We start from the raw sequence: 144179 nt of genomic DNA on the forward strand, positions 1-144179 counted from the left end.
AAATGCAGACATCCTTGTTCTTTGAAGATATATTTATTTGAAGACATATTCTCTGTTTACTGGTCTTCATGGGTAAGTCCTTTCACACAGCCCATTCACAGAATGACTATTTCATTCTATACTTATTTTTCTTTTCATTAAAAGGTGTTATTTATTTTTATAAGTGAGAACTTTTGAGTTTATAGAAAGTATGGATATATGATTAATAATCAAACTCTTTAATTCACATTGTGTTTTACATTTAGTGGCTTTTTGACATGAATCCATTAATAAAAGACCATGCAAAGTGTTTTCATCATTCTAAATGTTCTCTGTACGCAACTGCTTATCTCTACCTTCTCCTCCCCCTCTCCAAAATCCCTGGCAACCAGTGACCTAATTGCTGCTCCTGCAATGGTTTCATACCTACCCCATGAAACATTAACAAATTTGCTTTATTTTTTTAACTTAAAAGTATGCACTTCCATTTCTTCCAAATCTTTTCTATGTTTTCACAGACCTGTGTTCACAGAGTGAAGGAATCATAGTTTGCTTAATCCTCCAACTGTTTAAATCTATGTCGGTGCTATCAGTTTGGGGAAATCATGAATAAAGTTGTAGTAAATTTCAGATGTAGATTATTGTGCATACATGCTTTCATGCCATTTGAGTAAATACTAGCGAGCATAATTTGCTGCATCATGTAACAAGAGGATACTTAATTTTGTCTTTACAATATTTTTCTGAAAATTTTCATTTATTTCTGTATACCCAGTACACCTCTAAGTTCTCTAAAAGTCACTGTGGTTTTCTCTGCACTTCTTTTAAAAAATATTTTATGTATGTATGTATGTATTATTGGATAGGGACAGAGAGAAACTGAGAGGGGAGGGGCAGACGGAAAGGAAGAGAGACAGAGAGACACTTGCAGACCTGCTTCATCACTTGTGAAGCTTTCCCTCTGCAGGTGGGGACCAGGGGCTTGAACCTAAGACCCTGTGCACTCTAATATGTGCACTTAACCAAGTGTGCCACCACCTGCCCCCTCTCTGCACTTCTTTCTGGAAAGAAAAAATCTGTGTTTTCTCTCACAATGGGAATATCTTTCTATTCACCTTTACTCCTCTATGTCGTCTCTAAGAATGTGCAACTTCTAATTACACCATGATTGCTCACCAGTGGATGTTTTATGCTGATAAAATAGAGGTAAATCATGATTGGAGAGACACATATCTCCTCAGTCAAGTTTCTACTGATGGACCGGAATTAAATTTTACCTTGTTATATCTATGTATACTACTTGTTTGGTCAACAAATAGCTACAAGATCAACAGTAGTAGAGGTCAAATTTCTCTTAATAGACTTGAATTCAGTTAGAGTCCTAGATTAGAAGTATTAGAGATTCTGCATAGTCATGGTGAGTCAATCAATTCAGAATTTCACAGTCATATTTCTCTTAGGAGACCTGAATTAAATTATAGAGGCATAAATTTCAAGTATTGGGAGTCAGGCTGTAGTGCAGCGGGCTAAGTGCAGGTGGCGCAAAGCACAAAGACCAGCATAAGGATCCCGGTTCGAACCCTGGCTCCCCACCTGCAGGGGAGTCGCTTCAAGGCGGTGAAGCAGGTCTGCAGGTGTCTATCTTTCTCTGCTCCTCTCTGTCTTCCCCTCCTCTCTCCATTTCTCTCTGTCCTATCCAACAACAACAACAATAATAACTACAACAATAAAACAACAAGGGCAATAAAAGGGAATAAATAAATAAAATAAATATAAAAAAATAAAAATAAATAAATTTCAAGTATAACAAAATACTCCAGGGAGCCTGGGGAAAATGGTACACCCAGAAAGAGCTCATATTACCATGTGCCCACCTTCAGTGGGGAAGCTTTAGGAGTGGTGAAGCAGTGCTGCAGGTGTTTCTCTTCCTCTCTCCCTCTAAGTCTCCCTCCTTCCCCCTCAGTTTTTCTCTTTCTATAAAAAAGTAGAGAGAGAGAATTCAAAAATACATAAATGGATGTGGTCCAGGAGGTGGCGCAGTGGCTAAAGGCACTAGACTCTCAAGCATGAGATCCTGAGTTCAATCCCTGGCCTCACATGTACCAGAGTGATGTCTGGTGTCTAGAGGTTCTTTCTCTCTTACCTATCTTTCTCATTAACAGGCAAACAAAGATGAACTTTGCTAATCAAGACTCATTACTACACTTTAGAAATACATATATATAAAGGGAGAGAAAGAGAGAGAGCCTGGCTCCTACAAAATTGAATGAAGCTTTAGTGGTGTGGTCTCTTTTATGCTACCTCACTATTTTTTAAAATTTTTTATTTATAAAAAGGAAACACTGACAAAACCCGTAGATTAAGAGGAGTACAACTCCACATAATTCCACCACCAGAACTCTGAATCCTATCCCCTCCCCTGATAGCTTTCCTATTCTTTATCCTTCTGGGAGTATGGACCCAAGATCATTATGGGGTGCAGAAGGTGGAAGGTCTGGCTTCTGTAATTGCTTCCTCACTGAACATGGGCGTTGGCAGGTCTATCCATACTTCCAGCCTGTCTCTCTCTTTTCCTAATGGGACGGGGCTCTGGGGAAACAGAGCTCCAGGACATATTGGTGGGGTTATCTGCCCAGGGAAGGCTGGTTGGCATCATGGTAGCATCTGGAACCTGGTGGCTGAAAAAAGAGTTAACATACAAAACCAAACAAATTGTGACTGGTCATGAACTTAAAGGCTGGAATATTGCAGTTATTGCAGATTTGGGGGTCTCTGTTTTATAGATGGTTAGTAGGCCTATTTTGTTATATTACAAAGGGCCCTTGACTATACTAGCTTTTTGTTTATTTATTTTTTTTCTGAGCCTGACATCTGGTATGCAGGTGGATCTAAGTTATCGTCTGGGGAGATGATGTCATGGCTGCAAAAAGGACCAGAAAACTGGATCAGGGAAGAGAAGAGCTCCCAAATATGGGAAAGGTGTATAAATATTGTTGATTGTAAACCCCATTGATTTGATCTGATACTTTAACTATAACTCTTTAGTCACTATCAGGTTACCCCATCAGCTGGGGCCATCAGCTGGGGCCCTAGTCGGGGATTACTGAGATTCCCAAACAGACATGATAGGCCTAGACCTCAAATAAATTCCTCTGTCCATTGTTACCGGTCATCTTTATCAGGAACAATATGATAGACCACTTTGTGGGTCCCCATAGGACCTTGTCCTCAATGTGGATCAACAATGGTAGAGAATGTTCCATTCTCCGAAGGGAGGCTGGACAACATACTCTATGCTACACCTGAGGAAGATGGGTCCTGATATTGGGGCAACTTGGAATGTTCCTACTCATGACCACAGAATGTGAGCTCAGATCTACAGGGATGCAGAGATCACATAGGCTCTAAGCTGAATATGCCTCTCTATTTCTGTTTTTAAAGTATTCTTTGAAACAAAAGGATGGAGAAATGTGTCTATGCGTTGTCTCCACCTCCATTGTTCTTCCAATGGCATTAAAGCCTTTCTACCATATAAGCATTGGTGTGACAGTATTTGGCTCTTTGTGCCACCTAGAATTGATGTATATTTGAGTTCAGAAATAGGAGAAAAAGAAGTACTCAAAGAGTGTTGGGCTATCACACGTGCTTTGCATGCACGAGGCCCTTTTCAATCTATGGCAAAGTAGAGAATCCCATTGCTGGTGGAGCAGGGCTTTACTCTCTTTCTCATTCTAAAAAAAGCAATATGAAATGATACTAGATGTTGACTCAACTATAGAGTGATTGTATAACACGCTGAGTTGGATCTCTGTCTCTGCATAAAGAAATGGGTGAATTTAGAGAACATTCTGACAGAGGAACAGTGTCAGTCAAAGCAGTGTTAAAAACCAGTGATCAAAATATAGGGTATGATTTAATGAAATTAGACATTTATTTCTCACGGTGCTAGATCTAAATTCTAAGATTCAAGCCCCACATTTACTGACCTTAAAACATTAGAAGTAGACACAGAGGGATTAATTTCTAAAGCATTCATGTATTTACTAGTGATTGGAAGAGGAGAGAAAATACTGGAGCCTCACTCTGACATATCCTATGCTGAGGACCAAGCTCAGGCCTCATGCTTATAAGTATAACAATAGTCACTGTGCCACTGTCCAGACCCCAGGAATAAGTTCAACAGGTGGTCTGATGGATGCTCAAGTTTGAGAACTGTGGTTATAATACATTATCTACACTATGTCTTTTAAATGACTGGAGTGGATTATGTAACCCCTTGCTTATGGGTTGAACTGCATTTATGGTGTTTTCAAACGGTCACAGGTCACAGGGACACCCTTTGGATTCTTATCTGACCTCAAATGAGATCAAGGAAGGCATTTATCTAGTGAGTTATTCAGGATCTTATTGGAGGTCAGATAACAGACAAAGGAATTTAAGATTTAGCACTTTCTCCACAAGATGTAGAGAGGGGAATATTTATGTGAAAGGAGTCAGGGTAAGGAAGGAGGGTGGGGTAGCGTAAAACTGGGTGATTGTCTAGTTTGGTCTTTCTTATTTGGTCAAATGCTGTCAGATCAGCTATGGGTCTAACATTGTGCAGCTAAGTGGAGACTTTAATCATCTTCATGGCATTATAGGGAATGCAGTTCACTTTCATTCTTAAGGGCTATAAATTCTACTCATGCTCAGAGAATATTCTTTCTGGTCAGTGGGAAAGTCCTTTTAGTTGAGAGCAAATTGGCTGGTTGGTGTTTATCCTTGTGACTATAACAGCAATTAAGAAAATTAAATTGTCTCCCCTTTAGGAAGAGGGAGTCCAGCAGGTGTGTCTCAAGGATATCTCTCAGACTCCTGCAATGGGGAGACACTCAGCAACTACTATGTATTACAGACTCTAGGATTGGATAGGACCTTAGGTGACTGTGTTCAGTCCCTTGACTGCCTATCCAACTTTATCTTGTGGCCACTACTTTTGCTCGTTTTTATTTCATCTGTAGAACTCTTTGTTGCTTCTCAAAAATTCCAAATTCATTCCTGTCACAGAGTATTCACATTGTTTTTGCTACTAAGTTAAATTTGCTTGTTCTGCTCTTAGTAGAACTCAATGTTCCTTAAAAAGTCCATAAGCTTTTTTTTTTCTTCTCACACTGCTCCTGCCTTTTCTTCCACCCCTTTCTCTGCAGGTGACTTTAATTCTGTTGCCAATATCCAGACATTTTCTTTAAATTTTTCTTTTCTTTTGTCTGATCACCAATTTTCTTCCTTTTAGTTTTTAAAATTTTATTAGTAATTTAATGATTGACAAGACTGCGGAATAAGAGGGGTACAGAGTCATACAATTCCTACCACTAGAGTTTCATATCCCCTCCCTTCCATTGGAAGGTCCTCTATTCATTGTCCCTCTGCAAGTATGGACCAAAGATCTTTGTGGGTGCAGAAGGTGGAAGGTCTGGCTTCTGTAATTGCTTCTCCACTGGATGTGGGCGTTAGCAGGTCAATCCATACTCTGAGCCTGTTTCTATCTTTCCCTAGTGGTGTAGGGCTCTGGGTAGGCAGGGTTCCTGGACACATTTGGTGAGGTCATCTGCCCAGGGAAGTCAGGATGGAATCATGGTAGCATTTGCAACTTGGTGGCTGAAAATCATTAAGACATAAAGCAGAAAAAATTATTTAATAATCAGGGACCTAAAGGTAAGAATACAGCAGGGGAGGTTTGGGGTCTTCATGTTGGAAAATGCTAGAAAGTCTATTTTAGGTATGTTCCAAGGGGCCCATGACTCTAGTTTTTTGGCCTAAGCCCAATAGCTAATATGCAAGTGGGCTGAAAGTATTATCTGGGAAGATAGTGTTAGAGTTGGGAACAGGGCTAGAAAGCTGGATCAGGACAGAGAGTAGCTCCCAAATATGGTTTGCAGCACAGCTGTTGACATGTGGTTATAACCTCTCCTTTCCCCCATGACAAATATGTCTGCACACCACTCCCATTCCTAACTTGGGTCATTCTCTGCCATTGTCCATCAAGTGTCAGGTCCCCAAAGTCTTCTTCTTCCCCTCCTCCTCTCATGGAGTTTTCATTCTCAATGGAATTTTATTTTCTCTAGTTTTGTTTTTTTGTAAGTAGAGCACTACTTACAGCTCTGGTCTAGGGTGGCACACAGGATTTTTTTTATTATTTTATTTTTACCAGAGCACTGTTCATCTCTGGATTATGGTGGGTTGGGGAATTGAACCTGGGACCTGCAAGCCTCAGGCATGAGAGTTTCTTTGCATAACCATTATGCTATGTACTTCTGCCCTAGGATTTTTATTTTGTAAATAAATTTTTCTCTATTATTTTTCCCTCCAGGATTATTGCTGGAGCTCAGTGCCTGCACTATGAATTCACTGCTCCTGTGACCATTTTTAATTTTTTTGGATAGAGAGAAATTGAGAGGGGAGAGGAATATAGAGAAGAGAAGAAGACAGACACCTGCAGATTTGCTTCACTGTGAAGTGTCCCTCCTTCAGGTGAGGTGGGGGGCTCAAGTCCAAATCCTTGCGGGGGTCCTTGTGCTTAATACTATTTACACTTAGCTGGGTGCACCACCACTGTGTGCTAAGGCAGAAAGTTGTCCAAGTCTGGTAGGAATTGACCTGAAGCCCACTAACGAGAAATAAGCATAACTCCCTACTGTGAGAGCTGAAATTTGGCTTTTTGTCTGTGACAACTCGAGCCTGAGCCTCTGCATTACTACCATGATGCTCCAGGTGGCACTGACACTCAGAGGAAGATTCCACAGTGAGCAGCACATATGGATAGGTTTCCGGAGGGAATGTATGATGACTTGAATCAAAATCTACAGATGCTGGAAATAAGATTTCTTAAAAATACATTCTTAGGAACCGGGTGTTAGCGCAGCGGGTTAAGTGCAGGTAGCGCAAAGCACAAGAACCGGCCTCAGGATCCTGGTTCGAGCACACACACACACACACCCACATGCAGGGGAGTGAAGCAGGTCTGCAGGTGTCTGTCTTTCTCTCCCCCTCTCTGTCTTCCCTGCCTCTCCATTTCTCTCTGTCCTATCTAACAATGATGACATCAATATCTACAACAATAAAACAACATGGGCAACAAAAGGGAATAAATAAATAAATAATACATTGTTTACTATTGGCCCAGGCAGTGGTGCACCTGGTTTAGTGCACACATTACAGTGCGCAAGGACCTGAATTCAAGCCCCTGGTCCCCACCAGCAGGGGGAAAGCTTCACAAGTGGTGAAGTAGAGCTGTAAGTGTCTCTCTGTCTCTTTCCTTCTTTATCTCCCCTGCCTTCTATGTCTCCATCCAATAATAAATAAAAATTAAAAAATAAAAATAAAGCTGCATTACAATGCAGAGACTTCAGTTCTGAGTATAGCCTCCTTTAATCTAAACATGTAAGTTTTCCAATGAGTGAACGGACTGGATTTTAACTGAGCTTAAATTGTTAATGCATTTCTTTTTTTTTTTTTTAAGATTTTATTTATTTATTTTTGAGAAAGATAGGAGAAAGAGCCAGACATCACTCTGGTACATGTGCTGCTGGGGATTGAACTCAGGACCTCATGCTTGAGAGTCCCATGCTTTATCCACTGTGCCACCTCCCAGACCACAATGCATTTCTATTAACTTATTTTTGAAATATCATTATTAAATCACTACTCAAAAAGAAATTTGAAAATTAAAGAAGAGCTGCAAAGCATGTACCATGGAGGTTTTCCTCAGAATGTTGTTTGAAAAGGTTTTCCACCATTTCTCTCGTGACTTGGTCTTCTGCACAAAACTCTACTAGTAACTATTTTTAATATGAGGAAACTATGGCAGGATTTTCACTGTGAGGATTTGAATATGCACTATCAGATGTGTATGATAATATTCTCTGTAAACACCTTATGGAATTAAAAAAATAATAAATAATTATAGCAACAATCATTCCAGATTTGTGATAATACTCAACATTTTTCTATTCAACCTCACCGCCAATTTTCCTTGCTCAGGCTGGTCTTTCACACCCTACTCTCAGGGACATACCACCACATTACTCCTTTAATGAATAACAGCAGCTTGGTGGAGCTCATAGGCTATGTTACCTCCAGAGATGATGCAGAGGCATGTCCACATCGGAAACATCTGTGTAGCACCTATGTTCATAGCAGTACAATTTGTAATCGCCCAAACCTGGAAGCAACCCAGGTGTCCAACAACAGATGAATGACTGAGAAAGTTGAGGTATATATACACACTGGAATACTACTCAGCTAATAAGAATGATGAATTTGGAGTCGGGCGGTAGACAGCTGGTTAAGCACAGGTGGCGCAAAGCAAAAGGACTGGAGTCAGGATCCTGGTTCGAGCCCCCAGCTCCCACCTACAGAGGAGTCGCTTCACAAGAGGTGAAGCAGGTCTGCAGGTGTCTGTCTTTCTCTCCCCCTCTCTGTCTTCCCCTCCTCTCTCCATTTCTTTCTGTCCTATCCAACAACAATGACATTAATAATAACTACAACAATAAAAAAACAAGGGCAACAAAAGGAAATAAATATTGGGAAAAAAAAAAAAGAATGATGAATTCACCTTCTTTACCTCATCTAGGATGGAGTTTGAAGGAATCATGTTAAATGAGATAAACCAGAAAGAGAAAGATGGTTATGGGATGACCTCACTCACAGATAGAAGTTGAGAAATAAGAATCGAAAGGGGAAACATAATGCAGAACTTGAAACTGTATATGGTGTATTGCACCAAAATAAAGGACTCCAGGGGCGAGAGGTGTTCCATGTCTTGGTGCATGTTGGTGGAGGAGGACCTAGGGGTGTGTGTGTGGGGTGGGGGTTTGTTGAAAGTTTTTTGCAGAAAATTGAGAAATTTTACACATGTACCAACAACTGCACTTACTGTTTACTGTAAAACACTAATTCCCCCAATTGAAAAAAATTAAAAAGTGGGTGGGATAGTGGAAATGGGGAAAAGTAGAGAAAAACAAAGAGGGAAAGTCCCAGAGAGTTGAAAAGAGGACAAATCACAGGGAGATGTCTCAGAGTTTGCCTCCCTTCTTTACTGGATTTAACCAGTTACTACCAGGATGGATTTGAGAAAGTTCCTGGACCTCCTCACTGCTCGATTGCCTCTTCTATAAAGTATGGGTCAACTGTCAACCTCAGAGAGGTTGGTGTAGGAGTCATGAGATAACACATGCAGGAAGCACATCAGGTAGTATTGGTGTGGAGTAATTTCCCTAAACACATTGGTTGTTATTTTTCTTTACTCTTTTTATTTTTGTATCATTAGCACTAGCAAAATTGCACATAATTAGATCACATAAGTAAATAAGTGAATTTGCTTGTCTAGTCATGTTTTTTTTTAAAAGATTTTATTTATTTATGAGAAAGATAGGAGGAGGAGAGAAAGAACCAGACATCACTCTGGCACATGTGATCAAACTCGGGACCTCATGCTTGAGAGTCCAAAGCTTTACCACTGCACCACCTCCCGGACCACTGCTTATCTAGTCCTATCTCCCTGTGATAGTCAGCTCTCAGTTGAGAATTCAAATCTAGATCCAACACTGCTTACAAAATCTATGGTCTTTAGTAAACTTGGCTAAGTAAGACTGTGGTGGAGTTACACTTCAAAGTGAGGTCATCCTCCAGTTTTTTCATATCCAGAGACTCAGTTTCAATATTCCTCATGGAAGGGATAGTCCTTGAATTGAGACATGCTGTAAAGAAGACAAACAGAAAGAAGAATATGTTACAATTTTCACTCTTATTTGGAAGTCTTTATTTTCTAATACAGCCTGTCATCTTTATGTTTTCTCAGCCTTATTAAAACAAATTATTTTGTTTATATTCTGTCTTTCTTCTACATTATTGCTCAGTTTTGTCTTTGTACTGGTGTGTTACCTTTACCCTGAATGCTACAATAGACTCCTTGTAGCCGTACCATGCAAATGTCTGTGTGATTTTTTAAAGCAAGGCCAGGTGCAGGCTGCTCAGCCCTACTGACATATATATATATATATATATATATATATATATATATATATATATATATATATATATATATATTCATTTCTGTATTATGCTATACAGAAGAATGGAAAAGTAACTGGAATAGAAAAAAACAGAATGGAAAAGTCTAACAATGCCTTCCTACAGTTCATACTTTTGCCAATTTTTAGATTCATTCTTTATTATTTATTTTGAGTTTATACAAGCATTAAGTAACTAGATGGTAAATCTGACTAATGATAACACAAAGGCCTAAAAAGTGCTTAACACATATTAGATGTTCATAAATATGAAATTAATGACTTTCTTCAATTAAAATTATTTTAATGAGTAACTGAATTAATATTTCTCTCTTAAAATTATTTTTCTACATTCAGAGATACTGACTAGTGGCAGTTAAAAGATTTTTCTCATAATGATTTTCAGTAATATCTTTAATTTTTAAAATTCTAGAAAACTGTATTTGAAAGAAATCAAACCCAGATACCTTTATTTCCATCCAGCTAACATTTACCAGCTTAGAGAAAGTCCTAAGAAGTCACCTACTATGTCACTTACTATTCTGTACTGAAGGCTCTCCAGTTTCTATTAAAGCTGGAAATGGTGTTCATCTCCTCATCACTCAGATTAAAGTCAAAGACCTGCAAAAATGAAAACTCCAAATTTTATTTGCAAATAAATTCTTTGTATGAAATTAGATCAAGCTATTCTGCAGCTGGTAAATTTACACAGTCAGCACAACTAACTAAAGGATGTCCTCCCCCCCCCCAAAAAAAAAAAAAAAACTAACTTAGATCTTATATGAGACCACAGTAATACAGAACACATTACTCCAAAGGGAAGAATAGCTAGCCTTAGAGGTCTTAAGCCTCAGTGGCTGTGCTCTTTGATGCACATATATGTTTCTCCAATGATAGTTCTTCAAGTTCTTCTCTGTTGTGACACTTGGAGTTGAAGTGAAAGGGCAAGAATGTCAAGGCTTGTCTATCCTAAAAGTCTGACCCATGACTCAACTTCTTAGGGGTAATCAGACATCTTCTCAATAATAGGAGGAACTGTAGTTAGAACTGATAGGATGTCATGGTGGTTCTTCCAGTCTATCCATTGCTCAATCATCTTAGCCCAACTAAGGAGAGCTCCCTGGTCTGTGAGATGAAAGGGTGGTGGGGTGGGAATAGGTCACATGGACAACAAAAGAATAGGAAGAGAGGATTCTTGAGATTCTCCCTTGCCTATAAATTCACTGAGAGAAATAAAGGCAAACCAGTCAGAAACTTACATCAAAATTCTCTCTGATGCGTGCTGGGGTCGCTGACTTGGGGATCACAGCCACATTCCTCTGGATTTGGAACCGGATCAAAACCTGTGCACAAAAGTATATAATGTTTCCATTTCATTATACCTACCCCTCCTCAGCTAAAGTGAAGTTATCTTTGGCACTCACAGTGCCTTTTCTTACAACTGCTAATATTGACTGAGTAGCACTTCATAATCATCATATGTTATCAGTACTCTACTTGGTTATCTCCACAGTAGTCAAAACTCCATGTTTCCTATTTTCTGAAAATAAGGAAGGTGGTTTGGAGCCTTCTCTGAAATCATAAAACTGACAAAAGGAAGGACTGAACTCAGATCTTAGAGCTCCTCAAGTTACTCTCTTGGTCAGGATAGAGAGAATAGTGGTTATGCAAATGAGGTTCAGAGATCCTGGGTTCAATCCCCAGAACACTAGCCATAACTGAGCCATACTGTTGTGGAATAAAGAAATTAATAAATACTAAATGGATTCATTTATCAAAACAACAACAACAGCAACAAAATACCACTCTTGCTACTGGGCTCAACATGAAGCTATAGAAAGTTGTTATTGTCAGAGTAATGTAAGACAGCTACCAGCTAGTTTCACTCATATGTAGAATCTATAGAATTGATACATATGGGGAGTCAGGCGGTAGTGCAGTGGGTTAAGCGCCCATGGTGCAAAGCAAAAGGACCATCGTAAGGATCCTGGTTCGAGCCCCGGCTCCTCATCTGCAGGGGAGTCACTTCACAGGTGATGAAGCAGGTCTGCAGGTGTCTATCTTTCTCTCCCCCTCTCTGTCTTCCCCTCCTCTCTCCATTTCTCTCTGTCCTATCCAACAATGATGACATCAATAACAACAACAATAACTACAACAACAAAGCAACAATGGCAACAAAAGAGAAAATAAATATTAAAAATTTTTTTTAAAAAGTTAAAAAAAAAAGAATTGATACATATGAACTTAAGAAGACGAAGGAGGAGGAAGCGGAGGAGGAGGGAAGAGAAGGAGAAAAAGAAGGAGGAGCAGGAGGAGGAGGAGGAGGAAATAGGCTGTTTATAATACTTAGTGAGAACTATGGTGTTTATCTTTTGAAAGGTGGGAAAGTGCACATACAGAACTTTGGTGGTGGGTGTGATGTGGCACTATGCCCAGCAATCTTAAAAGATTGTAACCCACTATTAATCACAAATGAAAAAGAAAGATATTAACATTTTAAAAGTTAAATATATCATGGATGTCAAACCCTATTTTATATAGTGGGGCTTCTCTTCAATGTTCTCTTTCTCCCACAGAGAAATAAAAGAACATACAAATAGAATTAAAAAATATCACTAACTTTCAGGGCAAAGGGCCAACCAAACAGAAAGACATTTTACCTGGGCTGTGGATTTGTTGTGCTTAGCAGCTATTGCCTTAATCTTGGAATCCTCCAGTAGATAAGGGTCATCTGGCTTGGCCCTAGAGTTAGAAAGATGCTTGGTATGAATAACCACAGGGCAACTATGTAGACGTTTATTACCCCAGTGATACTTGGAAGATTGATCTGTAATCACTATGAGTGACAAGGCAAAAAGATCTGGGAGCTTTCTTTAGACATATGCCCAGCCCTGAGATCTGAAGCCTCAATATTTTGCAGAGATTGGTCCAGTGTCAGGTGACTGAACTTAAAAGTATTCCTAGGGAGTCAGACACAATGTTGTATTATTTATTGACACAGTTAAGAGTGTGTCTGGACATTTTTTCCATGTTTTAATGTGTCATGCCGATATTAACAAATTATAAAATAACATTTTCATGTGTCAAGATGAAGATATCTTAGAAACCTCACCAAGGTCTCCCTGGAGATCCCAGAGGGCTGTAAGCAGTGACAGAGATGCCCCTGGAGTGACAGTACTGGATCAATTTCTCCTGTGTGAGGTATGGGTGGCATTCAACCTGCAAAAGTAAATACTCCTCCTCATTAATTAAGTTGGATTACTCTTGGAATTTTCATAGGAGTTCTACATATAAAGGGGGGAAAATCACCAAAGGCAAAATACTTTCCACTGCTGTTATTGTAATTCAGATGAAGATTTGTCTCTTACCCCACCCCCCAATTTTTCTGAGCACTGAGATGAGACTTTTCAGGTAACACCGAAAAAACCTCCAAGAGTTTAAGAAGTAAAAGGACAAGGTGCTTAACTGTTGCAGAAAAGCACTTTACCTGGTTAGTCACTGGTCTATGTTTCAGTCCAGGTTTGTTTAATAGCCTTTCAATCTGAAGGTGGTTGAAGTTGGAGATTCCGATGGCTTTCACTAGACCCTCATCCACTAGCTCTTCCATGGCCTGTTAGAGAAGGACATATGGTTGGGCAATCCTAGAGGGATTACAGGAATGCTGCTCTGAGGTCTATTTTTCAGGGGCAGGAGATGTCGATAAAGTGCACTGGGGTTTGTTGGAGCCTAAAAAGGAATTTTCCATCTAGTCTGTGGGTCCAATCAAGGTTGGCTTCCAGTCCTCCTCTTTTACATCCCCATGAACTAAGAATACAAAGTAAATGGTTTATATGTTGCTGTTCTCCTCTACCCAGATTAGAACAAACTGCAATTACTCTTAAAAAGTTGACAGTATGTGTCAAAAGCTTTGCTCTTGTCATTCTTCCCACAAAGATCATGTTTTGATTTGGAGTGATATCAAGGTCTCTTCTGAAGGTCATGAAGATTTTGCTTTCATTCGGGCACTAGCCTGAGATTGAGTGAGGGTGGAACATGACTACCATTCACTTTACAAAGTCATGATCGCTGGTTAAAAAACAAACAAGCAAACAAACAAAATACTGGCCCTCAGAAAAGTATCTTTTGGGGGAATTGGGTGGTAGTGCAGCAGATTAAGTGCAGGTGGTGCAAAGTGCAAGGACCTGCGTAAGGATCCCCGTTTAAGCCCTGGCTCCCCACCTGCAGGGGAGTCGCTTCACAGGCGTTGAAGCAGGTCTGCAGGTGTGTCTATCTTTCTCTTCCCCTCCTCTCTCCATTTCTTTCTGTCCTATCCAACAATGACGACAACAATAATAACTACAACAATAAAACAACAAGGGCAACAAAAGGGAGTAAATCCATAATTTTTTAAAGTATCTTTTGGGAAACAAAACCAAAAATGAATAAATGGGACTAAGTCAAATTAAAAAGATTTTACACATCAAAAGAAAACTCCATAAGGATAGCAGGAAACCCAACTAAGGGCAAAAGATATTTATTTGCACACTATACTTCAGACAAGCAGTTGATATCAAACATCTATAAAGAACTAATGCACCTCAATAAAAAGAAAAAGAACAACCCAATTAATAAGTGGGCAGAAAATATGAATAGAAAATTCTCTAAAGAAGAGACAGGGGTGGGGCTGTAGCCACAGCAGGTTAAGTGCACATGTTGCTAAAGCACAAGGACCTGCGTAAAGATCCCAGTTGGAGCCCCTGGCTCCCCACCTACACGGGAGACGCTTCACAGGTGGTGAAGCAGGTCTGCAGGTGTCTGTCTTTCTCTCCCCCTTTGTCTTCCCCTCCTATCTCCATTTCTCTCTGTCCTATCCAAAAACTATGACATTAATAACAACAGCAATAATATCCACAACAATGATAAAACAACAAAGGCAATAAGAAGGAAAAAAAGAAAAGAAAAAAAACCTCCAGGAGCAGTGGATTCCTGGTGCAGGCACCGAGCCCCAGCAATAACCCTGGAGGCAAAACAAAAAAACAAAAAAACCAACAGAGATACACATGGCCCACAGACATATGCAGAAATGTTCTAACTTATTGTCAGAGAAATACAGACTAAAACACATTGAGATTCTACCTCACACCCATGAGAATGGGCTCCATTAATAAAAGAGAGGAAGATAAATGTTGGAGAGGATGTGAAGAGAGAAGAACTCTACTACACTGCTGGTGGGAGTGTAAACTGGTACAACCACTCTGGAGAACAACATGGAGAATCCTAAAACAAATACAAATGGAGATGCCATATGACTCAGCAAATCCACTACAAGGCATAAATCCAAAAGATGTAAATAACACTGATTTGAAGTGATATATGCACCCCCCCCCGATATTTACAGTGGTTTTATTCACAATAGCAAAAACCTGGAAACAGCCAAAATGCCCTTCAACAGATGACTGGATCAAAACGTTATGGGACAAAACTCAACAAAATATACAGCAATAAAAAGGGATGATTTTGTGTCTTTTTGGATAAAGTGAATGGAAATGAAGAAGATTATACTTAGTGAAGTGAGTAAAGAGGGGAAGAACAACTACAGAATGGTTTCATTTATATCTGCAACATAAAAAATTGAACATACAAATGTAAAAACATGTCAACCAATTTTTAAGATTGGGATAAATATAGTGGTTATCTTTGGGGGTTGGGATGGTGACACAGACCTTTGGTGATGGGAGTGTTAAATAAAGAAACAAAATAAAATACAATCAGAAATAGTTTGAAGAAAGTTTCTTTTAATGACTTTAGCTCATAGAACTTAGATCCTGAATTTGTACCATCATATTCTCTGTGTAGCTGCAGCTACCGATTCAGTATATATTGTCATGGGCTTCTACAGCTCCAGATCATATCCATGCCGTTCTTAAGATATAGAAGTAAATAAGACATTTCTCATTACATGTGGAGTTGAGCAATTATTTTATTCATTGATTTCCAAAATTGGATGAAATATGTAAACACTTGAAAATTCTTAAATATACAGGTCACTAGAAGCTCCCCAAAAGTTTCTCTGGAATTTATTTGAATTCCCTAGTTGATGTTAATGCAAAGTCAACAGTGAGAAAAATAGAATAAATTATGTAAGTTTTCATGCAAGGAGATGTTAGAATTCATGAGATCACAAGCCCTGAAATGCTTGAGTTGGACAATGAGATAAAATAAAAAATAGAAATAGCAACCTACCTCCCATGCATCCAGAAATGTTGCCTTACCGACAAGAATATTGCCTTCAGCATCTTTGGGCAACTTTTCGTTTCCACCTGGTACATACTGAATAAAAAGAGATATGCATTTGAACACTTGGATGTGTTTATTGTGGTTTCAGGATTTCAACTCTTCCTAGACACCCAAATATACATTCCACTTTTCAGATTCAAAGTGCAGAATTTAAGAAGTTTTGTTTAAATAAGGTTTCTAAACCTTTTATTGTATGTAAGATTTAGAATATAAGATATAAAGTATATTCTAAACCTTTATACTTATATTCTAACTCTTACACAGTATATATATATATATATATATATATATATATATATATATATAGTTGTATGTAGATGTCTATTTTCTCAAAACATCTGGGTTTACATTAAAATTTATCTCTTGCACATTCTAAAAGCTACCTCAACCAACATGGACATTAACTTCACAACCAATCCATATCCACTAGAGGCTGAACTACAATTTCAAAATGGCCTGAGAAGCATTAGCATCTAAAGGAAAGGTTTCCTGCAAAGGATGATGGTAAATTTCCATTTTGTTTTCTTCTATCTTTTCCAAACCATTCGGGACTTCATTCAGGTAATATTAATTTTTTTCAGTGAACATTGAGAATTTTGGTATATTTGTTTTGTCAATCAAATTTTATTCTTATTTTATATTGTCCAATACTTGTCTTTTTCTTTCTGATTTACTTGTCTCCTACCCCCTGTAACAAACTCTGACATGACTGACAAAATTGGATTTCCACACTTGTATGGGAAATGGAGATTGGGAGGGAGATAGTTCAGACCTGTAATCCCTGAGGAAAGTGAATAAGATAGATGTCCAGATAGTCTAGTTTCAGATCGTGGAGGGTCTTCTGACAAACCTTCTTCACATGGGGTTTCTCAAAGAAGGTGGGCCATAGCTGCAGGTTACAACAGTGACATGTCAATATCGGGGAGAGAAGAGCTACATCACATTTAATCAACCTACCTTTTGTTACTTACATCTTCACTATCAAAGAAAGGAGCACTTAGACAAATGGTGGTTAAAATAACTGATCCTTTTGTTCAAGACCACCAGGTCTGCTCAAAAAGTGGCATTTTTTATTTCCTTCTGTGTTGAGGACAATTAATATATCTTCTACTACTTAGGTACTATGCCACCGGCTTAGTATTTCTTTACCTGTGTTCTTCTCCTTCCTGCTCTAAGTTTTTTGAAGGAAGGAATAGTAGCCAGCTTTGAAAGTTGAGCATATTGATCCGTAAAAAGCACATGAATCTCATTTTGAACTCCATTATCTCTACATCTCTGGGGCCCTACTAAATGAAAACTCTGTAAAAAGTTGATCCAGACTCAGCAAAAGCATAATGTAGAATTCTTGTTCCAGAAAGTAAATGGGTTCCAAGACTCACTCAAGTTCTAAGACTTGAATCTTTGGCAAATGGTTCTAGACATTCAATGGATCCCATTCCCTTCATTCCTTTTATTTTCAATAACATTAAAAAGAAAAACTCATATTTTGCTAGACCTATCTATATTAAAATCACATGTTACAATAAAAAATGCTCCCATAGTTCCCAAATTATTCCATGTCTGGCTAGGACACTCTGGGTTACAGTCATGGAACCACAATGCTTAATGTTGGGGATCCTAGTCTCTTCTTAGCTGTACCTTTATCCATTTATTGTCATGAGGTAGATAGATCCCACCAATGAGGGCCAGAGATGTGAAGAACATCACTATAGATGAATGATCCATCCCCACCAGGGAGAACCAACTAGGGATTGTGGGCTGGCAACAGCTTCTCACTTACAATATTTCTACAGTGTGGATATACTTAATATAGTGATTTAGAGACAAGGAAAGGACAAGTGTTCTTAGTGGACAGGTAGGCAGACTTTAGGTGTTGACTAAATTCGAGTACATTCATATAACTTGAAATGCAACCCTCCCACCAGATGACCTTGCTAATGATTTACCTTGCTGACAATGAAGAGGTCCTCCCTCTTCACAACTTTCTCTTGGATCTTTTCTTGGATGGCTTCCCCCACCTCTTCCTCATTGTCATAGACATAGGCACAGTCAATGTGTCGATACCCTGCATCAATGGCCACCTTCACAGCCTCTTTGACTTTGCCTGGAGGAGACTGAAAGGAGACAGAAGAGATCATTATATGTTCTTCTTCCCAGACTGTCTACAATGGACTCTCCTAAGAAGTTCAGCTCCTCCAAATCAAAAATCCATACCTGTGAGGAAAACCCACTTAGAAAACTTTAACATGTGTGCTCAGACAGGTGTGCCACTACGCAGCCCAATTAGAAAACTTTAAAGTGAAGGAAAAGAAATGAAAATACTTTATAATTATGAGCCCATGTCCTAAACTAACTTCTCATACTGGTCAATTCTTCAGCCTTGATATGTTGCCAGGTATATAGGGGAAGCCAGATTTTTCCAGCTTTATCCCTTTTATGTGACAGACTTAGAACTAGAATCTTGTAGGAGAATATAGGTGGGAAACCCTCTTTACAACAGGCTCACATATATGAGGTATAAGGTCTGAGCAAACCACTTACTTTCTCTGACATTTATCTGTAAAATGTGTGTGGTAATTGTGTTTCTATCCTATAATCACTGTGTTTGTTAATCACTAAGATGACTGTGAAATCTTTTGCAAAGCCTGCATACACTAAAGGGCATTGAATATAAGTCATTCTGTAACTGTTTGAAAAGGGGATATAAAATATTAGGGTCCAGGAGTTTATGGTGGCAGGCTGTGGCACATAAGGTAGAGCACAAGGACTCAAGTTCAAGCCTGTGGTATCCACCTGCAGGGGGTTGAAGGAACCTCCACAAATGTGAAGCATGTTGTAGGTGTCTCTCTTCCTCTTCCTATCTCCCCTGTACCTCTGTCCCTCTTCATTTTTTTTTTCTCAGTATCAATACAAACCAATGAGAGAGAGAGAGAGAAAAAGGGAGGGGGAAGAGAGAGAGAGAGAGAAAGAATGGAAGAAAGAAAGGAAGGAAATAGCCACTGGGAGTGGTGGATTCACTGTGTAGACACCAAGCCCCAGTAATAACCCTGGTGGCCTCCTGGGGCCACATGGAAATAACATGAGTTAGATCAAGAAGACTGGTGCATGACAGATTTGTGCTCTACTCTTTCCTTCTATGATTACAGACTAAAAGTGGGTTAGGCAAAACAGTGGTATTTGTATATGCATGGATCCAGGTCCATTCCCAGGCACTGTATTAAAAAGAAAAAATTTTAAAAGTAATAGTATTTTATTTTCCTGCTTCCCAGAAAATAGACACACTTTATATTCTAACCTGACCAAAGATTAATTTTTATAAAGGAGCACTTAGCCCACAATGGTTCACAGTAAGTTCAGTTCTTGATAAATGTATAAATTTCTCAGTTTTCTATAAAACACTCTCACCCCCAGTGTAAGTCCTTCACCAGGACCTGAAAGCCTCAGCTGGCCCATCCCTAAGTCCAGAAAGAGGAATTCACCTTCACTCTATCTTGAACAGAGCTTGAAGGAATCGTATTAAGTGAGATAAGCCAGAAAGAGGAGAGTGAATATGGGGTGATTCCACTCATAGAAGTTGAGAAATAAGAACAGAAAGGAGTCACAATAAGTAAAACTCGGACTAGATTTAGTGTATTGCACTGATATTCCTTTACAAACCTCATCTAGATAATATATTCAAAATCATCCCTGGATTTTACCTCAACTATGAAATTCTGGCCCCAAAAGGACAAAGCAAATGACATGGCTACAGGGAAAGGAGGGTTCCTGAGACTGATAAACTGGTTTGAAGGAAGACAGTAACTCAGTTTGCTGAAGTAGTTAAGATCCTAAAAGGACAAAGATAAAGGAGGCCAGGAGACAGCTTTCATGAGAAAGCACACACTTAACCATGCCATCTGCAAGGACTTGGGTTTCAGTTACCCCACATCACATGGGAACACCAGTATTAGAGGCATCATTATGAACTGTGGGGTAGGTCCGTGCTGTCACACCTTCTTTCTTATCTCTAACTTTCTGAAATTAAAAGTAGAAGAGTCTTCCAGGAGTACTGGAAACAAGAAAGTGAGGCTATCTAGGTCTAGGAAAACTTTCTAGTTGCCGTGAATTCTTGGATTGTAGCCTTTCTTTTACCTGTATAATTGCTTCTTAGAAACAAAAGAATAAGAAGGCTTATTTTTCTTCTCCTTCCATCTATGTGTTCAAAGGAACTGTAAAATATCAACCATCCTTCATGAAAAACGAATAACATGACTTTCCTTGGCACCTGAGAGCCAGCCTACATTTGGCTTCAACCACTTCAACCTCATTTTTCTTCACAACCAAGTATATTACTCTTTAAAAATTTTATCCTTCCTCACATTTCAACATGATTCCCTTTTGAAAGTTGTATCTAAGTCTGAACATAATTTTCCTGGAAAATATGTAAAGAGTGAGGAGATTAAACTGATGATGGAGAAGCAGAATTTTTTTTCCCCATTTCTATCAAAGTCAAAGCTCTTATTTGGAAAAAAAAAAAAAAAGTTTTCTTCTAGCTGGTAACCTGTGGCTAAACCATGCCCAGTATAAGAGGAAGTCAATCCCTGCAGGCTTAGTAAGAGTGATTATGTGCATGAATTTTAAACATCACAGGCTTGTTAAATAGTGAACATAATCAGTAATATCTGAATGACTATGGCCCCGAATATCCCCAATATTACTGATTCCATCTAGCACTGAATACGGAGATGCAGAAGAGAACATTTCCTGCTGGCTTTTGTCATGAGCATGACCCGGGTTTGAGCCCAGTTCCCAGGGCACTGAGAGAAGCTGCGGTGTCTTTTTCTCTCTCTCTCTCACTGTGTCTGTCAGCCTGGAGTGGTGAAGCCCCAGTGATGACAACAATGGAAAAAAAAATAGTGAAAAACAATGTATCTCGATAAAAACACTAGATTTATACCTATGAGGAAATGGCCAAAAGTCAAAGCCATAAAAATTGTGCAACAATATGTAACTTTTTTTTCAGAGGACTTATTTATATAAAATGTAATAATTGAGGCTATCTTCACAAGATATATTCCTACTGGAGTCAGGAGGTGGTGCACCTGGTTGAGAGAAAATGTTAGAATGATCAAGGACCTGGGTTCAAGCACTGGGTCCTCATTTGCAGGGGTAAATCTTCATAAGTGGTGAATCAGTACATCAATGGTCTCTCTCTCTCTTTCTCTGTCTCTCTCTCATTCTTCTTCTCTATCTCTCCATTGCCTCTACTCTCTATCCAATAAATATTCATGAAAAAGATACGTTCCTACTCTGTAATTAGTACTATATAGAAACAATACCCAAGTTCGAGACTGACTGACAGAGCACTCATCAGAGTGGACATGTTGCCATATTCTAGGACCTCGGTTCTGTCTCTAGGTCTTACTGTTATTGGGTGGGGGATCTTCACTAGTGACACAGCAGTGCTGCAGGTCTTTAGGTCTGCCTCTTCCTCTCTCCCTCATCTCTTACTCTACATCAGAAAAAAGAAAGAAAGAAAGAAAGAACTGTACATTCACACATCCACTCACTTATTTAACAGATATAAATACATTGTCATAAACTCTTACAGTAACTAGAATATAAATAATATTGATTTTAAGGTGGCAGAAACAGCATAAAGGTTATGCAAACAGATTCTCATGCCTGAGGCTCCTAGGTCCCAGGTTCAATCCCTTGCATCATAAATCTATGAAAGCTGAAAAGTGCTCTGGTTAAAAAAGGAAAAGAGAAAGAAAAGGAATACATATGTATGTATATAATATTTAAATTATGTTGCTTTGAGTTGTAAAAGTTAGAGTACTTATCATATAAATTAATCAGTTGACTGCTAAAAGCTGGGTGCTATGTGACAAGCTTGTTCAGGTCTAGTAGGAATCGGCCTGCAACACTTTATCCTAAAATAAACATAACTCCCTGTCCTCCATGTGGCCTCAGGTCTCCTTCTTTGCTGACTTGGAGCTATACTAAGGAATTTTTATTACAAAAGGACACAATGTCATTCAAAACACTGACTTAAGATAGAGGCTTGGGGGGGTTGAGCTAGGAACCTCTAGTGCCTCAGGCCAGAAATTCATTTGCATAACTGTTTTTACAATCTCCCTTCCAACCTTCAAAATCCTTTCCAGTATTTTAGCGAGTGGGGGGGGTGGGGGTGGAGGGGTGGGAGGGGTGGGGGGGGTTAGGGGTTTCTGGGAAAAGCTGCTAGGAGAGAATAAACCCCTAGAAAACTACTGTTTCCAGACAGGTGAGGAGGGTTCAAGTTGCTGTGCCCTACCTGCAGGGAGGGGTAAACTCAGTGCTGCAGGTGTCTCTTGTACTTTCTATCTCCCCATTCTTTATCTCTCTGTCCTACCAAATAAAAGAAATTAATCTAGATATAAAAATAAAAAAAAAAGGTTTCTTTCAAGTCCAACAACTGCTTGAGTTTTGGCATTTGCCAGGTTATCAGCAAAATAGCTCACTTAGTAAGCTGTTAACCTCTGTGTGTAAGTCAGGTTCCAGCCTGGACCTCACCACACTTACAGACGCTTTGATGTTATGGTTTTGAAGGAAATACATTAGAAATTAATAGCAACTGCTTGGACCAGGCTCCTTTTAGCCACCTGTAAATCCTAAAACTCTTGGTGTTTGTAAAAGCCCTGGTAGATTTAAAGCGAGCTTCTGGGATTTGTAAAAGTCCGGCCAACCTTTGACCTTAATGATTTCTGCTCAGCTTTTAGTCCTTGTATGCATATTGTAAATCATTTTTTGTCAACTTCGCTTTATGTATAAAAGGGAAATATCAGAGCACCTCAGGGCCCAGAAGCTTTTTGGCATTAGCTGATTCTGCGTCTGGCGCACCAAAAATAAAAACTCTGTTTTCCAGTAACCCCTACGTGTGATGACTTGTTCAGATTCTTGCGTTTGCAGTTCCTTTCTCTGTCTCTGTCTCCCTCTCTGTCTCTCTGTCTCTCTCTTTCTCTATTTCTCTATCTTAAAAAAAAATCAGATTGGAGCAATGAAACCCTAGTGATAAATACATAAATAAACAAAAACCAAGCAAACAGAAAAAGAGGTTTGGTACTTGCTAGAGAAATGCTCATTGTAATTGAAAAGGTCAGTCCGAATCATCGGATGCCTGAATCATCCCCAAGAAAGGAAAAAAAAAAATTTTAAAGTAGATCCCGGCTCCTTGACTGAACTCGTAACAACCCCAAACCCCTCAGGGCATTTTATTTTTAAATGGAAGAGGAAAACAAAACAAAGCAAACACAAGTAACAAATGTAGAAAATCGAGCTTATTTACCTTCCAGGTGCCCAAGCCCACAATGGGCATGTTGGCTCTGGTGCTGAGCTCCACGAAGGTGGCCATGGCGGAGGGTTCTGAACAGACAGAAAAACAAATGTGCCCGTGTTTATAGCTCGGGTCCCAATTTCAGAGGGAGGAGCAGCAGACTAGGGTTGTGTGAGGTCATATCCGGCCCTGCTATAAACAGAAAATCCTTCCACACTTAGTAATATTGTTTCAATGAATAAAGTATTTTGTTTTACTTATTTATTTTTATAATTCTTTTTTGTTGTTGTTATCCCTGGAGCTTCACCACCCTGGGGTGACTTCTTCCGAGGAGAGAGATAAAGAGAGGAAGGGAGGGGGAAAGACAGCACTTCACCAAAAATAAATTCTCCATTACTGCTGGGTTTGAATGTAAATTGAGTGAGAGTTGAAACAGGCACAGGTGAGCTATTGTGCTGGTCCTTAATCAAATCTAAACACACAAAACCTTATGTAAAGCTCCTGCTATCCAACACATGACTTACTTTATGACATGGGATTTCTATGAAATTTTATTTTTTTCCCCCTACTTTAATGAATGGAAAGTAGGTGTGCATGTATTTTTAATGTGTTTTTATGTGTTCTATCTTTGTAAGTTACATTCCTGAGGGCATAGCAAATGCCTGCTAGGTACCAGGATAAGCTTTTTAGAAGTTAGTACTCCGGGTATTTATGCAGGAACTGGGTGTCTACTTAATCTGATTAGTGAAGGGTGTGGTTCTTGGAATCTGGTTGATGGTTACAGGCCAGAAGGAAAGTCACTGAGGCACTGCCTTTTTTTTTTTTTTTCTTTTACCAGAGCATTGCTCTGCTTTGGTTTTATGTTGGGGTCTGGTGCTAGGACAGTGGAGCCTCAGGCATAAAAATCTGTCAGATAACTTATTATACTCTTTCCCTTTACCTCACTGCATTTTCTCCTATGGCAATAGGGAAGCCTGTCCAGATCCAATAATATTTCTCCAAAGAGATCATTTGAAACTAAGTGAAACCTAGCTACCAAAGGAAAACATTCTCTCCTCAGTGATAAAAATCTTCTTGCAGTCCAAATTGATTTTGAAAGATTGCTAGAGTATAAAGATAAATTAGTCAATATTTCTCATAATGTTTGTGTAACTTATAAAAGCTCTTTTTTTGCTACATTATTGTTCATAAAGGCTGATGAAACATATTTCATTTACTTATATAAACAGGAACATAGGGTGAATCTAAGAAAACGTCATAGCTTTATTATCAGTAATGAAAATGAGCAAACTTCAGACTCGGGATTTCTGTTCAAGAACTACTGCCTGCTTTTTCATGAAACTCAGACAAGCTTCAGATGTGCTGGGGAGGCCAAGGAATCTTAAATCCACACAGGTTTAACTGGCTACATTAGCCAAGGTTGTTTAGTCTCTACACAGCCAGCGTGGTGGCCCTCACCACTAGGGGTCCTCGTAGCTTGGAGAAAAAAATAACCTTCCCTCTTCTCTGATCTGTGTCCAGTGATAATCAAGTCCATCCTGATCTTTTGTTGTGTAATGATGGTTAATGTCCTAGTTCCTCCAAGCCCAACCTCTTATCTGCACTGGGAAATAAACTGACTTGCCTATAGTCCTATTTTCACTCAGGCATTTTATTTATTTATTTATTTATTTATTTATTTATTTATTTATTTATTTATAAAATGGAGATATTGACACGACCATAGGATAAGAGGGGTATAATTCCACACAATTCCTGCCACCAGAACTTCCTATCCCATATGCCTCCCTCCACCCCCAAGCTTTCCTATTCTTTATCCCTCTAGAAGTGGGGACAACTCCACTCAATTCCCACCATCAGAATTCTTTATCCCATCCCCTTCCTTGATAGCTTTCCTGTTCTTTAACCCTCTGGGAGTATGGACCCAAGGTCATTGTGGGATGCAGAAAGTAGAAGGTCTGGCTTCTGTAATTGCTTCCCCACTGAACATGAGCATTGACAGGTTGATCCATACTCCCAGCCTGCCTCTCTTGACTTTACTAGTTTTTGCCTGAGTCTGATAGCTAACATGTAGATGGACGCAGGGTATTGTCTGGGGAGTTGGTATCATAGTTGGAAAAAGGACCAGAAAGCTGCATTAGGGAAGACAGTATCTCCCAAATCTGGGAAAATATAATAAATACAGTTAACTGTAAACGCCATATATTTGATCTGGGGCCCATATTCTGCACAGTAGCCTATGATGCCTCTGTATCCCTGTAGGTCTGTGCTTGCATTCTGTGGTCATGGCTAGAAACATTGTAGGCTGCACTAGTTTCAGGACTCATCTTATTCGGGTTATAGAGTATGTTATCTAGCCTTCCTTCGGAGAATAGAACATTCCCTACCATTGTTGATCCACACTGAGGGTCAGGTCCTGTAGGGGCCCACAAAAGGGTCCATTATGATGTTTCTGATGGAGATGACCAGTAACCATCGAGAGAAGGTCTAGGCCCATCATGTCTGTGTGGGAATCCCAGGACTTCCTGTCTGTTGTCCCAGATGGGGTAGCCTGGTAGTGACCAAAGAGGCATCTCTTAAGTATGCCATTCTCTTGCCCTTATCCAGCTTTTGTAATCCTTACTTTGTCTGACAAGGTTAGCTTTGGAGTGATTGAGAGAAGTGGAATAGGAAGGAGGTGAGGAGACTGTCTAGGTCTAAGTAGAAACTAAGTACTTTATGGTGTCTTTTTAGGTCTTTCTACTTGCTTGCTTCATTTATTGACTCACTGCAAACTATTGTGCACTATTGCTTTCAGGTGCATATTTCCCCCTAACTTATGGATACATGTGTTATATATATGCCTTATCTCATAGGCCCTGATCTATATCTAGGTTTTGAGACTTCGTCAGGAAGTGCACCACCCAAAATGAAATTAAGGAGTCCTATGAGCTAGGAGAGGTCTTACCAGAGTAATGAAGCTGAAGGGTTGACGTTCCACATCTGACATCTACATCTCTGGACACAATCCGAAGTGAAACATGTCTCGGTGGTACTGGTCGCATTGATTAGGTTAGGATCAGCATATGCAGTGTCAGTTGTTATTAACTGGGAGAAGGGAGAAGCATACAGGAATGTGAGCACCACCCCAGGGGTTCCAGGACTGGGAGAAATAAGAGTTTTGTAGAGAATGGGGAAGGTTCCTGCTTTCTAAGGTTTAAGAAACCAAATTTTCATCTGCAATATTCCAGCCTTTAGGTTCATGATCACTCAACAATTTCTTCAGCTTTACATGTTAACTCCTTTTCAGCCACCAGGGTCCAGATGCTAACATGATGCCAAACGGACCTCCCTGGGCAGACGACCCCACCAATGTGTCTTGGAGACCCTCTTCCCCAGAGCCTCATCCACTAGGGAAAAAGAGAGACAGGCTGGGAGTATGGATTGACCTGCCAATGCCCATGTTCAATGGGGAAGCAGTTACAGAAGCCAGACCTTCCACCTTCTACACCCCATAATGACCCTGGATCATTACTCCCAGAGGGTTAAAAAATAGGAAAGCTATCAGGGGAGGGGATAGAATATGCAGTTCTGGTGGTGGAAATTGTTTGGAGTTGTATCCCTCTTATCCTATGGTTTTGTCAGTGTTTCCTTTTTATAACTTTTTTTAATAGAAGGTAATAGTCATTGCTATAGCCAAATTATTTGGCAATTGGATTAACTTTGAAAGTCCCATTGTTAGAACTTGCTGTATCATACAAGACCTCACCATAATTTATGTCCTTTAATGTTATTTACATATAACTGTATCTTATAAAGTGACATCAACAACAGTTGCTTCTGTTCTTCCTGGTGTAAGCTTATAGGTGACTAAATATTTCAAAGCACAAGTCATTGTTAGAGATGTATTAACAATTCAAGCACAATATTAAAATTCAATCTGATTACCCAGCTGAAGTCTTACATGATCAGATTGAAGGCATATGGTCCATGCTATGAAGGCATATGGTCAGAGCTATGGTCTATGTATCAACAAGTTTGAGATAGTCAATCCATTTTCCCCCTCTCATATTATTAAATAGTGATTTATGAGAATACAAGTTAGTAGAAGAATATTAACACCATTCCCACCACCAAAAGTCTGTGTCTCTCCCTCCCCCCTTAACCCCCCCCCCCCAGTGAAGTTGAACATCAACCCTCACACTCCACCCAGAGATTTTTACTTTGATACTATACTCCAAACTCAGTCAGATTCTGCTTGGAGTTTCCCTTTGTTCTTTTTTTCTCAACTTCTGTTCATGAATAGGGTCATCCCATATTCATCTTTGTCTTTCAGACTTACCTCACTTAACATAATTCCTTAGCTCCATCTAAGATGGGTCAGAGAAGGGGGGTTCATTAATAGCTGCGTAGTATTCCATTGTGTAAACATACCACAGCTTTCTCAGCCACTCATCAACAACCAGGTTGTTGCCTTCCTGGTTTCCTTCCAGGTTTTAGCTATTAGGAATTGTGTTGCTATGAATATAGGTGTGCACATATCTTTTTGATTGGGTGTTATGCAGTCCTTCAGATATATTCCTAGGGGAGAAATTACTGGGTGATATGGGAGGTCGATTTCTAGCCTTGTAATGGTTTTCCAGCCTGCTCTTCACAGAGGCTGGACCAATTTACATTCCCACCAGCAATGTAGAAGGATTCCTTTGTCCCCCAAACCTTATATGTTGCTGCTGTCATTTTTGATGTATTGCATTCTCACAGGGGTGAGGTTGTATCTCTTGTTTTTATTTGCAATTCTCTGACAGTCAGTCACCTGGAGCAATTTTTCATATGTTTGTTAGCCTTTTGGGTCTCTTCTGTAGTGGATATTCTGTTCATATCCTCTGCCCATTTTTGCATGGGATCATTTGCTTTTTTGTTGCTAAGTTTGGTGAGCTCATTATATATTTTTGTTATTAGTCTCTTGTCTGAGGTATGTCATGTGAAGATCTTTTCCCATTCTGTGAGGGGTCTATTTGGGTGATGGTTTCTTTTGCTGTGCATAAGCTTTTCAATTTGTAGTCCGATTGATTTGTTTTTCTTTCAGTCTTCCTTGTAATTTGGTTTGTTTCATTAAAGATGTCACTCAAGTTTAGGTGGGAAAGTGTTTCACCAATGTTTTCCTCTAAGTATTTGATAGTTTCTGGTCTAACATTCAGATCATTAACCTATTTGAAGTTGACTTTTGTTTTTTGTGAGATAAGATGGTTCAGTTTCATTTTTCTGCATGTTTCAACCCAGTTTTCCCAGCACCATTTATTGAAGAGAGCCTCCTTCATCCATTTAATAATTTGGGTCTCTTTATCAAAAATTAGATCTTCATAAGTTTAGGGGTTTAGTTCTGGGCTTTCAATTCTGTTCCACTGGTTTGTGAACCTATTTTTGTTCCAGTACCATGCTGTTTTGATGATGAAGGCCTTATCATATAGTTTGAGATCTGAGAGTGTGATGCCTCCATTTCTGTTTCTTTTCCTCAAGATAATTTTGGTGAGTCTAGGTGTTTTCTGGTTCTATATAAATGATTTTTGTTTTATTATCATAAAGAAACTTGGTGGAATTCTGGTATTACATTGAATCTGTATATGGCTCTGGGTAGAACATTCATTTTGATGATATAAATTCTTCCAATCTATGAGCCTGGGATATCTTTCCATTTCTTGGTATTGTTTTATATTTCATTGAATATTTCCTATTCAAGGAAATAGTGAAAGTGAAAGTCTTTCATGTCTTTGGTTATGTTTATTCCTAGGTATTTTATTGATTTTGATGTAACAGTGAATGGAAGTAATTTCTGGATATCCTCTTCTTCGGATTTGGTGTTTGCATAATGAAGTACTACTGATTTTTTTTAATATTGATTTTGTAACCAAGGATGCTATATTGACTAATGATATCCATTAGCTTTCTGCTGGATTCTTTAGGTTTTTCTATGTATACTATCATATCTTCTGCAAATAGTGAGAGTTTGACTTCTTCCCTTCCAATCTGTATTCCTTTGATTCCTTTCTCTTGCCTGATGGCTATGGTGAGAACTTCCAATACTGTGTTGAAGAGTAATGGTGATAATGGACAGCCTTTTCTAGTCCCTGATCTGAGGGGAGATGCTTTCAGCTTCTGTCCATTGAGGATGATGTTGGCTGTAGGCTTGCTGTATATGTATATGTCTATTCTCATTTTTTGTAGTGTTTTGAGCATGAACGTGTGTTGGATTTTGTCAAAAGCTTTCTCTGCATCTATTGAGTTGATCATGTGGTTTTTGGTTTTGCTTTTATTGATGTGGTGAATGATGTTCATTGACTTACATATATTGAACCAGCGTTGCATTCCTGGGATAAATCCCTCTTGGTCATGAAGAATAATCTTTTTGATGTACTGCTGTATCTGGTTGGCTAGGATCTTCTTTAATATTTTAGCATCTATGTTCTTCAGAGATAATGATCTGTAGTTTTCCTTTTTTGTTGTGTCCCTATCTGCTTTTGGTATCAGGGTGATGTTGGCTTCACAGAAGGTGGAAGGGGGTTTTCCTGTTTCTCTGATCTTTTGAAAGAGTTATAAAAGTATAGGTATTAACTGTTTCCTGAAGGTTTTCATTTGTAAACAAACCTTTTTTGTTTGTAGAACTGTTGGGAAGATTCTTAATGATTGTTTTGACTTCTTTGTCTGTGATTGGTCCATTTAGGTTTTGTAGTTCTCTCTGGTTCAGTTTTGGAAGGGTATATGTTTCTAGGAATTCTTCCATTTCTTCCAGATTCTCTAGCTTGGTGGTATAAAGTTGTTCAGTTCTTGTATTTTTATTTTTATTTTACTAGTGATTTAACTGTGATTGACAAGATTGTGGAATAAGAGGGATACAATTCCATAGAATTTCCACCAACACAGTTCTGTATCTAGAAGCTTCCCTATTCTTTATTCCTCTGGGAGTATGAACCCAGGATCATTATGGGACACAGAAAGTGGGAGGACTGGCTTCTGTAATTGCTTCTCTGCTGGGCATGAGCATTGACAGATCCATATCCCCAGCTCATGCAGTTCTTGTTTTACTTAATTTTTTTTTTTTTTTTTTTGGCAGGGAAGCTGTATTTCTTTATTCAGGAATAAGGATTCATAAACTAAGACAAACTAATCACCAAACAGAACTCCACTGTCTCTTTGCAGCGGCGCAAGCACTCTCTCTTACTCTCCAACTCAGGAACCCTCTCCTACTCTGCAACTCTGTCACTCTCCTACTCTGCAACTCTGTCACTCTGGCGGGTTTCCTTGGGGCGGGGCCAAGCGGGCCCGCGAAATTACTTAATGTTTTTAAATGATTTCTTTATTTATTGGAAAGTGAGATACAGACTGACTAAAGCATCACTCAACTGTGGTGCAGAGAAATAAGTCTGGACTTCATATATATCAGCACAAGGTTCCACTTGTAGCTCTACCTACCTGTTGACCTGTTTTTTCTGTGTGTGTGTGTGTGTGTGTGTGTCATCACCTGAGTTCCACCACTCTAAGCTGGGTTTTTCAGATAGAAAAATAAAGATAGAAAGAGAGAGAGGGAGAGAGAGAGAGAGGCTATAAAACTTTTAAAATTGCAGTGGGAGCCATGATTAAAGGGTTGTCTGCATGGCAAAGCAGTAATATTATTCAGGTATATTATTTTTCAGCTCTTAGTTTACTGTTTATTTCCTTATCCTCTTCTTCATAAGCTGCAGTATTTATTTACTTATCATTTTATTGAGGGGTTAATGTTTTACGGTACAGTTTTTGGCGCATGTAAAAGTTCTCATTTCCCTATGATAGGTGCCAAACAATCTCAATGTTTCCACCATCTTGCACCAAAACTCCAAAGCCTCTCTTTACAATGTCTCCCTTTGATGGAGGGATGATTTCTCCCTTTGATGGAAGGAGGACTTCCCACCCTTTCTCACCAGTCATTTTCTTTGGTTCAATAAACAAAACCCAGTCCAAGTTTTACTTTGTGTTTTCTCTTTCTGTTCTTGTTTCTTAAGTTCCATCTGTGAGTGAGATTATGCACTTCTCTTTGTGGCTTACCTCAGTTAACATGATTCCTTTAAGCTCCATCTAAGATGAAGCAAAGTTGTTAATTATCAGAGAACTACAAATAAAGATAGCAATGAAATGCAAATTTTTGCCTGTGATAATGTCATACATCAGCTAAGGCAGTAAAAACAAATGCTGGAGAGGCTATAGGGGTAAAGGAACCTCTACTATGCTGGTGGGAATGCAAATTAGTACATTCTTTGTGCTGAACAGTTTAATTCTAAGAATTGTATAAATTGACTTACCCAAAGACCTACCAATTCATCTCCTGGGTCTATATCCAGAGGAAATAAACACAGCCATATGAAGAGACATATCTTCATAACAGCACAATTTGTTGTAGCCAATACTTGGAAATAAGCCACATGTCGCACAACAGGTAAGTGGCTAAGAAAGTTGTGGTATAGATGCACAGTGGAATCCCACTCAGTCGTCAAGAATGATCTAGTCATAGCACTGGCCCCTGTATAACCTCCCAGTCCCTGCCAGTCAATGTTCTCAATACATGGTAACATTCTAGGCTACACACATTTCAGGACCAGTTTTCCTCAAGTGGCAGAGTAGAATGACACAGCCTCCTATCTGGGAATGTGGCAGTAATTACCATTGCTAGTTCATAGTGCTTTTTAATACTTTCTTTAGCCAGCAAAACCTGGGTATCATTGAGAAGATGCCTTGTCCTCTCCAACCCATGATTTTATCTTCTGTAAAGTGTTAGTATATTGCCAGGCTCAGAGGAGTGGGTGTAGGAATAAATGAAATGATACCTGCACAAAACATTTCAAGTAGTGTCGGTGAAGAGTAAACTCTCCATACAAGTTGATTCTTACTTTTCTTTATTCTTTTTAGTACTTGTATCATCAACATTAGCAGAATTTCCATGATTATGTTAAAAAGTAAACAAAATAAGTTTCTTATTCAGTTCTACTCCCTATGATAATCAGCTCCCAGGTGAACATTCCAATTTAGAGTCAATAGTGCTTACAAATCTATGGTTTCAGGTATGTTTGATTCGAACAAGATTCTGGTGAAGTTATGTATCAAAGCAAGGGCAGTTGAGGGCTTTCCATATCCAGAGACTGAGCTTCAATATTCTTCATGGAAGGGATATTCAGGCAGGTGAGACATGCTGCAGAGAAAACAAGTATAAAGAATATGTGAACGTTCTACTCTGGTTTAGAAGGTATTTAACTAATTTGTCTCTTTTGATGATCATTCTTCTTTTTTTCTGCTTTCAGCAGAGACAGGGGAAAATGGAGAGGGAGGGAGAAATGAGTAAGACAAGAAGAGATATCTCTAACACTGCTTCAGCACTCCTCCAGCTTGAACCTCTGTCCTTTTATATGAGAATGTGTGTGCTTTAAAACTCTAGGGGGTACAAAACTGCCCAACACCAAAACAGAAATTACTAACTGGATATTATTCCCAAGCAAGACTGACCATCACAGATGCTTATAAACTTCTTTGTTTGAGGGAAAGTTACTTCCATCTTTTTAAAGAGGTATTTGATTAAGAGTGGATTTGCTGGGGGCAAGCAGTGATTCATTCCTTGAAAGTACACATTACCATACAATGAACGTGAATCAAGTTCTTGGCTCTCACTAGTGTAAAGGAGGCTTTACCAGTTGTGAAGCAGTGATGCAGGTGGTTCACTGTCTCTCTCCCTCTCTGTCACCCCCTCCTTTCACAGTTTCTATCTTTTCTGTCAGAAATTTAAAAAGGAAAACAAGGCTTCCTGGAGTAGTAGATTCATTGTGTAGGGACTGACTGAGTTCCAGTGATAACCCTAGTATCAATTTAAAAAATAAGTGAATCTGACAGATAGATTGAGAAGGGAGGGAGACAGAGAGACACCTGCAGCCCTGTTTCATCACTTGTGAAGCTTCCTCCATGCAGGTGGGGACCAGGGGCTTGAACCTGGGTTGTTGTGCACTATAATGTGAGTGTCAGGTGCACTACCACCTGGCTCTTTCACTGATTTTTTAATTCTCTCTAAATTGATGCAGAAATTCACAGCCTGGTCTACCTTACTTTGCATATTCTGAAATTCTGACACTTGTGTGATCTCCTCTTTTCTCACTATTCTAGTCACTCATTCTGTTCCATGCCCCCTGCCCCAACCTCCTCATGTTCAAGTCTCTAAACATAAATCTACCTCAGTGCTTTTGCACTTCCCACTATATACCTCTAATGTTCTCTTCCCATAATAGCAAGGATCAATCTTTCTTCTTTCATTTCACTAGCAAAAGGTCAGATTTTGGCAAAATCTCCCAAGTCACTCTATTTAAATTGTTTTTCTACTACTATCACTCTTTTCTTTATGTCTACTTTATTTTTCTGTATAACATTCTTTACTATCTGCCATGATATATACTTTGAATTTATTTATGTACTCACTCAATGATATTAAAGTAATTGTAATCAAGTAGGATGGAAAAGTTAGACAATGCGTTTCTATAATTTGCATTCTTAGTCACCTGTGGATTCATTCTTAATTTTCATATTTATTTTGAGTTTGTACACGTACTTCCTCACTGGGAGTTAAGTGCAAATGCAGAAATCTATGTACCATGTAGCATAATAACACAAGCACCTAGAAAGTGCTTAGTGTGTATTAATGTCACATAAATATGTTCTAAGTAAATGAACAAATTTTCCTCAATTAAAATAACTTTATTGAGTGAATGTGTTGTGTAATTGTCTGGAGATGGTGTCGGCCTGATGGAACTTGCAAGTGGCCGGAAGTCCAGTCTTTTTTGCCTGAGTGGGAGTGGTGACTGGATACTGGTGGAGAACTTGGTGCCAGGGAGGGACTGGCATGGAGTTTTTGAGATTTAGGACGGAGAGATGACATGGAGGATAGCTCTTTCCCCAGGACTTGGACACAGGTAAATTTTACCTTGCTAGTTACTTTTCTCAGGATCTGGCCTACTCTTACCCCTGTTTCCCGATGCCTTCTCTGGGACACAGTGACCCCAGCTAGGATTCCTAGGACCTGCAAGACCACTGCAACAGTGAACACTGAGGCTGAACTTCTGGTAACTGACTCACTTACTTTCTGGGCCTAGTGAGTTTTCAACCCCAACTGATAATTGCTGACTTTGCAGTACCTAGATATTTGTCCTTTACCTTGTATCACCCCAATAAATTGAATTGTTTAAACCCATTCTCAGCTGCCCCACAGTCAGTTCCTTACAGACACATAGCAGCAAAAGTCCTTTGCTTTAGTTACAACATGAATGAAAGAAAATTTCTCTTTTTAAAATACCTTTCTAGATTCAAGGATTCTGAAAACCAGCAGTGATTAAAAAATGTGAATGTCTTATAATACTTCCAGTCTTTCAATTTTAATTTTTGAACTAATAGAGAATTGTACATGAGGATAAAATTAATCTTAACGTTCCATCAATACTATACCAGTTGAAGAAAACTGCTGTGGGAACTCTGTGCCACTTACTGTTCTTTTCTTTTTTTAAAATTTTGTTCATTCTATTTATTTATTTATTGGGTAGAGACAGCCAGTAACAGAGAGGGTAAGGAGAAGATAGGGAGGAAGAGAGAAAGAGAGACACATGCAGCACTGCTTCACCACTTGCAAAGATTTTCCCCTGCAGGTGGGGACTGGGGGCTTGAACCCAGGCCCTTGCACAATGTAATATGTGCACTCAACCAGGTGCCACCACCCGGGCCCCACTTACTGTTTTAGAGCAACGGCCCTCCAGTTTCTGTTAAAGCTGGAAACAGTAGCCATTTCCTCATCACTCAGCTTAAAGTCAAAGACCTAGAAAGGTTACAATTCCAAATATCATTGGAAAATCAAATCCTTGTGTGATATCAGATCCCCAGACATTCTGGCAGCTGGCAAACTCAGCATACCTCTCCTCAGCACTTTCTCCCATAAGCCATTGGATACAAACCAGCCATGTTTTAGGCCCTACACTTAGACCAAAATAAACCAAGAGTTTAGTGCTATGAAAGGAACAGCCAAATCTTTATAGAATTTTTAAGCAGGTGCGGTAGTGTTCATGCTCCCTGATTCACTTAGGAACTCTTCCAATGAAAATTTTTCTGGTTCATGTCTACTGGGAAGATTCAAGTTAAAATACAAGGCAATCAGAGGTCTTCTCAGTGGTATAAGGAACAGCTTAGAGCTTGCAGGATCCCATGGTGGCTCCTCCAGCATATCCATGGCCCACTGGCCAATCATCTTAGCTCAACTGAGGTAAACACCCTGGTCTATGAGATCAATGCAAAGTGGGGGGTTGGGGGTAGGGAAGAGTAGTGTCCACACACATTGTAGGGACAGAATGAGAGGGCCACTCAAGGAGACCACCCCACCCTAAACTCCACCCCCAAAACCAGGGCTAATCAGCCAGAATCTTACATTAAAGTTCTCAATGATGCGTGCTGGTGTCACTGACTTGGGGATCACAGCCACATTCCTCTGGATTTGGAATTGGAGCAGAATCTTCACAGAAGGAGACATCACATTTTTACTTCCTTACAATCACTCCTTCTCAGCTGAGAGGGAAGTGTTCTCTGGCACTCACTATCTCTTTTCTTAAGACTGCTAATATTGACTAAGCACTTCATAACCATCAGACGATGTCAGTACCAGGCATGATCATCTACTCAGTCTCCACAGCCTCTCAATCCTATGCTTTTGAAAATAAAGAATTTTTCTTGAGGCCCTGATTACAGTTGTAAAATTGATTAGTGTTGGAGCTGGATATGAACCTATATCCCAATACTCCAGAAGCCATTCTTGTCATTGGTCTATGAACTCAACAGAAAGCTGTCAGAACTTTGCTCTCCTTGTCTCAATGTATTATTTCCTAGATTCCAAAGTGATTTTATAAAGTAGATTTTTTTCTTCTGCAACAAGGAATTAAAAGTGAACAGCAAAATTATTGAACAATGAATCAAATTTATTGGGGTGAAGCCAACTTAACAGAAAACATTTTACCTGGGCTGTGGATTTCTTGTGTTTTGTAGCAATTGCCTTAATCTTGGGATCCTCCAACAATGAAGGGTCATCTGGTTTTGCCCTAGAGGGGGAAAGATGTTGGTCTGACTAATCATCTTGGTGACCGTATGTGATTATTGTTACCCCAATGTCACTCCAAAATCCAGTCATTATTCTGTATATGGGATACACAATAGGAGGACTTGGAACTTTCTTTTCTTCTTGTTATTACCAGGTCTTCACTGAGAAAAGATGACTTTTTTTTTTAGCTAGTTAGAAAGAGAGAGATAGAGACAGAGAAGAAAGGAAAAGCATCACAAAATAGAAGTTTCCTTCAGTATGGTAAGGTACAGGGGCTCAAGGCAGGTGGAGCACATGGCAATGCAGATACCAGATTCAGGTATATTTTCCCAGTCCATCTGGGAGCTTCTAGCACATGTATGTACACATGAGATACAAAGCTTTTATATTTTGCAGCATCTGGCTCACTTTTGTTGAATGGGATATTCCCAGAGGATCTGAGATGTGCCTCTGTTGATGTTTTTCCCCCAAGTAGAAGTGTGTGGAAACATAGATTTTTTTTTAATATTTTTATTAGTGATTTAATATTGACTTACAATATTAAATTTGCAATTCCCACCAGCAGAGTTCTGTGTCCTTCATACCCCACCTGCAGAAACTGCAATAGTTCTCCCCTGATCACAGATATGGATTGACTATATACCTATCTATCTGTCATCTACTTTTTTGGCCAATTTTTATTCACTTCTATAGACCTGCATTCACTTCCTTTGTAAGTCACACCTATGCCTATTACTACTTCCTAGTGTCCTTCTTTTTTCCTCCTTTTTCTCACATAAGCAAAATCATGCTTAGTTTCCTCTGGTGTTTTATAGACTCACTTCCCTTTCAATGATGGTGCAAAAACAAAGATTTCTAGTAACAAACATTTTGGGTCCCAGTGGAATCAGGGTTCAGAGCGCTCTGGTCATTATCCCCTCTTATCTCCTACTCTGGGAGTACGGAGCAAAATGCAGAACATACTGGCTTTAGTAATTGCTTCACCACTGGACATGGAATTGGCCATCAATCTACCCCCAGCCTGTTTCTGTATAAGTACCGCACGCTAACAGGTTGCGCCGCTGGAGCATGCTTTCCCCAGCCTGTTTCTATCTTTCCCTAGTAGGATAGAGATTTGGAGTGGTGACATTATTTAGGATATTCTTCTGTCCAATGACCTACATTCTCTTAACAGTCTTAACAACTATAAGATTTTGTCTTAAGCATAAAATAAAAGATCCCTTAGAGACATTACCAAGGTCTATCAGGAGATCCCAGAGGACTGTAAGCAGTCCTTGGAGCGGCAGTATTGGATCAATTTATCCTGTGTGAGGTATGGATGACACTCAACCTGCAAAAAAGTGATCCACCTCCAGTACTTATTAAGTTGACTTGCTTTCAAATTTTTCATAGCTTGTTCTATATACAAAAGAAAGAACAAGACCCTACCACACAAAGACCCAACATTGCCCACCACTGGTACTAATAATCAAATCAAAGATTTTTCTCATACCACTCCAAAATTTTGTAAACACATACTGCTATGATGAGACTCTACAGATAACACTGAACTTATCTCCTCCAAATTTAAAATCACTAGATTAGGACGTTTGACCATTAAAGAAAAGAGCCTACCTGATTAGTTACTGGCTTGTATTTTAGCCCTGGTTTCTCCCAAAGCCTTTTAATTTGTAAGTGGTTGAAATTGGAAATTCCAATGGATTTCACAAGTCCCTTGTCCACCAGATCTTCCATGTCCTGTCATAGAAAAATAAATGGTTGCTGCTGGGTGCTGGTGCACCTGGATGAGCGCACATATTACAATGCACAAGGACCCAGGTTTGAGCCCCCAGTCCCCACCTGCAGGGGGAAAACTTTGCAAGTGGTGAAGCAGTATTAGAGGTGTCTATCTTCCTCTCTATCACCCCCTCCCCTCACGATTTCTGGCTGTCTCTATCTAATAAATAAATATAATTTTAAAAAATTTAAAGAGAAAAATACATTGGATCGACCTTCCCGTGGTGCATCCCGTGAGTACCCATTTATTGGGGAAACTGATGATCCTTCCTAGCCGACTGAATCCACATGGATCCCAGTCACTTTCAAAGCCATTAACTGGCTACAGAAGAAGGGCAAACGCTAGAAGAAGAAGAAGAAGAAGAAGAAGAAGAAGGAGAAGGAGAAGGAGAAGGAGAAGGAGAAGGAGAAGGAGAAGGAGAAGGAGAAGGAGAAGGAGAAGGAGAAGGAGAAGGAGAAGAAGAAGAAGAAGAGAAATACATGGTTATATGATATGGTAATTCTACACAGACTACAGGGATGCTAGCTTGAATTATTTGGGTTGTTTGAAAAGTTATGGAACATTTTTTTTCCCCTCTTACCAGAGTACTGTTCAACTCTGGCTTATGATGATGTAGGGGACTGAACATGGGACTTTGTAGCCTCAGGCATGAAAGTCTCTTTGCATAACCATTATGATGCTATCTACCCCTCACACATTTTTTTTTGCATAGAAAAAATATGCCTTGACTTTTCCAACAACCCATTTGATTTCTCATGATCAGAAAATGTTGGTGAAGGATACAGAACAACTGGGCTAGCAGGAATATTAAAGGAAGCTTACATTTAGTTTGTGGGTCTGGTCAAAGATAAGTTCCAGCCTTTCCAACCTTTCTTCTGCCCATGTATCATAAATGCATATGGGCTGCTCATACATTTGCTATTCTCCTCTCACCTAAACCAGGATTAACCCGGTAATCTCCTGAAGAGTTGGCAGCATGTATAGAAGTGTTGGATGTCTGAGTTCTGGGTCACCTTCTCCCACAGAAACCATGTTTTGGTTTGCAGTGATATGAAGCTCTCTCCAGAAGGTCATCCTGATCGTGCTCTAGAAGGGGCTTGCAGACCCAAATCTGAGAAGCAAAGAAATTTGACTGCCATCCACATTCCAAGCTCTGTTTCCTGATATGGAAATGAAATTGGCCTCTCTGAATGATATCGTATTAGGAGCTTCAGCTAATAGGACACATGTTCTGACTTTTCCTTGCCATATCTTATGTGTGGTCAAAGGCATAAATTTAATAAGTGTTATCACTGATTTAATTCACATTGTGTCTATACCCCTGCATGTGGTGGTATAGAAGTAAAAAAAAAAAAAGATTCCATTTCATTCCCATTACCTGAGTTCTATGTCCTCATACATAGCTATATCACCTATCTATCCACATAGGTAGACAGATATATAGAGTCATGTAAATAGTGTTTCAACAGATTTTCAAAATTGAGGGATATTTAAAGTCACCTGAAAAATGTAATGCACATTTAGAAACAGCTCATAGTGATTTTTTTTTTTTTACCAACTTTGAATTGATTATCAACTCAGTATTGGATTTATTGAAACTCCCCAGATGATTTCAATGCAAACTCAATATTAAAAAAATGAGTAGATGATGTCGATTTTCATGTAGAAAAAAAATTTAGAATTCAGGAAACTACATATTACAAAAATGTCTGGACCGATCAATGGGATAAAATATAATGTAGGACAAAAGCACCAACCTACCTCCCAAGCTTCCAAAAATGTTGCCTTACCAGCCAGGACATTGCCTTTAGTATCTTTGGGGAACATGTCCTTTTCACCTGGTACTGAACAAAAAGAAATAGATGTCTGAATACATGTGTGTGTTTAACATAGTTTCAGGATGCTAACACTTTGCTAAAACCTCAAACATGCATTCCATTTCTTCAGTCTCCAAGTCCACACTTGAAGTGTTTAAATAAGAACTGTAAATCTAATCACTGTAATATGTAAATTCCTATGTTTTCAAAACAATTGAGCTAACATTAAAATTTATCTCTTGCACATGCTAAAAGTTTTATCAACCTGCACATTAATTTCACAACCATTACACATCCACTAGAGGGCAAACTTCAACATCAAAATAAAAACAAGCCTTAGCCCTAGGAATGGTTTCCTGATAAAGGTGTGGGCCACTCATGGTTCTACTTAGTTTATCTTCCTTTTGTTGTCAATGACTATTGAATAGTTTGGAATGTCCTTTTAAAATGATTTTATCCTTACTTTTCAGAGTTGTGAAATCACCCCATACTTGTCTTTTTCCTCCTGACTCAATTTAGTTCTCATAATGTTCATGAATAAGACCCCTTGCTCCCCTCCCCACCTTCCATCTTTAGAGATGACACTGATACAACTGGTTTAGAACACCTGCTTGGGAGTGGGAAATGAAGACAGGAATCGCTCATACTTGTAATCCCTGTGGAAAGTGAATAAGATAGATGTCCAGGTAGTCTAGTTTCAGGTCACTGAGGGTCTTCTGACAGGCTTTCTTCACACGGGCTTTCTCAAAGAAGGTGAGCCATAACTGCAGAGTGGAGCAGTGAGACGTTAGTGCCAGGGATGAATGACCTGCATTATATCTAATGACCCTGCTTTTGCATTTTGACCTACATCTTCACTAACCAGGGAGCTAACTTTACAGTAATGTGGTGTTAAAATCACCAGAAACACAAATATCCATAGACATTAATTGTGTTATTTTTTTAAATGTTATTATACTTATTTATTTATTGAATAGAGACAGCCAGGAATCAAGAGGGAAGGGGGAAATAGAGAGGGAGAGAGAGAGACCTGCAGCACTGCTTTACCACTTGCAAAGCTTTCTTTCTGCAGATGTGGAGGGGGACTTGAATCCGGGTCCTTGCACATTGTAATATGTGCGCTCAACCAGGTATGCCACCCCCCAGCCCCTATTTTCTTGACATAAAATCTGTTCATTTGTATATGACAGAATCAGTATATAACTCCAGCACACACAATGCTGGTGACTGAACTAGGGACCCTATGCCTGAAGATCCAGCAACCTAACCATGGCACACCAGCAGGATACCATATGATGGCATTTGCTATATGTTGAGGACAGTTTTATTTTTAACTCTTTAGTGATGAATGTATTTCTTCTGTTAATGTATATGGTCATTGTTTCAGGACTTGTTTATATGTGCCATTCTCTTTCCTGCTGTAAGAATTGTGAGAGTATCAGAAGTGTCTATCCTTGAACTTCAAAGCATTCTTAAACCTTGGGGACAGATGATCTTTACTTTGTGCTTCCATGTCCCCAAACCTGTGGACTGTCTGTGGTAACTCTTCAAAGACTCAGTCCAGACTCAAACCTCTGTATTGCCACAAGAATATGTTGTTAAAAGTCCTCAGTTTGAATTTTCAGCAAGGTAGATTTGTATATCTAGTGATTCTCAGCCTCTCTGTCCCTTTTATCTTTAATAGCATTTTAAAACTAACCTTTTTTTTTTTAACTACAGTGAAATAAATGTGTGACAAGCAGGTATGTCCCTACAATTCTCAAAATACCACCTACCTAGGAACGTTTGGAGTATAATAATAGAACCACAATGCTGAAATATAGGGTCCCAGGTTTTTCCCTGACTGCACCCTTATTCTTTGACTGCCATAGGTCAGGTGGATCCCAGCAGTAGGGAGCACGGCTGAATGCTCTGTCCACACCAGGGAAAACCAACTGGAGATAGTGGGATGACAGCAGCATCTCATATACCTTATGGTGTGGAGGATGGATAAGTTTGAGACAGTGACGACTACTACTATGAGCACTTAGTGAAAAGAACCCTGGGTACTGACTAAATCCAAATACTTTCAGCTGCCCTGAAGTGCAACCTTCTGCCCAAATAACCACACATACCTTGCTGACAATGAAGAGGTCCTCCCTCTTCACAACCTTCTCTTGGATCTTCTCTTGGGTGGCTTCCCCCACCTCATTCTCATTCTCACAGACATAGGCATAGTCAATGTGGCGATATCCTGCATCAATGGAGGTCTTCACAGCCTCTTTGACTTTGCCTGGAGGGGACTGAAATTTAGAAAGGAAGGAAGAGAGAGAGAGAAAGAAAGAAAGAAAGAAAGAAGGAAAATAAGAAAGAAAGAAAGAAAGAAAGAAAGAAAGAAAGAAAGAAAGAAAGAAAGAAAAAGAAAAAATAATATCATTAGTCCTCAGACCACTAGCAATGGACTCTCTTACACAGTTCAGCTCTAAATTAAGAGTCTATGGCTTTTAGGCAAACACACTTGGAAAACTCTAAAAAGAAGAAAAAGTAGTGGAAATATTTTGTAATTATGACCCCCAGCCTAACTAAGAGTCTTTCCCCTTGTTGTCCTAGTCAACCTTTCTGACTCGAAATGTTTCTTGGTATCTGGAGTGATAGATGATTTCCCATATAAGTGACCTGTTTGAAAACTGGTTTCTGAAGTACCTCAGAGAAAAATTCAAGTGGAAAATGATCTTTCCACAAACAATTCAGGCCCATGTATAGGAGCTATGTGGTCTAAGCAGGGTTTATTTTATTCAATGGCATCTTTCTGCAAAATGGCTGTAGGAATATTGTTTTCCTCCCATAGCCATTTTGTTATTAGCTTGGTTTGTGAAATCTTTTGGAGAGTCTGCACACACTAAGACACATTATGTGCAAATTATTATGTACTTACTTTAAAACTGAGAAACAGAAAAATTTGTGAGAACAGAACTTTATGAGGTTCAGAGATGATGGTTCAGGTGTTGAAACATAATTCATGCTATGTATGAGATCTTGATTTCTTCTATCATCTGCCTATGATCTGTCTATCTGTCTATCTATCTATCTATCTATCTGTCATTTGTCTACCTATCATCTATTATCATCTAACATCTGAAACCCTGTTTCTCATTTGTTAAGATTTCCCCCTGCATGTGGGAACCAGATGCTTGGACGTGGGTCCTTGTATAGTGTAATGTGTGCACTTAACCAGGTGTTCCACTGCCTGGTCCCCTGAGAACTTGATTTCTATCCCATAATGCCACATGGAAACAATAAAGACAACAAAGAGAGAATTCCCATGGATGGTGGAGTGGCACTTTTCTTATTTTACTTCTTCCTAAAATTATAAACTAAAAACTGGGCTAGGCCAGAGACTCAGTGCTGTGTGTATGTTTATATGTTGCTCTGAGATCACTCCCAGTCACTGCATAAAAAATGATAAACAAGGGAGTTGGGCAGTAGCTCAGCGGGTTAAGCGCACATGGCGCAAAGCGCAAGGACCAGCAGAAGGATCCCACCTGCTGGGGAGTCGCATCACAAGCGGTAAAGCAGGTCTGCAGGTGTCTATCTTTCTCTCCCCCTCTCTGTCTTCCCCTTCTCTCTTCATTTCTCTTTATCCTATCCAAAAACCACGACATCAATAACATAGCTCAAATATGTTGGCAGTGTCTCCTGGTCAACTTTGAGTGTGTGTCAGAGTGTGCTGAGTCAAGGTGACTGTTAGTCTTGTGCAGATAATACTAAGCTAAACACACCAAATATTAGCCCCTCCCTGCCAAGAGCAGACCAAACAAACCTGCTTTTTGTGGGTGTGGTGAGTTATTCTCACTGAAAGTCTAGGATGATGATGGCCCCAGAAATATTCCAAACACTGCATTTAAAATTAATAATACTCCAGGGCCCGAGAGACAGGGTGCATGTGCATGTGTATCCATAAATTAGGGAAAAATTATGCCTCAAAGTAAAAATGTTCAATAGTCTGCTGTGAGTAGACTTAGACTCAATTAGTTCAGCAAGTAGTAGAAAGGCCTAATGAAGACACCACAAAGTACCTAGTCAGATATTTACTACTTAGGCCTAGACACACACCCTCCTCTCCTATCCCCTACATCACTTCCCTCAATCAATTTAAGTCTAATCTCGTTGTGTAAAGTAAGCACTACAAAAACTGGAAAAGGACAAGGGACTGGCACAACTATTGATGGCCTTTTAGGTCAATACCAGGCTACCCCATCATTTGAGAATCCAAGGGGAGGCTGGGCCATCCTACTCTGCCACCTTAGGAAAACTGGTCCTGAAATGAGGGCAGCATAGAATGATCCCAGCTGTGACCATGGACTGTGAGCTCAGACTGACAGGAACTCAGGTTACACAGGCTCCTGTGCTAAATATGGATAGATATGGGTCCAAGGTCAGATTGATGGGGTTAACAATTAATGATATTTATATTTTTTTTCTTGTATTTGGGAGCTACTCTCTTTCCTAATCCATCTTTCTATTCCTATTCTCAACTCTTGGGCTCAGACAAAAATTAACATCATAAGCCCCTTGGAACATACCTAAAATAAACATCCTAGCTTTTGCCTACACACAGACCCCTAGTTTCATCTGCTCTATTCCTACCTTTGGATCCCTGTTGATTAAACAATTTGTTCTGTCTTATGTCTTTCACCCATCAAGTTGCAGGCACTACCATAAGACTTCCTGACTTCCCTGGGCATACAGCCTCACCAATGTGTCTCAGAACCTCACTGCTCCAGAGCCCTACCCCACTAGGGAAAGATAGAAACAGGTTGAGAGTATGCATCGACACGCCTTTTAAAAATTAAAAAATAGGGAGTCTGGCTGTAGTACAGCGGGCTAAGCGCAGGTGGCGCAAAGCACAAGGACCAGCATAAGGATCCCGGTTCAAACCCCGGCTCCCCACCTGCAGGGGAGTCGCTTCACAGGTGGTGAAGCAGGTCTGCAGGTGTCTATCTTTCTCTCCCCTCTCTGTCTTCCCCTCCCTCTCTCCATTTCTCTCTGTCCTATCCAACAACAACAACAATAATAACTACAACAATAAGACAACAAGGGCAACAAAAGGGAATAAATAAATAAAATAAATATAAAAAATTAAAAAAAAATAAAGTAAAAAAAAACCTTGGCAAAGGTATGTGTGTGTGTGTGTGTGTGTGTGTGTGTGTCTCAGAGCAAAGGTCAGGACTTGAATGAGTGAGGCCCTTATTTGATCTCCTGCATTGCATGCACATGAGTGCTGCCCTGGTTCTCTCTTTTTAAATAAATGCATTGTTTTAAAATAACTCCTAAATCCAGGGAGACATCCAGAGAAAGACTGCCCTAGAAAACAAAGCCTTTTTGTCAAGCCTAACAGTTGCTTGACATCTGGCACTTGTTAGGAAAGTGCATTCCCTTTTAATGGGAAAGAGTTCTGGAGTTCTTATAGACTAAGTCAGTCCCTAGGAAAAAAAGAAACCTGTTTCTAGGCTCTGCCAATTCTAAATTCCTCTGGACTTTGCCTTTTGACGAACATCAGAAAATGTTCCACATTCCTTCAAGGAAATAGGTATCATATATTAACACATTTACCTTCCAGGTGCCCAAGCCCACAACAGGCATCTTGGTTTTGTTGCTGAGTTCCAGGAAGGTGTCCATGGCAACTGCAGAAGGGTGCTGAGGAGGCAGAGAGAGGTGCTCTAATTTATAGTGCTGCTCTGCATTCAGAGGGTGGAGCTGGAACCTGGGGCTGCACATTCATTAGCGGCACTAGTGTGACAGGTAGTCCTGCCCGAATTAGTAAGAGTGGCTGTACCAGTCAACTGTAAACATGACAGCTCTGACATGAAATGCATGACTTACTTCAGGAAAGTGCCATTGAAGGGATTTTGTTTTTTTTTCTCCAGTGTATGTGAAAAAATAAAAATATATGAATTAAAATGTTTCTGCTTAACTGTTCTGTATGTGTACATTCTTTTCTGCAAAACATTAAGTGACTATTAACTCCTGCTATAATACTGAAATACTAATATTCTCCATGTATATTTCTCTCCTTTCAATCTATTTGCTCAAGTCTCCTCTGGAAACTCTTTTCCAAACCTCTTCTTTTCTTGATACACCAGCTGTGGAGGCAGAGAGATACTTTGCCAGGTAGTACGCCTGCCCTGTCATGTGCTTTATGCACTTTATTATTATCTTTATTAACCTATTGGATAGAGGCAGTCAGAAATGTAGAGGGAAGGGGGTGATAGAGAGGGAGAGAGACAGAGTGACACCTGCAACACTGCTTTACTCTTCACAAAGCTTTGCCCCTGCAGGGGGGGACTGCGGGCTCAAAACCGGTCCTTGCACATTGTAACATGTGTGCTCAACCAGGTGCGCCACCACCAGAACCCTCTATTCATGTTTTGGTAAAGGCATTAGTGCAGCTTATTCAGGTAATCTGAAGGAACACACCTGCAGGCTCATATAACAAGAAAATGTTTCATTTTGTTCTTATGGATTTTTTTTCTTCCTATAATCTTGCATTTACTTTTACGCATTCAGGGCTCTACCACTAAATGTGATTTAGTCACAATGGGAACATCTTATATTACCTTTACCCTTCTATCCTGACAACTGACAACTGACAACTAGTGCGTGAGGTTTCTACTAAAAAGAGGCTTTATTGTTCTTCTGTTAATACTTTTTGGCTGGTAAAACTGGGTGAAATGAGTCTGAAAGACATCTGCTTAAAAATGTTTCTGCAAATCAACCTGAATTATGCTATGCAATCTTAGCTTATAAATGTAACAGGGGTTTGGTTCCTATTAAGTCAACTAATTCAATAGAGCTGAAAGCTAAATTTTTGTTGATAAACACATGAGTTAAATGATAAGAGCTTAGGTTAAAAATACAAGAGATTCCATTTGGTCATGGTGAGTCAATTAATTTAACATAGATAAAAAATAAATTTTTGTTAGAAAATATGAGCTAATTTATAAAGTTCTAGATTCAAAGCATAAGATATTCTGCTTAGTCATGGTGAGTTAATATAAAGTTGAAATGATAAGCTTAACTTGTATAATATGAACTATGGTAGAAGGAAAGGGGGAAAAGAAAAGAAGAGAAGAGAAAAAAGAAGCGAAGAAGAAACAAAGAGGGAGGAGGAAGAGGGAGGAAGTGAAGGATGAAGAGATTTTCTTGTCCTGACATTATTGCCACTGTGAAATTTTTTCTCTTCTTTTTTTTTAAATTTGTTTATTTATTTAAGAAAGGAGGCATTAACAAAATCATATGATGGGGGGGGGTGCAACTCCACACAATTCCCACCACCCAATCTCCATATCCCATCCCCTCCCCCGATAGCTTTCCCATTCTCTATCCCTCTGGGAGCATGGACCCAGGGTCATTGTGGGTTGCAAAAGGTGGGAGGTCTGGCTTCTGTAATTGCTTCCCCGCTGAACATGGGCATTGACTGGTCGATCCATACTCCCAGTCTGCCTCTCTCTTTCCCTAGTAGGGTGGGTCTCTGGGGAAGCTGAGCTCCAGGATACATTGGTGGGGTCTTCAGTCCAGGGAAGCCCAGCCGGCATCCTGATGGCATCTGGAACCTGGTGGCTGAAAAGAGAGTTAACATACAAAGCCAAACAAATTATTGAACAATCATGCACCCAAAGGTTGTGATAGTGGAGATGAAGTGTTGGGGGGTACTCACTGCAAAATTTAGTGTACTACTGCTTTCAGGTATATAGTTGCACTAGTTCATGGATACGAGTGGACATATGCTCTATCTCCTGGAACCTGGTCTATATCTAGGTTTTGGAATTTGTTAGGAAGTGAACTACCTGGGATGGAATTAGAGAATACTATGAAAGGAAAGGTCTCACCCGAGTAATGAAGCTGAAGGGTTGTCTTTCCACACTTGAAGTCTCTGGACACAGTCTGAAGTGAAGCATGCTGGGGTGGCACTCATTGCATTGATTAGGTTGCAATCAGTGGATGCAATATTATTTGATAAGAATTGGGAGAAGAATACGGGAAAGTGGGCCCTATCCTAGGGTCCCAGGACTGGGGGAAGTTTAGGCTCTATAGTGGAGATGTGAGTTTCCTGCTATCTTAGGGTTCGAGAAGACAATGGATAGTTACTGTTATCATCACATTATTTGGTAATTGGGTTAGCTTTGAATAGTCCCTTTGTTAGCCATACAATTTTCCCCCTCTCATATTAATTAAATAGTGATTTATGTTACTACAATTTAATAGGTGTGTACATAAACACCATTCCCATCACCAAAAGATTGTGTCCTATCCCCCCCAACCCCCCCCCCCCCCCCCCGCCGGCCCAGGCCAGGAAGCCGCATGTCCAACCTCCCGCTCACCACAGGACTTTTACTTTGATACCCTAATTTTTTTCTCTTCTTTCTTTCTTTCTTTCTTTCTTTCTTTCTTTCTTTCTTTCTTTCTTTCTTTCTTTCTTTCTTCTTTCTGCCTGCCTTCCTTCTTTCCTTCCTTCCTTTCTTTCCTTTTTGCCTCCTGGGCTTGGTGTCTGCACTAGGAATCCATTGCTCCTGGTGGCTCCCCCCCCATTTTTATTGGGTAGGACAGAGAAATTGAGAATGGAGGAGGAGAGAAAGAGGGAGAGAGACAGAAAGTCACCTGCAGACTTGCTTCACCACTTGTGAAGCTACTACCCAGTAGGTGGGGAGCTAGAGGATGGAACCAGGATCCTTGAGCAGGTCCTTGTGCTTCAGTACGATGTGTGCTTAACCCGGTATGCCACGGCCTGAGCTCCTCCACTGTGAAATGTTGATGTTGAAGGTTGCAATTCTGGGTTCAGTCTAGAGAGTCATATCTCCATCTGATTCAAACCAGCTGTGAATGACTGAGTGGTCTATGCTCCTGGGACATGACATAGACTTGCAGATCATGGTGTTTGTTTGTTTATATATTTATTTATTTATATGCCTCCAGATATATTGCTGGGGCTTGGTGCCTGCACCACGAATCCACTACTCCTGGAGGCTATTTTTCCCATTTTGTTGCCCTTGTTGTTATCCTTGTTCTTCTTGTTATTGTTAGTGTTGCCATTGTTGCTGTTGTCAGATAGGACAGAGAGAAATCGAGAGAGGAGGGGAAGACAGAGAGGAGGAGAGGAAAACAGACATCTACAGACCTGCTCCTCTGCTGGTGAAGTGACCCCCTGCAGGTAGGAAGCCAGGATCTTTGTGCCAGTCCTTGAACTTTGTGCCATGTGAGTTTAACCCACTGTGTTATCACCAGGCCTCGTTAATTATTTATTTTTGTCCTTCCTAGATCTATTACTCTTAGCCAACCTATTCAGAAAATGAGAGATGAAGACAGAGGGAGAGAGGGAAAGACAGCACTGCAAAACTGAAGGTCCCCTCAGTACAGTGGGGAGCTGGCTTGAACTTGGGTTGCACTTAGAGTAAAGCAGGGACCCTCCTTGTTGAGTTATTTCAGCTGCACTGTCTTTATATTATAGAGTTCTCACTTGGTGAATGTGGCTTTGGTTGAAGTAAATATTAACTGTTGGCATAATATCTTGTATCTTGGCAGAGAAAATTTTGTCATTTCTCCATTACTGTTTGCAAAATCATCTAGCTTATATCAGGCTATATGTATTTCACATAACCATGTAATTATTCTTATAGAAGACAGTTTTCTCAGTCATTACACATAAGGCCTTTTATTGCCCTAGAGCATATCAGTGACTTGGCCGTTCAAGTTTTATTAAATTATTGAATTGTTTGAGACTCACCAAATAGAGAAAGGTGTATTACTCTATATTTCTTGTAATTTATTTAATATTTATTTTCCCTTTTGTTGCCCTTGTTGAGAGATGATGTTTTTAAACCTAGGATTAGCATGATCTACCTGCTAGATGCTTGTTTGCAATAATTTTGTACCTTGTCAAATAATCATTTATTTAGTTGTGATGGGGGGTAACCGTTTTAAGTGGAATCTATCAGAAAGCTTGTCGCAATTCTCATGGTATGAACAAAGCTGGATCCCATGCTTAGGCTTCATTTCATTAAGATGATTGAGACTCTTTCCACATGCCTCTCACTTCTCAGGAGGCCTTATTTGGACTTTTTCACAACATAGGAGCATTTTAGGCTCTACAGTAGGAACATTCACAATGTTATTTCTAGCAGTCTATTACATCAAGTCATAGAAGTAACACAAATTCAAGGGTTGGGGGATTAGAATTCATATCTCCATGAGAATCATTGCAAAGAAGCTGTGGGATGTATGCATATTCAGTGAAATATATGCACAATTTACTAAATGAATGAATGAAACAGATCTGGGTACTTGGACATGATTTAAAATTTATCTTTCCTGTATGATTTATAGTTACTATATTTATGGTTTTAAATCTACTGGAAAATTATAGTTGAAGATATAAATACATGCAACTGCTTTACAATCCTTCCAGTTTACCATCTATCAGTTCAGAAATTCTCCAGAGGGTCCTCCTAGTTAGGGAACAATTATCACTTACTGCTGTACACTGCAGACTCACCAGTGTCTTTCTTCCTCCCTTCCTTCTTTCCTTCCTTCCTTCCTTCCTTTCTTTTTCTCCCTTTAAATATTTCATTTATTTATTCATGAAGAAGGTAGGAGGAGAGAAAGAGAGAAGCAGATATCACTCTGGTGCATGTGCTGGTGGGGAATTGAACTAAGGAGCTCATGCTTGAGAGTCCAATGCTTTACCCATTGCACCACCTCCTGAAACACACCAGACCCTTCAGTTTCTATTGAAGTCGAAAGTGGTGTCCATATACTCATCATTCCTCAACATCCAATTTAAATTCAAATACCTGGAAATGAAAGAATTCAAATACCTCTGGATAGTTTTTGTTTGTTTGTTTGTTTTTTGGTGTTCCATTCTGGCAGGAAGCAAGCTCACATCTAAGTACTAACGGCTATAAAAAGTTTCAAGGCATTAAACTTCAGGTATCATAATGCCTATAATCCCCGATGCTCTTAAAGCTTCTTCCAGAGGGATATTCTCCAGATATAGAATTCCCCTCTTATTCAAAGCTAGGGTGTTTAGGGAATAGTCAGTCTAGGGTGTTGGTCCATGATTAAACTGACCAGCAATAATTGACTGTCTGTTCTTGTTAGAGGTATAGCTCCCATCATACTGTTGACCCATGGGTGGATTGTCTCAGTTCCAATGAGGTGAACTCCCTGGTCTCAGAGTTGACAGGGTGATGAGGAGGGAGTAGAAGCCCACTGACAACAGAAACACAAAATTAAAGGCTCACTATCTCTCATTTACTCTCTCTCTCTCTCTCTCTCTCTCCAGGGTTATTGCTGGTGCTCCCTGCCAATACTACATATCTACTTATCCTAACAGACTTTTTTTTTTTCTATTTGATTGGATAGGACAGAGAGAATTGAGAGAGGAGGATACAGAGAGGGAGACAGAAAGAGAAACACTTGCAGATCTGATTATCCACCTGTGAAGCTTCCCCCGGCAGGTGGGAAGCCAGGGGCTGGAACCTGGATCCTTGCACAAGTCTTTAGTACGATGTGCACTTAACTGGGTGCACTACCACTCAGCCCCCTCTCCTCCTATCTCTATTGAGAAAAACCAGAAGTAATTAGTCGGGATCTTATGTTTAAGTTCTCAATAATGTGTGTTGATGTTGCTGACATGGGAATTACAGTCACATTCCCTTGGATATCGAACTAGATTAGAATTTGTATAGAAAATGACATCATCTTTCCATTTACTTACAATCAACCTCATTCAACTAAAAAAAAAAAAAAGAAAGAAAGAAAGAAAGAAGAAAGAAGAAAAAGAAAGAGAGGAGGAAGAAGCAAGAAAGAGAGGAAGAAGAAGAAAGAAATAAAAAGAAACTGCTCACTGTGTCTCTATTGACAACAATTAGTAATGATGAAGCAGTTTTTGAGCATAATACTGTTATGGAGGAAAGGGAAACCAGTGTTTGTTCCCCCAACATTAAAAATTTCATCAAGCAATATCTCAACAAAGAAATAAGGAGAGAGCATAATTTTTCAGGTACTTTAAACTTTATTTGGGAAGACGGAGAACATTCACATGTTAGGGAGAGAGAGAGAGAGAGAGAGAGAGAGAGAGAGACCAGAGTCTTGCTTTTTAAAACCCAAGCCCCACCTCTACATTTCCAAGCCACACCTGTCACCACTCCTATTTTCTGGGTGGTACTACTGTACCCTGGAGATAGTCCTTGTCCCTCAACAGTACTTTCCCAGATATCTGATTTCCACATTACTTCTCAAATCTATGGCTTTTGTCTTAGTAAGGTGTCAGGCTACAAAATTAACATACAAAAGTTGGTGGTGTTCCTTTACACAAACACTAAATCAGAAGAAGAAGAAATCCAGAAATTCATCCCATTCACTATAGCAGCAAAAACAATAAAATATCTAGGAATAAATATAACAGAAGAAATGAAATATTTGTATATTGAAAACTATGAGTCACTGCTCAAGGAAACAGAAAAAGACCAAAAAAAAAAGTAGAATGATAATCTATATTCAAGTATTGGCAGAATTAACATCATAAAAAATGAATATTCTACCTAGAGACATATACAAATTCAATGTAATCTCCATTAAGGTCCTACCATTTTCTAAAAGACTAGAACAAAATCTACAAATGTTTATCTGGAATCAGAAAATACCGAGAATTGCCAAAACTATCTTGAGAAAAAAGAACAGAACCAGAGGAACCATGTCTCATGCTATATTATACAGCCATTGTAACTAAAACTGCCTGGTACTGGAACAAAAAAAGATACAGTGACTAGTGGAATAGAATCGAGAGCCCATAAATAATCATCCAAACCTATGGATAATCTATTTTTTGACGAAGGGATCTAATTATTAAATGGGTTGAATTATGCAGAAGAATGAAACTGAACCACTACATTTTTTTAAAAAATTATATTTATTTATTTACTTATTCCCTTTGTTGCCCTTGTTGTTTTATTGTTGTAATTATTATTGTTGTCATCGTTGTTGGATAGGACAGAGAAAGATGGAGAAAGGAGAGGAAGACAGAGAGGGGGAGAGAAAGACAGACACCTGCAGACCTGCTTCACCGCCTGTGAAGCGACTCCACTGCAGGTGGGAATCCCCGGACTTGAACCCGGATTCTTAAGCCAGTCCTTGCGCTTTGCACCACCTGCATTTAACCCGTTGTGCTACCGCCCAACTCCCGCAAGTTTTTTTATTTATATTTATTTATTTATTTACTTATTCCCTTTTGTTGCTCTTGCTGTTTTATTGTTGTAGTTATTGTTGTTGTGAACCATTTCATTTTACCACACACAACTCCAAATGGATCAAGGAGTTGAATTTTAGACCAGAAACTATGCTTAGAAGAAAATGCTTAGAAGAAAATATTGGCAGAATTCTTTTCCATTTCAATTTTATAAGCATCTTTAGTGATTCAAGCCCAACTGCAAGGGAGACAAAATAAAAAATATACTCATGGGACTATATCAAATTGAAAAGCTTCTGAATACCAAAAGAAAGCACTACCCAAACAGACTCTTTATGGAATGGGTGAAGATCTTTATGTACCATACTTCAGACAAAAGAGTAATAATCAAAGTATATAAACAGCTCAGCAAACTCAGAAAAATAAAACAATGACCCCATCCAAAAATGGGGAGAGGATATGAACAGAATATTCACCAAAGAAGATATCCAAACATATGAAAAAAATGCTCCACTTCACTGATTGTCAAGAAATGCATATAAAGGCAACAATAAGATATCACTTCACTCCTATGATAATGTCCTACATCAGAAACTATAGTAACAATAAATGATGGAGAAGTTGTGGGGGTAAAGGAACCCTCCTGAAATGCTGGTGGGAATGTAAATGGGTCCTACTTAGAGGAGAGCAGTCTGGTGAACTCTCAGGGTAGAAGTGGACCTACCTGATGACCCAGAAATTCCTCTGCAGTGAATATACCCCGAGGAACCAAACACACCCATTCAAAAAGATCTGTGTATCCCCATGTTCATAGCAGCACAATTTTTAATTTTTTATTATCTTTATTTATTGGATAGAGACAGCCAGAAATCAATCGAGAGGGTAGGGGAGATGGGGAGAGAGAAAGAGAGACACCTGCAGACCTGCTTCACCACTTGTGAAGCTTTCCCCCTGCAGGTGGGGACCGGAGGGTCAAACCTGGATCCTTGAGCACTGTAACATGTACTCTTAACCAGGTGTGCCACCACCCGGCCTCCAGCAGCACAATTTGTGATAGCCCACACCTAAAAGCTACTCAGGTGTCCCACAACAGATGAGTGACTGAGAAAGTTGTGGCATAACACATAATGGAATCCTACTCATCTGCACTTCATCTTGGGTGTAGCTTCAAGGAGTCATACTAAGTGAGATAAGTCAGAAAGAGAAAGATGAATATGGGATGGTCTCACTCAAGGAAAGAAACTAAGAAATAAGAACAAAAGAGGAAGTACAAAGTAGAATTTGGACTAGGTTTGGTGCATAGCATCAAAGTAAAGGACTCTGGGTGGTGGTGGTGGGGCGGGGCTTTCAGGTCCTGGTGCTTGGTGGGGGAGGACCTAGGCTGGGGCATGAAAGTGTTTTGCAGAAAACAGAAATTTTGCACGTGTGCCAACAACTATATTTACTGCTGACTATAACCATTACTTCCCCCAACAAAAAAAGAAAATTAAAATAAATAAACAAATGTAAAGAAGGTGATTTAAGTGCTCTATTTGAGAACATAAAGCTGAAACATGCTGAAGCTTGATCTGAACCTAGATCTCACTGCTCCAATATCCACTCCCTTCTCACTGGATGTAGGGCTAACAGGAAATTCTCAAACAGATATTGTCAATTCAGAGTTAACTGTTTTATTATTTGCATTTGTATAAACAGGTTTAGTTAGTGAATTTTTTTCCTCTACAACTAACCAAAGTAAGATTGAAAAAAACAAAATAGACTGTGTTAGGGGTAAACTCTTATTCAGTGAATCAGACAAGCACAGTGTATCTGAGCAGTGTGTGTTTTGTGCCTTGAAGCAATGAAAGTTATTTGCATAACCATATGCAATCTCCCTCTGAACCCTCAAAATCTTTTTCAGTATTTTAGAAGTGGGTGGGGGGCCAGGGCTTCAGGTAAAAGTTTGCTTTTCCAGACCCCAGAGTCCATCTCCCTGTTTCTAAGGAAGAAAGGGGTGCAGTATTGCTGAAAGGTTACAATGTTACAGTCAATCGCAGCCCAACTCCTAATGGTTTAAAAATGAGAAACAGAATAAGCACAAGGAGCTGAGTGCTTATTCCCATTCCAGGCTCTGTGCTCTGCAGAGACCTGTCTGCTGTGGCCATACTTCTTTTCAGGCCCTAATATGTGTGCTCTGGGATCTCTTACAGACTGTTAAAGTGCAGATTCAGCTAATAGTGGGGCCATACTCTTACAGCAATGGGTCAGGTCAGTCTTCTCAACCCTGGAAACAGCAGCAAAACCACAGTCCTTTTCTTTGTCCTCTTCTCTTTTCTCTTCTTTTTTAGTCGAAACATTGCTAGTGTGTGTGTTGGTGGCAGGGTGGGTTGGGGGTGGGGTTGGGAATTGAGCCTGGGACCTTTAGTGCCTCAGGCATGAAAGTTATTTGCATAACCATTATGCTCTATCTTCCTTCACCCCAGTCCTTTTCAGTGTCTTAGAACCTGAGGGAGTTTTCAGGGGAATGCTACTGTAGTGGCAATGTAGCCAAAAATAGACAAGGAAGCAGACTGAAAGTAGATCAAAAAACTGGTGAAGAACAATTGATAAGAGTAGAAAACAAAGAGATTTGGAATGCATAAAAACAAGTTAGGTCAGATCTAGGTCAGACTACTCTGTCATATATAAAGTGAAATATTCCATCCCCTGAACAATATACCTACTAATTGACAATGTCCCTTTATTTATGGTGGTGGATTGCAAAATCCCCTGTAATTAAAACTGCAAGGGCTAACTGCTTTGAATTTTGCTTCTGTACTTCCTGGCTTGCTTGCTTGCTTGTGCTTATAGACTTGGAATAGACTATAAAGGCAGTTTAACCGGAGGCTGGGGACTAGCACTTTCTCTGGAGTACTTCAGGCTTTGGCCCACCAAAAGGCCTGTCCATCTTGGTCTCCGTCTCATTATTGGCTGTAACACTACTAGGAGACAAATATCCCCAGAAAACTGTTGTTCCCAGGCAGGTTATGGTGTACCTGGTTGAGCATACATGTTACCATGCACAAAGAGCAGGGTTCAAGTCCATGGTCCCCACCTCCATGGAGGAAATTTCACCATCAGTGATAGTGCTGCAGGGTGCTCTCTTTCTTTCTCCCTGTTCATCTTCCCCTTTTCTCTCTGTCCTATTGAAGCAGAAAAGGGATGAATATAAGCTTATGCTTCCCTTATGTCTGATGTGTCTTATAGCAATCAGTGACCACAACTGCAGTACCTCCTCCCTCTACATTCCTAAGCAGGGCAGATAGGGAGGAACTTAGCGAGCCAGAAGAGATAAGACCACTGCATCCAATCAACACACACATACACGCACAAGCATGCATGCGAGCTTAGATTTATCTTATTCTTTTTATTTAATAGTGTTGCAGAATTTATTTTCAAACATCAGACCAGAGCAGGGTGTCATCACCTGGGCTTCACCACTCTGAGCTTTTAGATAGAAAGAGAAAGGAAAAGAGAGAGAGAGAGAGCAGGAGTGAGAGTGGAAAAGCCACTACAGTACTTTTAAAAGTGCACTGGGAGCCAGAATTGAATCTAGGTTGCCTGCAAGGCAAGGCAGAAACACTATCCAGGTGAGTTATTTTGCTGATCTTTGTCTTACTTCTTTTTTTTTTTTTAAATATTTTTTTCTTTATTTATTTGTTGGATATAGACAGTCAGAAATTGAGATGGAAGGGGGTGATAGAGAGGGAGAGAAACAGAGAGACACCTGCAGCATTGCTTCACCACTTGTGAAGCTTTCCCCCTGCAGGTGGGGACTGGGGGCTCAAACCTGGTCCTTGCGCATTGTAATGTGTGCACTCAACCAGGTGCACCACCACCTGACCCCTTTGGTTTATTTTTTCTCTTCTTCTTCACCACATCTTCCTCTTGCTCCTCCTATTCCTATTATTCATGCAATATTCATTTGTTTATTATTTTCTTGAGGGGTTAATGGTTTAAAATACAGTTGTTAATACATGGGGACAATTTCTCACCTCACTGTGATGGGTGTCTGCAAAACTCTCACAACCTCACTAGGACTCCAAAGTTCTCATTCCCAACACACACCCACTTTTTCACCCAGAGTCCTTTCCTCTGCCGCAATAAACCAAACCCAGTCAAAGTTTTACTTTGGGTTTTTGTTTTCTGTTCTCATTCTTCCGTTTCACCTATGAGTGAGATCATCCAATATTCACCCTCCTCCTTTTGGCTTACCTCACTTATTTCAAGATCCACCCAAGATAAGTTAAAGTTATTAGTTATCAGAGAACTACAAATAAAGGCAACAATGAAATACTATTTTACTACTTGTACCAGAGAGAACAGCAACAATAAATGCCAGGGAGGTTGTGAGGATAAAGGAAATCTACACTACTGGTGGGAATCTAAATTGGCCCAACCCCTGTGCAGAGCTGTCTGGAGAATTCACAGAGGCCTAGAAATGGACCAACACAATGACTTGGCAATTCTTCTCCTGGGGAAATATCCAAAGAAGACAAATGCAGTCATCTGAAGAGATCTATGTGCACTCATGCTAATTATATGTTATAACAGCAGGATTTACAGTAATCCACATCTGGAAACAAACCAGGTGTCCAGTGACAGGTGACTAAGGAAATTGTATTATAGATACACATAATGGAATACTACTCAGCTATCACGAATGATAGGTGCTGAGAGCAAAATAGCTGACTCTCTATATGACTTAATCTTTTACTTTATATTTATTTAGAGACAAGAAAAGGAGGAAAATACTAAACTCTCTATCCTCCAGGCTGCTCCAGCTAATTTTGTCTTTGAAATTATCCGTGTACTTTCATTTGTCCCTGGGATTGAACAGAGATAGTCTGTTCTCTACCACTGACCCAGCTCTCAGATTCAGGTTTTCAATCTCTTCCATAGAGATTTGGTTATTTAAATTCTCAAGGAATAACTTGTCCCCTGGATCTATTTTTTTTTCTTAACATACCAGCTCTCTCTGTGAGTTCCTGAGCAAATGTGGACTGTCTGAAAGTAAACCCACACCCAAGTTTACTAGGTGTTGTGTTTCACACATGCAGGATGGGCTCCAGACTCTTCAGTTTTATGAGCCTCATCATCCATAAAAGACTAGTTGAAATCATACTGTAGCTGAAAAAGTTGGTGGAAAGGCAGGATTTATGATTGCATCAGTGTTTTTGTTTGTTTAAAACTCAAACTTCCTCATGAGCCCTATGCATATACCATGGGCCCAGAATACAGACTTACTTAACTTTATGACTATGTGGATCATACACAAAGCCCATTACTAGGTGTGACATTCTTGTGCATTTCTTACAACTTTTTTTTTATTAAAAAGAATGCACTTCTTAAGATTTATTTCATTATTACATATGAGATAGTGAAATTCATATATACAGAGAAAGAGAGAGAGAGGAGAGAGAGAGAGAGAGAGAGAGTCAGAACTCTACTCCAATGCATGTGGTACTGAGAATCAGACCAGGAACTTTTAATATGAGAATTCAGAGCTCTACCAGTTTAGTTATCTCCCAAACTGCAATAAGATTAGTTTTCTAAAGTCAGTTTTGGGTTGATAGAAAGCACACATCCATTATTATTATTCAAACTTTAGGTTACATTAGGGTTCTTTCTGATCTGGTACATTCTACATGTTTAAACAAGTGCTTAATGATGTGTGACCATCATTGAAATAGCAAACGAATTATGTTTTCTTTCTTAACAGTCCTTTTCCATATTCTACCCATTTATTTCTGTTCCCCTTTCCTTTGTCACTTTTAAATTTTATTCCCTTTTGTTGTTCTTGTTGTTTTTTATTGTTGTAGTTATTATTATTGTTGTTATTGATGTCATTGTTGATGGATAGGACAGAGAGAAACAGAGAAGGGGGGAAGACAGAGATAAGGAGAGAAAAAAAGACACCTACATACCTGCTTCACCACTTGTGAAGCAACTCCCCAGCAAGTGGGGGAGCTGGGGGCTTGAACCAGGATCCTTTTGAAGGTTCTTGTGCTTTGTACCATGTGTGCTTAACCCGCTGCACTACTGCCCAACTCCCTTCTTTGTCACTTTTAAGTCTTGCTGATTTCTGTTTTAATTATGCCTAGTTTTGACTTTTCCAGTAAGGTACCTAGTAGGATTCATAGAGTATGTAATCTTTTCTGATTGCCTACTTTCACCTAAGAATACGTATTTAAGGTCCCAGAAGCCTCAAGGAGAGGATAAATCACAGTGAGGTCTCCTAGAGCTTGCCTGTCTTCCATACTTGATTCAGCCATTTAAGACCTGGGTGGTGCTGAGAAGATGGCTTGGCCTCTTCAGCCCTCCAATTTCTTTACTGTAAGTGTTAGTATATTGCCAGGTTCAGAGGAGTGGGTGTTGGAATCAGTGAAATGACACCTGCACAAAGCATTTTAAGTAGTGTGGTTGCAGAGCGAACTTCATACATGTTGACTGTAAATTTTCTTTATTCTTTTTTATATCGGTACCGTCAGCATTAGCAGAACTGCACATGATTATATAAAAAGTAAAAAAAAATAAGCTGCTTATTCAGTTCCTACTCCCTATGATAATCAGCTTCCAGGTGAACACTCTAATTTAAAGCAAACATTGCCTACGAATCTATGGTTTAGATATGTTTGACTAAAGTTAGTTCCTGGTAGGACTGTGCATCAAAGCAAGGGCATCTGAAGGCTTTTCATAACCAGACCAGAGTTGGAGCTTCAATATTCTTCATGGAAGGGATATTCAGGCAGATGAGACAAGCTGCAGAGAAAACAGGTGAAAAGAATAAGTGAACAGTCCATTCTGGTTTAGAAGGTATTCTTCTCTGATGTATCCTGTGATCTTTGTGTTTTTTCACAATCACAATATCCTTACCTTAGATTTCTTTTCTTCTTCTTCTTTTTTTTTTTTTTTTTTGGAACATTAGAAGGCTGGGCCCATAGCCACAGTTCGTGAATATCATATGGCAGGTGAACTGGGAAGCAGTGTGTATAAGCAGTGGCTAGTGTCCAGAATAAATTAACAATAAAAATTAAGGACAAATCTGGTACCTGGCAAAGCCTAAAATCATTTCCAAGTATTATCTCCCATTCTCATGATGTTAGTGGATAGGGGTTGACACCAGAATATTTGGGATTGTGTGAGTATACATTATGCAAAGCTTAAAATTTGTCTGTCATATTACAAGCTGACATGCCATAGGTGTTATCTGTAACTATAAGGTAATCCCTATTTTGTGAGTGAAGAACTCAATTTGGATAGCAATAACTATCCATTGCCTTCTTAAACCCTAAGACAGCAGGAACCTTCCCCTTTCTCTATAAAGTCCATATTTCTCTCAGTCCTGGAACCTCTAGAGTGGAGCTCACTTTCCCACATGCTTCTCTCAATTCATACCAACTGATAATGCATCTGCTGATCCCAAGCTAATCAATGCAACCAGTACTACTTCAGCATGCTTCACTTCGGTCTGTGTCCAGAGATGTCAGGCATGGAATGTTAACCCTTCAGCTTCATTATTCTAATGAGACCTTTCCTTTCTCATAGGACTCCTTAATTCCATTTTGGGTGCTGTACTTAACAAAACCTCAAAACCTAGATATAGACCAGAGTCCATGATATAAAACAGAACCGATTGTTGATTAATCATGAACCTAAAGGCTAGAATATTGACACCATCTCCCAAGACAATACCTTGTGTCCACCTACATGTTAGCTGTTAGACCCAGGCAATTACAGACGCCAGACCTCCCACCTTCTGCATCCCCTAATGACCTTGGGTTCATACTCCCAGAGGGTTAAAGAATAGGAAAGCTATCAGGGGAGGGGATGGGATACAGAGTTCTGGTGGTGGGAATTGTGTGGAGTTGTAGCCATCTTCTCCTATGGTTTAGTCAATGTTTCCTTTTATAAATAAAAAATTTAACAAAAAAAAACTAGTAAAGTTATGGGCCCCTTGGAATTTACCTAATATAGACCTACTAGCCTTTTCCAGAATGGAGACCCCAAATCTCATCAGCAATATACTTGCCTTTAGGTTCCTGACTACTTAATAATTTGTTCTACTTTATGTGTTAAGTCTTTTTTTCTGCCACCAGGTTCCAGATGTTACCATGATGCCAACCTGATTTCCCTGAGCAGATTTCACCACCAATGTGTCCTGGAGCTCCTTCTCCCCAGATTTCTGCCCCACTTGGGAAAGAGAGAGACAGGCTGGGAGTATGGGTAGACCTGCCAACATCCATGTTCAGTGGGGAGCAATTACAGAAGCCAGGTCTCCCACCTTCTGTACCCCATAAAGACCCTGGGTCCATACTCCCAGAGGGATACAGAAGAGGAAACCTATTAAGTGAGGAGATTGGATACGGAGTTCTGGTGGTGGGAACTGTGTGGAATTGTTCCCCTCTCATCCTTTGGTCTTGTCAATATTTCCATTTTACAAATAAAAATTTTTTAAAAAGAACTCAATTTGGGAAACATGAGGTTTACTCAGGGTCACACAGCTAGCACACTAATGGAAGAACTGGTCCTCAATCTGAGTGAACTCATGCTGAAGGAACTCAATATTACCTTCATAAGAAATGTGCTTCTAATAACGGAAGCACTACAAAAGCTGGATATGGGCAAGAGATTGGCACGCTTTAATGATGGCCCTTTTGGTAACTACAAGGCCACTCTAACATCTGAGGCCCTAGTCAGCGAATCCTGGGATTCCCACATAGATATGATAGGCCTAGACCTCTAATAGATCCTTCTCTTCACTATCATTGGTTATCTTCTTTAGGAACAACATAGTGGACTCTCCTATGGGCCTCTAAAAGACCTTGCCCTCTATATGGAGCAACAATGTTAGGGACTGCCCCACTCTCTGAAGGGAGGCTGGTCAATATACTCGGCCACTAGAGAAAGACTGATCCCAAAATGAGTGCAGCTGACCAGCTGGTGGCACACCTGGTTAAGTACACTCATTATAGTGCACAAGACCTGGCTTTAAGCCCCTGGTCCCCACCTGCAGGGGGAAAGCTTCATGAGTGGTGAAGCAGGGCTGCAGGTGTCCTTCAGTCTCTTTTCCCTCTATCTTCTCCTTCCCTCTCAATTTCTCTCTGTCTCTATCCAATAATAAAAAAATAAAGCAAATATTTCTGATATTTAATCAGATACATGAAATAAAAAGATAATATATATAAATTAATATGTAATTATAAATATTTAAATAAATATGTAAATATATCCACCAGAGTTATCAATGGGGCTCTATACCCCATTTTTCTTTTGCATTTTTTCATTCTTTTTGCATTTTGACAGAGAGAGAAATTGGGAGGGAAGGGGGAAATGAGAGGGAGAGGGAAAGAGAGACCTCTATAGCATTGCTTCAGTTCTCTTGAAGCTTGACCCTGAGTCCTTGTGCATGGAATATTGTTGTTGTGGCGGTCTGGTGTCGGGCTGTACCGCGGAGAAGAGAGTGGATGTCCAGAGCAAAGGGGTACACAAATCTTTATTATAGGATGAGGGGGGTTTTGGTTCAGACCACGTGAGGCCATTCGGCAATGGCCGTCCCCACTACCTGACCACGGGGGGGGGGGGGGGGGGGGGGGGGGAGAGCAGGGGGCGAGATCTGAGAGAGAGCGGGGGCTGAGAGCCCAGAGAGGGGGGGGGTGAGGGGGCTTTTTATTGGGCAACAACCAGGGGTGACGTGTGGGGCCAGGATTGGTTGAAGGGGGCACTGCTAGGATTTCGCAGGGCGTAGTAAAACCTGGGGGCGGAGACTACATCAGAATAACTCCTTAGCAACAGAATATATGTGCATTTTAGTCCCATAGGTGGTGCACAACTGCCCAACTCTAAGACAGAAATTACTGATAGGAGATCCTTCCTGAGCAAAAGTGACTTTCACAGATGCTTATAAACTCCTTAGTTCAAGGTAAAGTTTCTTCCATCACCATTATGTATTGGATTAATAGTGGATTTTCTGGGCCTAAGCAGCAATTCACTAGCTTGAGAGCACATATTACTGTGCTTAAGGACCCAACTTCCTGGTCCCCACCTACATGAAAGAAGCTTCACTAGTTGTGTAACAGTGATGCAGGTGGCTTTCTGTCTCTCTATGTATACCCTCTCCCTTCTCAGTTGCTTTCTTTTCTATCAAATTTTTTAAAAGAAAAAAATAAAGGCTGCCAAAAATGGTGGATTTGTCATGTAGATGCTTAGCTCCAGTGAAACCCCTGGTGGCAAAAAATATAGAGTGGATTTACTGCCAAAGACAGTAACTTGTACAAAGTTTTTGAACTTTAATTAATATTCAGAACTCATTGAAATGAGCTAACGCCCTTGCCTGCTTAAGTTAGCCAACTACAAATCCCATAACACCTTTCTTCCTTATGCTTTCTTTTTTTATGGGGACTGTGGATATAGCTTGGGAGGTCAAATAGCAAGTAGTAGAAAGAAAAGAGGGGAATACAGGGGCCAGGCGGTGGTGCACCTGGTTAAGCACTCACATTATAGGGTGCAAGGACCCAGGTTCAAACCTCTGGGCCCCACCTGCAGGAGAAAAAGCTTCACAAGTGGTGAAGCAGGGCTGCAGGTGTCTTTCTGTCTCTCTTCCTCTCTATCTCCCCTTCTCTCAATTTCTCTCTGTTTCTATCTATTCAATAATAAAGAAATAAAAAAGTAATAAAGAAAAGAGAGCAAGTACAGAAACCTCTGACCTTTAGCATAATCTTCCTATTACCTCTGAGTTTTGTTTCCAAAATATTTTTTTTGTGGATTTAGTAACTTGTTGATATTTTGAGGTTGACAAAGTTTGCATAAGCTCACTTTTTAGTCCTCTTAGTATCAAGGTACCCGAGACCTGTGTTTCTCTGTTGGGGTTTTAAATACCATCAAGGTGCTACAGATTCCCAAATATTTCTCTTCTGTCTGATCTTTCCTTAAAGTCACAACAAAAATCCAACTGTCTTTTGACATTGTCTCAGAGCCGTCTAGTGGTGATTGCAAACCTGCAGTACAAAGTCCCAGTTTCTTTCCTCATGTGGTAATTCTATTCTTGCTTGGCACTGGCAACAAACAAAAAAAAATCCTAAAGAATAAAAACTCAGTGCCACATTGATTCTAACTGGTTAGCAGTATGGAAATCTCCAGATTGAGATTATTCTCCCATTTGCTCACTATCAAGGCACTGTTTTAGTACCTTGACCCTGAAAGTTACAATAGAGTGTGTGATTCTCCTAAAACAACTTCTATATTGCCATAAATATGTTTAAAGTTCTCCAATTACTTCTCAATTCTCTCTGAGCTAATGCTAAAACCCATAGCTTGATCAACCTCACTATACATACTCGGGGCCAGAGACTTAAGTGATCTCATGTTTCCTTGCTCTTCACTCTCTGCTCCACCCCACAATTTTCTTATGTTCAAATCTCTAATCATAAATCTACCTCAGTGCCTTTGTACTTCCCACAGAGTACCTCAGATATTCTTTCCCCTTGATAGTAAGACTTAACCTTTTTTTCCCTCATTTCTTGGTAAAATGTCACCTACTCTACTTAGTCTCCCCTGACTCTTTCTATTTAGATTGTTTTTCTATCATCATCATTCATCATGCTCTTTCCCTCAAACCCTCCTTTATTTTTCCACAGAGCAATCATTGCTTTCTGACATGGTATTTATTTTCAATTTATTTATGTACTCAATAAGAATAATACTGAATTAATTGGGATAGAATAGACTGGAAGAAAAGCTAGGCAATGCTTTCCTGTAATTTACATTCTTAGTCATTTGTAGAATTCATTCTTCATTTTCCTATCTATTTTGAGTTTTTACTTGTGCCACCTCACTAGGAAGTAAGTGTAAAAATAGAAACTGTTTAGCATAAGGATACAAGCACCTAGAAAGTGCCCCATATGTATGGGTTTCTCATAAATATGTATTGGGTAAGTGAACAAATTTTCCTCAATTAAAATAACTTTATTGAGTTAATGAATAAACATTTCTCTTAAAATTATTTTGACTATTCTGAAAAGAAGCAGCAATTCAAAAAAAAATGTAACCTTCCTATAGTGATTCCAGCCCTAGTTTAAGTTTTTGAACTACTAAAGAATTAATTGTACTTGAAGATAAAATTAACTTTGGTCTTGCAGCTAACCTTCTACAAGTTGGAAAGTACTACTGATAGTTCTCCTAATAAAGAACCCTATTTTACTTAATTATTTTTTACCAGCCCTGATTTATGGTGGTGCTGGGGTTTGAAGTTGGAACTTTGGAGCCTCAGACATAAGAATCTCTTTGCATAACCATTATGCTATCTACCCTTGCCCTTACCCATGTTACTTACTTTTTTATGCTACAGGCCCTCCAGTTTCTGTTGAAACTGGAAATGGTAGCCATCTCCTCATCATTCAGCTTAAAGTCAAAGACCTGGAAAGGTAAGAATTCCAAACATTATTGGAAAATCAAAGACATTCTGGTGGTTGGCGGTTGACAAACTCAGCATAACTATCCTCAGAATTTTCTCCCATTACCCATTGGATACAAACTGGCCACATCATAAGTCCTACACAAAGACTATGATAAAGTTCAAAGCTCTAAAAGGAGGAACAGCCCAAACTTAGATATTTTAAATCTCATATTGTTTAAATCTCATATTAAGTGCCACAGTGTTTTTGCTCCCTGATTACTATGTAGTCTTCCATGATAGTTCTTCTGGTTCATGTCAATTGGGATGCTTGGAGTTGAAGTGGAAGGGAAAGGATGTTAAGGCTAGTCTGTGTTATAGTTTGACCTATCACTCAACTTCTCAGAGACAATCAGTCTTCCCAGTGGTGCGAGGAACAGCTGCGCTTAGAGCTCACAGAATGTTATGGTGGCTACTCTAGCATATGCATGACTGACTGGCCAGTCACCTTAGCTCAACTGAGGAGGTGAATACCCTTGACTGTGAGATCAATGGTGGGGGTGGGGAGTAGTGTCCACACACAATGCAGGGACATAATGAGAGGGCCACTCAAAGAGACTACCTCACTCCAAGCTCCATTCAGGGAAACCAGAGATAATCAGCCAGAATCTTACATTAAAGTTCTCAATGATCCGTGCTGGTGTCACCGACTTGGGGATCACAGCCACATTCCTCTGGATTTGGAATCGGAGCAGAATCTACATAGAAGGAGACATCATGTTTTTACTTCCTTACAATCACTCCTTCTCAGCTGAGAGGGAAGTTATTTCTGACACTCACTATGTCTTTTCTTAAAACTGCTAATATTGACTAAGCACTTCATAACCATCAGACAATGTCAGCACTTGGCTTGATCATCTTCTCAGTCCTTCCTAACAAGCCCAAGACCCTGTGGTCTTCTATTTTTCAAAATAAAGAGTGTTTCTTGGGACCCTGTGTAGGGTCATTGTTGTATGCTTTACATTGGGTTGTTCTAGCTCTCCCCCTGCCAAGAAAATTGGATCAGTCCTGCTAGTTTCGCGGGCCCGCTTGGCCCCGCCCCAAGGAACCCTGAGAGGGTTCCAGAGTTCTAGAGTTCGAGAGTGTTTGGCGCCGTCTCGGGAGAAAGAGGCAACAGAGTTCTGTTTAGTGATTAGTTTGGGTTAGTTTATGAATCGTTGTTTCTGAATAAAGAAATACAGCTTCCCTGCCCAGCAGTATGTCTCTGGTCATCTCTGTTACCCGCCCGTAAAGCTAGCCCGGCCAGTTGGAGCCTCCGAATATTAACAACAGGTCATAAAATTGACTAGTAGTGGAGCTGGATCTGTGTCTGAATCTCAGTATTCCAAAGCCACTTTCTTGTCACCGGTCTATGAACTCAGCAGAAAGCTGTCAACAAGTTGCTATCTTTGTTTCAAAGAAATGTGTATTATTTCCAGGATTCTGGACATATTTTATATAGTAGACTTTTTCCCTTCAGTTAAAAGAAGTTATAGGACACAGCAAAATTGATTGAACAGTGAGGCAAATGTGTTTGGGCAAAGCCAACCAAAAGTACATTTTACCTGGGCTGTGGATTTTTTATGCTTTGTAGCAATTGCCTTAATCTTGGTATCTTCCATCAGAGAAGGGTCATCTAGTTTTGCCCTAGATGTGGAAAGATGTTTGATATGAGTAATCACCTTGGTGACCATATAAAATACCTGTTACCTCAATGCTCATATAAAACTTGATTTTTATTCTGCATATGGGAGACACAGCATGAGGACTTTGGAGCTTTCTTTGCTTCGTGTCATTGCCTGGCCTTCACTATTTAAAGTTGATTTTTTTTTTCAGGTGGAGAGAGAGAGAGACAAAAAAAAAAGAAGAGAGAGAGAGAGGTGGGAGAAAGACTAAAAATTGGAACTTTCTTTTGACGTGGTAAGGTACATAGGCTCAAGGTAGGGTTGAGCACATGGCAAAACAGGCACAGTATACAAGTAAGCTATTTTGCAAGTCCATCTGGGAACTTTATTTCCGCATGTATCTTCACTTGAGATATAAGGCCTCTTTGTTTTGCAGAGGCTGTTTCACCTTTGGCTTGCTGAGTGGGATATTCCCAGAAGATCAGAGATGTCACTCTATAGATTCCCCACCCCCCATAGTCAGAGTGTGTATGCACATTGTCTAGGGCATTTTTCTTTCAAATGACCTATAATCTCATACCAGTATTAACAATTATAAGATTATTTTTTATGTATAAGAAGAAAGGTGCCTTGGAGACATTACCAAGGTCTATCTGGAGATCCCAGAGGGCTGTAAGCTGTGATAACGATGCCATTGGAGCGGCAGTAGTGGATCAATTTATCCTGTGTGAGGTATGGATGAGACTCAACCTGCAAAAAGTGACCCATTCCCATTACTCATTAGGTGTACTTGCTTTCAAAGTTTTCAAAGGTTGTTCTACATACAAAAAACAAAACAAACAAACAAAAAAAACAATTTCTTCTTCTAGCATTTGCCCTTCTTCTGTAGCCAGTCAACAGCGTCAGGTTGAGCCAAACAATAAACAATAAAACCCTACCACACAAAAGCCAAATATTGTCCATCACCAGTATTGATAATCAGATCACAGATGTATCTCCCACCATCCCAAAATTTTGTGAACACTTGCTGCTGAGATAAGATTCTGCAGATAATATTGCACTTGCCTCCACATTCCTGAAACAATAGAGTCTGACCTTTGACCATTACAGAAAAGAGCCTACCTGGTTAGTTAGTGGTTTATGTTTCAGTCCAGGTTTGTTCAAGAGCCTTTCAATTTGTAAGTGGTTGAAGTTAGAAATTCCAATGCCCTTGACAAGCCCCTCATCCACCAGCTCTTCCATGCCCTGGCATAGAAAGAGACATGCTTAGTCAGCTCTAGAGAGATCATAGGATATCGATTTGAATTACAACAGACTTCTCAGGATCAGAAGGTGTTGGTAAAGATTACAGGAGAGTTAGGCTAGCAGGAGTATTAAAGAAAGTTTATATTTAATCTGTGGGTCTGATCAAAGGTGAGTTTCAGCCTTTATAATCTTTCATATTCCCATGAACTAGAAATACAATATGAATGACTCATGAATTTGCTGTTTACTTCTAACCCAAACCAGGTTTAAGTGGGTTCATTTACAAAGAGTTAACAACACATTGACAGCCTTGGATGATCTGAGTTCTGGGTGACCCTCTCCCACAGAAACAATGTTTTGTTTTGCAGGGATATCAAGTTTTCTGGGAAGCTCATGTAGACTTTGCCCTGGCAGGGAGTGGGGGGAGGTCAGGTCTAAATCTGAGAGTGGTAAAACCTGAAAACCACCCACGTTTCTAGCTATGTTCCATGATGCAGAAATGGAATTAGCCTGGCTGAAATGTATAATATCATGATATTTATCTTATTTGATATGTAGCCTGACATTTCCTTGCCATATCTTTTTTTATTAGTAACTTAATATCGATCTACAAAATTATAAGACAACAAGGGTATAATTCCACACTGTTCCCATCGCCAGAGTTTCGCATCTCCATTCCCTCCAACTGGAGACTGCATTAGCTCTCCCAAGGTCATGGGTTGACTATTATTTCTATAACTCTCTATATTTATAAATATATTTTACCATTTTTATTTTTTATTACCTTTACGTATTGATAGAGACAGCCAGAAATCCAGAGGGTAGGAGGAGAGAGGGAGGGAGAGAGCCACCAGCAGCACTGTTTGACCACTCGCACAGTTTTCCTTCTGCAGGTGGGGTCCAGGGGCTCAAACCTGAAGCCTGGGTCTTTGTGTATTACAACATGTACTCAACCATGTGTGCCACCACCCGGCCCCTATTTGACCATTTTTCTATGGTCCTTTCTATGGTTTCTATGGGCCATAGAAAGAATGAGGAAATAAATATAAATCCTTGTCACAGCTTATGTGTGGCCACAGACAAAACCTCAGTCATAGTTATTACTGATTTAATACAGGCCCACATTGTGTCCATGCATGTGGGGGATGTAGAAGTAAAAAGTGTGATTCTATTCCATGTGGAGTCATGCAGATACTTTAGGCATTGCTTTTTAAAGTTGGGGGAGATTTGGAATCACCTGAAAATTGTCATATATACTTAGAAACTAAACATTGGGTTTCTTACCTTTTTTTCTTTTTTGAGTTGCAGTCTCAGTATTGGATTTATTGAAACTCCTTTAGAGGATTCTAATGCAAACTCAACATTAAGAAGAAAAAGAATAAATCATATAGGGTTTTGTAGGAGAAAACATTTAGAATTCAGGAGACCATCTATCACGGAAATGTCAGACTCATCAATGAGATAAAATAAAGTGTAGAAAGAAACATTGACCTACCTCCCAAGCTTCCAAAAATGTTGTATTACCACCAAGGACTTTGCCGTTAGCATCTTTGGGGAACATGTCCTTTTCACCTGGTATAAACTGAATAAAAAGAAATATGAGTCAGAATATTTGGGAGTTTTTTATGAAGCTTCAGGATGCTAACTCTTGCTAAATGCTCAGATGTGCTTTCATTTCTTAGGTCTCAAAGTACACAGTTAAAATTATGCTTAAGTAAGACATTTAAATATAGTCACTGTCATATATAGATACTTATGCTTTCAAAGCTGCTCATTTAACACAAAAATTTATCTCTTGCACATTCTAAAAGTTGTATCAACCCACACATTATTTTATTTTATTTTATTTTTTTGCCTCCAGAGGTTATTGCTGGGGCTCAGTGCCAGTACTATACTATGAATCCACTGCCTGGTGGCCATTTTTTTCTTTTTTTCTTTTTTTAATTGTCGGATAGGACAAAGAGGGGAGAAGGAGACAGAGAGGAAGATAGACACCTGCAGAACTACTTCACTACTAGTGAAGTGTCCCCTCTGCAGGTGTAGGGCTGGGGCTCGAACCCAATGCTTAGTACTATGTGGCTTAACTGGGTGCACCACTGCCCTGCCCATTCAACCCGGCACGTTGATTTCACAACCAGTAGAGGGCAAACTTCAACATGAAAGTAAAAAACAAGACTTAGAGATCCAAAGGAATGGTTTCTTGATAAAGATGTGGGTCTCTCATGGTTCCACTTTAGTTTATTTTCCTTTTGCTGTCAATGACTACTGAATATTTTGGAATGTCCTTTTAAAATAATTTTATTCTTACTTTTCAGAGTTGTAAAATTACCCCCCACCATACTTGTCTTTTTTCCTCCTGACTCAATTTAGTTCTCATAATGTTCACGAATAAGACCCCTTGCTCCCCTCCCCACCTTTCATCCTTAGAGATGACACTGACACAACTGGTTTAGAACACCTGCTTGGGAGTGGGAAATGAAGACAGGAATTGCTCATACTTGTAATCCCTGTGGAAAGTGAATAAGATAGATGTCCAGGTAGTCTAGTTTCAGGTCACTGAGGGTCTTCTGACAAGCTTTCTTCACACGGGCTTTCTCAAAGAAGGTGAGCCATAACTGCAGAGTGGAGCAGTGAGACATTAGTGCCAGGGTTGAATGACCTGCATTATATCTAATGACCCTGCTTTTGCTTTTTGACCTGCATCTTCACTAACTGGGAAGCTGGCCATTAGAATAAGATGGCAAATATAGAAGATACAGGTATTAAAATACACCAGCTATACAGCAAAAAAATATTTATTTTTATTAAAATTCATTTATTTGTATTCAGAACCAGACTATCACTCTAGCACATGCAAAACTGAGGACTGAACTAGCTATCCTCTGCCTTCAAGTCCAGCAGTCTAACCATTGCTCACTGGTTGGATACCATATGATGTTATAAGTTGTTATAAGTTTGAGGACAAGTTTTTAGTTTGTTTTTCATTATTTTTCAACTCTCTAGTGCTAAATAGAGTGTGTCTTCTGTTAAGCTGGTATTTTTTTCTAATAATTTATATGGTCACTGACTCAGCATTTTCCTGCTCTAATTGTGAGGGTAGCAATGGTGTCCAGCTATGGAATTCAAAGCATCCTTAAGCCTTGGGGAGAGATGATCCCCATTTTGTTCTCCCATGTCTCTAAATCATTGGGTGCAAAGGAATGACTCTTCAAGGACTCAGTCCAGATTCAATGCCTGCATAAAGTACGTTGTAACTGTGCTGGGAGATGAGTATATTCAACATCTACAACTTGAATTATTAGCAGGGTGAATCTATACACTCATTGAGTCTCAGCTCTTTTATTTCTTTTATTTTGAATAGAATTTTTAAAACTAACCTTTTACTAGAATGAAATATGTGAAATTCATGTTTGACAATAAGGTATATCCTCACACTTCCCAAAATATGCTGTATCTGGGAACTTTCAGGTTAGATCATATAACCACAATGCTGAAAGTTAGGGTTCTAGGTCATTCCCTGGTTGCATCCTTATTCTTTGGCTGTTAAGGATCAAGTGGATCCCATCAATGGGGAGCACAGAGATGAAGGGAAACTACATATCTCTAAATGAGCTGTTTCCATCAGCGAAAACCAACTTGACAGGATGGGATGTAGGCAATGTCTCACATACCTTACTGGGTAGAGAGTGGATTATGATTAAAACAATGATGACTATTGTGAGAACTTAGAGAAAAGCTAGGTATACATCTGGGCACTGACCAAATCTTTATACACTGACCTTCTTTAATGTGCAATCCCCCAACCACCACCTTCTCCCCTCCCCCCCACATGAGTAACCATACAAACCTTGCTGACAATGAAGAGGTCCTCCCTCTTCACAACCTTCTCTTGAATCTTCTCTTGGATGGCTTCCCCCACCTCATTCTCATTCTGATAAAAATAGGCACAGTCAATGTGACGATATCCTGTATCAATGGCCACCTTCACGGCCTCTTTGACTTTGCCTGGGGAGGACTGAAATAAAAAACAGAAAGAAAAGACCATCATATCCTCTTGTCCCCTGATCACCAGCAATGGAATCACCAACAAAGTTAAGCTTTTCCAAATTAAGACTCCATACTTTGCAAATAATATACTTTCTGAAATACCTCAGAGGAAAATTCACTTGGAAAATGATCTTTACTCAAAAAAAAAAATAAGCTCCATGCATATGAGTTCCGTGGTATGAGCAGGATTTCTTCTGTTCTCTGACATTTATCTTCAAAATGGCTATAGGAATGTTTTTTCCTCCCTATAGCCATTGATCTTTTAGGGGGGTTGTGAAATCTATTGCCAAGTCTGCATATACTATGACACATTAAATACAAACCATTATATAATTATTTTGAAAATGAGAAAAAAAAAACTTTGTGAGAAAGGAGCTCACATCCAGAGATAACATAGCCATGCCGTGTGTGAGAACTTGATTTCTTTCCCCTAGTACCACATGGAAACAGCACAAACAACAATGAGACAACTCCATGGATAGTAGTGTATTTTATTCTCAATTTTCTTCTTTCTAAAATTACCAACTAAGAATTGGGCTAGGCAAGAGACTCGATGATATATGTATATGCATGGCTTTGAGATCCTTCTCAGGCACTACATTAAGAAAAAAAAAGGGGGGGGATTGTGATATATTGCACCACAGTAAAGGACTTTGTGGCAGGTGGGGGTAGAGTTCAGGTCCTGGAACATGATGGCAGGACCCAGCTGGATGCTTAGAGTGTTAGTGGAAAGCTGAGAAATGTTACACATTTACTAACTACTGTCTTTTACTATCAACTGTAAACCACTGATTCCCCCTCCCCCAATATAAGGGAAAAAAGAAAATGGAAAATAAAATTAAAGTAGTATTGTTTCTTCTTCTTCCCCCAAGGTAAAAAATATATTTTTATGTGCTAATCTGTCCAACATAATCATTTGTTTAAAAGATACTAAGATGAGATGTTGCTCATCAGTTTTTAAAAAATCTCTTCTAGAGATCTGAAAGGCCAACAAACATAAAAAATGCTCCAAGTCGTTGATTCTCAGAGAAATGCAAATAAAGTCAACAGTGAGATATTGCTTCACTCCTGTGAGAATGTCATACACCAGAAAGGATAGCAGCAACAAATGCTAGAGAAGTTGTAGGGACAAAGGAACCCTCCTGTACTGCTGGTGGAAATGCCAATTGATCCAACTCCTGTAGAGAGCAGTCTGAAGAACTCTCAGAACCATATGACCCTGCAATTTCTCTCCTGAAGATGTATCCTGAGGATCCCAACACACCCATCCAAAAAGATTTGTGTATACCCATGTTTATAGCAGTATAATTTGTAATAGTCAAAACCTGGAAGCAACCCAAGTGTCCAACAACAGATGAGTGGCTGAGCAAGTTGTGGTAATATATACACAATGGAATACTTCTCAGGTATTAAAACTGGTGATCTCACCATTTTCAGCCCATCTTGGATGGAGCTTGAAGAAATCATGTTAAGTGAAATAAGTCAGAAACAGAAGGATGAATATGGGATGATCTTACTCACAGGCAGAAGTTGAAAAATGAGATTAGAAGAGAAAACATTAAGCAGAACTTGAACTGGAGTTTGCTGTATTGCACCAAAGTAAAAGACTCTGGGGTGTGTTGTGGGGAGGGATCAGGTCCTGGAACATGATGGCAGAGGACCTAGTGGGTGTTGTATTGTTATTTGGAAAACAAAAATATTATGCATGTATAGACTATTGTACTTACTGTTGACTGTAAAACATTAATCCTCATTAAAGAAACTTTTTAAAAATTAAAAATCTCATCTAGATAATACACATATATAATAGAATCATCCTTAGATGGTCTCTGAACTGTGAAACTTTGGCCCAAAAAGGACAAGAAAGATCACATAAGGGAAGGTGGAGAGGTGAGATTGATAAAATGTCTTGAAATAAGATAGTGACTCAGCTCTCTGTAGCAGCTAAGATGCTAAAGCTGAATTTGGAGAGGAAAAGGACAAACACCCAGGCCAGGAGATAGTTCACCTAGTGAAGCTCCCATTTTCCTAGCCAGGAGCACTTACAACAGGGGAAACTATGACAGGGGAAGTGGTGCTCTGGCGTTTCTCTGGTGAAAAGCCAACTTTTCTAGAATGTCTCTGCTGGCTTTCAGGTAGTCTATTTCCTAAATCTTCATCTTAATTGGTGCATAGCCTTCCCTACATCCTTGATGCTACATAAATATTATGTAAGCACAAAAATGAATGGTGACCGTCTATCACTGGCATTAGCATTCTTGGTTATCCATACCAATATAACATATTCTATAATAGTCTCTTAAAATGACTATAGGAGAAATAAATTATATTGAACAAATTATAACATAAATTGGCCAATTAGTTGACTATTTTTTTTTAGTATTCAGTTTGATAGTTGATTGTGTTATATAATTATTAATTATTGTAAAAGGCAGTAGCCTTGAAATTCCCTTTTTATGCAGTTGTTTGTTAAGTGCTTTTAGTATGAGTTGCTTGTAGTATGAGGTGGAAAATTCCTTGCCCTTTTCCCTTTGAAGAATGGGACTAATCAGTGAAGGCTATCAGGTGTTTTGCAGAAGTTCTGTGTGAGGGCTAGCCTTATCAGGACCTCTGCACAGCCCCAGCAGTATACTGGTCGCCAGATGGCCTGGTATGACGGTAGGGGGATGTGAGGACCTAATACCTGGTCAAGTCTTATTGGTTGTCTGGTTTTGCAAGGTTTGAAATTAGCCTGCGCTTTGCTTTGTATGGACCCCGCTTTTTGCTAAGTTTGAAATGATTGGATTTTGTGTTTGCTATAGCCTGTTCTTGGATGTAGGTTGATAAGGTGATGTGCTCCCCCTCCCTGAGTGTAGTCTGAATTCCTATAAATTGTGTGGTTTGAGCCCTGTTCGGGGTTGAGCTTGGTAGACTGCTGCCAGTCACCATCTCGGCCCGGATTGCAATTTGTCAATAAACATCTTTGCTTCCTTGCAGTGGATGGTGGTTTGATTTATGCTCGCTAACAATTATATACATTTATATTATACAATGTGATATAATAAAGAACACTTCCAGGCTCTTGATGATGCAGACCATGAGAAAATACATACTTCTCAGTTCTGGTGATAGCTCAGCAGGTTAAGCGCACATGGTACAAAGCTCAAGGACAGTGTAAAGATCCCGGTTCGAGGTCCCGGCTCCCCACATGCATGGGGGTCACTTGACAAGCAGTGAAACAGGTCTGCCGGTGTCTGTCTTTCTCTTCCCCTCTCTGTCTTTCCCCTACTCTCTTGATTTTTCTCTGTCCTATATAACAATAAGGGCAACAAAAGTGGGGGGGGGGAATGGCCTCCAGGAGCAGTAGATTCCAAGTTCAGACACTGAGCCCCAGCAATAACCCTGGAAGATAAAAGAGAAAGAAAGGAAAAAAGAGAGAGAAAAAGAAAAAGAAACAAACACATGCTTCTTTGCAAAACAGGAGCCTTAATGCTCACTCCAAACCAGGTTCCCTTTGCAGGGATATGCTTCTGTAGTCACAGTGCTGCTCTGAGTTATTGTGAAAGTGCAAATGTCAAGCCTAGAGGGTGCCTAAAATTGTGCCTACTTTCCTTAGAGCTCTGGGTACCAGAGGAGGAAGTTCCACATTCAGCAGCCAAGAGCACTGTCCCTTCCTGTCACCTTCTCAAGCAGCAAGCATACAACCTCTTAAAATATCTTGAGCTAAGGGGGTGTGTGGCAGAGCAAGAGCTCAGGACTTGAATGAGCGAGGTCTTTATTTCATCCGCTGTATTGCATGCGCTTGAGTGCTGCCCTGGTTCTCTCTTTTTAAATAAATGTATTGTTTTAAATAACTCCTAAATCCAGGGAGACATCCAGAGAAAGACTGCCCTAGAAAACAAAGCCTTTTTGTCAAGCCTAACAGTTGCTTGACACCTGGCACTTGTTAGGAAAGTGCATTCCCTTTTAATGGGAAAGAGTTCTGGAGTTCTTATAGACTAAGTCAGTCCCCAGGCAAAAAAGAAACCTGTTTCTAGGCTCTGCCAATTCTAAATTCCTCTGGACTTTGCCTTTTGACGAACGTCAGAAAATGTTCCACATTCCTTCAAGAAAATAGGGATCATATATTAACGCATTTACCTTCCAGGTGCCCAAGCCCACAACAGGCATCTTGGTTTTGTTGCTGAGTTCCAGGAAGGTGTCCATGGCAACTGCAGAAGGGTGCTGAGGAGGCAGAGAGAGGTGCTCTAATTTATAGTGCTGCTCTGCATTCAGAGGGTGGAGCTGGAACCTGGGGCTGCACATTCATTAGCGGCACTAGTGTGACAGGTAGTCCTGCCTCAGATACTATTAATATTCTCCACTCATCTGTTTCTTTCCCTTCAATCTCTTTGCTCACGTCTCCTCTGGCAACTTGCCCCAAACCTCCTCTATTCTTGATATACCAACCAAAGTGTCAGAGAGATGGTTCATCAGGTAGGACAGCTGCCTTGCCATGTCCTGGGTCCAAGTTTGAGTCCTGGCACAGTAAGGACTACTTGGACAAGGCATTCTTAAAAAGAAAGTTGAGAGTATTTTATACTGTAGAAGCTGGTATCAAGGCTACGTTTATGATTACATTTGTGTTTTCCTTTTGAATTTTAAAGTTATTAAACTCAAAGACCCAGTATTATCACTGATATACTAGAATTTGTGGCTATATATTATTTATGCATAGATAATTCCTAAATGTGACTACCTTGTCCTTTTCTTATGTATATTTTTCATGAACAGTTTTATCTTTATTTTTTAGGTGATTTAATAATTATTAACAAGATTGTAAACAGAGGTACAGTTCCACATAGTTCCCACCACCAGAGTTCCATGTCCCTCCCCTTCCACTGGAAACTTTCCTATTCTTTATCCCTTTGGTAGTATGGGCCAACATTCCTTATAGGATGCAGAAGGTGGAAGGTCTGCCATCTATAATTGTTTTCCTTCCATCCAAGTACTAACCAGGCCTGACCCTGCTTAGCTTCTGAGATCAGATGAGATGGGGCACTGTGGGGAAAGGACCCACTTTCTGGGAAGTCCAAACCATTATTTCCACGAGAGTATGACCTGGTTGACCCCAAATTCTCTCCCTCTTAAGGGGAAGAGACGGTAGGCTGGTCCCTCCTGACCTAGTGAACTTATGATGGATGGTCTTTTTCAGACTGGGAACTTTCCTGCACATGCTTCCTCATCCCTTTTGAGCAAGGCCATAAAGTACTGTGTATGGCCCACCTGTAACCCACCACAAATATCTTGGCTTTGCTCAAACTGCCACCTCCTGCCTGGAGGTGCTCTGTTTAACTGGCCCCTCCCTCCCTCTGCCCTGAGGTACTTGTAATCCACCCTCAGAGAAAAAGGCTTACCTATGCATTGTAAGCTCATGACTGGATCCTATATGGTAACTTCCCAACTAAGATCAAATACCTGACAGGTCAAGATTTAACTCTGCATTATGTGTATGACTTAATGATTGCCACTACCTTCTCTCTGAACTTTGGGTATATCCGCCTGCTTATACCCCCCAATAAATGAGTTGTCCTAAGAAGCTTCTCTTGGAGCTAGTTGGTCATGTATTTCCATCATCCCTCTCCGTGCACTTCACCCTTGTCACCAGGGCCCCTCCTAGGACTCCCAGGGGCAGCCCCAGTCTCCACCACCACTGGCCAGGGAGGCAGAGAGCCCCGGACAACCCAAAGGACATGTTCAGGGTGGTATGGATGTAGACTATAATTTCATTTCTAATGGACATGAATGTTGTCAGGTTGATCCTTATCCTCAGCCTGTTTCTATTATTCTTTAGTGAAGTAGGGAGAGGTGAGACTTCGGGACACAGTGGTGAGATCTGCCCAGGGAAGTCAGGGTGGAATCCTAGTGGAATCTGCAACTTGGTGGCTGAAGTACAGTAATATATAAAACAGGACAACATTATTAGTAAACAGGAACTCAAAGGTAGAAACAAAGCAGATGAAATTAGGGGGGATCTTAGTGTAGAAAGAAGCTAGGAAGTCTATTTTAGGTATGTTCCACAGGGTCCATGATTTTAATGAATTTTGCCTGAGTCCAACAGCTAACATGCAGGTGTATAAGAGAGGTACAATTCCATGCAATTCCCAACAACAGAGTTCTGCATCTCATCCCTTCCATTGGAGTCTTTCCTATTCTTTATACCTCTATGAGTATAGACCAGAGATCTTTATGGGATGCAGAAGGCTGAGAGGTCAGGCTTCTGTAATTGCTTCTTCACTGGGCATAGGCATTGACATTGACATTATCTTCCATTTCTTTGTGTCATTTTCTATTTCTTTTAATAATATCCTCTAATTTTCACTGTAAATATCTCCACTGTTAGTCAACAATATTTATATACCTTTCCCATATTTGGGAGCTACTCTCTTCCCTGATCCAGCTTTCTGGTCCTTTTTCCAGCCATGACATCATCTCCCCAGACAATAATTAAGATCTACCTGCATATCAGATTTCAGGCTCAGGGAAAAAAAAGACACTAGTATAGCTACAGGCCCTTTGGAATAAAACTGAAATATGCCTAATAGCTATTTACGAAATGGAGACCCCCCCAACTCTTCATCTGCACTATTCCAGCCTTTAGGCTCATGATTATTCAACAATTTGTTTGGCTTTGTATATCAACTCTCTTTTCAACCACCAGATTCCAGATGCTAGCATGATGCCAACCAGACTTCCCTGGACAGACAACCCCACCAATTTGTCCTGGAGTTCCACTTCCCCAGAGCCCTTCCCCACTAGGGAAACTGAAAGATAGGCGGGGAGTATAGATTGACTTGTCAACACCCATGTTCAGCAGGGAAGCAATTACAGAAGCCAGACCTTCAACTTTCTGCATCCCACAGTGACATTGGGTCCATACTCCCAGAGGGTTAAAGAACAGGAAAGCTATTAGGGGAGGGGATGGGATGCAGAGTTCTGGTGGTGGGAATTGAGTAAAATTATACCCCTCTTATTCTATGGTTTAATCAATGTTTCCTTTTTATAAATAAATAAATAAAATCAAAACTTATTAAAATTTAAAAGTAAAAAAAAATATCTCCACTGTGAGATTCACTCTGAAGTATTATAATTTTTTGTTTAGATTTTAACAGGAGTTAAGTTCTTCCATTCCCTTTTCTCTAAGGCACTATTCATATATAGAAATAGTAGATTTCTGGGTGCTAATTTTACCTGCTACATTACTGAATTCATTAATAATTTCTAGTATTTTTTTATTTCTTTATTGGGGGATTAATGGTTTGCAGTTGACAGTAAAATACAATAATTTGTACATGTGTAACATTTCTTGGTATTCCACATAACACTATTCAACCCCCACTGGGTTCTGCTCTGCCATAATGTCCCAGGACCTGAACCCTCCCCCTCATCCCAGAGTCTTTTACTTTGATATAATACACCAACTCCACTTCAAGTTCTCCTTAGTGTTTTCCCTTCTGTTCTTATTTTTCAACTTCTATGAGTGAGATCATTCCATCTAGTAGTTTTTTTGTTTGTTTGTTTTTTACTAGAGTCTTTGGGGTTCTCTTTATGTGCATTTATTTTTACATTTTAGGTCTCCACAACTCCCTAGGGTTTCATATGTACTTCTTTTTGAAAGGCAGTTGTTTGCATCCACAAGGGGAAGGTCTTTATTCTTCTCTCCTGACTAATAGTATATGAGGTTTCCACCTACAAAGAACCTTTATTGCTTTCAGTAGTGCTTTTTGGCTGGTAAAGCAGGGATAAAAAGAGCTTTGAAAGACACTTCTCTGTTTAAACAAGTTTCTACAGATCAACTTGAATTATGCTATATGGTTGTAGTATAATAGGGATTTAGTTCCTATGAGTCAAATTCAACGGAGCTGAAAGTTAAGTTTTTTTGATATACAAGTTAAGAGTCAGAGATCTAGATTAAGAGTATAAAAGACTCTAGACTTGGTGAGTCAGTTAATTCAAAATAAATGAAATCAAGTTGCTGTTAGTAAGTATGAACTAAGATATAAAGCTTTTGATTGAAGGTTCAGGATACTCTGCTGGGTCATGGTGAATTAGTGAATTCAATATAGTTGAAAGTTGAGGCTGTAGGCATTTGCTATGTGACATGAACTCCATAGAAGAGAAAGAAGGACAAAAATAGAAGAAAGAAAGAGAGAAAAAAAGAATTAGTATATGTACAAAGGAGGAAGGATTTCTTTTTTTCTGCCCTGAGATTGCTTCCACTGTGATATCCTATTGCTGAAGTTTGCAGTTTCAAGTTCAGTCTAGAGATGATCAAATCTCTACCTGATTCAAGTCAGCTGCGAACAGCTGTGTGGTCAATGCATGACATAGACTTGGATTTTGTGGGTAATGGTGGTTATTTCTTTATCTATGTCCTACCTAGGTCTTCTACTGCTCCTAGCCAACTTTTTCAGAGAGAGGGAGGGAGGGAGAGAGAGAGAGAGAGAGGGAGAGAGGGAGAGAGAGAGAGAGAGAGAGAGAGAGAGAGAGAGAGAGGTGGAGACAGAAAGGCAAAGATGCAAAGGGAAAGACACCATCACAAAGCTGAAGTTTTCCCCAATATAGCGGGGCCTAGTTTGAACTTGGGTCTCACCTAGCAAAGCAGGTACCCCCTCTGCTGAACTACCTCGACTGCTCTGTCTTTTTCTAGAGCTCTCACTTGGTGAGTTTGGCTTTGGTTGAAATAATTATTAAGTGCTGGCAGGATATTTTGCACCACCAGTAGAAAATTTTGACATTCTCTATAGTGCTTTCTAAATCATCTAGCATATTTTCAGGTTACATATATAATATAATTGTGTAACCATTAGGTTGTAGAAGGACATTTTTTCTGAGTCATTACACAAGAGACATTTTATTGTCCCAGGACATACCAATGACTTGGAAGTTCAAGTACTATTAAATTATTGATTTCTTTGAGACTCACCAAATAAAGAAATGTATATTATTCCTTATATTTCTTTTTAAAAATTACATTAGTAATTTATTAATTATTAACAAGATTATAAGGTAACAGGTATACAATTCCATACGGTTCTCACCACCAGAGTTCTTTATTCCATCTCCTCCGTTAGAAGCCTCCCTATTCTTTATCCCTCTGGGTGTATGGACCAACGATCTTTATGGGGTGCAGAAGGCAAAAGGTCTGGCTTCTGCAATTGCCTCTCTGCTGGAAATGGACATTGGCAGGTCAGTCCATACTTCCAGTTTGTTTCTGTCTTTCCCTAGTGGGGTAGGGTTCTGGAGGGGTGAGGTTCTAGGACACACTGCCCAAGGAAGTAAGCATGATGTCATGGTAGCATCTGCAACTTGGTGGCTGAATGGCACTAAGGTATAAACTATGACAAATTGTTTTAAAACACAGGAACCCAAATAGCAATAGAGCAAATGAAACCAGGGGTCTTTGTGTGGGAAAAAGCTAGGAAGTCTATTTTAAGTATGTTCCAAGGGGTTCATGATTTTAGTAATTTTTTTTTCTTGAGCCTGATAGCTAACATGCAGGTGGCTAAAAGTATTGTCTGGAAAGATTATTTTTTGTAGATCACTTAACTTATACTCAGTGAGATGATATTTTTAAACCTAGGAATAGCATGGGGTGTCTAAACCTAGGAATAGCATGGGGTGTTTACTCGATGTTTATTTGCTACAATTTAGTTCATTATCACAATAGCCACTTATTTGGTCATGATTTGCTATTTGAACTGGAATTTATCAGAGAACCTGTCACAATTCACATGGTGTGAACAGAATTAAATATCATGTTCAGTCTTCATTTGAGTTGTTGAAATGACTGAGACCCTTTCCACCTGTCTCCCATTCTTCAGGAGCATGGAGTGCCTTTCTTTGCCTCAAAGTGTTTCTCTCCTGCTCCTACTGCACATTTGAATGCTTTATTTCTTTAATCCTCCAAGTATTACCAAATAGTTATCACTGAGCTTCTAAAAAAACATTATTCCAGCTTCTAATTTATATTTTATATTTCAATCATTTTAACTACTTATCTTATGATCACATCCAGGCTCTGATCTCACTAGTGTCTATTTACTATTCAGCAACCAATAAAATCTGTATGAGAGACCTATTCATTAGAACAATTTATTAAAATAATGTAGACTATTAATGTTTAAACTAAACATAATGTATATTTGATATAAAAATTCTCATTATTGTAATTAATAAAAGTTTTAGTGATCTTTAGAGAAAATGAACAAGTTAAACTAACTGAACTACTCTAGTAACATTATTTAATTAAATATGACTTATAACTTATGTAGGGTTAGGCACATTCCGATGATAATTCTAACAAAGTTTGGTACCCTCAGCTTCCCAGCTCACAAAGATAACCACCATGGTTTTATAAATATTACAAATAGTTTGCTTGCTTGTTTTGTTTGGATTTTTTTCTGTCTTGGGCAAGTTCATGTAAATTAGGTCTCTAGATTCTACATATGAGTGAAACCATCTGATAGTTGTCATTTGTTGTTTTCGACGGGTTATGTCGTTTTCACCGGGCTGGCTTCACGGGTGGGTAACAGACAACCAGGGACTCATGGTTGAGCTGTAGGCAGTGTCTCTTTATTCATGCAGGACGCAGCACAATCTAAGACAAGCTGAGCTAAACTCAAGGTACTCTAAAACTCACAATGCTGTCTTTATATATACTTGCCAAGTAGGGTGGAAACAGGATGTGACATAGAGAGGGTGGAGAGAAAAGTGACTGGCGAAAATCAGAGTGTGGCAAGGAGGGGGTGGAGCAGGCGAGAATCCTATCACTGAACCACAAATGCCCTGGAGGGAGGGTGGAACTTGTTAACAGTGGTTATGTAAATAGAATGAAGTGGTTATGTAAATAGAATAGTGTTAAGCAGGGGGGATTTAAACCAAATGAAACAGAAGGGGTCTCATGCATACCAACAGTCATTCATATCTTCACTTATTTTGCTAAGCATGATAACCTCCTGTTCTATCCATCTTGTCCCAAAGGACACAATATCATCTTTTTTTTATTGTAGAGTAGTATTCTGTGGAATATGTATCCCATAACTTCTTTAGCCAGTCATCTGTTGATGGTCATTTAGGCTGCTTCCACTCTTTGACTATGGTGAATAATGCAGCTATGAACACAGGGGTGCATGTGTCCTTTTGAATTTGTGCTTAGGTGTCCACTGGATAAATGCCTAAGGGTGATATTGCTGGGTCATAAGTAATTCCATTTTTACTTGATTAAGGACTCTCCATGCAGTTTTCCACAGTGGCTGTTCCAGTTTGTATTTCCACTAGCAGTGAAGCAGAGCTGCCTTTTCTCTACCACCTCTCCAATACCTGTTCTTTCCTGGTTTGCTGATGTAAGCCTTTCTCTCACACCTGAGAGAAAAGCTTTCTCTCAACAAAGTGTTAATCTGCATTTCTCTAATTTCTCTAATGATCAGTGAAGTGGAGCATTTTTTCATGTATCTGTAAACCATATGTTACTCTTCTTTAGAAAACTGTTTAGTTCTTCCTTTTTTAAAAAAAAATATTATCTTTATTTATTGTACAGACAGTCATATAACAAGAGGGAAGGGGGACATACAGAAAGAGACAGAGACACCTGCAGACCTGTTTCACTACTCATGAAGCTTTTCCCATGCAGAGGAATGAGGTCTCAAACCTGGGTCCTTATGCATTGTAACATGTGCACTCAATCAGGTGCACCACCATCCAGCCCCCTGTTTAGTTCTTTAGCCCACTTTTTAATTTTTATTTATTAATTTTTTAATTTATAAAATGGAAGTATTGACAAGATCATAGGCTAAGAGGGGTATAATTCCCACCACCAGAACTCTGTATCCAATATTCTCCCTTATTTTTGCTTCTTTTGTAGGTCTATCTATAGGAGTCATTTTCAAGTTGGCCTTTGTTCACAAACATTGGACTCTGTTGCTCTATTTTGCTCTCCCTTTCCCTGTGTTCAGTTTTCCTGTTGTTGTGTTCCTGGTTCTATTCTATTCTAATACTGATAATCACATTAAATGTTGGGATTACCTTGCCTCTTCTTTTCATGTTGAATTCCTCTCAGAAGTTCTTGCAAAGGAGAATTGGTGGTGCAAATTCCTTCAGTTTCTGAATGTTTAAAAATATATTTATCCCTCATATATGAAGGATAATTTAGCAGGATATAGAATTTGTGGCTGGAAATTCTTATATTTTAATAATATGAATATGCATTTCACTCCCTCCTTCCTCTAAGGTTTGTGATGAGCAATCTGATGAAAGCCGATGGTTCTGCCTTTGTGTGTGACTTTCTTCCTTTCTCTAGAAGCTTGCAATATTTTTGTTTTCCTTGTCCTTGTTTTGGATAATTTTACAATAATGTGTCTTGCTGTGTGTTGTTTTGGACTAAAAAAATTAAGTATGCATTCACATTCTTGGATTTCTATATTCTGAACATTGCTCAGGTATGGAAAATTCTCTATTAAAATTTCTTTGGATATGTTCTCTAGTCCTTTTGCTCTCTCTTCTCTCTCAAGAATCCCCAATAACTCTGATGTTCATCTTTCTGATGGAGTCTGCTATCTCCTTTAGAATTAACTTTTCCTAAGCCTTTCCTCTCCAAGAGTTTTAAATTCACAGAGTGTGATGGTTATGTTTTCTACTGCTGATGTTCCACCATGGTAAGTCTACTTTTGAGGCCTCTTACCTCAACCTGAACTATATTCAAAGTGTCTTTTAGGCAGCTCTGTTTACAGTTTTTGTTTTATTTTTATTTATTTATTTATTTATTTATTTATTTTAAAAAGGAGACATTAACAAAACCATAGCATAGGAGAGCTATAACTCCACACAATTCCCACCACCTGATCTCTATATCCCATCCCCTCCCCTGATAGCTTTCCCATTCTTTTTCCTATGGGAGTATGGACCCAAGGTCATTGTGGGTTACAGAAGGTGGAAGGTCTGGCTTCTGTAGTTGCTTCCCTGCTGAACATGGGTGTTGACTGGTTGATCCATACTCCCAGCCTATATTTCTGTTTCACCAGTGGGGAAGAGCTCTGGGGAAGCAGAGCTCCAGGACATACTGGTGGGGTTGTCTGTCCAGGGAAGTCTGGTCAGCATCATGCTAGCATCTGAAACACGGTGGCTGAAAAGAGGGTTAACATACAAAGCCAAAAAAATTGTGGAACAATTATGGACCTAAAGGCTGGAATAGTGAAGATGAAGTGTTGGGGGTACTCACTGCAGACTATTGTGTACTTTGGCTTTCAGGTATATACTTTGCCCTAATTTATGGATACCTGTGAACATATGCTCTATCTCAGGGGACCTGGTCTATATCTAGGTTTTGGGACTTTGTTAGGAAGTGAAATACCTGGAATGGAATTAGAGAATACTATGAAAGGAAAGGTCTCACCCGAGTAATGAAGCTGAAGGGTTGTCATTCCACACCTGAAGTCTCTGGACACAGTCTGAAGTGAAGCATGCTGAGGTGGTACCCATTGCATTGATTAGGTTGTGATCTGCAGATGCAATATTATTTGACATGAATTGAGAGAAGCATGCAGAAAAATGCGCCCCACCCTAAGTTTCTAAGACTGGGGGAAATATAGGCTCTATAGTGGAAATGTGAGGTTCCTGCTGTCTTAGGGTTTAAGAAGACAATGGATAGATATTGTTATCATCACATTATTTGGTAATTGGGTTAACTTGAAAAGTCCCTTTGTTAAGATTTGTTGTACAATACCCAATATCTTGTATACAGCTGTGCCACCAGTTGCTTTGTTATCCCTGGTCTAGGCTTATGAGAGAGTCAACATACCAAAGACTCAGCCTATGTATTAAAAAGACTCAGTCTGTGTTTTAAAAAGTTTGAGACATACAATTTTTCCCCTTTCATATTAATTAAGTAATGATTTATATGACTACAATTTAATAGGAGTGTACATAGACACCATTCCCACCACCGAAAAACTGTGTCCCCTCCCACCCACCCATTCCCGCCCCCATGCCACCCAGGGAAGCTGAATGTCCACCCTCCCCCTTTGGTGCCCTACTCTAGATTTAGTCATATCCTGTTTTAGTTTCACTATCTATTATTCTTTCTCAGCTTCTGTTGATGACTGGGATCATCCCATACTCCGCTTTATCTTTCTGACTTAGTTCACTTAACATAATTCCTTCTAGCTCCATCCAAGATGGGACAGAGAAGGTGTGTTCATTGTTCTTAATAGCTGCATAGTATTCCATTGTGTATATATACCACAGCTTTCTCAGCCACTCATCTGTTGTTGGCTTCCAGGTTTTAGCTATTATGAATTGTGCTACTATGAACATAGGTGTACACATATCTTTGTGGTTGGATGTTATGGAGTCCTTGGGGTATAGCCCCAGGAGAGGAAATACTGGGTCATATGGAAAGTCCATGTGTAGTCTTGTGAGAGTTCTCCAGACTGTTCTCCACAGAGGCTGGACCAATTTACATTCCCACCAGCATTGCAGAAGGGTTCCTCTGTCCCCATAGCCTCTTCAGCATTTGTTGCTGCTGTCCTTTTTGATGTATGCCATTTTCAAAGGAGTGAGGTGGTATCTCAATGTTGTCTTTATTTACATTTCTCTGGCAATCAGCGACCGGGAGCAGTGTTTCATATGTTTGTTAGCCTTTTAGATCTACTCTGAAGTGAATGTTTAGTTCATATCCTCTGCCCATTTTTGGATGGGATCATTTGCTTTTTTGTTGCTAAGTTTGCTGAGCTCTTTGTATATTTTGATTATTAGTCTCTTGTCTGATGTATGGCATGTGAAGATCTTCTCCCATTCTGTGAGGGTTCTCTTTGTTTGTATAATAGTTTCTCTGGCTGTGCAGAAGCTTTTCAATTTGATGTAGTCCCATTGGTTTCTGCTTTAGTCTTCCTTGCAATTGGGTTTGATTCATCAAAGATGTCCTTGAGGTGTAGGTGGGAAAGTGTACCACCAATATTTTCCTCTAAGTATTTGATAGTTTCTGGTTTAACATCCAGGTCCTTGATCCATTTGGAGTTGATTTTTGTTTCTGGTGAGATAAGGTGGTTCAACCTCATTCTTCTGCATGTTTCAACCCAGTTTTCCCAGCACCATTTATTAAAGAGTTGTTCAGTTTCTTCCAGATTCTCTAGTTTGGTGGCATATAGTTCTTCATAGACCTTTTGCATGATTTTCTGGATTTCTGTGGTGTCAGTTGTGATATCTCCTCCATTGTTTAAAATTCTATTAATTTGAGTCTTCTCCCTTTTTTATTACTGAGTCTGGCTAGGGGCTTTTCAATCTTGAATGAATTTAGAAGCATACCAACAACCCCTTATTCACTGTCCTGCTGAAGGCCACGTATCCCTACCCTTTCCAGAAGTTGTTGTTGGAGCTCACGCCAGCAGCTGCTTCCAAGTCGTCATCTTGGCTCTGCCCTATTTTATTTTCTATATTCTGTAATTCTTTGGTAAAATGATCACTTAGTTCTTGACTCTTATCATTAGTTTCTTAAATTTATTTTATACTGAGTCACTGTCATTTCTTCTATATCTATTTCTGTCTGTTCATTTGGGGATTTTTTCATTTCTGTCCATGTATTTCTCAGCTTTCTCATTTAATGTGTGTTTTGTTGTGCCAACAGAAGGCACAGTGGCTAAGGCATCCAGTTTCCTTGTTTATATATATATTGGTGCGAGAAGGGAGACTTTTGTCCTGAGTCATCAGCTGGCACTGTGGGATGCATTGGATCGACCTTCTCGTGGTGCATCCCGTGAGTACCCATTCATTGGGGAAACTGACGATCCTTCCTAGCCCACTGAATCCACATGGATCCCAGTCACTTTCAAAGCCAGCAACAAGCAGCTCCTGACAGCTTTCAACCTGACGCTGTTGACTGGCTACGGAAGAAGGGCAAATGCTAGAAGAAGAAGAAGCTGGCACTGTGACCTTAATGTCAATATAGGGGACCCCTGCTGTTGTTCAAGCCTCTGTGGGGCAATAGCAATGGAGACTCAAGTAGTCACAGTTGTAAATTGGTGACTTTTTAAGTGTTTTTTTTTTCTTAATAGTTTTTTTGTTGTTGTTGCTAAAACTTGGACCTGGAAGTGGTGCGTCTCAGCTCCCAATCTAATTTGGTGCCTGCATTCTCTCAGCACTGGCTTTTAGTCCTAGAAGTCACTCATAGATCCCCTTTCTGTCCTCAAGCCACATGTGTCTGTACTCAACCTGTGGCTTTGTTCCTTTACACCCTTTCTGTCTGTGAGCCACACATGCTTGTACTCACCTGTGCCTTGGTGAGTTTTTTTTAAGAGATCCTGGTTGTATTTTGTTGAGTTTTCAGGTGACCTTTATTGCTTTCTCTAGTTGATTGGTGAGAGCAAAATGCAGCTGCTGCTACTTCATATCCACACCTACAGAAATCTTAATATTTTAAAGATATCAGAATGTAGGACTCTGCTACCAAAGTCACAAAAAACCACCAAAGGTAATTCTAGATGAAGCATGCTAAATTCTCTCACTTTCCTTGCTAAACATATTTTCAGGGACTACAGAAATTGAAAAGTAATAGTACCCTGTTTTCCTCTTTAAAATGTCTTTACCTAGTTTTTTCCAGGGTCGTTTGCATATATGTTTGTGCAGCTATGTATGTGACATGGAGAAAAAAAAAACAGCAAAATGAATACAGAAACTGAGAAACACAGAAATAGATCTTTTATAGTTTCTTTTTTGAATTGTCTTCATTAAGACAAAAATATTTCTCAGAGTGATTACTTAAAGGAACTATGGTTTAAACCCTTCTTTCTTTCTTCTGAATTCTTCCATATGGAAAGTCTCTAACTTGAATTTGACATGAATGTCTTTGTAAGTCCTAACTTTGAAAACTGGCAAATTACCACTTCAGACCTGTATCTCCATCACTGAAGTGGGAATGTACAAGGGTTCTACTAGGTGAGGTGAGAAGACGAAGTCCACCAATCATTGCTACTTCTAAGATCTGATTGTCACTGCTGCTGCCGCAGAATGTAGAAGGCTTTGATCACACCTCTCTTGAGGCGCAATCATATGACCAGTGTGGCAATTTATTGGTGGCATTCTTGAAATCTCAAGAAAAATCTCCTATTGATATTACTCTTGCTCTCTTCTTCTCAATTGATATAACTCTTGTTCTCTTCTTCTCTCTTTATTCCCATCATTGAACAATAAACAAACAAACAAACAAGCAAAAACTTTTTCTTTTTTTTCCTTGTGGTATTTCACTAACAACTAAGTTGTCCTAAATCCACTCAAAGGTAAAAGGTAGAAGAGGAGAAAGCCTAGATCATTAACACTGTGGTCCTGCAAAAAAAAAAAAAAAAAATATATATATATATATATATATATATATTTCTATAACTTTATAATACTACTACAAACTACCAATTAAATTATTATTAAATAACTAATATCAATTAGAAATATAAATATTCATTTTTTTAAACCAGAGCACTGTTTAGGTCTGGTTTATAATGGTTCAAGGATTGAACCAGATACTTTGGAGCCCCAGACATGAGAGTTTGTTTGCATAACCATTATGCTATCTATGCTCTGCCCAAATAGTCATATTTTAACAGTAATTCTAGACTTTTTTGAATCACCCCAAGAATGTACTATATTTTCCAGCCTATTGTTTTTCTAAACATGAGATCCTTTCTATCTCTTAATTTTTAAAAATATTTATTTACTTATTGTATAGAGACTGAGAGAAATTAGAAATCCAGAGATAAGGTGGGGATAGAGAAAGACATCTACAACACTGTTTTAATGCTCATGAACCTTTCCCCCTGCAGGTGGGTGTTGTTATTTAACTTAAAAAAGGTTAGTGTGGGATGCTGCAGCGTGCATAAAAGGATTCACATCAGGGAGCTGGGAACCAATTTGAACAATACAACTTTTATTAGGGTGAAACAGGTAAATAGCAGAATAAGCAATTATCATGAAGGGTTGATTGTACGCTAGGTCCATAAAGTCTGAGTATAGTTATCAAAAGTTTAGTCCCAGAAGATCAACAATTATCAGCTCTGGTAAAGGTTGCTCATGGCTGTAGAGGAGTCTAAAAGTTTACTGGCTAATAGTCACACGTGTTCAGTTCCCAGGAGAAGTAGCCATAGCGGATACCTGGCGCACCTCTGCCGAGATGCTTCTGACCAGGAGAAGAAGCAGCAACCAAAAAAGCGCAACCTGCTCAAAGTCCCGTGCTTTTATACATCCCCTTCTCTGTTTGTCCTGCCTCTGGGTGATGTCATTTGTAAGCTAATAGTCCCAAACTCCTGATGGGTCACAACAGGTGGGGACCAGGAGCTTGAGCCTATGCCCTTACACACTGCCCTGCCCACAATCTAATGGTTTTATACTACTGAGAAAGAAAATAAATTTCTCCTTTCTTCAGTCTGAGGTACATATATGTATAATTCTTTGCATTGTTTAACATGTGCATGAATAAAGAAGACAGGTTTTTTATTGCGTGATATATGCAGTGATTTTTTTCATCCTCTGTCATATTCATAATCAGTATGTTAAAGGAAAAAGAGGAAGCAGCTACTAATTACAAATGACACCATGGCTAGGGATTGCTACACTGTTTGCCATCTTTGTAAAAGATGCCAAGTATGTAAGCCACATCAGCCCCAAAGTTCCAGACATGAGTCTCAGGATTATTATTTATTTGCATGGAGGCTGAAGTCATGGAGGATCACAGGTATAAACCCACATAAAATTGTTTTTAAAATGATTAAAAAGGGAGGTTTTTTGTGTTCAGTGAGGACTTATGAGAGGAAAACCATGTTATAAGCCAAGTTATTTTTAGTGCTCATAAAATATAATTTATTTTATAATTATGAATAATTTTATAGTTCTATAGGATTATAGTTCCATATTGCACTATCCCAAAAGTGTTATGCCCTCAGACCTCCAACAATAGCTACCATAGTTCTCAGAAAGTCTAAGAGACAGCTTAACTGCTTCTCCTCCCTTTCTTTCTTCTTCCCTTTCCCCTCTTCCTACTCTCTCTTCCTCCTTCTTCTTCTTAAATTCATGTGTTTAAATTCTTTATATTCTGCATATAATCAGAAACACAATATAGCTGTCTTTCATCAGAAGTGTTTCCTCATAACGGTCTAATCTCTACCCAGACAGAGTGGCCCCCATTTATGAGAATCCAACACTATAATGGGACTTGTTAATTATTAACTGGTGTCTTAGTTCCTCCATTGCTGGTCATATTCATGTGAGAAAATACTCTGACTTCCCTTCATTCCTACATCTTCCCATGACTTCCCTGGGTGACAGTTAAGTGGTTTTGTCATTTCTAGTATGTTATGTAGTTAGTATTATGTAGTTATTTTGGATTTTTTTTTTTCAAATTAGCTTCTCTCACTTAATATGCATTTAAATTTCTTTCAAGTGTTTTCATGGCTTGATAGCTCTTTTTATGTTAATACCTAAAGTTTGATTGCCCTACAGTTTGATATTAATTTGACTATTAAAGAACATCTTGCTTGTTTCCAAGTTTATGAATAGAACTGTTATAAATAGTCATATTCAGGCTTTGGTATAACCATTCGTTTTCAACTCATTAGAGTAAATACTAAAGAGCACAGTTGCTAGATTATAGGATCACATTGTTTAGTTTTGGTCTTAAGACATTTTCCTCCAGTAAACTTGACTTATTTTGTATATCAGCAACCTATCTGTCACCTCTAAAACTCACTATGTTTTTATCTACATTTTGTTCTGAAAGGTATGTGCTTTAAAAATCACCCATTCACTTGCATTCTTTTATCCTGTCAATATGGGTCTGTGACCTTTATACGGCACGTTTACTGTTATTATCCTGGTAAATACTGGTGAAGTAAACTTTATTTTTTATTGATTTAATAATGATTGACAGGATTGTGGAATAAGAGGTGTACAATTCCCCACAATTCCTACCACCAATGTTCAGTATCCCATCACCTTCCATTAGAAGCTTTCCTATTCTTTATCCCTCTGGGAACATGGACCCAGGATCATTATGGGGTGCAGAAGGTGAAAGATCTGGCGTCTGTAATTGCTTCTCTGCTGGAGATGGGCATTGACAGGTCAGTCTATACCCCCAGCCTGTTTCTATTTTTCCCTAGTGGGGCAGGGCTCTGGAGTGGTGGGGATCTAGAACATCATGGTGAGGTCCTTTGCCCAGGGAAGTTAAGTTGACATCATGGTAGCAGCTATATAACTTGGTGGCTGAAAAGCATTAAGGAATAAATGAGAATGAGTTGTTAAATAATCAGGGAACTAAAGGTAAGAATATAGAAGATGTGATTTGTGGTCTCCATTTTAGAAAAAAGCTAGGAAGTCTATTTTATTTATTATTTTATTCCCTTTAGTTTCCCTTGTTTTTTTAATTTTTTTTTTATTTAAGTAAGGATTAATTAACAAAACCATAGAGTAGGAGGGGTACAACTCCACACAATTCCCACCACCCAATCTCCATATCCCAACCCCTCCCCTGATAGTGTTCCCATTCTCTATCCCTCTGGGAGCATGGACCCAGGGTCATTGAAGGTTGCAGAAGGTAGAAGGTCCAGCTTCTGTAATTGCTTCCCCGCTGAACATGGGCGTTGACGGTCGGTCCATGCTCCCAGTCTGCCTCTCTCTTTCCCTAGTAGGATGTGTCTCTGGGGAAGCAGAGCTCCAGGACACATTGGTGGGGTCTTCGATCCAGGGAAGCCTGGCTAGCATCCTGATGGCATCTGGAACCTGGTGATTGAAAAGAGAGTTAACATACAAAGCCAAACAAATTGTTGAGCAATCATGGACCCAAAGCTTGGAATAGTGGAGAGGAAGTGTTAGGGAGGTACTCACTGCAAACTCTAGTGTACTTCTGCTTTCAGGTATATATTTTGCAGTAGTTTATGGATACATGTGAACATAAGCTCTCTCTCACAGAAACTGGTGTATATCTAGGTTTTGGGACTTTGTTAGTGAACCACCTGAGATGAAATTAGAGTGTACTATAAAAGGAAAGGTCTCACCCGAGTAATGAAGATGAAGGGTTGTCATTCCACACGTGAAGTCTCTGGACAAAGTCTGAGGTGAAGCATGTTGAGGTGGCAATCGTTGCATTGGTTAGGTTGTGGTCGGTGGATTCAATATTATTTGATATGGATTGGGAGAGGCATATGGGAAAGTGGGCCCTATCCAAGGGTTCCAGGACTGGGGGAAGTAGGGGCTCTATAGTGGAGGTGTGAGGTTCCTGCTGTCTTAGGGTTCAAAAAGACAATGGATAGTTAATGTTATCATCACATTATTTGGTAATTGGGTTAACTTTGAAAAGTCCTTTTGTTAGGGTTTGCTGTACAGTACCCAGTATCTTGTATATAGCTGTGCTATTGGATGCTTCTAATCTACTTGGTCTAGGCTTTTGAGAGAGTCCACATATCAAATACACAGCCTATATATTAAAAAGATTCAGTTTGTGTTTTGAAAAACTTCGAGATATACAATTGAATTTCCCCCTCTCATATTAATTAACTAGTGATTTATATGTCTACATTTTCCTAGGAGTGTACATAAACATCATTCCCACCACCAAAAGACTGTGACCCATCCCTCCCACCCACTCCCACCCCCCCACTGGCCCAGGAAGCTACATGTCTACCCCTCACCACAGGGCTTTTACTTTGGTGCCCTACTTATAATTTGGTCAGGTCCTGATTTTAGTTTCCCTTTCAGATCTTCTTACTCAACTTCTGTTGATGACTGGGATCATCCCATACTCATCTTTATCTTTCTGACTTAGCTCACTTAACATAATTCCTTCTAGCTCTGTCCAAGATGGGTCAGAGAAGGTGGGTTCATTGTTCTTGATAGCTGTATAGTATTCCATTGTGTATGTATACCACAGCTTTCTCAGCCACTCATCTGTTGTTGGGCACCTGGGTTGCTTCCAGGTTTTAGCTATTATGAATTGTGCTGCTATGAACATAGGAGTACACACCTCTTTTTGGTTGGGTGTTATGGAGTCCTTGGGGTATAACACCAGGAGAGGAATTACTGGATCATATGGAAGGTCCATGTGTAGCCTTGTGAGAGTTTTCCAGACTGCTCTCCACAGAGGCTGTACCAATTTACATTCCCACCAGCAATGTAAAGGGTTCCTCTGTCCCCACATCCTCTCCAGCATTTGTTGCTCCTTTTTGATGTATGCCATTCTTACAGGAGTGAGGTGGTATCTTAGTGTTGTCTTAATTTGCATTTCTCTGACAATCAATCAGTGACCTAGAGCAGTTTTTCATATGTTTGTTAGCCTTTTAGATCTACTCTGTAGTGAATGTTTTGTTCATATCCTCTGCCCATTTTTGGATGGGGTCATTTGCTTTTTTGGTGCTAAGTTTGCTGAGCTCTTTATATATTTTGGTGATTAGTTTCTTGTCTGATGTATGGCATGTGAAGATCTTCTCCCATTCTGTGAGGGGTCTCTCTGTTTGTTTAATAGTTTCCTTGGATGTGCAGAAGCTTTTCAATTTGATGTAGTCCCATTGGTTTGTTTCTGCTTTTGTCTTCCTTGCAATTGGGTTTGATTCATCAAAGATGGCCTTGAGGTGTAGATGGGAAACTGTTTTACCAATGTTTTCCTCTAAGTATTTGATTGTTTCTGGTCTGACATCTAGGTCTTTGATCCATTTGGAGTTGATTTTTGTTTCTGGTGAGATAAAGTGGTTCAATTTCATTCTTGTGCATGTTACAACCCAGTTTTCCCAGCAACATTTATTGAACAGAACCTCCTTTTTCCATTTAATCCTTTGTGCCCCCCTTATCAAAGATTAGATGTCCATAGGTGTGGGGATTTATTTCTGGGCTTTCAATTCTGTTCCACTGGTCTGTGTGCCTATTTTTGTTCCAGTACCATGCTGTTTTGATGATGATGGCTTTATAATATATTTTAAGGTCTGGGAGTGTGATGCCTCCATTTCTGTTTCTTTTCCTCAAGATGGTTTTGGCAATTCTAGGTGTTTTCAGGTTCCAGATAAATGATTGTAGTGTTTGTTCTATTCTCTTAAAGAAGCTTGGTGGAACTTTGATGGGTATTGCATTAAATTTGTATATGGCTCTGGGGAGAATATTCATTTTGATGATATTTATCCTTCCAATCCATGAGCATGGGATATCTTTCCATTTCTTGATATCAGTTTCTATTTCCTTGAGTAGCGACTCATAGTTTTCAGCATACAAGTCTTTCACTTCTTTGGTCAACTTTATTCCTAGGTATTTGATTGATTTTACTGAAACAGTAAATGGGAGTGATTTCTGGATGTCTTCTTCAGATTTAGTGTTTGCAAAAAGAAATGCCACTTATTTTTGTACATTGATTTTGTAGCCTGATACCTTGCTATATTGCCTAATAACTTCCAGTAGTTTTCTGCTGGATTCTTTAGGTCTTTCTATGTATGCTATCATATCATCTGCAAATAGTGAGAGCTTGACTTCTTCCCTTCCAATCTGTGTTCCTTTGATTTCTTTCTCTTGCCTGATATCTATGGCAAGAACTTCCAATAGTATGTTGAATAGTAATGGTGACAGTGGACAGCCCTGTGTAGTCCCCGATCTGAGGGGGAATGCTTTCAGCTTCTGTCCATTGAGTATGATCTTGGCTGTAAGTTTGCTATATATAGACTCCACTATCTTGAGGAATTTCCCATCTATTCACATTTTTCGTAGATTTTTGAGCATGAATGGGTGTTGGATTTTGCTAAAGGCTTTCTATGCATCTATTGAGATAATCATGTGGTTTTTGGCTTTGCTTTTATTGATGTAGTGAATGACATTGATTGACTTACAGATGTTGAACCAACCTTGCATTCCTGGGATGAATCCCACTTGGTGATGATGAACAATCTTTTTGATATGTTGCTGTATCCGGTTGGCCAAGGTCTTGTTTAATATTTTGGCATCTATATTCATCAGAGATACTGGTCTGTAGTTTTCCCTTTTTGTTCTGTCCCTATCCGCTTTTGGTATCAGGGTGATGTTGGCTTCACAGAAGGTGGAAGGGAGTATTCCTGTTTCTTCAATCTTATGGAAAAGCTTAAGAAGTATGGGTACTAACTGTTTCCTGAAAGTTTTGTAGAATTCATTTGTGTAGCCATCTGGTCCAGGACTTTTGTTGTTGGGGAGATTCTTAATAATGGTTTCAATTTCTTTGTCTGTCATTGGTGCATTTAGATTTTGTAGTTCTTCTTGGTTCAGTTTTGGAAGGGCATATGCTTCTAGGAATTGTTCCATTTCTTCCAGATTCTCTAGCTTGGTGGCATATAGTTCTTTGTAGAAGTTTTGCAGGATTCTCTGGATTTCTGTGGTGTCAGTTGTGATATCTCCTCCATCGTTTACAATTCTATTAATTTGAGTCTTCTCTTTTTTTTGTTTGGTGAGTCTGGCTAGGGATTTGTCAATTTTGTTTAATCTTTCAAAAACCAACATTTGGCTTCATTGATCTTTTGTATGGTTCTTTTATTTTCGATGTTGTTTATTTCTGCTCGAACTTTAGTGATTTCTGTCCTTCTGGTTGCTTTAGGGTTCCTTTGTTCCTCTTCCTCTAAGTCCTTGAGGTGTGCAGTAAGGTCGTTCATTTGAGCTTCTTCTTGGTGTTTAATATGTGATTGTATAGCTATAAGTTTCCCTCTCAGTACTGCTTAGCTGTGTCCCAAATATTTTGATAGGTTGTGTCTTCATTTTCATTAGTTTCCAGGGACATTTGAATTTCCTGCTTGAGTGAGTCTCTGACCCAGTGGTTCTTAAGAAGTATGTTGTTTAGTTTCCAAATTCTGTGACTTTTAATAATTTTCTGTTTGTTGTTAGTTTTACTCCACTGTGGTCTGAGAAGATACTTGGGATGATTTCAGCGCTCTTGAATTTATTGATGCTGTCTTTGTGGCCTAACATGTGGTCTATCCTTGAGTATGTGTTATGTGGATTTGAAAAGAAGGTGTATTCCAGTTTTTTGGGGTGAAGGAGTCTGAAAATGTCCAAGAGGTCTAGTCTGTCAATCTCTTCATTCAATTCTCTTGTATCTTTATTGGTTCTCTGCTTTGTTGATTAGTTTCCGTTGTTTTATGTTGGAGTTATTATTGTTGTTGTTATTGGCATCATTGTTGTTGGATAGGACAGAAAGAAATGGAAAGAGGAGGGGAAGACAGACAGGGGGAGAGAAAGACACCTGCAGACCTGCTTCACTGCTTGTGGCTTGTGAGTGACTCCCCTGCAGGTGGGGAGCCAGGGGCTCGAACTGAGATCCTTATGCCGGTCCTTGTGCTTGTGTCACCTGCACTTAACCTGCTGCACTACTGCCAGACTCCCAGAAGTCTGTGTTTGATGTATTTCAAAGGGCCCAAAACTCTGAAAGATACCTGTTTGTGGGAGGCCGGGTCAACATTCAAGCCTCCATTCCCCACCTGCAAGGATAACACTTCACAAGCATTGACATAGGTGATATATCTATTTCTCCCCCTCTATTTCCCCTTTTCCTCTTGATTTCCATGTGTCTTATCCAATAAAAAATAAATAAATAAAAAGTAAAAAAAATGGTCATTAGGAGTAGTAGCTTCCTGGTGTTGGCACTAAGTGCCAGCAATAATGCTGGTGGCAGAAAAAATATATGCGTATACCTACATAGATATATAAATATATGTTGTTTTTACCCATAGATTCTGAATCAAGCTGCATGTGTTAGATCACCAGTATAAAGGACTTTAGTCACCATGAGTCAGCTAATTCAACAAAGTTTGAAAGTGTAAATTTTGCTAAATCTGAATTAAGTACAGAGATTTATATTATAAGTATAAAGGATTCTGGCTGGTCATGATGACTCAAGAAATACAACATAGCTAAATGTTGGAACGTTGGACTAGCTTTCTATATAACATGAGCTCAGTCTCCTTAACAAAGTTATAGAACCCTTCCCACATGGATACTGTGAGCCTAGACATCTAATGGATTCCTCACTTTACTACCACTAGTCAGTTCCATCAGCAATGTCCTCATTAACTTTAAATATTACAATATTGTGTGAAATCTTTATGAAAGTGACACTCCAGGAATTTTATGACTGATTGTCTCCTTATTCTAGCTTAATAAGTAGAAAATTAAAAATATGTGTGCAGTTTACTTGTTGATTTATTGATTTTTAGATAGATAGACCACAGCCTCAAGACTCTCTTCAGTGTGGTGGATAAAAATGTCTCATGACCAAAACTAAGCATTATTTTATCCTATGATACAGCAAGTACGCTCTTAGTATTTACTCAAATGACTTGAAAATGAACAGCTATACCAAAGCCTGAATAAAAATATTTATAGCAGCTCTGTTCCTAAACTTGGAAGCAAGCAAGGTGTCCATCTATAGATGAATTAATATTAACTGTGGTAAATCATACTTTGGATACTAACCTAAAAAAAAAAAAAAGAGCTATCAAGCCATGAAAACACTTGAAAGATATTAAATGCATATTATTATGTGAGAGACGTTAATCTGAACTCCTCCTCACCCAGCACCCTCCCTTTTCCACAAGTTTCACAAGCAGTGAAGCAATGCTGCAGGTGTCTCTCTTCCTCCCTACTGCCTCCTCCTTCTCAATTTCTCTCTGCTCTATCAAATAAAACAAAGGGTATGTGGGACGAACAAAATGGCCACCCAGAACAGTGGATTTGTCATGTAGGCCTTGAGTCCAGAGATAACTCTGAGTTAAAAATAAAACAAAACAAGGTGGGGAGAGAAATATATGCTGTAAAAGATACAAATGTGTGTGTGTGTGTGTGTGTGTGTGTGTGTGTGTGTGTGTGTGTGTGTTCCTGTTTAGGTGGTTATATTATGAAACCTGTTTCACTGACAAAATAACCCTGACTGAAACCTGGAAGGATTCCTCTTTACACCAAGATAGTAAATAACCACATCGGCCACAGCCTTTAGCTTCTCCTTTTGAAACAGGGTCAGTTTGGGGGCACGTCTTTACCTGCTCAAACCCTTCTGCACACATAGAACCACCTTCATGGTGCTCAGCACCCAAGTCAGGATCCTGCAGGCTAGTGGTGCTGGCATAATCAGTTGAGCACACACATTACCTTTGCCAAAGTCTGGATCCCTTTGTGAGCCTGGGCAACTGTAAGGTAAATATGCAAGTAGTTCTACACTAGTTTCCCTGGAGGGCATTTTTGACATTTTCTTCTTCTTCTTCTTCTTCTTCTTCTTCTTCTTCTTCTTCTCCTTCTTCTTCTTCTTCTTCTTCTCCTTCTCCTTCTCCTTCTCCTTCTCCTTCTCCTTCTCCTTCTCCTCCTCCTCCTCCTTCTCCTCCTTCTCCTTCTTCTTCTTCTTCTCCTCCTTCTCCTTCTTCTTCCTCCTCCTCTTCTTCCTCTTCTTCTCCTTCTTCCTCTTCTTCTCCTTCTCCTTCTTATTCTTATTCCTCCTCTTATTCCTCCTCTTCTTCCTCTTCTTCTCCTTCTCATTCTTATTCCTCCTCTTCTTCCTCTTCTCCTTCTTCCTCTTCTTCTCCTTCTCCTTCTCATTCTTATTCCTCCTCTTCTTCCTCTTCTCCTCCTTCTCCTCCTCCTCCCCCCCTCCCCTCCCCCTCCCCTCCCCCTCCCCCTCCCTCTCCCCTCCTCCTCCTCCTCCTCCTCCTCCTCCTCCTCCTCCTCCTCCTCCTCCTCCTCCTCCTCCTCCTCCTCCTCCTCCTCCTCCTCCTCCTTCTTCTTCTTCTTCTTCTTCTTCTTCTTCTTCTTCTTCTTCTTCTTCTTCTTCTTCTTCTTCTAAAAGAGAAAGCCCTAGGCATTTGTATGGGCGAGGGTTCAGCCCTGGAGTATAGACTCACATTGATTTCTTTTCTCAGGGCTGGCGGATTCACTATTCCTGACAGCCATGTTTCATTTACTTTTTAATTTTTTTTACTTTATTAGATAGGACTGAGATAAACTGAGAGGGGAGGATGAAATAGGAAGAGAAAGAGAAACATGCAGATCTGTTTCACTGTTCATGAGGCTTCCTCCCTACAGATGGGGAGTGGAGGCTCCACTTAACCAGGCACACCACCACCTGGCCCTGCAAGTCATTCTTTATGTCTTACGTGTCTTCCCACTTATTTTTCAGAATTGAGCTGATAAATACCTGCTGGTCAGGAATTCTGGGAATCACTGCTACTATCCCACAAATCACTGAGTCAGTGATAGTCACCCCCATTAGTATAATTACAGACTATAAAGCGCCTATATTATTGTAGACCCTATATATAGCTTAGTGTGTAATTGGTTATACTATCTAATTTTGTGTAAGTAAATTTTATGAAATTTTTATAATGACAAATTTATCTAATGCTTCATTTCTTGGAAAACATCCCCAGACACGTCACAATTTTGTTTTTAATATTTTATTTATTGGATAAAAACAGAGCAATCTATAGGCCAGAAGGAGAGAGAAAGAGAGTAAAAGAGACACCTGCAGCAGAGTTTCACAGCTTTTCCCCTGTAGGTGGGGGCTGGGGCTTGAACCCAGGTCCTTGTGTATTACAACATGTGCACTTAAGTGACATCAACAGTTCAGTGAGAAGGTGTAATTAGCTCAGCCAGACACCACAATTCCTAACCATTCAGGAATGAATTACTCATTCATTAACCTAGCAAATGCTGCACCATAGTTTTTATTAGCATAGGATTCGCTGATTATATATTTATAAATTTATAGATACTTTAGTGCCACCAGGTTTATCACTGGAGCTAGGTGCTGGCACTATGAATCCACCGCTCCTGGCAGCCATTTTTTATATATATGTTTTACTCTTAATTTGTATTTTTCTCACACCTTGGATAATTTTCTTCATCAAGAGATAAGATATCGTGAGAGAAGACATTACATTCTTTTTGCCATTCCAGATGACGTTGTCTTTCCAGGATTTAAGAAAGGCTACATACCCCAGCTACCAAGTACTTAATTTTGTTCATTTAAAATGCTAATATGAAGGTAACTTATCTTCTTTTAGGAGCAGCCTAAATGCCCATCGACAGGTGACTGACTAAAGAAGTTATGAAATACCTCTATGCAGATAAAACAAACAAGCAAAGATGGGGGCTGGGTGGTGGCACACCTGGTTGAGCACACATGTTACCATGTGTAAGGACCTGGGATTAAGCCCCCAGTCCCTACCTGCAGGGGGAAAGCTTTGCAAGTGGTGAAGCAGTGTTGTAGATGTCTCTCTCTCTCTTTCTCTATCACCCTCTTCCCTCTAAATTTCTGGCTGTGCCCATCAGATAAATAAAGACAATAAAAATTAAACAATATGATATTGTGTCCTTTGGGACAGTGGATGGAACAAAGCACAATGACAGTTATGCTTAGTCACACAAATAAAGAGATACTGGATGTTTTCACTCACATGTGGGAGCAAGAGAACGGTGACCTTAAAATGAAAAAAGAGAAACAAACACATGAATCCTGGGTCTTCTCGCAATGTAATGTGTACTTAACCAGGTGTGCCAGCATCCAGCCTTGGTATGCTATAGTCTTTGTGCTCTCTCAGCCTTCAAATCCTGACAATTCTAAGTGAAAGCTGGATTTCAAGGCCAGTAGGAGAAAAACTGCAGAGGAGTGGACAAAGAGAGAAAAACAGTGGAAAATTATAACCCATCTATGAATTGGCAAAAAGGTGCTGAAAAGGAAAAAGGAGAGCTGAGCAGTGAGTTTCCTATTGTACTGCCCGACACCCTCCCTGCCCCGCCCCAGGGTTATTTGAGAAATTACCAGCAGCCAGCACTAGGAAACCACTGCTCCTGGAAGCCATTTTTACCATTAAAAAAAAAAAAAGGATAGGATAGAGAGAAATTGTGAGAGGAGGGGAAGATAGAGATGGAGAGAGAAAGATACCTGCAAACCCGCTTTACCACTTGCGATGCACCCCCTGAGCAGATGGGGATCCTAGCTCTAACTGGAATCCTTGTGTGGGTCCTTGCGCTTGTATTATGTGCGCTTACCCCGGTGCGCCACTGCCTGGTCCCTAAGAGTATGTTTCTTTGTTGTTGTTGTTGTTTAGAGTTTTCCTTTCCTTTCTTTTCTTTTCTTCTCTTTTCTTTTCTTTTCCTTTCTCTTCTTTTCTTTCGTTTTCTTTGTTTTACTTGGCTATTACAGAATCTATTCCCTACGTCAATTTTGATATAAACTACAGGCAGTTCCAAGCAGTTTGCGAGACTGGTATGTCTGCTTTCCGAAGCTATCAGATAAAGCTTCATCAAGCCAACACATCTCCCACCGGTGAGTGTATACATATTTTCAGTTAGTCTGTTAATTCCTTTCCTGATTCTCAGTGTATATGCTTTCTGATGGCTGTGGTTGGCTGTCTTTTCTTTTCCTCTGATTTGTTTAGTGTTTGTTTTTGTTGGTGGTGTTGTATTTGCTGGCATTTGTATTTCATTTTGTAGGAGTGTTGGGTTTGGTTTTACTTTTTTTTGTTTGTTTGTTTTGTAGCTGTTTTAACCATATATGCCCCACTCCAATTTGAACACAAGAGACACTTTTTTTCATCTTCCAAAGGCTGTGGTAGTGGTGCCACATTAGAATAACTGATCCAGCCACTCCTGAGAAAGACCACATGGTGACTGGCTGACCTAAGAGACCAACTAGCAAAAAAAGTCAATACTGTAACTGAACAAGGTTTTAAAAAAGGAAGAAAGAAAATATAGCTGAACTGAAGAACAAAGCTGAAGGAAGGGAGGGCAGAATAGCAGAAGCAGAAAACAGAATTAGCAAGATTGAGGATGAATTAGAGAAAACTAAGAAAAAAAAAACATTGAAAACAACAAGAGAGACAGATGGGATGACCTCAAAAGAAATAATATACACATTATTGGTCTACCAGAAGAAGAAAGAGAGGAAGGGGAAGAAGGCATTCTAGAGGAGATAATAGAAGAAAACTTCTCCACTCTAAACAACAGAAAGGACATAAAAACAAAACACAAACCCAATGCAAATAATATCTCTCGTGATTACAACACTGTAGAGTGAGGAGGGACATGAGGACATTTGGGATTGTGTAAGGAGAACTTAGAAGGTCTAGTACATTATAAGATAACACTTAATTTCATTTGTTGACAAGAAAACCAAATTGGTAAATAGAGGTTTCCCAGAGGCCACAAAGCTAATACATTAGCGGAAGAACTGGATCTTTATTGAGGCAGACTTACCCAGAGCCCTGTCTCACACTGTCTCTAGGAATAAACATGTTTCTAAAGGACAAAGAGGAAGCATATTCTTTTACTCCAAGAGGCACACATATTTTGTTCCACATTGCTTTTCATTCTAACTAGTTGTTATTTTTTTTTGTTCTCTGATGATAGTAAGAATTTGCAAATGGGACAAGGGCTGTTGTATAATTCTTGGAGTAGACATGATGGATGTGTAATAATATGAAAGTAAGGCAATACTCGACATGTTAAAATCCTTTTCAAGGAGTGTGAGATTTTTTTGAATTAAAAGCTTTGGAAGAAATTCAAATTGTCACTAAGAGGAAGATCTGACAGTAGCAAATGCCATAACTCATCTTCTCAAACATAGATGCTTTTGATAGTTAATCCGATACATGAATCAGAAGGTACTAATGAAATATCAGTAGATCAAATAGAATGGTCTCCTAATCAAGAGTGAAAGACTTTAACTAGATGCTTGTGAGAGATTTATGTAATTTAAAGTAACATTTCTTACATCTTTTAAGAGACATTCAATTAAGAATAAATTTGCTGTCACAGTAAGTTATACAAAGGCATGGATGTTAATATTTAAAATCTTATATAAAGAACTAGACAGTATCCTTGCCTTCAAAAGGAGTAATACCTTACAACTCTATTAACACAATACCTTACAACTCTACTAATTTTCTTTTCTGGGGGAGGTGGGAGGGCAGGCTTTGAAGTCCCACAGGGAATGATGGAAGAAGAGGTTTAATGTATGCACTTCTGCCCAAGACCACACTTTCTACCAATTTCTTCTGTATCTCTTAACTTCAGAAGAAAATTTATTTTTAGGAGCTGGGTGGTGGCACACCCAGTAGAGTGCACATATTATAGTGTTCCAAGATCTGGGTTCAAGCACCCAGTCCCCACCTGCAAGAAGGAAGCTTCACATATAGTGAAGCAGTGCTACAGGTGTCTCTATTTCTTTCTCTCATCTCCTTCACAGTCAATTTCTCTCTCTCTCTTCCTCTCTCTCTCTCTCTCTTTATATATATATATATATATATCCCAAAATAAACAAAATATAAAAAAGAAACCCTATTTGTGGATTGCTTTCTTGAAATTGGTTAGAACTTGTGTAGAAAGGGGTACAGGCCTCCTAAACTGAAAGGAAATTTAAGGGATCTCTGCTACTCACTTGGTCTTTACTTAAAACTACTATTGACCAAGTACTTCATAGCACTCTGTTTGATTATCTCATTAATTCTTACAACAGTCATATGGTTTATCCTCGAAAAAAAAAAAGAAGAAAGGCTTCTTGAGAACATGTTTATGATCACAAAGCCAGCATGCAGTGGAGCTCATAATATGAGCCCAGATTTCTCATGTCCAAAAGCTACTCTCTTCACTGGACTATAGGGTACAACAGGCAGCTCTCAGTTGCTATCCTTGTTGGCTGTGCAAACAGACTGTATGTAGTGAACTTGTGGTTGTTGTTTTTTGTGTTTTCTTTTTCTCTACAAAGATAACAATAATGAAACAGAATTATTTACTGTGGGAAAAACTCACCGACTCCACCAAATAAACAGATACACACATTGTACCTGCTCTTTAGTTTTCTGAGCTCTGTAGCAATCTCTTTAATCATGGGATCTTCTACTAGGGAAGGTCCACTAGGCTTGGCCCTAAAGCTTATAGATACATGGTATGGATGATCCCTATGGAATAACATGTTAATAACTATTGTTCCAGTGATGGACCTAAAGCTGATCTTTAATCTTCATTTGCCAGACAAGGAAGTATGACCTAAGGGTACCACCCATGTGCCCACCCCTGGTCTAGGAAGTCTCAGTATTTTCCAAATAAATGATGGAAGTGTTCCCAGAAGGACAGAGATGATACAATTCATTTAATATCTACTCTCCCCACTGTTTGGTGTATCAGGACAAATATTAAATGTTATTTTATATCACGTCTCACCTCTCCCAGGACATCCCCCCTTTTTCTTTCTCTATAAGGCAAGTTTCCTCCATGCAACAGTAGAATAAAAAGAGTTCGCTGAGCACATTCCTATAGTGTACACTTCGATCTTTCTCCCTATCATGTTGGCTGTGGATTAAGTGATGATGATTAGTATAACTTAGTTCCAGCTGTCTAATATCAGTGAAGACTTATTAGGATGATATCATTTCATTAGAATTATTAGATTAAGGACTCTAAAGCCTGAAAATTTTTCATAGTTAGATACAAATGTGGAAAATAAAGCTGGAAATAAAAGTCCTTAATAGTCCTCTGTTATTTGTCTTAGACCTAATAAATTAAGCAATCTAGCAAAATTGCCTGAAATCATCACCATAAATTTTGTGAATTTAAAAAAATTATACATCTTATAAATAATTAGGCCTATATGTATATTCTTTTTCTACCCCTAATTCACTTCCCTCATTCACTCTGGCTATTCAACTAACTATACATAAGAAAGGAAGATTTACTCTTCCATCTTTTAATCACTCCTGACAGGGCATCAACATTATTGTCACTCCTTGAGAATCTTAAGAAGAATCACTGTATACAATTGGCCAAGAGAAATACTAGCAAAAAAAAAATAAAAATAACGTGTGTGTATGTGTGTGTGTGTGTGTGTGTGAAGTAAAGGTCCATTGTCCCTATGACAACCTTTATTAGGATCATCAAAGAAGTAAATGCAAAAAAAACTTGAGATTAACTTAGAGCCCACTAAAAACCTACGTCTATTTCCTCCCTAACTTTCTTTTTTTCAATTTTTATTATCTTTATTTACTCATTGGATATAGACAACCAGAAATCAAGAGGGGAGAGAGTGGTGGACAAAGAGAGAGACAGCAACACCGGCAACACTGCTTTACCACTTGCAAAGCTTTCCCCCTGGAGGTGGGGACCAGGAGCTCGAACCTGTGTCCCTGAGCACTGTAACATGTTTGCTCAACTTTGTGCACCACCGCCTGACCCCATTTCCCTCCCTAACTTAAGGCCAGTATTTGTAAAACTAAATCTGGTTGGAATATAACAAATGGCATTCACATATCTAATAACTGGAAGAAAATCTACGTTTGTCTAACAAAGAAGGGACTACAAAAGTCAGAAAAGAGAGCAGGAGACTGGCTCATGTAATGATCGTCAATTTGATCAATACCAGGCCACCTTCCCACCTGGGATTCTAATTAGGAAATCCTTGGGTTCTTCCATAAATACTTCCTGCACCCCAAAAAGAATTTTGGTCCATATTCCCGGAGATGGGCAAAAGATAGGGGAAGATGTCCAAAGGGCCTTGGACCTCAATTTCACTTGGAACTTAAGCATTTGTCAACAGGAATCCTTGTTTATATACCATCAGTGTAAAGGAAGTGAATGATATAGATGTAGATGTAGATATAGATATAGGTATAGATGATATAGATGTAGGTATAGGTATAGATATAGAGATAGATACAGATGATATAGATATAGATTATATAGCTATAGATATAGGTATAGATATAGATATAGATGATATAGATATAGGTGATATAGATATAGGTATAGATACAGAGATAGAGATAGATGATATAGATATAGGTGATATAGATATAGGTATAGATATAGAGATAGATGATATAGATATAGAGATAGAGATATATAGATGATATAGATATAGAGATAGAGATAGAGATATATAGTGATACAGATATAGAGATAGATAGAGATGATATAGAGATAGAGACAGAAACAGAGATATAGATGATATAGAGATAGAGATGATATAGATATAGATAGATATAGATGATATAGGTATAGGTATAGGTATAGATATAGATGATATAGATATATGTAGATAGAGTCAATTCATATCTGTGACCTTGTGAGAACTATTATAGTTTCCACTATAGGGGGGTGGGGATACAGAACTCTGGTGGTGAGGATAGCATGGAATTATACTCTTATTATCTCATGATTTTGTAAATAACTATTAAATCACTCATAAAATTAAAAAATAAAAATATAAAATAAATAGTATCATGGGCCAGGTAGATAACATAATGGTAATGCAAAGAGACTCTCATGCCTGAGGCTGCAAAGTCCCAAGTTCAGTCACCCACACCACCATGAGCCAGAGCTGAACAGTGCTCTGGTAAAATAATAATAATAATAAAGAAAAAGAAAATAATATCATTGAGGGGTGCAGTTGGTTGAATTCACATGTTACAAAGTGCAAAGACTCTGGTTCGAAACCCTAGTCCTCACCTGCAGGCGGAAAGTTTTGCAAGTGGTGAAGTAGAGCTGCAGGTGTCTCTCTTTCTCTCTCCTTCTCTATCTCCCCCCACCCTCTCAATTTATGACAGTCTCTATCCAATAAATAAAGATAATAATCGAGTCTCTAATTCCTTCCACAGAATCACAAGGGCTCATCTATCTGCCTGCTCAGGACACTTGTGCATGGATAATGGCCACCTCTGTGGAGCTCAGCACCAAAGCAAGAATTTCCTTAACTGGCTTGGGCACCTAGAAGAAAAAGAAAAAAATAAATATTTGGATGCCTGTATCCTTTGAAACTTTTGGACATGTTTCTCTTATCTTTAAAGGGAAAGCTCTAGAAATATTTTGAGTTGGAATAGGCTCAGTTCCAAAACCTAAACTCAGATGACCTCCCATCCACCCCCAGCCCCCACCCAGCCCCCAGGGCTCATTCAGTTTGCAAGGCTCTTAGACTGAGTTTCTCATTTACAGTGAGTGCTTTCATAGCAAGTATCTTGTTTCAGATTGACTATTCTCTCTCTCTCTCTCTCTCTCTCAGCAGTCTTTCTCTGGAAACATTCGGAGTGTGTAAAATTTTTAAAGGCTGTAAGTTTTCTGCTGCTGGGGGATGAAAGGAGACATTTAGCTTCTTACTGCTTAGTGTGAACCATGTACCTGGAGAATAGACACCTTCTGGGGTGGCTTTACAAATGCACAAGTTCAGGTTCCACTCTAAGTTGCATATTTTTCCACACCTGGAATCTGCATATTTTTTTCTTATCACTAGGGAGTCCCCTCTCTAGTACAATTTATTTATTTTTTTAATTTATTTAGAAAGACAGAGACTGAGATAGAGAGACTGAGAAAATAACCCCACATGACAAAAGCTTCCATCAGTAAGGTGGAGACTATAAGGCTAAGAACTAGGTTATTCCCAAAACAAAGTTAAGTGAGCTATCCTATCAGCTCTACAACCTGCATATTAAGGACGAATCTGCAAGTGATATCAGAGTGTGAGAAATATTGTGATTCCAGAAGGTGAAAGTATGTGCTTATCTCAGATAACAAAACCCAGGGGAAAAAAAAAAAAAAAACTTTCGGAGCTAATGGTCACATTTGTAAGCCTCACAAAGAATGTATTTAAGATAATCCCCATCCCTTTCAAACTACCTTCACTTTCATCCACATCCTTTACTTAACCATCCTAACTAGTTCCCATGAGTAAACTTTAGATTCATTATCTCTGGTTCCTCTCCTCTCGCATATCCCATCTTAGTCACAGGCTTGTGTTGTCTCAGCAACATTTCTGATAAGTTTGGCTAAAAGAACCCATTTCAGTCTGATTTGGCCTGGATTTTACTTGAGGTCCATACTCCCAGAAGAATAAAGAATAGGAAACCCTCCAATTGAACAGATGGGATATGTAACTCTGGTGGTGGGAAGTGTATGGAAGTGCATTGTACCCCAACATCTTACAATCTTGTTAATCATTTTTAAATTCCAATAAAAAATAAAATACAAAAACACACATGTCCCTGTTGATGGTCACCTCTATCGGGAACAACATAATGGACCCCTCTGTGAGCCTTTATAGGACCTTGCCCTCAATGTGTAGGGACAGTCCCATTCTCCGAAGGGAGGTTAGACAACATACTCTATCGGTTGAAAACAATGGGCACTATAATGAGTGTAGCCTAGAATGTTCCTAGTTTTGATCACAGAATGCAAGCTCAGGCCGACAGGTATGCAGAGGTTACATAGGTTCCTGTGACGAATATGGGCCCAGATAAAATTGATGGAGTTTACATTCAACAATATTTATATACTTTTTCCATATTTGGGAGCTACTCTCTTCTCTGATCCAGCTTTCTATTCCTTTTTCCAACTGTGATACCATCTCCCCAGACAATACCTTGGGTCCACCTGCTGTGGGGCTCAGGCAATAACAAGTAAAGTCATGAGCCCCTTGGAATTTACCTAAAATAGACCTACTCGCCTTTTCCAAAATGGAGACCCCCCCAAATCCTTATCTGCAATATTCTTGCCTTTAGGTTCATGATTAGTCAACAATTTGTTCTGTTTTACATCTTAATTATTTTTCAGCTACCATGTTCTAGATGCTACTGTGATGTCAGCCTGACTTCCCTGGGCAGAGGACCTCACCGATGTGTACTGGAACCCTGCCTCCTCAGAGCCCTGCCTCACCTGGGAAAGAGACAGACAGGCTGGGAGTATGGATTGACCTGCCAATGCTCATGTTCAGCGGGGAAGCAATTACAGAAGCCAGGCCTTCCACCCCATAATGATCCTGGGTCCATACTCCCAGAAAAGAATAGGAAAACTTTCAAGAGAGGGGAGGGGACATGAAGTTCTAGTGGTGGGAATTGTGTGGAAGTGTACCCCTCTTATTCTATGGTTTTTTCAATATTTCCATTTTAAAAATAAATTAGGAAAAGAAACTTGTTAATAAGTGAGCTAGGACATGTGACTATAATCATGATATCAATGTACTTTCCTTCCTTTTGATAATTTTTTTCTTTTTAAATTTTGATTTAATATTTATTTACAAAAAATTAATATTATTATTTACAAAATTACATTCCACACTATTGTCACTATCAGAGTTCTGAAAATCTGGTTCCTCCATTGCAAACCACTGCAGTTCCCCCAAGGTTGCAGACATGAGTTAACTACCATCTCTATAACTATATCTAGATTTGTACATAATTGCCCCCTTTTTCTTCCAGGTCCAGTCTCTCTTCCCCCTCCAAACCACACATAACCCTACTACTACATCCAAATGTTCCTCCCTTTTTCTCCTTTCCCTGCAGGTCCTTATCGAGTTCAAATCCCTCTTCCCCTCTTCCTCTGTCACTTCCCTTCACTGGGAGTATGGATCAAAATTGCTTTTTGGGGATGCATAAGGTAGAAGTTTTGGCTTTCGTAATTGCTTCTCCACTGGACTTGGATGCTGGTAAGTCAATCCATATACCTAGCCTGGAACTGCCCCGACCAGCAGGGTGGTGAACAGGGGCTAGGAACCTAAAAGACCTGGAATGACAGGGACAAGAGACACGGAAGAATGACAGCAAGACAAGTTTCTGATCAAGCTGCAAAATTTTATTGTGTTCACAGGCATTATAAGGCTTTGGGGAAGGGGGAGCATGGGGGAAGGGGGAGGCAGAGATCACGGCGGAGGGCCCCTTGCAACTATTTCTGTTAAACTATAACTATATGGTATGTCACTATAACTATATGGTATGTCACTTAGTTTCTGGCAAACATCCTTCCTATGGGAATTAGAAACTTATCTCAAGGGCTTCTGTTGTTTCAAGGATTAGCTTCTATCAAGCAGAGAAATGGCTCCTGGCATGGAACTATCTTTCCCTACTGGGATAGAGCTCAGGAATGGCAAGGTTCCAGGACATACTGGTGAGGTCATCTGCCTAAAGAAGTCAGCATAGAATCATATAGCATCTGCAACTTGGTGTCTGGAAGGTGACAGGACATACAGTGAGACAAAATGGTTAACGAACAGGAACCAAAAAGTAGGAAAAGAGCAGATGAAATTAGGAATCTTAGGGTGGACAAAGTTTGGAAATCCACTTTAGGCATGTTTCAAGGGGCCCATAACTATGGTAGCTTTTGCTTAAGTTTGATAGCTAGCATGAAGTTGAATAAAAATATTGTCTGAGAAAATGATGTCAGAGTAGAGAAAAGGGCTAGAAAGTTGGATTAACTCTGAGAGTAACTCCCATTATTAAAAAATTTTGTGAATAGAATGAACTATTTGCCTGCATCCACCCTACTAAGGCATATATATATATATATTTATTTATTTATTTATTTGACAATAGAGCCTGTGTAGCCTCTGAGTCCATTTTGGTCTTAGCTCGCAGCTCATGGTCACAGCTGGGAACATTGCAGGCTGCACTCATTTCATGACCAGTCTTCTTCGAGTGGCAGGGCAGGATATCCTGCCCTCCCTTCAGAGATTGGGGCAGTCCCTACCATCAATGCTTTATGGTGAAGGCAAGGTACTGGGAAGACCTACAAGTGGGCTTATGATGATGCTACTGGTGGAAGTGGCCAGTGGTGGTGCAGAGAGGGGTCTATTAAGAGGTTCATGCTCATCATATCTGTGTGGGAATCCAAAAAATTCCCTGATTAGGGCCCCACATGGTGAGGTTGTGTGATGGGATACTGACCAAAGGACCATTATTAAGTAGGCCAGTCTCTTGACCTTAGCAAATTTTTGTAGTTATTTCTTTATCTGATGACCTTAGATTTTCTCCCAGTTGTTTAAACATTGAGTATTATTTGTTGAACACAACCAGAATTAGTTCGTTTGGGTTCTGTCTTCTTTTGGCCTTCCTGCTAGATTGCTAAGCTAATTTGGTCTAAGTCTAATCAATTATAGAATTCATGATGCCTTCTGTAGGCACTTCAACTAAGGAGTCCAGAGTTATTAGGTCTTAGTCTAATTACCAAGGACTATTTAGTACTATTACTTTGAATTATATAATTGCCCCTTCCTTATGGATACATGTACACCTCTACTCAGCACCCTAAACCCTAACATATATCTAGTATCTATAACTTTTGTTAGATGATGTGCCATCTAACATGGATGTAGGTAGTCCCATGTGTTAGAAAAGAACTTACCATGTTTAAAGCATTTTGAGGTTGACATTTCAGGCTCAGTATCTCTGGTTACAGTCCACCATGAGAATTTTGTAGTAACATAATATGCCATGGCTGCACTAGTTGCAATTTGTTTGAGGTAACCATAGGTGGTATGGTGGTAAGCAATGAGAGAGAATAAATATCAAGAAGTATGGGCATAGTCCTAGAGGTTCCAGGACTAGGAGAAATATGGATCTTAAAGAGAAGGCAAGGGTTTTCTTGAAGTCTTAGAAAGAGCTTAGAATAACAATATTTAATTATTATTATAACAAGGTTAATTGGGGTTTTTTGTTCCTATACTAATCCAATGATTAGCATTTACAGTAATATCCTGGACCTCACTGTGCTTTGTGCCATTTAGTAGTATCTGAACATCTCCATAGTTTAGATACTGGCAGGGACAAATGGTCTTGATCTGTCTGGCCTATAGTTATAGTTGAATTAGATGTTTAAAGAGCTGTATATGCACATATATTTTCAGAGCTCCTTGAACAACTTAAGCCTAGTGTCAAAGTTTTATCATCTTACAAGTCTGAGATATTAAATACTTAGGCTAAAACAAATATTTGTACTTAGAACTATGGTCTAGGCAGTTAGAAAACTTGAAGTATTAAACCTATTTACCCCTTGACATGTCACATTAATAGTGATTTATTAGAATATAAATGAATAGAATTATAATTTCATACCATTTCCACCACTGAAAGTCTGTGCCCATCGCCTACGCCCTAGGTAACCACTAGAATTTTTACAATCTATATGTGGGTTATATTTTGTTGTTTATTTAAAATTTGTGTGTTCAGTTCTCTAAATTCCATATATGAAACAAACCTGTGAATTTATGTTACCTCCTTGCTTAATTCACTAAGCATAATCTTCTCAAGTTCCATCCATTTTATCCCAAAGAATGTAAAACCATCTTTTCATTGCTGAGTAGTACTACATTGAGTATATGTACCATACATTTTTTTATCCAATCATCTTTTGAAGGGCATTTTGGTTGCTTCCAAACTTTGGCTATTGAGAATAGTGCAACTATGAACACAAGGGTACATATATCTCCTTCAATTAGTTTTTATTTTATATATTTGGGTGGACTTGAGTTTGAGACATATATATTTATGATGGTTATGCTTTTTGGCTGGATTAATCCTTTGAACATTGTTTAGTGTCCCTCTCTGTCTCTGCTTACTTTCTTTACCTGAAAGTCTGTTTTATCAGAGAATAAAATAGTTGCCACTTCCCTTTTTTGTGACTTATTAGCTTAGATATCTTGCACCAGCCTATTACATTAAGTTTCCATTTATATTTTCTCTGAATGTGTGTTTCTGAAGACATATAATGGGTGAACCCTGTTCTTTAATCTATTTAATTACTCTGATCTTTTGACAGGTGGATTTAGGTCATTCAAATTTAGGGAGATTATTGATATATGTGGTTTACTTACATCCATTCTGATTTTTTATTTGAGTTTGTTTTAAATTACTGATTCTTTGCCCATTTGTTTGTGTTCTTTTGCTTCCTCCTTTCTTGTGGGACATTGTTCGGTAATTCTTGTAAGGTGGGTTTGATTATGGAAAATTCCTTTAGCTTTTGTATATTTGATAAGACCTCTATTTCTCTCATATTTGAAGGATAATTTTGAAGTATACAAAATTGATGACTAGAATTCCCTTTATTTTAGTACATTTAATATGTCATTCTATTCTCTCCTTGCTTCTAGGGTTTGTGAAGAGAAGTCTGATAAAAGCCTGATAACTCTACCATTGTATGTAACTTCTTTCCTTCCCCTAGATATCTTGTCATTGAGTTGTGATACCTTTACAATAATAAGCCTTGGTACTGGTAATTTTGCATTTATGTACCTGGGTATGCATTCTGCCTCTGGGATAAGTATGTTCTATTGCCTATGTGAGGAAAATTCTCAGGTAAAATTCCTCTGAAAGTGTTCTATGTCCTCATACTCAAATATTCCTGTCACTCATGTTTTGAAGTGGACGGGATGGGGTTGTGGCTGGACTTCCTTTTTTTCTTTAATTTTATTTTATCTATAAAAAGGAAACACTGACAAAACCATAGGATAAGAGGGGTACAACTCCACACAATTCCCACCACCATAACTCCACATCATGTCCCCTCCTTTGATAGCTTTCCTATTATTTAACCCTCTGGGAGTATGGATCCAAGTTCATTATGGGATGAAGAAACTGGAAGGTCTGGCTTCTGCAATTGCTTCCCCACTGAACATGGGTGTTGACAGGTTGATCCATACTCCCAGCCTGTCTCTCTCTTTCCTAGTGGGGAAGGGTTCTGGGGATTTGGAGCTCCAGGACACAATGGTGGGGTCATCTGTCCAGGGAAGTCTGGGTGCTATCATGCTAGCATCTGGAACCTGGTGGCTAAAAAGAGAGTTAACATATTAAGCCAAGCAAATTGTTGACTAATCATGAACCTAAAGGCTGGAATAGTACAGATTAAAAATTGTGTGGGGGGGTATCTTCATTTTGTAGATGGCTAGTAAGCATATTTTAGTTATTATGAAAAGGGCCTGTGGCTATACTGTTTTTTTGTTTGTTGTCTCTGAGCCTGAAATCTGATATGCAGGTGAATCTAAGTTATTGTCTGGGGTGATGATTTCATAGCTGGAAAAAGGACCAGAAAGTTGGATCAGGGAAAAGAGTAGCTCCTAAATATGGGAAAAGTGAATAAATATTGTTGACTGTAAACCCCATTGATATGATCTGATCTGGGGCCCATATTCAGCTTAGGAGCCTATGTGACCTCTGCATCCCTGTAGATCTGAGCTCACATTCTGTGGTCTTGAGTAGGAACATTCCAAGCTGTCCCAATATCAGGACCCATTTTCCTCAGGTGTAGCATACAGTATGTTGTCCACCCTCCCTTCTGAGGATGGAACATTCTCTACCGTTGTTGATCCAAGTTGAGGGCAAGGTCCCATGGGGACCCACAAAGGGGTCTGTTTTGTTTTTCCTGATAAAAATGGAGAGAGGGATTTATTCGAGGTCTAGGCTTATTATGTCTGTTTGGGAATCTCAGGACTCTCTAAATAGGGCCCCAGCTAATGACGTGGCTGGATAGACTAAAGCATCATCATTAAAATATTCCAGTCACTTGCCCTTATTCAACTTTGGCAGTCTTTGCTTAGATAAGGATAGCTTGGGAGTGAGTGAGGGAATATAATAGGAAGTAGGTGAGGAGGGTATCTAAGTATAAGTAGAAATTATTCATTATGAACTTCATACTGACTCACTGTAGACTATTGAGCACTTTTGCTTTCAGGTATATATTTTGCCCTAATTTATGGATACTTGTGAACATATGCCCTATTTCATGGGACCTAGTCTATACCTAGGTTTTGGGACTTTGTTAGGAACAACCTGGAATGGAATTAGAGAATCCTATGAAAGGAAAGGTCTCACCTGAGTAATGAGGCTGAAGGGTTGACATTCCATGCCTGATGTCTCTGGATACAGTCTGAAGTGAAGCATACAAAGGCAGTATTTGTTGCGTTGATTAGGGTGGGATTAGCAGATGCGATATCATTTGGTATGAATTAAGAGAAGCATGCAGAAAAGTGAGCTCCACTGTAGAGGTTCCAGGACTAGGGAAATATAAGCTCTATAGAGGAAGTGGGAAGTTCCTGCTGTCTTAGGGTTTAAGAAGGCAATAGATAGTTATTGCTTTAATCAAATTATATGACTATGTGCCTAACTTTGAAAAATCCCATTATTAGGATTTGCTGTATCATACATAACATCACTATAATTTTTGTCCTTTGACATTAATTGTATATAGCTTTACAACCAGTTGCTTCTGTTCTCCCTGGTTTAAGCTTTTAAGAGAGTCAACATTTCAAAGACTCAGCCTATGGTCTGTGCATTAAAAAGTTTGAAACATTCAATCAATTTTCCTCTTCATATTAATTAAATAGTAATTTATGACTACAACTTAATAAGAGTGTACATAAACACCATTCCCACCACCAACAGACTGTGTCCCATCCCATCCTTCCCCTTCTACCCCACCAGTGAAGCCAAATATCCACCCTCACACTCAACACAGAGATTTTTACTTTGGTGCCCTATCCCAAACTCAGTCATATCCTGCTTTGAGTTTACCTTTCTGTTCTTCTTTCTCAACTTCTTTTTATGAGTGCAATCATACCATATTCATCATTGTTTTTCTGACTTAGCTCACTTAACGTAATTCCTTCTAGTTCCATTCAAGATAGGTCAGGGAAGGTGGGTTCATTGTTCTTAATAGCTGTGTAGTATTCCATTTTGTATATATACACCACAGATTTCAGCTATTCATCTGTTGTTGGGCACCTGGGTTGCTTCCAGGTTTTAATTATTACAAATTGCACTGCTATAAACATAGGCATACACATATCTTTTTGATTTGGTGTTATGGAGTCCTTGGAGTATATCCTTAGGAGAGGAATTACTGGGTCATATGAAAGGCCCATGTCTAGCCTTGTGAGAGTTCTCCAGACTGTTCTCCACAAACCTGGACCAATGTACATTCCCACCAGCAGTGCAGAAGGGTTCCTTTCTCCTCACAGGCTCTCCAGCATTTGTTGCTGCTGTCCTTTTTGATGTATGCCATTCTCACAGGGGTGAAGTTGTTTCTCAATTTTGTCTTTATTTGCATTTCTGTGACAATCAGTGACCTGGAGCAATTTTTCATGTGTTTGTTAGCCTTTTGGATCTCTTCTGTACTGAATGTTCTGTTCATATCCTCTGTCCATTTTTGGATGGGGTCATTTGCTTTATTGTTGCTAAGTTTGAGGAGCACTTAGTATATTTTGGTTATTAGTCTCTTGTCTGATGTATAGCATGTGAATAATTGTTTGAGGGGTCTCTTTGGTTGTGTTATAGTTTCTTTGGCTGTGCAGAAGCTTTTAAATTTGATATAGACCCATTGATTTGTTTCTGTTTTAGTCTTCTTGCAATTGGGTTTGTTTCATCAAAGATTTTCTTGAGGTTTAGGTGAGAAAGTGTTCCACCAATGTTTACCTCTAAGTATTTGATAGTTTCCAGTCTAACATCCAGGTCCTTGATCCATTTGGAGTTGACTGTTGTTTCTAGTATGATAAAGTGGTTGAGTTTCATTCTTCTGCATGTTTCAACCCAGTTTTCCCAGCACCATTTATTGAAGAGAGTCTCCTTCCTCCATTTAATACTTTGGGCCCCCTTATCAAAGATTAGATGTCCATAGGTGTGGGGTTTAGTTCTGGGCTTTCAATTCTGTTCCACTTGTCTGTGTGCCTATTTTTGTTCTAGTACCAGGCTGTTTTTATGATGATGGCCTTATAATATAGTTTGAGATCTGGGAGTGACTTAGTGTTTGCATAAAGAATGCCAATGATTTTAGTACATTGATTTTGTAGCCTGAAACCTTCCTATATTTCTTAATAACTTCCAGTAATTTTCTGCTGGATTTTTTTTTTAGGATTTTCTATGTATACCATCATTTAATCTGCAAATAGTGAGAGTTTGACTTCTTCCCTTTCAATCTATATTCCTTTGATTTCCTTCTCTTAGCTGATTGCTGTGGAAAGAACTTCCAATATTATATTAAAGAATAATGGTGATAATGGACAGCCCTGTCTAATCCCCGATCTGAGGGGGAATACTTTCAGCTTCTGTCCATTTAGTATGATGTTGGCTGTAGGTTTGCTGTATATGGACTCCACTATTTTGAGTAACATCCCATCCATTCATATTTTTTGTAGTGTTTTTGAATGAATGTATGTTGGATTTTGTCAAAAGGTTTCTCTGCATCTAATGAGATAATATGTAGTTTTTGCTTTTGCTTTTATTTATGTGTTGAATGACATTTATTTACTTATGTATGTTGAACCAGCTTTGCATTTTTGGGATAAATCCCAATTGGTCATGATGAACAATCTTTTTAACATACTGCTGTATCTGATTGGCCAGGATCTTGTTTAATATTTTGGCGTCTATATTAATCAGAGATATTGTTCTGTAGTTTTCACTTTTTCCTATGTCCCTATATGCTTTTGGTATCAGGGTGATGTTGTCTTCAAAGGAGGCAGAAGGGACCGTTCCTCTTTGTTTGATCTAGTGGAAGAGTTTTAGAAGTACTGTTTCCTGAAGGTTTTGTAGAATTCATTTGTAAAACCATTTGTTCCAGGACTTTTTTTGGGGGGAAGAATATTAATAATTGTTTCAATTTCTTTGTCTGTGATTGGTACATTTAGGTTTAGTAATTCGTCTTGGTTCAGTTTGGAAGGGTGTATGTTTCTAGGAATTCTTCCATTTTTTCCAGATTTTCTAGCTTGGTGGCATATAGTTCTTCATAGAAGTTTTGCATAATTTTCTGGATTTCTGTGATGTCTGTTGTGATCACTCCTATATCGTTTATAATTCTATTTACTTGAGTCTTCTCCCTTTTTTTTTTTTTACTGAGTTTGGCTAGGGGTTTTTCAATCTTGTTTAATTTTTCAAAGAACCAACATTTAGCTTCATTGATCTTTTGTATGTTTTTCTTATTTTCGATGTTGTTTATTTTTGCTCTTATTTTAGTGATTTCCATCTTTCTGGTTGCTTCAGGGTTCCTTTGTTCTTCTTCCTCTAAGTCCTACAGTCATGTAGTAAGGTCTTTTATTAGAGCTTTTTCCTGATCTCTAATGTGTAATTGCATGGCTATGAGTTTCCCTCTCAGTACTACTTTAGCTGTGTCCCAAATATTTTGATAGCTTGTGTCTTCATTTTTATTTGTTTCCAGGAATATTTGAATTTCCTGATTAAGTGCCTCTCCGACACAGCAGTTCTTAAGCAGCACGCTGCTGAGTTTCCAAATTCTATGAATTTAATTAATTTTCTCTTTGTTGTTGAATGTTAGCTTTACTCCACTGTGGTCTTAGAAGATAGTTGGGATGCTTCCAGTGCTCTTGAATTTTTGATGCAATCTTTGTGGCCTAACATGTGGTCTTGAGTATGGTTGTGTGGATTTGAAAAGAATGTGTATTCCAGTTTTTTGGGGTGAAGAACTCTGAAACTGTCCAGGAGGTCTAGTCTGTCCATCTCTTCATTTAATTCTCTTGTTCCTTTGCTGATTCTCTGCTTAACCTGATGCACTACTGCCCAACTCCCAGCTTTTCTATTCTTTAACTCTCTGGGAGTTTGGACCCAGGGTCATTATATGGTGCAGAAGGTAGAAGGTCTGGCTTCTGTAATTGCTTCCCTGCTGAACATGAACATTGACAGGTTGATCCATACTCCCAGCCTATCTCTCTCTCTTCCTAGTGGGTCAGGGCTCTGAGGAATCAGATCTCCAGTACACATTGGTGGGGTCATCTGTCAAGGGAAGTCTGGTTGGCATCATGGTTGCATCTGGAACCCGGTGGCTAAAGAAGACTTAACATATAAAGGCATACAAATTGTTGATTAATCATGAACCTTAAGGCTGGAATATTGCAGATGAAGATTTGGGGTCTCCATTTTGGAAATAGTTAATAGGTCTACTTTAGGTATGTTCCAAAGAGCCTATGACTTTATTAGCTTTTGCCTGAGCCTGTCATCTGATATGCAGGTGGACCCAAGTTATTGTCTGGGGAGATGATGTCATGGCTGGAAAAAAAGGCTATAAGTCTGGATCAGGGAAGAGAGTAGCTTCCTAATATTGGAAAATTGTATTAATATTTTTTTCATAAATGCCATTGATTTGATCTGGGGCCCATATTCATCACTGTAAGTCTGAACTTGTATTCTATGGTCATCAGTAGGAACATTCTGACTTGCACCAATTTCAGGACCCATCTTCTTCAGGTGGTAGATAGGTTTGCCCTGTCTTATCAGACTCCCTGCCTCACAAAGCACCCTGCATTCCTGATACTATGACCATTAGATAAAAGGAAAGGGGGATATGTCAGGAAATTGTGAGTATGTGGTTGAGCTTGGCAGGGCTTGACTTGAGGGGACATTCATCCTCTCGTCTTATCAGATTCCCTGCCTCACAAAGCACCCTGAATTCCTGATACTATGGCCTGCTCCCTTATTACTTATTATCTACATAATCATTGTTTTGCCTGAAAGATCCAAACCCATTCCATTCCTTTGATCTTCTTTCTACCCTCAAGACCGTCCCTACCTGCAGGGCATTATTAATCCTACCAGTAAAAACCTTCGCAACAGTTACTATGGAAGTTCCTACCTTTCCAGCCCCTTTTGACTTTCTCCGCCCCTTTCCTAGCCATATCCATTTGCCACTTGCCACTTCTGGGTCTGCCCTTTAAAAACCTTGGCTCTCTGATCAGTGAAGAATTGAATTGCCTTGCCACCATGAGCTTGGTTCCTGGGTCATCTCTCTCTCACATCACTGAGTGAGTAGCTGCTCAGACTGGCTCCAGTCGTGTTCTCTCCAATCCAGAGAGTACGTGCCTGGAAAGAGGCACCTCCAAGCTATCCCAGCAAGAAACATCATTGTTCTTTTTATTTCTAAAAAATATCCTAATGTTGAAGTTGTTTGGCATATATTTTTCCAATGTTAAGAGTTCAAAGACCCTAGAAAATGACAAAAATATTTTTTTGATACTATTCCCTGAGATTAAAGTGTCTCTTCACCAAGTCAGTCCTCTTTCTATCTTCTTACCCAAAGTGATCAGTTCTGCTTTTAGGAATTTTTGTTTTGTTTTTGCTTTGTCTTTTTTTTTTCTTTCTGTGGAATCATATCAGAAATCCATCCTTTCAAAATCCATCAACAGGTGCCTATATCATGAGTAGGTAAATATTTGATGAGGAACAGGATATTTGCCTGTCCATAAATTACCATTACCCAAAATGTTTACTCATTACTATAAATATTTGAATATTTGCATCTCACCCCACAAATTCAGATGTTGACAATTCAACGCTCAATATGATAGTATTAAAAGATGGAAACTTTGATAACTATCTAGGTCAGGATGGTTGAATCTTTCTGACTGAAATTTGGTCATTAGAAAGGAGAGAGAGAAGTTTAAAAAGAAGAGATAGGTGTGTTTGCACTCTTTCTCTCTGTACTTTATTCATTTGTGGGTAGAATGAGAAGATAACTACTTGCAAGTAATGAGCCTTCATTAGAAACCTGATCTGTTGCCAGCACTATGATTTTTTGACTTTCCAGCCTCCAGGAATGTGAGAAATGAGTGTTTCTTGATTAAGCCACTCAGTCCACTACAGTTAAATCATCCTAAGACAAAACACTAAGAAAATACTAAAAAAGATTCTATGGGGTCCCACAAAGGGGTCTATTTTGTTGTTCCTGATAGAGATGACTGGTACAATGGAGAGAGGGATTTATTCGAGGTCTAGGCCCATTATGTCTGTTTGAGAATCTCAAGACTCCCCACATAGGGCCCCAGCTGATGGAGTGGCCTGATAGTGAGTAAAGAGTCATTGTTATGCCCTCAACTTGTATCAATAACGGTAGAGAATGTTCCATCCTGTTGGTATGCTTCTAAAAACCCCTTCTGTTTCATTGGTTTAATACCCCCTGCTTAACACTGTATTCTATTTACATAACCACTGTATTCTATTTACATAACCACTGTATTCTATTTACATAACCACTGCAGGGCATTGGTTGAATCCCCATTGGTTCATGATATCTTTTTGCTCTGCCCCCTCTCCTTGTCACACCCTGATTTTCACCAGTCACTTTTCTCTCCACCCTCTCTGCATCACATCCTGTTCCCACCCTACTGGGCTAGTATATTTATAAGGACAAGATTGTTAGTAGTGAGTTTAACTTAGCTTGGTATAGATTGTGCTGTGTCCTGCATGAATAAAGAGATACTGAGTATAGCTCAACTATGAGTCCCTGGTCTTCTGTTACCCGCCCGTGAAGCCAACCCGGCGAAAACAACACCATCCTCCAAAGGGAGGCTGGACAGCATACTCTATGCTATACCTGAGGAAGATGGGTCGTGATATTTGGGCAGCTTTGAATGTTCCTACTCATGACCACAGAATGTGAGCTCAGATTTACAGGGATGCAGAGGTCACATAGGCTTTTAAGCTGAATAAGGGCCCCAGACCACATCAAATCGATGGGGTTTATATTCAACAGTATTTATACACCTTTCCCATATTTGGGAGCTACTCTCTTCCCTGATCCATCTTTCTGGTCCTTTATCCAGCCATGATATTGTCTCCCCAGACAATAACTAGGATCCACCTGCATATAAGATTTCAGGCTAAGGGAAAACAAAAACAAAAACTAGTATAGCCACAGGCTCTTTGGAATATAGCTAAAATATGCCTACTAGCTCTCTACAGAATGGAAACCCCCCACCCCAACTCTTCATCTGCACTATTCCAGCCTTTAGGTTCATGATTAGTCAACAGCTTGTTTGGCTTTATATGTTAACTTTCTTTTCCTCCACCAGGTTCCAGATGCTACCATGATGCCAACCAGACTTCCCTGGACAGACAACCCCACCAATGTGTCCTGGAGCTCCAATTGCCCAGAACCCTGTCCCACCAGGGAAAGAGAGAGGCAGGCTGGGCGTATGGATCAACCTGTCAATGCCCATGTACATCAGGGAAGCAATTACAGACCAGACTTAATTCCTACCTTCTGCATCCCACAGTGACCTTGGGTCCATACTTCCACAGTGTTAGAGGATAGGAAAGCTATCAAGGGAGGGGATGGGATACGGATTTCTAGTGGTGGGAATTGTGGGTAGTTGTACCCCTCTTATCCTATGGTTTTGTCAATGTTTCCTTTTTATAAATAAATTTTATAAAGTCCAGGAGGTTATAATAAATAAAATTTTAACAATATGAAGAAAGAAAAACTTACAGTGAGTAAGAAACCTGGCAGATAAACTTTGTGTTAGCACTAAACTGCTGTGTAAACAGCTTGCAGGAACCAGGACCCCATTTCCATGGTGACTGTAGACTAGGGACCTCTCTTAGATCCTGGAGGTCAATCAGACCTTTGCCTTTGGTCATCTCATTTTAATAAACTAAAAACCCCATCAGTGAATTGTTGCAAATTATTAAATGTTATTCAGCTAGAGAGAAACAGACAACTACATGTAGAAAAGTAAAACTAGACCATCACCTAACACCAAATGTCAAAGTCAAATCACAATGCATCAAAGATCTGGGTATCAGGCCAAAAAATCTAAAATTTATAGAAGAAAGTATCAGTGAAATTTTGCAGAATATTCATATCTAAGATGTATTTGGGACTCAACTTCATGGGAATGGGAAATAAAAATAAAAGAGTAAATAAGTGGGATTGCATGAAACTAGAAAAGCTTCTACACATTGAAATAACCAGGAACCTCCCGCCAAAAAAAAAGTGAGATAAATAGCACACAACACATTTGACAAGCTACTGATATCAAATATTAATACAGAACTGGTACATATCCACAAAAGAAATAAAAATAACCCAATAAAAACTTGAACCAAAGAACTAGAGACAGCTCTCTAAAGAAAAGGTATATGACCCACAGACACATTAAGAAATGTTCCACTTCACTTATCATTAGAGAAGTAAAAATTAAAATTACCCTGAAAAAAATTAATCTGAGCTATCATCTCACACCTGAGCAAATGGTTTATATCAACTAATCAGGAAATGGCAGCTGATGGAGAAGTTGTGAGGAAACAAAGGAGCTCTGTTACACTGCTGGTGGGAAAGCAAATTGATGCAGCCCCTTTGCAAGACTATACAGAGAGTCTTTAATCAAATAAAAATGGAATCTGATGATCCAGTGATTCCACTCTTAGGTATGTATCCAATGGAGACTTAAGCATTAATTCAAAGGGACATATGCGCTCTATGCTCATGGCTGCATTATTCACAATAGCTAAAGAGCAGAAGCAGCCTAAATGTCCATCAACAGATGACTGACTAAAGAAGATATGGGATACATATTTCATGAAATACTATCTTACAATAAAAAAAGATGGTCTTTGGGACGAAATGGATGGAACTGGAGATGATTATGCTTAGTGAAATAAAGAGATGAAAGACAACTACTGGATGGTTTCACTCATATATAGAATCTAGAGATCTACATGAACTTGAAAAAAAATGGAAGCAAGCAAAGTGTTTCTAAGACTTATGAGAACTATGGTGATTATCTTTGGGAGGTGACAGGATGGGGATACATAGTATTGGTGGTGGGTGTGGTGTGGAGCTATACACTGTGATCTTAAAATCTTGTAACCTATTAATCATAAATTTAAAAAATGAAAAAAATGCCAAAAGTGAAAAACACAATAAATAAATAAGTAAAGACATAGATTTTTAAAAAGTAACCCCACTATATTAGAGATTATGAATGTATGCCTGGTATTATTTACTAAAAAAAGACTACTACAAAGATTTATTGTTTGCCTTAACACATTTTCTCTACTCATTTGGGTGGGTGTTTGATCAGTGTACAGGTTGATATGATACTCCAGTGCCCCTCTATCCCATCCCATTCTTTCTTTCTCCAGGGTCATTTTCTTTGATGAAATACTATCATACCCACTTCAAGTTTCACCATATATTTTCCCTTATGGACTTTACTTATTAATTTCCACCTATGAGTGAGACCGTTCTGTATTTGTTCATCAGTCACTGTATTATCTCATTCAGCACAATACCTTCAAGTTCCATGCAATATGTAGCAAAGAAGATGACTTCATCATTTTAACAGCTGAATAATATTCCACTGTGTACACACACCACTGCTTTCTTAGCTCTTCTGTCATTGGGAGTTTCTTCTGTCATTGGATTGTTTCAAAGTTGAGTTTATTACAAACTATGTTTCTATTAACATGGGTGTTCATAGGTCTCTTCAGATAGGTGTCTTTGTCTATATGTGTCTATACTGGGAGACATTTTATTCAAGTTTCACTATGATGATAAAATTGGCACTTGTTAGTGAATTGTTCACTGCTAGTGAAACCATATACACAGAGAAAATAAGGAAGAGAAGGAAAGAAAGGGAGAAAAGAGGGATAAAAAAATGAAGAAAACAATCAATCTGAATCCTTTCCAAAGATTTACAATTTATAAATAGGGATAGCCTGAATATACCCTGAGAAAAGAAAATAATCTGGGCCAAAATTTCAGGACTGAATTTTCATGAGCCCAGATATTTCAGGATTTTTCCTATTGACACAGAAGAGAAAATGTTCAAAAGTCTAAGAGGAATCAGGTGTCCACATATTAGCATAGTTACCTTTGCAGTGCCCAGCCCCACAATGGGCATCTTGGCTTTGGTGCTGAGCTTCACACCACACCCACCACCAAAATTCTGTATCCCCACCCTACCACCTCCCGAAGATAACCACAATATTTCTCATAAGTCTGCAGTATCACTCTTAGGCATTTATCCAATGGACATTTAAACACTGATTAGAAGGTCCATATGTAGTTCATTATTAGCCAGAGTGGAATCTGCCTAAATGCCCACAATGTGTGATACAGCCAGCAAAATAGCTCTCTTGTATAAGAAGTGGGCCGTAGTGCAGTGGGTTAAGCGCACATGGCTCAAAGCACAAGGACGGGCTTAAGGATCCCAGTTCAAGCCCCTGGCTCCCCACCTGCAGAGGAGTCCTTTCACAGGCGGTGAAACAGGTCTACAGATGTCTATCTTTCTCTCCCCCTCCCTCTCTGTCTTCCCCTCCTCTCTCCACTTCTCTCTGTCCTATCCAACAATGATGAAATTAATGACAACAACAATAATAACCATAACAACAATAAAAAAGGCAACAAAAGGGAAAACTAGCCTCCAACAGCAGTGGGTTGTGGTGCAGGCACCAAGCCCTTACAATAACCATGGAGGCAAAAGAAGAAGAAGAAGAAGCTCTTTTGCCATATGTGCTTCCTATCTGCATTTTGGTGAAGGAAGCCTCTGTGCTTTGGTCTCTTTTCCTATCTTTCTCTTAATCTAAAAAAAATGTGTGCTGTATAAACAACTCTTAAATGAGTTTTTGTAAGTGTGTAGAAAAGCTTGTTTGTGGCAGTAGGTATATATATATATACACACACACACTATAAACACCCTTTGAAAACCTAGTACTGAATGTATTATGTATATCTTACATTTCTACAGTATAATCACTCATATATTTCAGTTTATCTATAAGGAGTAGATGGTAGTCTATAGTCACACTTTTTAAAGTCCTGGGAATTATTTTTATTTTGTTATTATTATCTTTAACATTTATTTATTTCCTTTTTGTTGCCCTTGTCATTTCCATTGTTGTTATAGGTATTATTGTTGTTGATGTCATTGTTGTTGGATAGGACAGAGAGAAATGGAGAGAAGAGGGGAAGACAGAGAGGGGGAGAGAAAGATAGACACCTGCAGACCTGCTTCACTGTCTGTGAAGCGACTTCCCTGCAGGTGGGTAGCCAGGGGGCCAAAACCGGGATCCTTCTGCCTGTCCTTGTGCTTTGCACCAATTGCACTTAACCCGCTGTGCTACTGCCCAGCTCCCAAGTCCTGGGAATTTTTAAAGGTCATTGTAAACAGAATTTATCAATTACATAAATCTTAAATAAATATGTAGAGAACATTGACATTTCAAAATCTTGTTTAAAAATTATTCAATATTTGATTATCTGGGGGTGAAATAGTGTAAAGTTGTTACCTAAGGAGATTTAAAAAAACTCATGCACAACTTTTTTTTTAATTTATAAAACTTCCCAAAATTATACAATGAAAAACTCTCACATGCCACTCTCATAAAGTGATTTATGCATCTGTTAGCGATAGTTTATATAAGATTGTGACACTTTAAAGTTTTCTCATTTGACAATATAACAATACAATAGTGGGGGTTGTATTGTTAAATGGGAATCTGGGGAATGTTATGCATGTACAAACTATTGTATTTACTGTTGAATGTAAAACATTAATTCCCCAATAAAGAAATAAATTATTTTAAAAAAATTTATTCAGCAGATGTGATTCAACAAAATTATTTAGTGTAAAATGGTCATCTAAAAGAAATGTTAACAGTAAAAATTTATTTTGAACATTTCAAAAAAAAACAAAAAAGTTTTCTCATGGTTGCTTTTGGTACTATGTCATTTGACTATATAAAAACTACCTCTGTGAGAAAAATATCATTTGATAATGCATTTATATTTTGGTTGTTTAATTAGGACAAAAAAAGTTTAACAAAGAAAATATCTGTGAAATGATTGACATAATCACTCTTATATAACCTGTAAAAGTATCCTGTTTACACTAGAACAGAAAGTTATTACTTGTAGCTCCACTTTCCAGTTCCTACTTCCAACCACTCCTAGCTCCGCCTTCTGAATCCATTGCTGTTGTTATAAATTCAGGAAGGTCTATCCACTGGCTCAGAATGCTTCTGGAAACACCATGGCCACTTATGTGGAGCTCAGCACCAAAGCCAAGATGCCCATTGTGGGGCTGGGCACTGCAAAGGTAACTATGCTAATATGTGGACACCTGATTCCTCTTAGAGTTTTTTTTTCCCTCCAGAGTTATTGCTGGGCTCGGTGCCTGCACCATGAATCCACCGCTCCTGGAGGCCATTTTTCCCCCTTTTGTTGCCCTTGTTGTTGTAGCCTCGCTGTGGTTATTATTATTGCCATTGTTGATGTTATTCATTGTTGGATAGGACAGAGAGAACTGGAGAGAGGAGGGGAAGACAGAGAGGGGGAGAGAAAGATACACACCTGCAGACCTGCTTCACCGCCTGTGAAGCGACTCCCCTGCAGGTAGGGAGCCGGGGACTGGAACCGGGATACTTCTGCCAGTCCTTTGAGCAAAATGCGCTTAACACACTGCTCCACTGCCAGACCCCCCTTCTTAGACTTTTGAACATTTTCTCCTCTGTGTCAATAGGAAGAATTGTGAAAGATCTGGGCTCATGAATTTTCAGTCCTGAAATTTTGGCCCAGATTATTTTCTTTTCTCAGGATAAATTCAGGCTATCCCTATTTATAAATTGTAAATCTTTGGAAAGGATTCAGGTAAATTTTTTTCTTCAATTTTCTCCCTTTCTTTCCTTCTCTTCCTTCCTTTCTATGTGTATATGGTTTCACTAGCAGTGAGCAAATCACTAACAAGTGCCAATTGCTTCTTTCTTTTTATTTATTTCTTTCTTTTTTCACTATTTATCTATTTATTTATTCCCTTGTGTTGTCCTTGCTGTTTTATTGTTGTAGTTATTATTGTTGTTGTTATTGATATCGTCACTGATGGATAATAGAGAGAAATGGAGAGAGGAGGGGAAGAGAGAGAGGAGGAGAGAAAGACACCTGCAGACCTGCTTCACTGATTGTAAGTGAAGGTGGGGAGCCGGGGGCTTGAACCGGATTCCTTATGCTGGCCCTTTTGCTTTGTGCCAACTGCACTTAGCCTGCTGCACTAAGACCCGTTCCTTTATTTATTTATCTATGCCCTTTTGTTGCCCTTGTTGTTTTATTGTTGTAGTTATTATTGATGTTATTGTTGTTTTGCCCAGAACTTAGACTGTGCATTTGCTGACTCCTGAGACAGTTCTACCTGTGTGAAACGTGTACCCACAGATTCAACACTTCTAGGGAAGCATGTTAAGAATTCAGAAGCTCAGGCCCTCTCCAGGTCTCTGATGCAATCTGCACTTCAGCAAAATGCCCAGACTAATCTCCAGACTGCTTAATCTGATAAATATGTTGAGCTAAATAAGTCTCCCTGTGTGTTCTCATGTCAGCTAGGAAAAGCAAGAAAGGGACTTGCAGGACTTGGTGACCACATTTCTAGTCAGTTGAAAATGTTTTTCCATCCCTGTCTTACTACTACTTCTCCCTCCCTTCCTTCCTTCCTTCCTTCCTTCCTTCCTTCCTTCCTTCCTTCCTTCCTTCCTCCCTCCCTCCCTCCCTTCCTTCCTTCCCTCCTTTCTTTCTTTCTTTCTTTCTTTCTTTCTTTCTTTCTTTATCTCTCTCTCTCTTTCTTTCTATCTCTTTTTTTCTGGATGAGTTAAACATCCTACTAGTTTTCCTAAACTGAGTTTAAATTCTTTTTCTCTCCAGTATCTCTTTTAATTTCCCTCGCCCATTTCTTCTGTCTTAATCTCAGTACTATCTCAATCTCAGGAATACACTTGGTCAGTCTAGATGAACTGATGAATTACAAGTCAGTTCAGTACCCACTTCTTTTGCTGGAACAGACCTATTTTATTCCAAATCAGTTTTGTCCTTTATATGGATGTGAAAACAATTGCTTCCAAAATGCTTGTGAATGTCCTTACCTTTAAAATTTACAAATGAGTGGCCAGGCAGGAGTGCACAACATTGAGAACACCAGTTACCATGTCCAAGGACTTAAGGCTCAAATTCCCAGTCCCCATCTATAGGAGAAAAGCTTCACAAACAGTGAAGCAGCATTACAGGTGTCTGTCTATCTCCTCCTTCTCTCTCAAATGCTCTGTCCTATCAGATGAAAGAAAGAAAATAAAAAAGAAAGGGGATAGTGGCCACAGAGAACAGCTGAGTTATTATGCAAGCACTGAGCCTCAGTAATAACCTTGGTGGCAATAAAAAATAAGAGAAAATATTATGTCACAATTTTAGAAAATAAGGATTGTGGATGTCATAATTTGAAAATTAGGATGTTAACTATCAAGGAAAAGGAGAGTGTAGAGTAGAAAAGGCACCCATGATTGCTTTCAATTGTTTTCTATTTGAAACATATTTTAAGGGGTCAGGCAGTGACAAACCTGGTTAAGCATACATATCACCATGTGGAAGGACTCAAGTTTGAGCCCCTGCTCCCCACTTACAAGGGGAATGCTTCACAAGTAGTGAAGCAGGTCTGCAGGTGTTTATCTTTCTCCATCTCTGTCTCCCTTTTCCTCTCAATTTCTCTCTGTCTTGTCAAATAAAATTTAAAAAAAAAAGGAAAAAATGGCTGTCAGGGGATGCTGGATTCTTAGTGCTGATATCAAGCATCAGTAATAACCCTGGTGGTAATAATAATAATAAGAAGAAGAAGAATTAGAATCATCACCACAATCATCAGCAACACCTGCTTTTCTCAAACCTTGGCTTGGATACTTTAGACATAAAGTGGTCTTTGCAATTTTCTTTTAGCCAAAACTTGAAAATAAAACTATTATTGTTGTTGGAGGTGGGGGGTTACTGGGAACTGAGCCAGGCACTTTAATTAATGCAGTGTAAACCCTCAGTACTGAACTCTCTCTACAGGCAATACAAGTAACTCTAATATTACAAGGTGTTTCTATTTATTCTTTTACTCTAATTTATTTTCTGTAGGCTTGAGTTCATGAACTTTTATTTATGTAGTCTCTGTAATTAAGACTTCTCTTTCATCCTTGACAGAATAATAATTACAGGAGTGGGGGGTGAAATTGCTACACCCACAGACAGCAGTGGATTTGTCATGTAGGCACTGAGCCTCAGAAATAACACTGGTGGCAATAAAAAGTAACACAAAATGTTATTTCACAATTTTAGAAAATAAGATAAGGAGTATGACTGTAAATATTTTGAAGGCTAGGATGATATAAAGTTATAACATAGTTTACTTGACTTAGACAAAGTTCAGAGAAACTAAATTGTCTGTTTAGACCACACACTCATTTTGTAGTGAGCCTGGGTTGTGCCTATAATGATTCTTTTCCTTCTGAAAAGTCCTATGTGGTCTTTTAAAATCTAGTTTCCAGTCTGGCCACTAGAAAGAGACATATTAGAAGTAATTTCTCAATTTATCTCTCTCTCTCTCTATCTTCTGGGCGCGTGCACACACACACACACACACACACACACACACACACACACACAAACACATGCATTTCAAGACCAAGATTGGATGATTAACTTGGATGAGAAGGCAATGGATCTTTATCTAGTTTAAAACATGAGGTCATAATCACAAAGTCAATCTTCTATCCTTCCTTGTCTTTTGAAAAAGTTCTCAAGTGTGTTTTCCTTCAAATTCTGGAAACTTGATTCAGAGAGAGTGGTGCCGGGCTAAGCTTCACGGGTGGGAGACAGAGACGACCAGGGACTCATGGCTGAGTGGTATGCAGTTCAGTCTTTATTCATGTGGAACCCAGCGCAATCTAAGCTATCTCTAATCACAATCTTATCCTTATATATCCTGAGGCGGAAGAGTCAGGTACGAAGAGGATGTAAGTAGGTTAGGGGGTGGAGAGAAGGAAAAAGTGAGAACCAGTGAGGATTAAACCAATGTCCTGGAGGCAGGGGGGTGCTTAGTTAACAGTGGTTATGTAAATAGAACACAGTGCCAAGCAGGGGGGACCAAACCAATGAAACAGAGGGGGTCTTAGAAGCAGAATTTAAAAGCATACCAACAGAGTGGGATGTATAGCAGGTCTCTTTATTAGTGGCCTGGGAATAAGAATGCATGATATGTTTGCATTTTTCTTTCTTTCAGTCAACTGCAGCAGAATTGAAAGAGGCTGTGAAGATAGCCATTGATGTAGGATATCGTCACTTTGACTGTGCCTATATCTATCAGAATGAGAAGGAGGTGGGGGAAGCCATCCAAGAGAAGATTAAGGAGAAGGCTGTAAAGAGGGAGGATCTCTTCATTGTTAGCAAGGTATATATTATCATGGTGGAAAGATTGCAATTTCAGGTGGAAATATTTGTATTTAGTTCACACCCAGAGTTCTGTCCAACTCTTTTCAAAGTTCCTCCTCACTGTCTTTAATAACACCGTTGCACACTAGCATAGTAATCCCACACACCCATCTACTTGGCTTTCCTCTAACGGTGATTGTTCATTTATCCACAACAGTGCCTTTTCGATCTCTCTGCTCCCAATTGGTGGGATCTACCAACTTAATGAAAGTCAGAGCATAAAATTTAATCAGAAAAAGATCCTGAGCCCTACAGTTCAGCACTGTGATTCAATGACTGTGTACCAAATTCCCAGTCTGGATGTATGGGAGAACAGTATGAGCATTATTTTCTTGTCACATATAAATTTTATTTATTTAAGTCTCATGAAAAGTAAGTCATAAATTTTATGTTAAAGAAAGCAGGGAATCCAAGAGGTTGCTCCCCTAGTGGAGCACACATGGCACCATAGATGAGGACCCAGTTCAAGCTCCTGTCCCCACCCACAGGAGGGAAGTTTTATGAGTAGTGGAGCAGTGCTGCAGACATCTCCCTTTCTCTATTAAAAAGAAAGGATAAAGAACATGAAAAAGAAAAGAAAAGGAGGTTGAGTGGGCCAGAGGTAGTTAAGAATCATTGGATTTGTATACCACTGTGTATACAATTTGTAATTGCTCAGATCTCAGAGGGTATAGGAGCTCATTGTCTGCTAGGGTGAGTCCAAATCCTTATAGATTTATCCCTTGAAAATATAAGAGTCAAAGAGAAGCCCATTGTAGCTGGTTAAGTGCACAATGACCTGGGTTCAGACCCCTGGTCCCCACCTGTGGGAGGAAAACTTCACAAGTGGTGAACTAGAGCTGTAGGTGTTTCCCTCTATCTATCTGTCTATCTATCTATCTATATATCATCTATCTCTCTCCTCCCCTCTTAATTTCTCTCTGTATCTATCCAATAATAAACAATATAAAATAAATTTTAGAACAGAGTGGGCTTTTTTATGTTATAAAATTGACTAAAGGGGCTGGGTGGTGGCACACCTGGTTGAGTGCACACATTACAGTGAATAAGGACCTGGGTTCAAGCCCCCAGTCCCCACCTGCAAGGGGACAGCTTCATGAGTGGTGAAGCAGTGTTGCAGGTGTCTCTCTGTCTCTCTCCCTCTCTATCACCTCTTTCCCTCTCAATTTATGGCTGTCTCTAGCCAGTAAATAAAGATAATAAAAAATGTTTTTTAAAAAAATTGACTAAAATTTCAAAATTAGACTAAAAGCCCATGGGAAGTCTACATCTGATTGGGAAGAGCATGTGTATATTGTGTCCAGTGAAACGCAAACGTAGGAGAATCATATGGAACACCGGGGGAATTGAAAAATAACTTCAGGGACATAAGGATTGTTGCCCACCTGGTTCTGTTACCCTCACCGATGATCAGCGATTTCCCTTGTTATCTAGGAAAAGAAAACAATCAGGGACGATGCAGGTCTTCCCTTAACCAGTATTGAAGTCTCACTGTTGTGCATTGCAGTTGTGGATCACTTTCTTTGAGAAACCCTTAGTGAGGAAAGGGTTTCAGAAGAGCCTCGAGAATTTACAACTGGACTATCTGGATCTCTATCTTATTCACTGGCCCTGTGGAATCCAGGTTTGAGTTCCTCCACTCCCCTCAGCTCTTCACAAGTAGGTATTGAAAAGCAACATCTGTGTCAATGTTGGAGGCTAGGGAGCATATAGTCCAAGGTCCTTCATTGAGTAATAACCTCTATTACACAAGATGACGTGCCAGAGCAAAAAGAACCTATCTGTTCTTAATTGAGAAGGCCATAATCCTAGTTTTGTTTTGTTTTTTTTCCCAGAACATTCTGAGTCTCCCATGATGCCTGGTATCCAAGGCAAGGTGCAAGGTCCACTTCAATCTTATCTTTATTCTGTCCTAAGGGATCTTCTCTCAGAGGTGGTCTTACATAATGATATTTCAGGAAAGATTCAACCCTCTCACTGACTAAGTCATAACCTGGTGCACCATTTTAGAAGAAAGCTCAGGAATGGTTAAAAATAGTCAGTCTTCATGGAAGAAGAGCAAAGGTGCCCAGAATGCTGTTCCTGCCAGGAGGGTTGTGGCTTCCTGTTTGATGAACTAATTCATTGATGACGTTGTGCTACCCTAGCTTCTGATGTCGCAAAAATAAAAGTTGGCTAATGCATTTCCCCAAAGAACACTTTTTTTTGAAGCTACATTTTGTTTGGTTATGTTGAAGTTGAAATAAACTAAGTGAAGTCATGTCCTTCCTGATAGCAGTGACTTTTGCAATGTGTTAAAATGCATTTTAACAGAAGCCAAACCATTTCTAATTCAACAAGTTATAGACATACAAGATTGACTTAGAGATTTTTATTTAAACTCAATTTTGTCCAATTTGAACTCCAGATTTTGGGGGTGTGTGGGGGGGATGCACACATGTATGTTTATTGTGAGTTAGGATCCTGAAGTCTCTTAGGGGAGAACCAAATGTTTTTGTACCTTGCACTTTGTTTGTTCTACACTGACAGTATATGGATAACATTCATCCTCTGAATGAAGAAAGCAATCTAAGCTCCAGTAAAGAAACATTTATGGATATCTGGGAGGTATGTTCCTCTTCTAACTGTGCTGTGAGTAAAAACCACCCCTTGGTCTTTCAAAGAATTCTATACGAGCATAAAAGAGCCCATATGCTTGATGCTACTGAGTTGAATCATAAAAGTGTCCTTATTAGTTAAGATTCTTCCTAATCTCTTCAAGTTTTGTGTCTAATATAATGTTACCTTTGTTTTGACAAAGTTTTACATTTGTTTTAAGAAACAGATGCTTTATAGAACTACTATAGAACTTTTAGAAGTACTATTTGTCATCTTTTCAAAATGTGACATGACACTATTACCGCCCCCAAGAAATATACCTATACCCCTCTAAAATCCTAGGAAGTGAAGGAACTTGAAATATTTAATCTTTTTTCTCCTGAAATATTTAACTAATAGTGGATTAAAAGATCATAGGAGTGTAGTTTTGTAAATTCTTTTTTTTTTTTTTTTAACCAGAGAACTGCTCAGCTCTGGCTTACGGTAGTCTGGGGAATTGAACTTGGGACTTGGAGCCTCAGGCACAAGAGTCTCTTTGCATAACCATTATGTTATCTTCCCCCTGCCATTTTTTAAGTGCTTTTTTAAAAGTTTTTTTACTATCTTAATTTATTTATTGGATAGAATCAGACAGAAATTCAGAGGGAAGGAGGAAATAATGAGGGTGAGTGACACAGAGACACCTGCAGCCCTGCTTCACCACTTGCAAAGCTTTCTCCCTGCAGTTGGGGACCGGGAGCTCGAATCTGGGTCCTTGTGCATTATAACATGTGCGCTCAACCAGGTGCGCCACCACCCAGCCCTCATTTCTGTAAATTCTTTATTACTCAGAAATGCTTCATTTTTAGATAGGACAGATTGAGATGGAAGAGGGAGACAGGGAGAGAGAGCAAGGTAAACACCTGCAGACCTGCTTCATTGCTTGTGAAGCTTTTCCCCTGCAGGTGGGGATCAGGGCCTCGCACCCAGGTCCTTGTGCATGGTAATGTGTACATTTAACTACGTATGCCACTACCCAGGCCCATTTTTAATATTTCTTTGATACACTAACTAAAATAAATGTAAGACAGAACTGTCAAGAAAATGTATCTCTTTCTCTTTACTACTTACCAAGTTGTAGCCATAAAATGAATGTTGAATGGCCAGAGAAATATCTCAGCTAGTAATGCACAGGACATGTAAACCTAAACTTTTGGGTTCTCTCTCTGAAAAAACATATGCTAGAACAGTTTCTTTTCTTTTCTTTGTTCTTCTCTTTTCTTTTATATTCTTTTCTTTTCTCCAGTGATTTAATAATGATTGACAAGATTATAGGGTAAGATGGTGTACAATTTCATACAAGAGTTCTGTATCCCCTCAATTGGAAGTTACTCCATTCTTTATCCCTCTGGAAATATGGACCAAAGATTTTTATGGAGAGATGAAGGTGGGATGTCTGTCTTCTGTAATTGCTTCTCTGCTAGACATGGGAGTTGACAGGTTTATCCATACACCCAGCCTCTTCCAGACTGTCTTTCCCTAGTGGAGTAAGGCGTTGGAGGGGTGTGGTGCCAGGACTCACTGGTAAGGCCGTCTGCCCACACAAGTCAGGTAGGCATCATGGTAGCAGCTGCAACTGGGTGGTTGAAAAACATTAAGGTATAAAGCAGAACAAATTGCTTAATAATGAGGAACCTAAAGGGAAGACTATAACAGATGAGATTTGGGGTCTTCATTTTGGAAGAAGTTAGGAAATCTATTTTAGAGGAATGGTTTCTGTGCATGTCTGTCTTTGTCTCTTTCTCCCTCTTTCATGGGAAACCCTCTATCCATAGTGAGTAGACAAAACTAAGGGGGGAAGTTATTCATAACTTTAATTTTATTGTCATGAAAGAACATCTACTAGAAATAAATGTTCAGAACAATTTTTTAATGAGAAATTTAGTGGTCTGTGTGCCTGAGGTCAACTGAATGAATATTCCTCACAATGGAAGAATGGCAAGGTCTACAGCATAGACTAAGCTTTTAACAGACTCGGGTTTTGCATTGAATTCAAATATAAAGACATCAGGATGCATCATATACCAAGCTATAGCTCATCTGTGGCATTTCATATTTTCCTTTCCCATTTCAATCTCTTCTCCCCTAATGAATGCTGCATTTTTTGCCCAGTTTGAGACCTATACTGTCTACACTATTGATTCTCAATATTGAATTTATACTGTGGTCATCTGCAGAGTTGTTTTGTTGTCGTTTGCTTGCTTTATCTTTTACCACTGCTGAAGCTACATCCAGAAAAATTAAACAAGAAGCCCTGAGAGTCAATCCTGAACACCAGTGTACTCTAAAACTCTCAGGTGACTGAAAGGTTGGCTAAATTTAAGAACAGCTAGGTAAAGGGTCCCTCAATACTTCACCCTTATCTCTGTCTCATAGTATTTACACTGGCCCTCCTTTCTCACTTACTTTGAACTAAATCTCTTCTCCAAGATCCAGGTTATTTTTTGAGTTCTACTTCAAACTCTACCTCATAGCCTCTTCAAAGACCTTGTTTCCTCTTCCTCTGATCGCGCTGATTAACAAGAGATCTCAATCTAAAGGCTAAATCTCTGTTGACCCAAATTTCATAGTTGATTTTCTCTAAAAAGGGCCCCTAGTACTTATGTTAGTTTCTAAGAAAATGAAAGTACATAATTTGTCTCTGGATGCAGAAAATTCCTGAATAGAAACTGAAGCTGTAGAGACTGATGAACACAAGCTATGTTTGGGGTTACTAACACATGATACCCTTTATCAAATTCTTAAAAAATCACTTATAAGCTAAAATTCAATAAAACGTGCCTTTCCTTGGACTCAACATATTTCTGCTCATGGGAGCATGGTTAGATAAGTGAATAATAACTAAATTTCATGTGCATCCAGTCTCTTGACTCAATCTGCTTCACATTCACTAATGCACTGAATACTCCTACAAAGCAAACCTTGCTTACTATGGAAAAGAGTAACGCAGACTCAGAGACATGAACTTGTCTACACATGGTGCAGTCTCTTTACAAGAAAGTTTAAAAGAGAGGAAACTGATATTTATAAGTGAGATTAGCCAAAAAGAGAATGATGAATATGGGGTGATCACACTCATGGGCAGAAGTTGAGAAATAAGAAGAGATACGGGGAAATGCAAAGCAAAACTTGGGCTGGGTTTTGGGTACTGCACCAAGGTAAAGGACTGGAGTGGGGGTGGGGGAGATGTCAGGTCTTGGAGCATGATGGTGGAGGAGGACCTGGGCAGGGGCATTAGGGTGTTATACAGAAAACTAAGAAAAGAGGGAGTCAGGCCGTAGCACAGTGGGCTAAGCACATGTGGTGCCAAGTGCAAGGACAGGCATAAGGATCCTGGTTCCAATCCCTCAGTCCCCAGCTGCAGGGGGGTCGCTTCACAGGTGGTGAAGCAGGTCTGCAGGTGTCTATCTTTCTCTCTTCCTCTCTGTCTTCCCCTCCTCTCTCCATTTCTCTCTGTCCTATGCAACAGCAATGGCATCAGTAACAACAACAATAATAACTTCAATAATAAAAAATAAGGGCAACAAAAGGGAATAAGTAAATAATAAATAAAACTAAGAAATGTTATACATGTACCAACTACTACTGTATTTACTGTCAACTGTAAGCCATTAATCCCCCCAGTAGAAAATTTTTTTTTAAAAGAAGGGAGCTTAGATCACTTAGGTTCAGGTGAAATAGCTGAAAGTGTATAAAAACATCTTCTGTGCTTATTTTGAATTAACTGGGAACGTCTATTTGTATTAGAACTCCCTTTTAGCTAGTACTACTGTCCTGGGTTATTTACTAATGTCTCCTGCCCCTGAAAAATCAGATCCAAGCTACAGTATATGCAATTTCTTTAGAACATTCCACCTTGTTCCTTTCTCTGACAGGCCATGGAGAAACTGGTGGATGAGGGGTTGGTGAAAGCTATTGGGGTCTCCAACTTCAACCACCTCCAGATTGAAAGACTGTTGAACAAACCAGGGCTGAAACACAAGCCAGTAGTTAACCAGGTAATATTCGGCTAAGCCATGAGTAATGATGCCCTACTACTTCTCAAATATTTGGAAATAAGTTTCATGTGCACTACTGAATCTCACCTCAGGAGTCATGACCAGGATATTTTGAGGAGCCAGAGCAATTGCTCACTTGGCCAGTGTGCTGCATTGCCATGTGTGTCGCCCAGGTTCAGGCCAGGCCCTCACTGCATTGAAGGAAGCTTCAGTGCTGTGGTTTCTCTAAGTCCTCTCTCTCTCCCTCCCTCCCCCCCGCCCACCTCTCTATCATCTAACTACCATCTATCTATCTATCTATCTATCTATCTATCTATCTATCATCTATCTATCATCTATCTATCTACCTATCTATATCTATCTCCCTCTTTATGTCTTTAGCTAAAAAAACTTTTTAATTCTTTTTTTAACTTTAAAAATATTTATTTATTATTGAAGAGCCAATAAGAGCAGAAAGAGAGACAGAGAAAGAGAGAGAGAGACACCTGCATTACTGCCTCAACACTCATGAAGCTTCCCTCCTGCAGGTGGGGACAAGGGGTTTGAACATGCATTCTTTCACAGTGTAATGACTGCTTAGCCAGGTGTGCCATCACCTGACTTCTATTTAAAAAATAAAATTGTGGGAGTTGTGAAATAGATATGGGTGACTGTTTCTTCAAGCCTATAGCTGTGTGATGTTCAGTCTTTGCTTGATGGTCTTTGGTGTATGAAGATCTTTTTTGGGTGGTGTTTGTAAAAAAGACAAAGGATTTCCCTAGTTACAGGTATTGTTTATCTTTGTAGATTGAGTGTCACCCATACTTGCCACAGAAGAAACTGATCCAGTACTGCCACTCCAATGGTATTGCCATCACTGCCTACTCTCCTCTCGGATCTACAGATAGAATTTGGTGAGATTTCTGAGGGATGGTTCTCTTAACAATGAAATATAAATATTATGTTGGTTAATATTCTTCTAAGTCTATAATCCATTTGGAAAGGGAAAAAATGTGTGAAAGTCAAAGTTCATAGTGCATTGTAAACAGTGAGCAGAAAATAGACTTCAAATAAAAACATGGTGTTCCCAAAAGGTAGCACAGAGCTAAAGCTTGAGACATGCAAACAGAAGATGCTTAGAACAATCCTTGTAACCATATGCACCACATTGATGCTCCTGTCTCTCTTTATTTCCTTTCCTTCCTCTATCTCTCATGAAATGCATAAAATGAATATTCTTAAAGAAAACATGATCAGAATACTTCTGCTCTATCTACAATGTGGGAACTTTACAAAATATTGAGGCTTTCGAGCTCATGTATCATAAGCAGATACAAAGCTTCTAGATGCTCTTCCTTTGTCTATCACGTGAAAAGTAATGATTCACATTGGTACCATCATCTTAGAGAAATAGTTACATGTGGTTCTTATGGCCACTAAACACATCATCTGTTTTATTGCCCCTAGGCCATCACCAGACGATCCTGTCCTACTGGAAGATCCCAACATAAAGGCAATTGCTCAAAAGCACAACAAAACTGTAGCCCAGGTATAAAGTGTGCATTTGGTTGGATGGCTGCTTCCTTCCCTCCCCCAGCATATCAGTCTTGTGTTTTGGTCCTTATGTTTATCTTCCTTAACTCTTTGAAAAGAAAGAAAAGGGACAAAGAACCTCATAATGCCCTTCCTTAAAAAATATCTGTGAACATCTAAAAACTAATAGTTATCTCTGAAACAAAGATAGCTTTTGGTGGAGAACCATAGCCCAGTGGTGTGAGTAACTTTTTCAGTAGAAGGATGCTGACTTAGTTTCAGTTCTACTGCTCATGAATTCTATGACTCCAAACATGGTCCAAATCCATCTCTTTAATTTTATTTATTTTTAAACAACTGGTTAGTAATTGTATTAGTCATAAAATTATTGCCAATAAACCAGTAAAAGTGATCTTGTGAGAACAATTAATTTCCATGGAAAATTAGAAATGTATCATGATATTTATTTATTGGCATAAAAGCATCTATTTTCATATTATGAAGGTATGAAGTGATTAAGGCATCTTCATATTATTGAGTGGGGTGTCATTTTCATTTGCTGAAGTCCCTTTAGTATTTCTTATAGGGAAAAGTTTGTTTGTGATGAATTTCATCAATTCCTGTTTGTCTGTGAAGTTGTCATTCCTTCAAATCTGCATGACAGACTATAGAGGTAGAGTTTCATTAGATGGAGATCATTCAGCACTTGGAATATATCCTGCTACTCCTGATGAACCTGTAGCATTTCATGTGGGACCTTGCTGATATTCTAATACTTTGACTTGTGTTTCTTTTGCTGTTGTCAGAAATTGAAATACAATAAATTATATTCTGGAGGCAAAATCATTCCTGCCAGGGACATCCACAGAATGTACGTCCTATAATCTATAATTTCCTATCCCCACTTCTGCATTGGATTGCAAATATAAGATTGTGGGATCAGGGTTGCTGGGATTTTGTACAAACTTCTTTAGAAATCTTCCCAGTGGTACTAGACTGCTGCTCTGTAAAGTAACTTTCCTGTCATGAGCAATGTTTCTTCCTCTTCTCTGCCTGGATACTGTATTTTTGTCCTTTGCTGTGCAAACATTGTTCATACAAGTTTCTGGATCGTTTGGAACAAATTGTTTGCCTATTTGTTTTAGATTTGCTGTTTGATGGTAAATACAGGCTTCTTCTATTTAACTATATTGCCTGAAGTCTCGACTCTCCTTATTTTTATAAATAGAAAAGATCTGATATGGAATGTAGTTCAGCAATTTGACCTAAACTCACACCTTGCAACAGAATATGCAGAACTTCTCTGGGTCATTCTCTCTCAATCTCTCTCTCTCTCTCTCTCTCTCTCTCTCTAATATTAAATAAATAAATAACAAGGTTATTATAACAATTAAGAGCATACCCAAACCAAAACCTGGCAAGTGTCATACCATTAGGTGGGCAGTTGCTTGTTGGGCAGTATGCCAGCTTTCCCCTGCTTAACTCTGCAGTCTATTTACATAACCACTGTTACCTGGGAACCGCCCTGCCTATAGGGCATTGGTTTAATCCCCACTGGTTCATACTCTCTTATTGCTTCACCCCCTCTCCTAGTCACACCCAGATTTCTACCACTCTCTTTTCACCCCACCCTCTCTACGTCCCATCCTGTTTCCACCCTACTTGTCGATTATATATATAGCTTCTCTCTGTTTTAACACACTTGGGATTGCCTTCTGGCTCCAAGAGTCTCAGAGTCTATCTCCTGCGATGCTAGCTTGGCACAAGTTCCTGATCCCTCTTCCACACAGCAGCCTAGGTTGGTTCCAGTCGAGTTCTCTTCTACCCAGAGAGCACTTGCTCAGGAAGGAGCACCCTCAGGATATCCCCTCAGTTGCTAACTTTTATAACACATAAGACTGAGTTCTTTTCGATTTTAGCTGAGGAATGGGTGGTTGCAAATGAGTAGAAACATGATGATCCTTTTGTCATCATCTTCTTCTTTTCCTCCTCCTGCTCCTTCTCCTGCTCTTCCTGCTCCTCCTCCTCATCCCCCTCCTGCTTCTCCTTCTCTTCCCCCTCCTGCTTCTCCACCTCTTTTTCCTTCTCCCCCTTCTGATCCTTCTACACAGGTCCTGATTCGATTCCATATCCAGAGGAATGTTGTCTGCATCCCCAAGTCAGTGACTCCAGCACGCATCATCGAGAATTTTAATGTAAGGTTCTGCTGGTTGACCCTTAATAGAGCTGGGATAGGAGCAGTGTTTTAGCTGGATTGCTTCCTGGGACCTTGTATAGTATGTGGGTTCCACACCTTTCCCACCTGTTATGTCTCTCCATTTGTTGTGTGGGGGATGCAATCTGTTCCTTCTGAGCAGGGACACAGAGACAGTGGGAGCTGAACCATAGGAGATACTGGACAGTAAGGCAAGCAGAGACACATACCATTATTCTGCTGGGATTCAGTTCAGCTTAGCTCCTCTGCTCAGTCCCTGTTCAGTAGCAGGTTAACTTCCTTGTCTCATTCTATTTAGCTCCTCTTGGTCAGCTCCCCCTCATATATGCATCTTTTTCACACAGCCCCCTCAGACCTGCAACTGGGAGCTTCCCAGCAGAAGGTAGTATATCAGGGTAGCTGCTCGCTGATCACCTCCCCAAACAGCAACAATAGCTCTCCAGATCCAAAGGTCTAGAATCCAAAGGTCTAGAGAGTTAGACTAAGGTTATCTATTGGCCATGGTCAGCAGCAGATACAAAATACATACTCATGTGACTGGTTTTTGTTTACTCAGTTCTCAGTGGAAGGTTATTACATATTACATTATCTTATGTCTCCCTTCACCATCCTTATCTCTCAAACCTGGAAGTTCACTGGAATAGAACTGAAGTAAGTCATTGGCTCATAGATTAAGGGTGTTGAGACACCATCCTGTTAGCTCTGACCATAATTGTGCTTCCACACTGAGAAGACCTATGGCTGAAGTTGGTTTACAGGTCAAACCATAAAGCAAACTGCACTGTCTCAAAGACCCCAGTTCCCAGAAAGGAAAAGCTATGTACTGGTAGATAGATTTTCTGACAGAACTCCTAAGACCATCATGGTGCATGGTCAGTATGACATGTGAAATTGATGACTCCTGGTGTTATCCCTTTTGAATCAATGCCCTCTCTCTCTCTCTCTCTCTCTCTCTCGCTATATATATATATAGCAATCTTTGTTTATGGTCTGAGTTCGAGTCCAGGTGTTATGATGTCAATTATGGGGGGGAAATTTCTGTGTCAATTAGTGCCTGGATGCAAAAATTCTATCAGACAGAATGGCTTGCTGTCTCACATCATCCCAGGAAAGGACTGGCCAATGATGCTTGGAATTCTTGCC

The 144179-nt window shown here is 39.4% G+C and overlaps 3 protein-coding genes and 1 pseudogene across 6 annotated transcripts in view; 1 reads left to right on the forward strand and 3 right to left on the reverse strand.

Moving 5' to 3' along the window:
• Positions 1 to 9223: 9223 nt before the first annotated feature.
• LOC103116619 (aldo-keto reductase family 1 member B10-like) lies at positions 9224 to 45974 on the reverse strand. Of its 2 annotated transcripts, none has more exons than XM_060196606.1 (10): positions 45896 to 45974; positions 42418 to 42585; positions 17077 to 17193; positions 16251 to 16337; positions 13516 to 13638; positions 13141 to 13247; positions 12689 to 12770; positions 11288 to 11371; positions 10567 to 10649; positions 9224 to 9716 (listed from the first exon to the last, which is right to left on the reverse strand). In XM_060196606.1, exons 1-10 carry the CDS (start codon positions 45959 to 45961, stop codon positions 9674 to 9676), a joined length of 960 nt encoding a protein of 319 aa, XP_060052589.1. In that variant the 5' UTR covers positions 45962 to 45974; the 3' UTR covers positions 9224 to 9673. The 2 variants fall into 2 exon arrangements, with proteins under 2 accessions (XP_060052589.1, XP_060052588.1); XM_060196605.1 differs by lacking the exons at positions 42418 to 42585; positions 45896 to 45974 and adding exons at positions 18251 to 18418; positions 23611 to 23754 and having other exon boundaries at positions 9228 to 9716.
• LOC103116620 (aldo-keto reductase family 1 member B15-like) lies at positions 32749 to 38602 on the reverse strand (annotated as a pseudogene).
• Positions 45975 to 60010: 14036 nt separating the features above from the next.
• Positions 60011 to 77093, reverse strand: LOC103116621 (aldo-keto reductase family 1 member B10-like). Of its 2 annotated transcripts, XM_007526550.2 has the most exons (10): positions 77010 to 77093; positions 72691 to 72858; positions 71342 to 71458; positions 70339 to 70425; positions 68721 to 68843; positions 68242 to 68348; positions 67539 to 67620; positions 66609 to 66692; positions 65875 to 65957; positions 60011 to 60305 (listed from the first exon to the last, which is right to left on the reverse strand). In XM_007526550.2, exons 1-10 carry the CDS (start codon positions 77073 to 77075, stop codon positions 60263 to 60265), a joined length of 960 nt encoding a protein of 319 aa, XP_007526612.1. In that variant the 5' UTR covers positions 77076 to 77093; the 3' UTR covers positions 60011 to 60262. The 2 variants fall into 2 exon arrangements, with proteins under 2 accessions (XP_007526612.1, XP_060052591.1); XM_060196608.1 differs by lacking the exon at positions 71342 to 71458.
• A 51236-nt stretch (positions 77094 to 128329) lies between these two features.
• Positions 128330 to 144179, forward strand: part of LOC103116626 (aldo-keto reductase family 1 member B10-like) — a 20528-nt gene continuing 4678 nt past the window's right edge. The window contains exons 1-8 of one of the 2 annotated variants that reach the window (XM_060196609.1): positions 128330 to 128487; positions 132466 to 132633; positions 134182 to 134298; positions 135204 to 135281; positions 139187 to 139309; positions 140096 to 140202; positions 140756 to 140837; positions 142933 to 143016. In XM_060196609.1, the coding sequence (XP_060052592.1) occupies positions 128422 to 128487; positions 132466 to 132633; positions 134182 to 134298; positions 135204 to 135281; positions 139187 to 139309; positions 140096 to 140202; positions 140756 to 140837; positions 142933 to 143016 (825 nt within the window). In that variant the 5' untranslated portion in view covers positions 128330 to 128421. The remainder of the gene's footprint in view (positions 128488 to 132465; positions 132634 to 134181; positions 134299 to 135203; positions 135282 to 139186; positions 139310 to 140095; positions 140203 to 140755; positions 140838 to 142932; positions 143017 to 144179) is intronic. The other variant, XM_060196610.1, reaches the window with a different exon arrangement.

The sequence above is a fragment of the Erinaceus europaeus genome, chromosome 8 (genome assembly GCF_950295315.1).
Source record: "Erinaceus europaeus chromosome 8, mEriEur2.1, whole genome shotgun sequence".
Classification (NCBI taxonomy): Eukaryota; Metazoa; Chordata; class Mammalia; order Eulipotyphla; family Erinaceidae; genus Erinaceus; species Erinaceus europaeus.

Coding starts and splice junctions, on each gene's coding strand:
- LOC103116619 (XM_060196606.1), bottom strand. CDS start 45,961: ATGGACACCTTCCTGGAACTCAGCAACAAAACCAAGATGCCTGTTGTG. Junction 17,194..42,417: donor ACCTCTTCATTGTCAGCAAG/GTATGTGTGGTT, acceptor TGTAACCTGCAG/CTATGGCCCACCTTCTTTGA. Junction 16,338..17,076: donor ACTTTCCTCAGGGATTACAG/GTCTGAACTATC, acceptor CTTTTTATTCAG/TATGTACCAGGTGGAAACGA.
- LOC103116621 (XM_007526550.2), bottom strand. CDS start 77,075: ATGGACACCTTCCTGGAACTCAGCAACAAAACCAAGATGCCTGTTGTG. Junction 68,844..70,338: donor CATTTTTGGAAGCTTGGGAG/GTAGGTCAATGT, acceptor TTTCTATGCCAG/GGCATGGAAGAGCTGGTGGA. Junction 68,349..68,720: donor ATAAACCACTAACTAACCAG/GTAGGCTCTTTT, acceptor CACTTTTTGCAG/GTTGAGTCTCATCCATACCT.